The sequence below is a fragment of the Mobula hypostoma genome, chromosome 3 (genome assembly GCF_963921235.1).
Source record: "Mobula hypostoma chromosome 3, sMobHyp1.1, whole genome shotgun sequence".
In the NCBI taxonomy this organism is placed as follows: domain Eukaryota; kingdom Metazoa; phylum Chordata; class Chondrichthyes; order Myliobatiformes; family Myliobatidae; genus Mobula; species Mobula hypostoma.
In genome coordinates, this window is record NC_086099.1 from 192183310 (window position 1) to 192327488 (window position 144179).

Here is a 144179-nt window from a genome sequence, read left to right on the forward strand (position 1 = left end):
AAGATTGGCTGACTGTCAGGAGACAGGGAGTCAGAATAAAGGCCTTTTCTGATTGGCTGCCAGTGACTAGTGGTGTTCCTCAGCGGATGATGTTGGGACAGCTTCTGCCAATGCATATGTCAATAAATTGTATTACGGAATTGATAGCTTTGTAGCCAAGCTTGCAGATGATACAATTATAAAGGGGACAAGCAGTGTTGAGGAAGCAGGGAGTTTGCAGAAGGACTTGGAGAGATTGGGAGAATGGGCAAAGAAGTGGCAGATGGAATACAGTGGGAAAGGTTTCACTGCTAATGTAATGGTCTTTCTGTAGCAGCAGTGTTTGGGTTACGGTTAGAGATAACAGGTGCTTTGGAATGTGAGGCGTCCAATGAGCAGAGTGTTTTTTCTGGCTGTGTGCCTGACACGGAGGGGATATGGGTCCTTTGTTCGCCGGAAGATGGAAAGAGAAGATGCCAAAACGGAGAGATTGTACACACTAGAAAGGAGTGGACTTGGAGTGAGGCCGGGAGTCAACTAAGCTGGGGGAAATCGATGGAGGACCAGCGGAAGGGAAACTGTGAGCTCCAACTTGTGCACATTAGACTATTTTATTATCACGGGCCCTTTTCTTTTTGTTTTACTTTACTAACCCTTTAGTTAAATTAAGAATGATAAAACTAAATCATTTAATTGCATATGGCGTACTATCTGTTATTTCGTGGTACTGATTTGTAACAGGGTAACACACCACGCGGCATCCACCAAACAGGAGGTTTTGCACCTCAGTCTCACAAGTTTGGTGGGGCCAGAGACTGTCTTCCCGAGACTTACACAGACTTACAATGGTGTAGGGAAGTGTATGGTCATGTGCTTTGGTAGAAGGAATAAAAGCAGTGGCTGCCTTCTAAACCGGGAGAAAATTAATAAGTCTGAGGTGCAAGGAGACCTGCGAGTCCTCATGCAGGATTCCTGAAAGGTTGCTTTGCAGGCTGAGTTAGTGGTAAGGAAGGCAAATGCAATGTTTGCATTCATTTTGAGAAGTCTAGAATATAGGAGCAAGGATGTAATGCTGAGGCTTTATAAGGCATCAGTCAGACCGCACTTGGAGTTTGTGAATCAGAATTAGAATCAGGTTTAACGTAACTGACATATGTCATGAAATATGTTGTATCGAGGCAGCAGTACTTTGCAATGTATAGTAATAAAACCTATAAATTACGATAAGAAGTATATACTGTATAAAAAATGATTAAATTAAATTAGTAGTGCAAAAAGAGAGGAACAAAATACTGAGGCAGTGTTCATGGGTTTATTTCCATTAAGTAATCTGATGGCAGAAAGAAAGAATCTCTTCCTGAAATGTTGAGTATGTGTCTTCATCCTTGCTGGTAGCAATGAGAAGAGGGCATGTCCTGGGTTACAGGGATCCTTAATGATAAATGCTGACTTTTTGAGGCATCACCTTTTGAAAGTGTCCTCACTGCAAGAGAGGTTAGTGCCCATGATGGATCTGGCAGAGTTTACAACTTTCTGCAGCCTTTTCTGATCCACTGTAGTGGCCCTTCAATGGCAGACGGTGACACAATCAGTTAGAATGCTCGCCATGGTGCACCTGTAGAAATTTGCGAGTGACTTTGGTAACATACCAATCCTCCTCAAACTCATAATGGAATATAGTGGCTGTTGTGCCTTCTTTGCAATTGCATCGATATGTTGGGTCTCAAAGATGCTGACAGCCAGGAACTTGAAACTGCTCTCCTTTTCCACTTCTGATCCCTTGATGAGGACTGGTATGTGTTCCCTCGAATTCCTCTTCTTGAAGTCCACAATTAATTCCTTGGTCTTACTCACGTTGAGTGCAAGATTGTTGTTGTGGCACCACGCAACTATCTGATCCATCTTGATCCTGTATGCCTTCACATCATCCGAATTTCTGCCCAATAGTTATGCCATCGACAAATTTATGGATAGAGTTGAGCTGTGCCTAGTCACACATTCATGGGTGTAGAGAGAGAGGAGCTGTGGCTAAGCACGCATCTTTGAGGTGCGTCAGTGTAGATTGTCAGTGAGGAGGAGATATTATTTGAAATCTTTCAAATCTCTTACTATCTCTTCTTTCAGTTAGTCCTGACGAAGGGTCTCGGCCCGAAACGTCGACTGTACCTCTTCCTAGAGATGCTGCCTGGCCTGCTGCATTCACCAGCAACTTTGATGTGTGTTGCTTGAATTTCCAGCATCTGCAGAATTCCTCGTGTTTGCGTCATCATTGTAGATGTGAGCAATATTCAGTGAGGCAGCTCGCCCTGTTTTTTTTGGGCACTGTTGATTGTTGCCCTTTTGAAGCAGGTGAGAACATTCAACTGCATCAGTGGGAGATTGAAGATGTCCTTGAACACAGGTTTTTAGTACCTTGGGTACACCATTAGGACCTGATGCCTTGCATGGTTTCACCATCATGAAAGATATTTTGACGTCGGTCTCTGAGACAGAGATCACAGGGTCATCAGATGCACAGGGATTTGCACAGGCGTAGTTTTAGTCTCCCCTTCAAAGTGTGTGTAAGAGGCATTGCGCTCATCTGGAAGTGAAACATCATAGCCATTCACGATGTTAGGTTTTACTTTGTAGGATGTATTGGCCTCCAAACCCTGCCAGCGCTGGTGTGCATCTAATTCTTTCTCTAGCCTCAATCAGAATTGGTTTCTGCCCTTAAAGTAGCCTTCTGAAGGCCATACCTGGACTTTTTGCGTAATTCTGGAACAACATTCTTGAATGCTACAGATCTAGCCCTCAGCAGACTAGGAATCTCCTTTTTCATCCATAGCTTTTAGTTTGGGTATGTCCCGTACGTTCTCGAAGGCAAGCACTCATCTGCACAGGTCTTGATGAAGTCAGTAACAAATGTGGCATACCTAGTCAGACATGGAGATGAATCCCTGAAAATTGTCTAGTCCACTGACTCAAAGCAGCCCTGTAAGCATTCCTCCACATCCCTTAACCAGCAACCCTCAGCACTGATGCCGAGGTCTTTAGTCTCTGCCTATACACTGGGAGTTTAAGTACACCCAGATGATCGGACTTTCCAAAGTATGGGCGTAGGATGGCACGGTAGGTGTTCTTGATGGTGGTATAACAGTGGACAAGTGTGTTGGCTACACAGGTTCCACATCTCAAAGACAAAGTTTTTTTTTTACGTCAGAGTATTATATGTCAGCACAATCAACCCTGAGATTCTTTTTCCTGTGGTTATACTCAGTAAATGTATAGAATAGTAACTATAACAGGATCAATGAAAGGTCAAGTAGAGCAGAGAAAACAATAATTAAATAAATAGCAATAAATAATGAGAGCATGAAATAACAAAGTAAAGGGTCCTTAAAGTGAGATAATTGGTTGTAAGAATATCTCAATAGATGAGTGTAGTTATCCACTTTTGTTCAAGAGCCTGATGATTGAGGGGTAGTAACTGTTCTTGAACCTGGTGCTGCGAGTCTACAATCAGTTCCTTACACTTGCTGACACTGAGTGAGAGGTCGTTGTTATTACACTGCTCAGCCAAATTTTCAATCTCCCTCTTGTATGCTGATTCATTACTACCTTTGATACAGCCCACAACAGAGGTGTCATCAGCAAACTTGAATATGGTGTTGGAGCTGTGCTTAGCCATACAATCATAGGTGTAAAGCAAGTAAAGCAGGGTCTAAGCACACATCCCTGTGGTGCTTCTGCACTAATGGAGATCGTGGAGGAGTTATTTATGCCAATCCAAACTCTCTGGAGTCTGCAAGTGAGGAAATCCAGGATCCAATTACACAAGGAGGTATTGTGGCCCAGGTCTCAGAGTTTACTGATTAGTTTTGAGGGGATGGTGGTATTAAATGCTGAGCTGTGATCGATAAAGAATGTTCTGATGTATGTATCTTTGTTGTCCAGATGTTCCAAGGTTGTGTGAAGAGCAAACGAGATAGCATCTGCTGTGAACCCTTTGCTCCAGTAGGAAAATTGGAGCAGACCCAAGTCGCCGCTCAGATAGGAAATGTTATGCTTCATCACCAGCCCCTGAAAACACTTCATCACTGTGGATGTAAGCACCACTGGGTGATAGTCATTCACGCTCTTCTCGGGCATAATTGAAGCCTGCTTGAAGCAGGTGGCTACCACACACTGCCAAAGTGAGAAGTTGAGGATATCCATGAGCACACCAGCCAGTTGGTTAGCACTGGCCTTTAGTACTTGGCCAGGTAACCTGTCTGGACCAGAAACTTTCCTTGGATTCACTCTACTGAAGGAAGCCTGCACGTCATCTTCAGATACCGAGACCAAAGGATCATCAGGCGATGTGGAGGCTTGTGATGATTCCTCCCTGTTCTGATGGTCAAAGCAAGCATAGAAGGAACTAAGCTCATATGGAAGCAAAGCCCTGCTGTCCCTCATGTCACTTAATTCAACTTTGTAAGATGTTATAGTATTCAAACCCTGCCACAGTTGCTGAGCATCCCTCGTTGATTTAAGTTTAGTCCAGCAGTAGTTGCTCAGACTTGTTCAAGTTGGCCTGGTTGAAATCTCCCGCAAGGTAGGGAAGACGTCAGGATGCTCGGTTTCATGCCTGCTGGTTATGTGCTTCGCACCTCCGCTGCCTGTCTGCCTGACGTTGGCCAGATACTAGTGATGAAGTGATATCAACAAATAGATGAGGGCAGTGGATAAAACAAAGGCTACGGGACCAGACAACAACCCACATGTAATACTGTTGTCTATGTTTGTGTTGGAGAATTATGGCCTGGTGGGGAGTAGTGGTGAAGAGGATATTGGGTTTCAGTTGAAATGTAAAACCAAAATTCAGTCTGTTCATTGCACCCACAGCAGCATTTGAAGAACAGGTTATCTAGCTAGTTATTTCCCTATGGGGTTTAGCTATGCAAATACAGTATGTTGTCATCTTCACTGTCAATTAAATATAACAGATAAAGAAATTTGAATGTTTAAGTAAACAACATTTAGAGTTTGATTACCTCCAGCCAATTCCAATCATGAAAACTGTAAGCTCAATTGCTGACTTAACAGCCAAAAAGACTGTAGTATCAAGCCCAAATCTGATGGGCTGAGTGGCTTTCTACTGCACCATAACTAACTTACACTGTATACTATAAGAGATCATTAAAATAATTACAGCCAGAGATCTTTTCAAGGAAAAAAAACTTTTACTTTGATTTGTTTAGTTTAAAAAGGCTCCTTGACCAAGTAGTTCCAAGCAGAGAGAGTGTTTAATCCGTTTTGGAAAGGATACAGTAAATGCAGGGTCCTTCAGACCAGTGATGTACAGAGGAATCTTGGAGTGCAAGTCCATGGTTCCCCGACAGTGCTAAAACAACTGCACCATGTGGTAACTGCATGCTTGCCCTTCTTTGGTTGGGAAGTCATGTTACAACTGTATAAAACTCAGATTAAACCACATTTAGCGTAGGTGTCCATTTCTGGTCATCACACGATAGGAAGGATGGGGAGGCTTTAGAGAAGATGCCGAAGATGTTTACTGGATGTTGCCCGCATCAAATGCTTATTAACTAAGGAGAGATTGAATAAATGTGGTTTGATTTTTCAGGAGTGTTGGAGGCAACTGATTGAATTCTATTACGCTATGAGAAAAAAATCAATAGTGTAGGTCCAGAGACTTTTCCCCAAGGTGAAGGTATCAAATAGAAAAGAGCTTCAGCAAGAGGAGGAGAATTTAAAGCAGATTTGCATTGCAAATTATTTTTTTTCTCCACAGTGAGTGCAGGTGCCTGGAATGCACTGCCAGAGGAAGTGGTAGAAACAGATACGATAGCAGCATTTGAGAGACATTTGGACAGACAGATGACCACAGAGAATAGACGGATACACACCATGTGTAGGCAGAGTGGTTTTACTTGGTGTCATGGTTGGTGCAATTATGATGGACAAAATGGCCTGTTCTGTACTTACTTTGTTCTTTAACTGTAAAAGGACTACAGAAGGCCATGGATTAGAAATATATTTCTTCAACTCCTGTGTAAGAAAGGTTGAAATAAGAACCAGTCTAATCAGGGTGACGTAATGTCACCCATAACATATGGAAAGGCAGGTTGGCACATGGCCTGATCCAATATTAACAATGACAGCAGAAACTCTATTAACATCACTCTACTATTCAAACACATTTTGCATTCGGTTTTAGGAACAGCCCAACCCCAGCTTTTGTTTCAAGAATCATTAGATTCAACAGAATGGCTGATGTCAGAAATGTTACTCCTTCTCATCTGAGCCCACTTATTAAAGCAAAGAATAGCTCAATCCATATTTGGGCTTGATGTTTCTGACAGGGAACAGCTGAAATCCCAGCTAAGATTTTCCACTTCTGAGGTTTCATTTTGACTGTGCTTTAGTGTAAAACAACCAATAGTTAAGCCATAGACTGTTTTACATCACTTCTGTTTTATATATATATCTACTGACCCTAGGGCAGAAACTCTTGCTTGCATATTTATTTGACCACATACTATAGACCGGGACGACCAACCTTTTACATTCCATGTGTCAATTTCTTCACTCACGATTTCAGATGCACCATACGACTCTTGTACCCCGGTTCAATTCTTGTAAAAATATGTTACTATAGAACTCATGCGTGAAAAAGTCACATCTGAACTTGTGCATGAAAAAATTGATGCATGGAATGTAAAGGTTGGCCCCCCCGCTATAAACCAAGAAAATTCCAGTTTGAATTTCTCATAGAGGACCATTCAGTTAATTAAGTCCATTTGAAAACCATCACACCAGAAATACTTTGCCTCACACTTTGACAAAAGGAGGGTATACACAAGAGACAGAAGATGCTGGAATCTGGAGCAATAAACAATCTGCTAGAGGAACTTAGAGCATTGAGTAGCCTTTAAGTGAGAAAAAGAATTGTTATTCTCACACCTCTTCGATTTCTCATACTTCTGCCTTCAGTCTGAACAGAGACAGAGTTCCTCTGGTCTTCACCTTACCCGTACCAGCACATCATCCTTTGTTCATCCACAACCCCAGCATCTCTTCCTCTATATCTGTCTTCCACAGGGACCACTCCCCCATGAGTCTCTGGTCCACTCATCCCTCCTTGACCCCTGATACTTACCCCTGCAGTCACAGAGGAAGTAATACTTGTTCTCTATTACCTTTTCTCTCACCTAAACAGTCCTTCCAAGTGAGGCAAAGTTTCATGTGCATCTCTCCCAACCTCATCTGTTGCATTCAGTGCTCCTGATGTGACCTCCTCCACACCATTGAGACCGAGAGCAGACGGGACAACTACCTTGCAAAACTCCTACACATGGTCAACGTTCCCAGTTGCATGGCAGTAACAATTCTCCTTCCCATTCCCAGGCTGGCCTGTCCATACTTGTCAGTGAGGCACAACTGGAATTATAGGAACAGCACCTCACAATTCACCTGGATGGTCCACAACCTAATATCAAGCACCGTGAGTCTTCCAGTTGTAAGTAACCTCCCCTCCAGCTTTTCTCTCCTTCCAACCCTCCTTGGGTTCTTCCAATTGTGCACCCTTTTCCTCGAACCACATCCCCTTACCATCAACCACCTTTGTCCCCCTCCCCCTCCTGTTTCCATCCACCTACTACACACACAGTTCACCCACAGGCTCCCTCAGCATCTGCCTATGGTTACGACTGCCATTTACCTCTTCCCTAATAGATCCCATAACAACTTCTTTATTTATCAGATTACTGATAACCTTCAGAATCAGAATCAAAATCAGGGTTAATACCACCAGTGTATGTTGTGAAATTTGTTAACTTAGTGGCAGCAATACAATCCAATACATGATAAATACAGAGAATAAATAAATAAATAAACAAACAAACAAAAATATATATAAAACGCACACACACACACACACACGCACACGCACACGCACACGCACACGCACACGCACACACACACGCACACACACACACACCCCTACTAAATAGTTATATTAAAAATATTGCAAAAACAGAAATAAATAAATGAATGGAACAGAAGTGGGGTAGTGTTCATGGGTTCAATTCCTAAATTGGATGACAAGGCGGAAGAAGCTGTTCCTGAATCGCTGAGTGTGTGCCTTCAGGCTTCTGTACCTCTGTGTTCCTGCTTATCTCACTCTAGCAGCTTTCTCCAGCCTGCATGCTCTTTTCTCTTCACCTCTCATGTTTTTCTACCATTCACCTGCCACTCCACCTCTCTCCTCCCCGAACTGGCGCTACCTTCTTGCCGCCATCTCTCACTCCTCTCTCACCACTTCCTTTCTCCTCTTTATTCTGTCCATTTTGCCCCTCCACTCCGAGTCCTGATGCAGGATTTTGACACAAAATGTCAACAATTTTTCTCTTCCCACAGATACTGCCCGACCTTCTGAAGTCTTCCTGTTAAACAAAAGGCTAAACAGTGAGCCTTTACAATATTGGCCAATACATATCACTTTGATGAGTGAGTTAATGTTGCTAGATCCAATCGAACAATCAGCATATACCAACTTAACGGATAAGAAAATAGGACAAAAACAAAAAGTGGATTGATTTTTTTAAATGCAAAAAAACTGGCATTCCATTGGGAAGTGCTTTGACACATTTTAAGTAAATCTACACAGGCACTATTGTGATTATTATATTTGTAAGTGAAATCACAGTACTACAATACATTTCTAAATGCTAAATTAGTTTTAAAATCATAAATAATGGGCCAGATTTTGCTGAACTACCAGCAAGTCCAGAATAACTATGCATTTGTCAGTAAAGGCACGTCTTAAATTTACCGGCAAATTGTGGGTGTGTGTTTGAAAATGCTCAGCCACAGCATCCCCAAGGGATCCAACAGCCTAGTGCTCGCCTGCCGAGAATCCCTTGTCATAAACAAGAGAAAATCTGCAAATGCTGCAAATCTAATCAACGCACAAAAAATGCTGGAGGAACTCAGCAGGCCAGGAAGCATCTATGGAAAAGAGTACAGTTGACATTTTGGGCCAAAGCAGATTCCAAATGCAGACTCCACCGCCGTCAGTGCAGGTGTCCGAGGTTGTTGGAGCCTGCAGTGATGGCAGTGGAGTCTGGGTTTTGAATCTGCTTTGGCCTGAAACGTCGACTGTATCTTTTTTTCTCCAGTCCTGCCAAGGGGTCTTGGCCCGAAACGTCGACTGTACTTTTTTCTATAGATGCTGCCTGGCCTGCTGAGTTCCTCCAGTGTTTTGTGTGTACTGCTGGGAATCCCTTGTATCACTCTGGGAAACTGGGTCTCAGATCCTGAGAAGTTCTATTTTGTACAGTACTGGAATGGATTTGATATGATTACAGAGACTTAAGGGAACAAACAGACCCCTCTTATGTCATGACAATAATGCTCATAATAATTAAAACAACAGTAATAAGGACTTCTATCTCCATTGCTTTCATAGGACTTTAGGACTGCAGGGTAGGCAGATTACATTTTCAAAGTGTTTTAGGTTATTTTTAAAAACAAATAATTCTTAGTCTTCAGAACATTCTTTAGTTCATTTTTAATAGTACTGTAGTGATTCTGAATGTCCACCAGACAACGTTGGGGTGAATTAAATTTGTCATGAGATGCACTTTGCTGAAAGAGTTAATAGCTGCAAAAGGAAAGCTACCCATTTCTCAGTACTTGCTAATATCTCTGCCAAAACTACTCATCCCCAGCCTCACACATTGACGTGCAGAATCCCTGAACTTTCTGATTTTTTTCAGAAATTTGGGGAAGTTACTTCAGTCACTCCTCATTGATGTAGGACTGAGTTTTGTTTTCTTAAAATTCATGGTCATTCCTTGCAAAGTTAAATGTCCTTGTCAAATGTCAAAGTTTTGAGGGAGTTTTGGGGGTTTGGTTACCCCACTGAATCATATGAGATCATACTGGTATTTAAGTCTTGTTGCTGGAGTACAGATTACTTTGGTTCTGGATCAGTTACCATGGCCACTATCTGTCGCCAGTGGGCCCTCAAGAACTACCCCAGTTAGTATTTATTTTCCTTGTGCATCTACATGCACTGCAATTACTTTTAAGACAGTATAAGTACTTTTAGAAGTCAATTCTTGTGGTGTGGTCCTCAGAATTCATTGTTCATTTTGAGAAGTGGTTTACTGCTAGAAGTGCAGGGATTCATATCCTAAGAGGTTATGGTGTTCCCATACAAACACTCACCTATTTTTTATGTGTGTGGAAAATTTGCGAGTTTAGCAGGTGATGCCATGTGGTAATGGGCATCAGCACATTTCATTACTAGGTTCCATACTTTCTGAGCATCCTGAACACTGCCGTTTCATCAATATGACCTCTCCTTGTACTTACTCTAACATTCAAAAAGTTCTTACAAACTTCTCTGCATTTAATTTCATATGTCACTGTTTACAAAACTTTCAATTATTGTCATCTGTAAATATGGAATTTTACCATGCAGGTCACATCAGCAAAGCAGAGGTCTCAGCAGTCACCCCTGGGGAACACCACTATCAACTTCCAAATTTGAAAATTAATTATTTGTCATTGCATTCTGCATGACATGTTTAAGCCAATATCTCTTCATAATATTGATGATCCTTTCTTAATTTTGTAAATCAATGTTTTATACGAGACTTCATTAAACATCCATGCAAACAATATTAAGTGCATTCTTTTCATCAACATCTGGTAAACTTTCAAAGTAAATTTATTATCAAAGTTCGCATATGTCACCAAACAATACCCTGAGATTCATTTTCGTGCAAGCATTCACAGAACAAAGTACACACAAAGACTGACTGACAAATTGTGCAAATACAAGAAGAAACAAGTAAAATAAATAAACAAATAAACAAACAAACAAATGGCATTGCCCATTACACCATTGGTGTTTAGGGCTACAATGAAGATCCTCCAACTTTAGCAGTGTTCAAGGCTTCCTTCCTCATGTCAGTAGGTTCCTCTTGGTTTCCACTACAGTCAGTCACGCAAGTCCTGGGTGGAGACTCAGGAATACCGTCACACTTAGATATAGAAGGATTCTTCATTGCTTTTGCCATAACAATTTTGCTTTACCAGTCGATGTTGTTAGCCCTGAGCTGAACCACTGAACCTGAACAACTGGTGGACCACTCTTGGTCTGGCCTCTCCCTTTTGACCTGTTTGGCATGGATGACCTTAGCAAGAGCCAAAGCATAAAGCCCCGACTCCAGTCAACCCAGTTCTCAAGGTCATTGAGGTATGCGGGTCTCCAAACCACAACAAATTTGTGGTCCTCTTGGAGGAAATCAATTAATCAATCAATATCGGTGGTTGTCTCTCGGGGTCCGAGGAAGACTAAACATTGTGCAGTCATCTGTGGATACGCATGTGGCTTCGGAGGCCGAAGGGCGAAGCACACATGTGGTTGCAGGTTGGACATGGAATGGCGGTTGTTGGAACAGATGCATACACAGCTTTGTGGTGTCAGTCTCGTGCTGCTGCAAGGCGCTGATTTCGGTCATCCTCAAAGTCAGATGCAGCTTTTCTGGTCAGGGCGTGCCATGCAGCCCTGTCGGCTGTGGACTCCTCAAGTTGTCGAGGCTGGAGGTCTGCCCATTTGATATAAGATTTCAGATTGTCTTTGAATCTTTCTTTGGGGCGGCCCTGATTGCGACTGCCATGCTCAAGCTCACCATAGAGCAACTGCCTGGGGATTCTTGTTTCACCCATGCGGATTACATGGTCAGTCCATCGTAGCTGGGCCTGGAGGATCCTTGCCTCAGTGCTTCTGCTGTTGGCTCTGTCAAGGACTTCCTGGTTGGTGATTCGGTCCTGCCATCGAATCCTCATGATCGACTGCAGAGAGCGCATGTGAAACTGCTCCAGCTGTTTGATGTGCCTGCGGTACAGAGTCCAGGTTTCACAGCCGTACAGGAGAGAGGTGAGGACCACAGCCTTGTACACCTTGAGCTTGGTTCAAAGCTGAATGTCCTTCTGCTCCAGAACTTTGACACGGAGTTTCCCGAGTGTCTGGCTGGCTTCCTGGATCCTTGATATGATCTCTTTGTCAAGGGATCTGTCACTGGAGACGGTGCTTCCTAGATACTTGAAGCTTTCCACATTCTTCAGGACAGTGCCATCGATGGTGATGCATGGCTGAGGAGGGTGACTGTTTGGTGCAGGTTGTAAGAGAACTTCTGTCTTACTGAGGCTGACTGTCAGGCCGAACAGCTTTGAGGCTGCGGAGAACTTGTCCACAATCATCTGCAGGTGGTTCTCCTGGTGGACCATGAGTGCACAGTCACCAGCAAACAGGGCTTCAGTGATGAATCTCCTCAACGTTTTGGTTTTTGCAACAAGGCGTCTCAGGTCAAACATCGATCCGTCTAGGCGATATCTTATGTAAATACCCAGGTCTAGGTTCTTAACAGCATGCTTCAGCACTTGGGTGAAGAAGAGTTTGAAGAGCACTTGTGCTAGAACGTGCCCTCGCTTCACGCCATTTGAGATGTTGAAAGTCTCGGATGGGGAACCATCTGAGAACACTTCTCCTGTTATGCCATCGTGGAGCAGGCGGATGAGTGTAGTGAATTTCTACGGGCAGCCAAGCTTTCTAAGGATGATCCACAGCGTATCTCTGTTGACTGCGTCAAACGCCTTCATCGGATCAATGAAGACAGAGTACAATGTCATGTTCTGTTCCAGGCACTTCTCCTGTATCTGTTTCACTGCGAAGATCATGTCGATAGTGCTGCGTTCGAGATGAAAGCCACATTGCGACTTGGGAAGGTCCTCTTCTGACACGGTTGGAATCAGTCTGTTGAGGATGATACGGGCGAGGATTTTTCCGGCAATGGAAAGTAGTGAGATGCCTCTGTAGTTCCCGCAGTCAGTCCTTGAACTTTTATTTTTGTAGAGGGTGATTATCGTTGCATCTCTGAGGTCAAGAGGCATCTCCTCTTCTGCCCAAATGCTAGTCAGGCTGCTGTGGAAAGCCTCAAGTGATTCCGTGCTGAGTGCCTTGTACAGTTCAGCAGGTATTCCATCCTTGCCGGGCGCCTTGCCACTGCTCATCTGTGTGATAGCCTTCTTGACTTCACCTATTGAGGGAGGATCATCTAGTTCCTCATGAATAGGCTGTTGCGGGACTTGGTCCAGAGCAGACTGGTCGACCGATGAAGGGCGGCTCAGGAGCTGGCTGAAATGCTCTTTCCATCTGTGTTGGATGCTCTCTTTGTCCTTTAGCAGTGTGGTTCCATCAGCGGACAACAGTAGAGATCAGCCAGATCTTGAGGGGCCGAAGATCACCTTGATGGAGATGAAGATCAGCTTCGAGTTGTTGATGTTGGTGAAGCGTTGCACCTCTTCAGCTTTCCTATCCACCACAGGTCGTGCATCTTGCGAATTTCCCATTGGGCACGGGCCTGAAGGGACTTGAACCGCTCTTTTTTGGGAATGGAGCTTGGGTCGTTTTGCCACTCCATGAATGCTTTGTTCTTCCTGGCCAGGAGATCTTTGATGGCACTGTCATTCTCGTCGAACCAATCTTGGTGGTTTTGGTCCTTGGGGCTGAGGACTGATTTTGCTGTCTCTGTCACCATCTCTCTAAACTGATTCCACTTCTGGGTTGGCCCACCAGTTAGTGGTCCATTGGCAGACAGCTTCTCATCAAGAGTGGTCTGGAACCTGCGAAGATATAGCGGCTCTTGGAGTCTGGTGGTGTTAAAAGCTGTTCTGATGAACTTAGGGTGCCAATGAACATCCAGAATGTCCTCATCACCAGAGCCATGCAAGGAGCAGAGTGCTGGACTGACCACAGGCTTGTCCGCACCACATTGAAGCTACATATTGCTCCCCACCATCCCAATCAATCAATATAGAAAAAAAACAAACAATTAAATAAATAAAACTGTTCAAGATCAGCGTTGTAGTGAGTGAAGATGTCCACGCTGGTTCAGGAGTCTAATGGTTGAAGGGTAATAGCACCTGAACAGAGTTCTACTACACTTGCAGTGCATCTCCCTCAGCTAAGTAGTGAGTTAAACAACTTCTCAAAAATCACCCTAGATGGAAGCTTTCTTCAAGGTTTTTAATAAGATCTTATTTGTGAAACTGCAGAAAGTTAAGTGATATGCATGTATTAAATTCAATATAAAATTGTCGTATGTCTGAATATACTGTATTATTCTCACCATCATGTTAAAAAAGGTAAAACACACTAACAACACTTCATGACTATGTTATGTAAACAAAAGCAAACTCATGGTGCAATGATATTTTAATAACGATAAAGCGAGTAAATATTTACCAATATTAATAAAAACTTAAGACTCACAGATATTGCTGTTTTAAGAGAAAATAAAGAAAGGATGGAGATGGATGTCTTTGCACCGCATGCTTCACGTCAAATCAAAATTAACCCCTGCTGGAAATGATATAAAACAGCTTACGTACTGGCCAGAAAACTCCTAGACTAGCATCCATATGTCAAACTTAACTACTGAAATTAAAAGGCAAATTTCATTTCATTAAGTCTTTGTTAAGGGAAGGATAGTCTTGAAAACATTCTTACAACACCATCTTTAACTGTACTCACTTTGAAAATGCCAGCCTTGGTGGCATTCCTGCTGGAGATCTGTAAGAAACGCTGGGCTAGTTAACCATGAGGAGAGGGTGAGCTGATTAGCTTAGAGCCCTCTTGTGACATGATCAGCCAGGTTGGTATCAGTTCGTAGTTCCATCAGCTCTTCCGGGATGATTGCCTGAAACATTCAATGTATTATGTACATAAGCATATCTGTTGGAATTCTTTGAAGAAGTAACAAGCAGGATGGACAAAGGAGAATCGCTTGACATTGTGTACTTGGATTTTCAGAAGGCCTTTGACAAGGTGCCAAACATGAGGCTGCTTAACAAGCTATAGGCTCATGGTATTACAGGCAAGATTCTAGCAAAGAAAAAGCAGTGGCTAATTGGCGGGAGACAAAGAGTGGAAATAAAGGGAGCCTTGTCTGGCTGGCTGCTGGTGACTGGTCGTGTCCCATAGAGGTCTTTTTACATTATATGTCGATGATTTGGATGACGGAATTGATCCAAAGTTTGCAGATGATATGAAGATAGCCGGAGGGGCAGGTGGTTTTGAGGAAGTAGAGAGGCTACAGGAGGACTAGGTTAGGAGAAATGGCAGATGGAATACAGTGTCAGGAAGTGTATGGTCATGCACTTTGGTAGAAGAAATGAAAGGGTTAGCTATTTTCTAAATGGAGAGAAAATACAAAAAATGGAGGCACAAAGGGATGGGAGTCCTGGTGCAGAATTCCCTAAAGTTGAGTCTGTGTTGAGGAAGGCAAATGCAATGTTAGCATTCATTTCAATAGGACTAGAATATAAAAGCATGGGTGTAATGTTGAGACTTTATAAAACACTGGTGAGGCTTCAGTTGGAGTATTGTGAGCAGATTGGGCCCGTTACCTTAGAAAGGGTGTGCTGAAACTGGAAAGGGTTCAAAGAAGGGTTAGCAAAAATGATTCCAGGATTAAGTGTGTTGTCATATGAAGAGTGCTTGATGGTTGTGGGCCTGAATTCACTGGAATTCAGATGGATGGGGGATGACCTAGCAAATGGTGAAAGGCCTTGAGAGAGTAGATATGGAGAAGATGTTTCCTATAGTGGGAGAGTTTAAGACTGGAGGACGCAGCCTCAGAATAGAGGGGCGTCCCTTTAGAACGGTGATGTGGAAGAATTTGTTTAGTCAGAGAGTTGTGTAACTGTGGAATTATTTGCCATAGGCAGCTGTAGATGCCAAGGCTTTATATATACTTAAGGCAGAGGTTGATAGATTCGTGATTGGCCAGGGCATAAAGGGATTTGGGGAGAAGGCAGGAGATTGGGTTTGAGGGGAAAATTGGATCTGCCATGATGAAATAACAGAGCAGACTCAATGAGCCAAACAGCCCAATTGTGATCCTATATCTTATGGTCTTATAAATATAGATTCTCCTTGTTTCATTGAATGCTTTACCGAGTGCACCATTGCTGTTGGTTAAGAACTTGATACAGTTTAGTTCTGTGTCCAGCTTTTTTGTTAAAGCCTTAGTATGGTGAGATCTGTTTTGGGAGTAGGCTTTGTCTTGCCCAGGATGAATCCAACTTCACTATATCCAGCAGCATATGTAGCCTTCGGGAATGCAACAGCAATCGTTTTAGCTGATGCACCACAGAAGATGCAGAATGCTTTCTTTTGAGCTGTAGACAGCAGATCTGTAGTGTAATTTCTCGGAATCTTCAAACCTTGAAAAATCCTGAAGGAAAGAACACCACTGTTGCCGCTGCTCGTCTTTCTCTTTAGGGAGTGGGACATCCCATCCACAAGTGTCCGAGATGAACTCTCTTAGTATGAAGTGTCCGTCCCTGGATACCGACTGGAGCAGCAATTCCAAGAGGGCCAAATAGACTGTTGTTAGTCCCGCCACGACACACAGAGCGTCTTCCTGTATCAGTGACCTGGAAAATAAGGGTCTTGGTAATGAGGTCCATCCAAGGCCCAGCCTGCACTACATAGGAGGGAGGTCCTGTCCTGTCCAAAGTAAATATTCCGCAGACCGTTGGCTGGACCTTCAGATGGGAAACAGTACATGACCTCAGCTCTGATATGCAGTCCGAGATTAGACTGTGCCAACATGTCTTGTGCTGCTTTCAGCAAACTGAATGCTTCTTCTGCACTAGAAAACAATTTAAGACCATCATCAACATAGAAATACTTTTCTATGTACCTCTGTGTTTCGGTCCTGAATTCCTTCTCTCCCTTGATAGCTGTCCTCTTCAGGCTATAGATAGCCATAGCTGGTGAGGGACAGTTTCCAAGTACATGAACTCTCATGTGGTACTCCTGAATCTCGTTGTCCATTTGGTGGTCACAAAACCACAAGAATATCGATAACCTTTTCTCACTAGGAAGCTGTGGAACATTTATTCGATGCCTGCCATCGCTGTGACAGACTCAGTTCTGAAGCACATGAGGACCTTGAGCAGACTTATTGAGAACTGGACCCCGCAAGAGTATATTGTTCTGTGATATGCCTTTGACCTGTCCATTTGAATCAAAGACACTTTGTATTTTAGCAACACACATCAAAGTTGCTGGTGAACGCAGCAGGCCAGGCAGCATCTCTAGGAAGAGGTACAGTCAACGTTTCGGGCCGAGACCCTTCGTCACAGTCCTGACGAAGAGTCTCGGCCCGAAACGTTGACTGTACCTCTTCCTAGAGATACTGCCTGGCCTGCTGCATTCACTAGCAATTTTGATGTGTGTTGCTTGAATTTCCAGCATCTGCAGAATTCCTTGTGTTTACACTTCGTATTTTAGCAAGTTTCTGGGGGTTAAACACCAAAGTTGGGCAAATACCAGTTTTCTTTGTTGGGATCCAGTGGAGAAGCTACATCACCATGAATCTTCCTGAAGAGTCTCTGCATGAACTCCACATAGTGGCCTTTCCTTTCTGGTTTCCTTCTCAATGTGCAACTAAGGGCCTGCTCTCTGTTGTTTGGTAGGAGTTGTTTTGCAGAGCAAAAAGGAAGAGGAGTTACACAACTGTTTAACCAGCCTTTGCAAAACTCTGTTCATGATTCGAAGGAAGACCTCATCATCAATGGAAGGCACCAGCTTATAAACATCTTCCGAGTGACAGTGTTAAGTATATCAGTGTGGTTGGTTTGTTTACATACAATCTTCTCTTTTATACAGATTCTACTCTCACCCGGTCTGAAATAACTTGGGTGCCTATTCTCCATGACGTTAATCTTAGCCTTTCCACCATCTGCTTCAAATCAGATCAAAATTAACCCGCATAGAAAATGATATAAAAAGCAGCTTATATACAGGAAGTGATGTTCGTACAAAACAAACTGCACCTCTAGAGATCAGTACACTAGTGGTATGGGACCTAAGGCTCCTGTACCTTCTACCTGATGGTAGCAGGAAGGAGAGAGTATGGCCAGGATGGTGGGGTCCTCAATGATGGATGTTTCTTTCTTGTGGCAGTGGTTTTTATAAATGTTCTCATCAGTGGGGAGGGTTTTCTTGTGATGAACTGGGTTGTATCCACCACTTTTTTGTAGGCCACTTTTTCATCCTCCTGATCTTAGAAAGTGAAGAGGCTTTGAAGAATCAACAGCCAGAACACTAAATGCCAAAAGGTTAGTTCCTAGCCTACTTTAGACCATAAAAACATAGGAGCAGAATTAGACCATCGAGTCTGGTCTGCCACTCCATCACGGCTGATTTATTAACCCTCTCAACCCCATCCTCCTGCTTCTCCCTGTAACTTTTGACACCCTTACTAATTTAGGAACCTGTTATCCTCCGCTTTAAGTGTACTCAATGACTTGTCCTCTACAGATCTGTAGCAATGAATTCCATAGATTCAAAACCCTTTGGCTAAAGAAATTCTTCCTCATCTCTATTATAATGGGATGTCCTTGTATTCTGAGATTATGCCCTCTGGTCTAGATTTCCCCCACAATAGGAAACTTCTTCTGGGCCTTTCAATATACTTTTGTCACCAGAATTTTCAGATGTTTGGTTCCAGTTCAGTTTCTGGTGGATGACATCTGCTGGAGGTAAATGGTGAAGTGCTTGGCCCCGACTTTCAAGGAGAAGTACAGTAATTTCATTTTTATAACTTACGTGCTGCCCCATCTGGCATTGCTTAGGTTATTACGTTAGTGATAATGATATTCCCATTTATTTGCATGCAATTGTGGTTTCTAACACTCTAGTAAATGCAGAATAATTTGAAGAATAATATAATTGGGGTTAAAGTTATGTATTTAATTAAAGACACCAATCAAATTGAAAAGAAATATATAAACAAAAAATACATTTAATACACTCAAATGCCGGGGGAACTCAGCAGATCAAGCAGCATCTCTGGAGAGGAATGAACAGTCACAATTTTGGGCTAAGACTCATTATCAGGACGGGAAAGGAGGCAGAATAAGAAGATGGGGGAGGGGAAGGAGTACAAGCTTGGGGAAGGTGGGGGGAGGGTGGGAAGGAGAAGGCTGGTAGGTTCCAGGTGAAAAACCAGTAAGGGGAAAGATAAAGGGGTGAGGGAGGGGAAGCAGGGAGGTGATAGGCAGGAAAGATGAAGAATGAATAGGGGAAAACACAATGAGTAGTAGAAGGAGGCAACCATGAGGGAGGTGATAGGCAGCTGGGGGACGGGGCAGAGTGACATAGGGATAGGGGAAGGGAGGGGGAGGGAATTACTGGAAATTGGAGAATTCTATGTTCATACCAAGGGGCTGGAGACTACCTAGACGGTATATGAGGTGTTGCTCATATATGAGGTGTATGGAGGTGTATAGACAGTATATGAGGTGTTGCTCCTCCTTCTCCTTCCCACCCTCCCCCCACCTTCTTTATAGGGCCTCTGCCACTTCCCTCTTCAGTCCTGACGAAGGGTTCCGGCCTGAAACGTTGACTGATCGTTTCCACGGTTGCTGCCCGACCTGCTGAGTTCCTCCAGCATGTTGTGAGTGTTGCTTTGACCCCAGCATCTGCAGAGTATTTTGTGGGTAAGATATGCCAACTAGTGGAGTGGTACCACAGCAACAACCTGGCACGCAACGTCAGTAAGACGGAAGAGCTGATTGTGAACTTCAGGAAGGGTAAGACGAAGAAACACATACCAATCCTCATAGAGGGATCAGAAGTGGAGAGAGTGAGCAGTTTCAAGTTCCTGGGTGTCTAGATCTCTGAGGACCTAACCTGGTCCCAACATATTGATGTAGTTATAAAAAAGGCAAGACAACAGCTATACTTCATTAGGAGTTTGAAGAGATTTGGCATGTCAAAAAATATACCCCAAAGCATCTATAGATGTACTGTGGAGAGCATTCTGACAGGCTGCATCACTGTCTGGTATGGAGGGACTACTGCACAGGACCAAGAGAAGCTGCAGAGCATTGTAAATCTAGTCAGCTTCATCTTTGTGGGCACTAGCCTACAAAGTACCCAGGACATCTTCAGGGAGTGGACTCAGAAAGGCAGCGTCCATTATTAAGGACCTCCAGAACCCAGGGCATGCCCTTTTCTCACTGTTACCATCAGTTAGGAGGTACAGAAGCCTGAAGGCACACACTCAGTATTCAGGAACAGCTTCTTCCCCTCTGCCATCTGATTCCTAAATGGACATTGAACCCTTGGACACTACCTCACTTTTTAAAATATACAGTACTTTTGTTTTTCGCATGTTTTAAAAAAATCTATTCAATATACGTACACTGTAATTGATTTACTTATTTATTTATTATTTTTATTTTTTTTATTTATTTTTCTCTTCTCTATTATGTATTGCATTGAACTGCTGCTGCTAGGTTAACAAATTTCATGTCAATACCAGTGATAATAAACCTGATTCAGATTCTCCAGGAAGCTTCAAACGAGAATATTTACACTTGTTGGTGATAAAATGGCTCTTGCACCAGATCAGGACGTGAATTAACAATTCAACCTAAGCTTTCCATTGAAGTCATTCCTGTTGAGATTTTGCGTTCAATTTCCCCATTCCTAATTTGAGTAAATTAGAGGCAAAATGTCTTGCAGATGGATCACCTGTCAAATTCACTTACATATTGGTTTTCAAATGTAATCATTTAACATTTTCCAAAATATGTCCGGGGTTTTAGATCATCTGTTATAGCATCTTGTAGAATAACTGGCAGGTGCTTGATGAAAATCTCCAGCTGGCACTAAAGTAACACCTCGTGTTGATTTAATAATATCCTACGGTCTTGCTATATTTGAATCTATTGCTTCATTGGTTGCTTTGTGAGATTCTGTACATTTATCCTTGTCACAAAAACAAAGGAGCTGGTTGTGGACTACAGGAATAATGGAGACCGGCTAACCCCTATTGACATCAATGAATCTGGGGTTGAGAGGGTGACCAGCTTTAAGTTCCTCAGCATACACGTCACCAAGGATGTCGCATGGTCGTACATACTGACTGTGTGGTGAAAAAAACACTACAACACCTCTTTCACCTCAGACAGTTCAAGAAGTATGGTATGAATCCTCAAATCCCAAGGGACACGTTTGAGAGCATCCTGACTGGCTGCATCACTGCCTAGTACGGAAACTGTACTTCCCTCAATCACAGACTCTGCGGGGAATTGTGTGGATAGCCCAGCGCATCTGTAGGTCTGAGCTTCCCACTATTTAGGACATTTACAGAGACAGGTGTGTAAAAGGGCCCGAAGGATCATTGGGGACCCGAGTCACCCCAGCCACAAACTGTTCCAGCTGCTACCATCCGGGAAATGGTACCACAGCATAAAAGCCAGCACCAACAGGCTCCGGGACAGTTCCTTCCAGCAGGCCATCAGACTGATAAGTTCACACTGATATAATTGTATTTCTATGTCATATTGATTGTCCTATTGTACATACTATTTATTGCAAATTACTGTGAATTGCATATTGCACATTTAGACGGAAACATAACGTGAAGATTTTTACTCCTCATGTATGTGAAGGATGTAATAAAGTCAATTCAATTCAATTCACACTTGTCAAATTTAAAAGATGTTTAAAATCCAAATGTGCAGTGCTCCTCCCTGTCAGAAGTCTGGACACAACGCCTGATATGACTTCAAACAAAAACCAAACAGATAATAATATGGAAATTTCTTCCTAATCCATCAGAAGCATCCAAAGAAAAGTGATTCTTTGGCCATTGTAAACAACCCCATAATACTATAAAAGGCATTTCCTTGCCATCTCATTAAACTAGGTTCTGACTCTCAGATGTTATTGTCTAACTAATCTCCAACAGAAACTCAGTGTAGAAATTTTCAGTTTCACTTTGTGGTTCAGGTAGACTAAAGATATTTAAATCAGGTCTACCTACATATTTATTAACTCAAAACAGATATGAAAAAAAACTCATCGACTTTCAATGGAGAAAATTTAAATTTGGCCTCCATATCCCTATGTTAAGCTTAACTTTGGACATCACAGTAGCATAGTGGTTAGCACAATGTTATTACAGCTTGGGGTGTTCAGGAGTTTGGAATTCAATTCTGGCACTGTCTGTAAGGAATTTGTATGTTCTCTCCATGAACTGGGTGGGTTTCATCCAGGTGCTACAGTTTCCTCCAACAGTCCAAAAATGTACCGGTTCGTAGGTTAATTGCCATTGTAAATAGTCCTGTGATTAGGGTGGTGTTGAACTGGTAGGTTGCTGGGTGGTGTGACTCATTTGGTAGGAAGAGCCTGTATCTCTAAACAAAAAAAATCTAGACACAAAACTTCAGATTTCCAGGGAACATTTTAATTTATTATATATCATTAGATGCAACACCTACAAAGTCTAATAAAAGAGAATACCTTTATCAATTTCATTTGACCCTTGAGAAATTTACTTTCATTTTCTTCGGTCCTGATAAACTGCATATACTATTTCACAGGATCTTGATTGATCTTCAACATCTGCACAATTTTCTTCCTCTGCCTCCACGTTCCTTTAACATCTCCAGCTGTAAAAAAATATGTAATTTAACTTACCTGTCTTTACCACCAAGAAGGCAAAGGAAAACCCTTGCAATCTTCCTTTAAATTCAAATATAATTAATTAATTAATACTTTCAAGTGGTTTCTATTGCATCATTAATATGAACCAAAATTCTGCCCAGTCAATTTAAATTATATTCATGGTTACTACAAAGTACCATAATCAGCAAAGTGACAAATACTGGACAATCTGTTTATTTTATATTGGTTGGAAAGTACACTGACTGATTCTGGGAGAACATCACAATTTTTGCTCAGAACAGTACATGGATTTTTTAAAAAAACAACCCAAGACATTCAATGGATCTTAGAAAAACAATTCTATGAATTGCCCTCCACAAAAACTTTCACAAATGCTGCGCTATTAAATCTAAGCTATGAATCACAATTTTTTGTTTGTTCCCAATTCAACTTTCTGTCCATTCTGCCATTGTCCTTTAATACTCAGAACTTGAATTGTTTCCTTTGTGATCTCTTACCTCTGCCTTTTCAAAACATTCACCAATCTACTCTATAGACTTCAATGTAATCTACTATTTCCACACATAAGTGTTGCACTTTATAATGGTAATTGATTTTGCCTTCCTAAGTGAATATTCATTTTATTGGTTATTATGTCTCCTGGAAACTTTCAGTGCTTACACAATTCTATACAGTTATTTATTTGTATTTAATGAACAGGCATGGTGTCCCATTTCCAGAAAAAAACTGTCAGATAGAAAGAATTATTGAAATATTATGCCTGCTTCTCTTGATAGAATTCCATTCTTAGAACTTAAGGAAATAAAGCAGCCTATGCCTGCATGCAACAAGACCTAGACAATATTCAGGCACCAGCTAAAAACAATCAAGTAAAATTTGTTTCATGGAAATACCAGAGATAACCATCATCACATCAGAGTATTTAACACCTACCCCTGACATTACCATTGCTACATCAGAACTTCTAACCAGAGATTTTCCTATCAAGTATCTCGCTACATCTCTGCTTGTTGTGCAGAGTTGTGCCAGTACTGTACATCCACAATTCAATGCCCATGTGGCTCATTAGTCACAGCATACATCAACAACTTCCCAAGGACAATCAGGGATAGGTAATGGATGCTAGCATTGGCAATAATGCTCAGCTCCCCAAAAGATAACTCAGTATAACAGATTATCTTCATAGTTAGGCTTTTCCTAAATACCTTTAGTCATTTTTCTCTGTTTAGCATAAATCCTTTATAGCAGATGTTTTAAAATTCCTTGCTTCTCAGAACATTGGGCTTTTATCTTGATCTGAAAGCTTTCCATTTTTCTTCTATTATTTTATATTCACCCTTGCCCCCAACGATGTCAGGTTGGCCTGCTCTGTGACCTACTTACAGCCATCATTTCAACTTCTAAAATGGCTGTCTTTGATCAATTCTTAATTCCCTTATCAAACTTCCTATTATATAGCAGTCCTGCAATATTCACTCTTTCCAACAAACTGAATCTGAAACAGATTATCTCGTTGGCGTTACTGTTGATCTTTCTTATGACTTTGTTATAAAGAACTATTTCCCATATTACAAGAATGACTAACTTGTTTGCTGAACTTAAGATATTCCGAAGTTGTGAAGGGACAAAGCAAATATTTTTCGTTTCTTTCACATAGTTAATGTCATGAATTATAAAAGGCCACTTTCACACCCAGTTCATAACCTTAGCCAGCCCCCCCACCCCTCGTTCAGCCAATACCACAAGGTCCATCCTTCTCTTAAACTCTTTGCTCTGCAATAGAACCTTTAGCTGCCTGAGGCCCTCTTCATCTCTCCCTCATTTCTTTCAAAATCCTTATTGATGGTTGGGCTTTCCTTTATAATTGCATTGTTCTACATTTTTGCGTTGTAGAATCATATAAAATTTATGATAAAAATGGTTTTTTGGCCCATTGCATCTGTCTTGTCTGAAAGGGAGCTAACTTCACCTATTCCCACTTTTGAATAGTAGATACGTAGCCCAACAGGTCACAGTTCATCACATATATATCCAGGCACTTAGTAAATGTGATGAAGGTTTTTGCTTCTACTATTGATTAAGATTATTACCTTGAGGTCTCTTCAATCTACTGAGTGACCTGTTTCCTCTAATATCACCAAATCGTTCCAATAATTACCTCAGATTCATTATTTTTGAACCTTTTACTAATTCCTTGCAATCATGTTCCCAGTAATGTGATGATCAGATATGTATGCAGTGGTTCCTTAAGGTCGTTATAGCCATGGGTGGTAATGGGGACAAGCTCCCACTACCTATTAAATGCTCCCAATGGCATGCGCCTAAAATAGCTAAGTCCAGCTCCTGGTTTTCACGTGTGGCTTAGTTAATAAGCCCGACAGAACTGTTTCTACTGACAGGAGAAGGGGCAAAGGTGGGTTACTGGCACCTTAAAACCTGTCACTTCTGGCAGATGAGGCTCATCTGACATGGTTGGCAGCTCATCTAGGAGAAGGAAAACTCTGATCTCAAACCTCCACTGCCTTGCAGTTATACCCACTCACGGGGAAGGCTTCGGGAGATCCAGAGCTGGAGTCCCTAAAGCAGTCCTACATTGAGTTCAATGCTGACTGGCAACTCCTGTGATGCTTCTGATAACAAAATATATCGGTCTCTGACTTTCCTTTGAGTCCGTGGAGAGGGTGAGCTTGTTACATGGGCAACAGCTTGCTCTCCATATCGTGCTGCACAGGCTTGTGTACTTAGACAGCTAGAATGCAACATCCATGGTCGACCCTGACCGACGGAAGTCTCAACCAACCAATCGCAAATCAATCTGTCGTATAACATGCGCATTAGACAGTTCTAGCATGATCATCCTGGTCCTTTATCTATTTCTTGGCTTTTTGGGGATTGGATCTCAATTGTTTTATGAACTACCATACACAGGCTTCTTTAAGAATCTGTGAATATCATACTCCAAAGTTTCTTTGTTTCTTAACACCATCAACTTTAAATGTTGAGAGTTCTCAATAAATAAAAGGTCTTGAAGAAAGGTCACGGGCCAATACGTCCACTGCTTTCTTTTTTCCGTAAATTCTGCCTGGCCTGTTGAGTTCCTCCAGCATTTTGTGTGTGTTGCTTTGGATTTCTGGCATCTGCACATTTTCTCTTGTTTGTGAAACTTTAAATGATAACTGTTTTTCCTTCTCATAGATGTTGCTTAACCTAGAATTTCTAGCATGTGTTCTTTTGCATTTTCATTACTGAGAATTTTTTTGCCACTTTTCTTAAATGAAACATTGAAGAAGTTCTGTTCCTTTCTTTGATGAGATTTCTACTTCTTTCCATTACCTTGTTCAGCTGCATTTGTTTTACATTTGCTTCCTTATTGTTTTTACTGAACTCATTTCCACAGTCACAACTCATTAATTAATGTTTCTGGCTTTGACTTACACCTCATGGATTCAGTTGAAATTCCATCCTTCAAATTACAGAAGTTCCAGCCAAGATTACAGGCAAATTCGATGTAGTCAGCATTTCTCAAAGCACTCTGCATTCCGACATCTACCTGAGTACCACAAACATGGCCTTGATAGCTCTCTCTAATAATAGATATTTTTTAAACCCTTTTCTGGCTCAAGCTCTTTTATTAAATTGTTCTGGTCCACATATCCACTTTATCCTTCACAGTATTTTTTAATAAGTTAAAATGTTACTGGGGTAAGGGCAGACATCCCGCCTCTCCCAGAAGTTCTGGGAGTTTCACGCGTATTGATAGTGGTTCCCTGATGCCCGCAAATTATATACAATATCCCGGAAATCCATTTTTTGAGAACAAGCGAGAGAGACATAGACAGCACGGGTGACAGACGTAGCGAGAGAGTGACAGAGAGAGCATCCTGATAGGTCTACTTAGCACAAAGCGAGACCAATCAGTTTTCTCTGTGGGTGGGCTTTACAGTTGACCCCTCTCTCCCTCTCTTTCATTCTCCATCAGTTCAGTGTCCTGCAGTGCCATGGCAGAGTGTTCCAAAAAAAGAAAATGAAAAACGTACTTCACCCCAGGCTAAAGTGTACCCCTGCCTAACAGGGATCAGAAATAATGACAGTGTTGCTCGCTGCACTGTTTGCAACAGTGACTTTTCTATTGCCCATGGTGGGTTAAATGACTGTAAAAGACATGTTGAGGTGAGTTTAACAGGTGTCATTCGTTCGTTGTCCTATGTGATGAGGCCAAACCCTGCAGACTTGCTTAAAGTTGTAATAGAATAAAAAAAGACTCCATGATAATATAAGTACATATTTTAATGTCACATTAAATTTGTTGTGTTCTTTCATAATCACATGTCCTGTATACATACACCCTTGGAGGTCGACCGGGGAGGGGGATATGGGGTTGCAGGGGGCGGGGGTGGTGGTGCAATCTCCCTGAAATGAGTTTTTGCAAGGTGGGATGTCTGTAAGGGGGTGGGGAGGAGGAATGTGGAGATACTACCAGATCAAATAAAGGAGACTTAAGTGGCCCAGGGCTCCACTCCTCAAACATATGTTTGTATCCGGTGCTTCAACAAATAAGTGCTCCTTCCTTTCAGATGTTAAACATCGCTTCTGCTGAATGATGATCAGTTTGAGACGTTAACCGTTTCTCTTCCCGTGAACGCTACCTGCTCTGCCGAGCCTTTCCAGGATTTTCTGAACCATTTCGGCTCCTGCAGCAGCCCGTACCGATTGTGCGCAGGCGCAGTGGGACTAGCGAAGATGGCGAACTGTGCGTGGTTTCGCGGGTTGAAGGCGGTGGAGCGGCGGCTGTGGCCTGGCGGCTCCTACAGAAGTAACAGCTCGGCCAAGGCAGTGCCCGTCGTGGATAGCAGCCAGGAGCCAGGTGACGGTTAAATCTCGTGCAGGATGTACACGGGCAGCGATTCGCTTGGGACCAGGAGTCTTGGGGAGGATGGAGTCAGGGAGTCCTTTGGGGACCCGGGAGTGGCGGCAAAGTAATGGGCTTAGGAGGGAGAGTTGGGGGGGAAATGAGGAGGAGGGAGGGAAGGATGGAGGAGTCCGTGGGAAGAGGTGGGTTGGGAGAGCAGGGGGCGTAACTTACATCAGACAGGGCAGGGGGCCATCAACACACATAAAAATTGCTGGTGAACGCAGCAGGCCAGGCACTATCTATAGGAAGAGGTACAGTCGACGTTTCGGGCCGAGACCCTTCGTCAGGGGCCATCAATTTGGGTTGGGTGTACGTGTATTGTCCATTACCAAGGATGAGGTTTCGGGGTACTCGTAGGCACATGATAAAGTACCCAAAGGCAGCATGGTTTCCTTAAGGGAAAATTTTGCTTGACAAATCTGTTGGAATTCTTTGAGGGTATAATAGACAAAGGAGACTCAGTGGTTATATGTTTGGATTTTCTGAAGGCCTTTGACAAGGTGCCTTTAGTATTGCAGGAAACGTATTAGTATGGGTAGAAGATTGGCTGACTGGCAGAGGCAAAGACTGGGAATAAAGGAGACCTTTTCAGGTTGGCTGCTGGTGACTAGTGTGTTCTGTAGGGGGTTGGTATTTGGATTCCTTTTTATGTTTTATGTCATTGATTTGGCTAATGGAATGGATGGCATTGTGGCCAAGTTCGCAGACAATACAAAGGTAGGCAGAGATGCAGGTAGCATTAAGTAAGCAGGGAGTCTGGAAAGGACATTTTTTTGCATTGCACAGTCCCAAGAAACAATCAGGTTGCTTGGAGGGAGAGAGTGTTTAAAAGAAGTGAGTGAGGACAGTCGACGCATTTTGCGTGCCACAGCCCTGAAGAGACATTGGGTTGCCCATAATTAGGCACTTGGCAAGGACTAATTTTAAAAAAAGTTAGGTTTAAGTGGAGCAGCCATTGATAGATAAATAACTTATTGATCCCAAAGGAAATCAGTGTCACAGTAGCATTAGAAATGGACAGATATCCAAATAAACAAATTAGAAGAGAAGTAAGAAAGAATAAAAAGAAGTTACCTCAAACAGTCTAACAGGAGGGGGGGTCATCACTTCCCCGACAGTAGGTTGGCTCAGTATAGAGCCTAATGTTTGAGGTTAAGAATGACCTTAAATCATGCTCTTTGGAGCAGCGCAGTTGTCTTAGTCTATTATTAAAAGTGCTCCTCTGTTCAGCCAAGGGTGGCATGCACAGGGTGAGAAACATTGTCCAGAATTGGCAGGATTTTCCGTAGGGTCCTTTGTTTTACCACTACCTCCAGTGTGTCCCTTGTGGGAGTGAGGATTTTAAGTTTTGGTTCATTGAGACTTTGGTGAGGAGAGGCTAAGCCATAGTTTTTTTTCCCATTATTTATTTATTTGTTATTGCACATTTAGAGCAGTGGAATGCTAGACAGGATAATGGGATGCGCCTCTTGTGGAATGTGGGAAGATAGATTGACCTCCAGTGGCCCTGAAGACGACACCTGCGAGAAGTGCCCCAGCTGCAGCATCTAGTTCCAGCATTAAGGAGCTGGAACTAAATGAACTCTAGATCATTCAGGTGGCTGAGGGGTTGTTAGACATGAAATACGTGAGGTAGTTACACCCAGGGTGTAGGACACAGCTAACTGAATGACCATTAAGAGGGAGAAAGTTGATAGGCAGCCAGTGCAGAGTACCCCTGAGGCCATTGCCCTTAACAACAGGTATAACGCTTTGGATACTGTTGGGTGGAATGGCCTAACAGAGGAAATCCACAGTGGTCAGGTCTCTGGTGCTGAGTCTCACTCGGTGATTCAGTAGGGAAGTGGGGAGAGAAGAGATGAGCTGTAGTAATAGGGGATTCGTTGGTTAGGGAAACAGAAATGAGGTTCTGTGGATGAGAATGAGATTTCCGGATGATTTGTTGCCTTTCGGGTGTCAGGGTCAGGAACATCTCGGATCAAGTCCACATCATTCTTAGTGGGAGGGTGAGTAGCCAGAGGTTGTGGTCCACATTGGCACAATGATATAGGTAGGAGAGGTAATGAGGTCTTGCAAAGTGAGTTCAGGAGTTAGGTGCTAAGTTAAAGGTCAGGACCTCAAGGGTTGTGATCTCATGATTGCTACCTCTCCCATGTGCTAGTGAGGCTAGATATAGAAAGCTCATAACAGTTTTGACACATGACTAAGGAGTTGATGCAGGAGGAAGGACTTCATATTTTTGGATAATTGGGCTCTCTACCAGGGAGCTTGGGACCTGTACAGAAGGGATGGTTTGCACCTGAACTGGAGGGGCTTAATATCCTAGTAGGAAGGTTTGCTAATGCTGTGTGGGGGTGGGGTGGGGGATTATTTAAGCTAGAGTTTAAGGAGGATGGAAATCAGAGCTCAGAACAAATAGTTGAGTGGTTGTGGAGAAAAATGTCGTTAAGCCAACATGTGAAGTCTGGAATCGAAAGGTCGAGGATGGGGGACTGATGTTCTGAGCTCTGTATGTTTCAATGCAAGAGGTATTGCAGAAAAGGTAGATGAGCTTAGGGCATGGATCAGCATGTGAAATTATGAAATTGCAGTCATTAGTGAAACTTGGTTGCAGGAGGGGCAGCTCAATGTTTGGGGATCAGTTGTTTTAGAGCAGGAGGGATTTAAAAGGCAAGGGGTGGTATTACCAGTCAGGGAAAATATCGCAGCAGTGCTTGGTCAGGACAGACTGGAGAGTTCTTTGAATATGACTTTCTGGGTAGAATTGAAGAACAAGAAAGATATGACCATGTTAATGGGATTGTTTTATAGACCATCCCCTGACATAGTCACATTGACTCCCTCAGTGTTACAAAAACAAAGGAGCTGGCTGTGGACTACACAGGGAATGGAGACGGGCTAACCCCTATCGACATCAATAGATCTGGGTTTGAGAGGGGGAACACTTCTAAGTTCCTCGGCATAAACATCAGTGAGGATCTCACGTGGACTGTACATACCGGCTGTGTGGTGAAAAGGGCACAATAGCGCCTCTTTCACCTCAGACAGTTGAAGAAGTTTGGTATGAGTCCCCAAATCCTAAGAACTTTCTACAGGGGCATAATTGAGAGCATCTTGTCTGGCTGCATCATTGCTTGGATTGTGCTTCCCTCAATCGCAGGACTCTGCAAAGAGTGGTACGGACAGCCCAGCACATTTGTAGATTTGAACATCCCACTATTCAGGATGTTTATAGAGACAGGTGAGAATAAAGGTCCTGAAGGATCATTGGGGACCCGAGTCACCCCAACCACAAACTGTTCCAGCTGCTACTATCCAGGAAATGATACCGCAGCAGTTTGCAGAAACTCCAGCCATTGCTGCTCTGCTCTGCTGTCCTTCCTGCTAATGTCCCTTTCCAGTCAACCTTGGCCGGTTCCCCTCTCATGCCATTGTAATTTCCTTTATTCAACTGAAATACCGAAACATTGGAATTTAGTTTCTCCTCAGATTTCAAAGTGAACTCAATCATATTGTGATCACTGTTTCCCAAGGGTTCCTTAACCTTAAGCTCTCTTCACCTCCCCGCTTTTCACTTCATACCACACACCCCCCACACACACCTGTCTTCGCCTATCACCTACTATCTAGTCCTCTTCCTCTTCCTTATCACCTCCAGATCATTACACAACATCCAATCCAGCACAGCTGATCTCCTAGTGGGCTCAACAACAAGCTGTTCTAAAAAGCCATCCATTAGACATTCTACAAATTTTCTCTCTTGAGGTCTAGTACTGGCCTGGTTTCCCCAATCCACTTTCATGTTAAAAACCCCAATGATTATCATGACATTGCCCTTCTGACATGCCTTTTCTATCTCCTGCTGTAATTTGTAATCCACATCTTGGCTGCTGTTTGGATGCCTGTATACAATTGCCATCAGGGTCCTTTTACCCTTGCCATTTCTTAACTGGCTGGATAGGAGAGAGTTTGTCAAATGTGTTCAGGAAAGTTTCCTGAATAAGTACATAGAGGTCCCTATTCGAGAGTGATAGATTTCCTATCAAGGGAATGAGATAGAGCTGGTGACAGAAGTTTTTGTAGGTTAGAGGTTCCCAACCTTTCTTATGCCATGGACCCCTACCATTAACCCCTGGTGTAGGAGAGCACCATCTAGCGACCATAATGCTATTAGTTTCGAGGTAATTATGGAAAAGAATAGATCTAGTGCTCGGGTTGTGGTTCTAAATTGGAGAAAAGCCAACTTTGATGGTATCAGAAAGGATCTGGCAAGTGTGGATTGGAACAGGTTGTGTTCTGGCAAAGATGTACTTGTTAAAGAGGAGGCCTTCAACAGTAATATTTTGTGAGTGCAGAGTTTGTATGTTCCTGTCAGAATAAAAGGCAAGGATAACAGGTTTAGGAAACCTTGGTTTCCAAGAGATATTGAACCCCTGGTTAAGAAAAAGGAGGTGCATAGCAGGTGTAGGCAGGCAGGAATAAATGAGGTACTTGAGAAAAAGAAGTGCAAAAGAGCACTTAAGGAAATCAGGAGGGCTAAAAGAAGGCATGCGTTTGCTCTAGCAGACAAAGTGAAGGAGAATCCCTAAGAGCTTCCATGTATATATTAAGAGCAAGGGACAAAATTGGTCCCCTGGAAGATTAAGGTGATCATCTATGCATAGAGATGGGGGAGATCTTGAATGGATTTTTTTTTGCATCTGTATTTACTCAGAAGACGGACACAGAGTATATAGATGTGAGACAATGTAGCAGCGAGGTCATGGACCCTATACAAATTACAGGGGAGAAGCTGCTTGCTTGTAATAGGCAAATTAGAGTGGACGAATTCCCAGGGCCCGACAAGGTGTTCCCTGGAACCCCATGGGAGGCATGCGAAATTGTGGGGGCCAAGCAGAGATATTTAAATCGTCCTTAGCGACAGGTGAGTTGCTGGGTGATTGGTTGATAGCTAATGTTCCTTTGTTGTTTAAGAAAGACTAAGAATAAGCCTGTAAATTATAGGCCGGTGAGCCCGACATCAGTAGTGGAAAAGCTATTGGAAGGTATTCTAAGGGATCAGATATGTATTTGAGTGATCAGGGAATGATTTAAGATAGTCAACATGGCTTTGTGTATGGTAAGTTGTGTCTAACCAATCTTAAAGAGTTTTCGAGGAAGTTAACAGGAAAGTTAATGAAAGCAAGGCAGTGGATGTTGTCTACATGGACTTCAGCAAGGCCACTGACTGTGTATTTGTGGTCATCTGCTTCTGAAGGCCACTTGTCTACTTGTGTGAACTGCACTTGTACTTCTAGTTCCCTCTGTTCCACAACGCTCGTCAGTGGCCTGCTATTCACAGTACAAGTCCTACCCTGGCAGTGGATCACCTCAGACTTAACTAAGTTGAAGTCTATTTGTCATTCCTTAGCCGTTCTTTACAATTCATTGTAACCTGCTTCACTATCAACAAGACTCCATAATTTAGTATCATTAGCAAATCTGCTATTCATGCCCTGTATATTCATATATAAATGATTTGCATAAATAAAGATACTTCTTCTTTGGTATGTATGTATGTATGTGCCTTCTGTGTTGCTCCCAGAAATATAAAGAATAAGAGGTCTTAACACTGACCCTCTGGGGCACCACTCCAGTCATATTCCTTTGGTCAGAGAATTGACCTTCAACTATTAGCCTTTGCACATGACCCTCTTCTTCCTATCGTCAAGCGAATTCTGAAGACACTAAATTCTCGTCTCTAAATATCGATTCTTTATTCCTCTCTAGAGATCTGCCTGACCTGCTGAGTTCCTTCAGAATTTTGTGCATTTTATTCTGAATACACCTTGCTAGCTTCCCCCGAATCCCTTGCAACCTAACCTTCCAGATCAGCTTTACTAAAGTCGGTACAAATAATTTCTACTGCTCGACCTTTATCTATCCCTTACCTCTTTGAAAAACTCCAAAAAATTCATCAGACATGACCTCACATGCAGAGAACCATGCTGATTATTCCTGATCAGGCGTTGACTATCCAATCATGGCAGTGTCTCTACTTCCTTAGCAGTTTGCGAACATTCCGCATCACATCTAAAACTTTGACAAACTTCTATAGATGTATATTGACTGGCTGCACCAATACTGTTGAACAGAAAATACTACAAAAAGTAGTGAATGTGGCCCTTCTGGACGAAATATTGTTGCAGGAAAGCAGCAACCTTCATCAGGGACACCCACCACCCAGGTCATGCTCTCTTCTCGCTGCTGCCATCAGGAAGAAGATCCAGGAGCCTCAGGACTCATACCACCAGTTCAGGAACACTTATTACCTCTTAACCATCAAGCTCTTGAACCACAAGGGATAACTTCACTCAACTTCACATGCCCCATCATTGAAATGTTCCCACATCCTATGGACTCACTTTTAAGTACTCTTCATCTCGTGTTTTCAATATTTATTGCTTATTTATTATAACTATTTGTTTATTTTTGTATTTGCACATTAAAATTCTTGGCCTTCTGCAACTCCACATAATGGCAGCCACTTCAGTTACTTGGCCCATCTCATTCCCTAAGACGAGGTATTGCTCTTTCCTAAGTAGGCTCCTATGTGTGAAGAAACTGTCTTGTATGCACTGCACGAATGCTGTCTCTGAGGCCCTTTGCGTATTAGGTGGTCGAGTCGATTATCAGAAAAACAGAAATCTTCCTCTAGCCTGATACTACTATTCTCACAACTATGTGCAAATTCTTGACACATCTTCTCCCTGAGTTCCTGTTAATTATTATGGGGTCTATGATATAGTCCTATCAAGGTGACCAGCCCCTTTTTATTTCTAAGGTCTCCCCAAATGGGTTGCTAGATGATCCCTCAAGAATATCTTCTCAAAGCACTGCTGTTATGTACACCTGCAGCAAAAAGGAAACATCCCATCCACTCTTACCTGTTCCTCTGACTTGCCCAAAGTATTGGTAACCCGGATTATTGAGCTGCCTGTCCTGTCCTTCTCTCAGCTACATCTCTGTTAAGGCCAGAATATCCTAGTCCCTCAGTTCAACCACTTTACATCTTGGAAATCTGTCCTGCCTTTTGTTAACTAAACCTCGGTCCTGAATGAGGCAATAGAGTTTCACTCTCCATCATTTTTAGCATTTATTCCCTCTTGCTAGTGCACCACAGTTGCAGAATTTGTTGTATAAGGTGCTCCACATTCAAATTTTGACAATTTCCAAATCAGTGATCACTAGCCAGAGAAAAAGGGTACCAATCATATGAGAACCTCAACTGCAAGCTTTCAGCGAAGCCATGATCCTTCCTTGAAATGTATTTGCAATTATTCATTAAAGTTGTGAAAATATTGGAATTTCCCTGTATAACACCACTGACAATTTCTCCCTAGGCAGTTGTGCAGCATTAGGGATGACTTGCTTCCACTTTTCCCTGGGTTCTGTATGAGATGACTCAGATATAACATTAAAACTTCTTGAATATGAGAAGATCCAACCTGATTTTTTTTTACACAGTCAGCTTGGTCCATTTCAACTGCTGAAGTTAACACGGTGATCTTAAACATAATCTTAAACATCTCAAACTACTTTTTTATTGTGAGACTAAGCAAGTTAGCCTAAGATGGATAAAGTGTTGGACCAAAATAATTCAGAATTAATCAGTGCAAGTACAACTGCCCACCAGCTTCAGCAATTATTCCTTTTGTCATGGCTGCATCATGTTATACCATAAGATGCACTGCAGCAACTTGGGAAAGCTTTGTTTACTGCATCCCCCAAATGTTTAATTGCTTAGATGTGACTGAAACCTAAATATTTTATAAAAGTGTATACCAGCCAAACCATATCAAATGTAAAGTTGAATTATTTTGGGTATATTTGGATTTGATAGCCAGGCTGAAGGTCACTATTGAGGATCTGGGGACTCTGGTATAAGTAGAGCATGTGGATTCTATGTGTGAGTAGGTAATTTAGTATGCTATGTACTCCAGCTGCTGTTTGTGCGTGGCCACAAAACTCAAGGCCTGTATAGTTTTTCTGGCTGCTGTTTCTCCACCACTTTTGATGGTCAGGAACTAGATGTGATTTTGTAAAGACTTTACACTTTCACAGGGAGGTTTTCTTTGTTCTCCTGGAGTTCCCTGATCATGAATGAACACAGATTATTTATTTCAAAAGTCTGCTGTCTCTTAATTCCTATTTCTCAGCTGAGCTCTTTCAAGGTATTTACTACGTGCTCCCCAACTTTGGTTAGCTTGGGGAAAATCCTGTGAAATACAAGCAGAAATTTCTAACATTAAGGACACTGAAACCATTGACTTAACTAGCCACTGCAAAACATGATTTCCCAACCACTGATTTGATCTCTAACCGTGGGCTGTTTGGTAATAACATGGTTGATGACTACATGGGTCTTGGATACTGTATATCTCTACTAACACTGTGACTTTTTTTTGTTTCTCATCTCCAAAACATCACCAGATTCTGCCCCCCTATATTATTCCTTTATTTAACTCGACCCACCTGAAATTCTCTTGTCTTTTTTGCACTCACCAGGTCTCATATGTTGGGGACTTCTTAAAGTCAAGTTTATTGTCATCTGCACAAGGATATGTGCGCTGGGGCAATGAAAAACTTATTTGTAGTAGCATTACAGGCACCTGGCATCAGATACATAACAAAGGAGAGACATAAATTATACAAAATTATTCAAGAAAGAAACCAAACCCCTTATTTCACTGAGCCACGTAGGTCTTTTTAAAAAAAATTCTCAGCTTAATATTCACTGCACCTCCACCCCTACCTGACTGCCATGACCTTGCCCTTCATCTTTAAAATATTCTCTGGCTTTTTGGCAATTCCTAATTTTAATCACCTTATCACTAACGTCCCAACACTTGTGCTCTGGACATTTCTTTCTAAATCTTGCTGTTATTCCACCATATGCGGAGTATTGGTAGCTCGGTTTGGCTATTTGGAAGTTTGGTTGATTGCTGTGTTCTTTTTACTCCTATATTGTGCTGCTTAATAGTTTTTATTTAGACCAGGTATCTAACCATCTGTCTCCATTTGTGGATTGAAAAGAAACGTGTTTGAGAATACTCCTGTGAAGTGCCTTAGAATATTACAGTAATCTAAGTTGTTGCACTTAGCAGTTAAATGGTTTTAAATTTGAAGAAGAATGAATAAACTTTTTAAAGAACCAAATACGCAAACCAACTTGTGGCAGTGATTCATTTTGTGTGCGTAAGCTTTGTAAATATTTGTTACTGATCATTTAAAGACGTACTGTGGCACGAGCAAACATGTTCCCATCTTATTTCTCTCACTGTTATAGCTACAGTAGTGAAGTGGTTAGCATGACGCTATTACAGCTTGGGGCGTCAGAGTTGAATTCTGGTGTCCTCTGCAAGTACGTTTGTAGGTTCCTTCCCGTGTGCACGTGGGTTTCCTCCTAAAGTCCAAGATGTACTGGTTAATAGGTTAATTGGTCATTGGAAATTGTGCTGTGATTAGGCTAGGGTTAAAATCATTGGGTTGTTGGACAGCGTGGCTCAGGCTAGATCGGCCTATTCTGTGCTGTATCTCTAAATAAATAGACCTGTTTAAAAATATATAATGCAAAACACAAGATAGGAGCACAAAAAGGCCACCGGTCTCATAAGCCTGCTGTATCTTTCCATATTTTTAGACTTCGTCCCATGCAACTGGCTCTCAATTTCCTGAACTTTCAAAAAATTTACCAATCTCCCGCGACACCTCCAGTGATTAGTCTCCGTAACACTTTGATAGAGATGGGAATACACAAAATTGACAAAGGGCTTTTGTAGTAATGCATTTGTATACTGATTTTGCATTGTGCTATTTTCCTCATAAGTTTGTCACTTGAGAAATAATTGTTAATTGTATGCTTCATTTCATTTTAAGCACTACCTAACTTCTTATTTTCAGATTTACCTGAGGGAACTGTCGCAAAGACATTCTCAGCACTGCAAGCAGCAAGGCATGAGCAAGCAGAACGGACTATTTTGATTAGCTGTCCTCCCAATGTCACTGAAAAGAAATTCTACAAATACTTAGCGAGCTATGGAGCGATCAATAAATATTTCTTCTATGAAACTTTCGTAAGTGCTGTAAACCAGAACCTAAAAATTGAGTTACAAACTATTACGAATTTAAGTAAAATTGCCCCCTGGACACTACGGTTAGAAATGTTACTACAGGAAAGTGGTTCTGAAGTAAAAGACAGTCATGATGCTATTGAATGGCAAATAACAACAATGGGGGTAATGCCTTATTATCGCACTTAATTCTAATGCTAGTATGGTTTCTATAGAGAGAAAGTGTACAATAATGTAGTGCAGTATACTTCTATACCCTGATTTTGTAAAAAAAAATGCTGAAGTATTTTATGTGCGTGATACTTCTTGAAATCATGTACTTTGCCCACTATATGTTCAATTAATTATACGATTCAGCATATTTTCATTTTAATAATGATTTTTATTTTCAATGATTCAGCTGTATTCAGAACCTATTTATGTCATGCTAAAATTAATGTTTAATGCATGCAACAACGTGCTTAGTAACATGCTTACTGCAAATTCTTTGAAATGTCATACAACCTTTCTTTAGTAGGATGAGTTTTGCATTACTGTTTTAGTTTTGATGGTATACAAATTTGTGTGATTAAGAACAATCACAGTTTATTTCTTACTTTTTTCTTAATGTTCCACAGGGCATTTATGCACTTGTGGAGTTCTCTAATAAGGAAAGTATAGAAGCAATCCAACACTCTTCCGCTATCCCAAGCCTCCGGCATGAATGTGCTATTCCATTCAAATCCAGATTTTTCAACTTGAGGAATACCTATCTTGGATCGCTGACTTCCACTCATCCTTCTCTACCACTGCTTAAACAATCCATCATCCCTCTTAATGAACTCCGACAGAAACTTTCTGGGGCCAAGAGTGTAAGTTAGTAAATAATTTATTATTGTCATGTTCTTTGTTTTGCTTGCTATCCATGCGGACTATTTCATTACATTAGTGAATTGTGGCATTATAAGCAAAAACAATAACAATGCAAGATAAAGTGTTAGAGTTACAGAGAAAGTGCAGGCAGAAAATAAGATGGAAGGTAGATTAGGTGGAATCTGAGGTTGTGTCCATCTTATTATACTAGAGGACCATTCCATAATATTACAACAGTGAGAACTTTGTGTTTCATTTATATTGAAACGGCAGTGAAACTTGATAAGTAACTTCACTTGTTCAATAATGTGATGGAATTCAATATCTCAGTCAAAGTCAAATTTATTATCAGAGTACGTACTTATCACCACATACAACTGTGAGATTTGTTTTCTTTTTCTGCCAACATACTTAGCAAATCTATAGAACAGTAACAGTGAGCTGTAAACATCTAGAACTGTAAACAAATTGTGTAAGTGCAGATATAATTAAATAATGAGCTTGAAATAACAGTATAACAGAGTCCTTAAATGAGTGTAACTATCCCCTTTTGTCCAAGAGTTGAGGGGTGGTATCTGTTCTTTAACTTGGTGGTGTGAGTCCTGAGGCAAATGAATCTTCTACCTGATGGCAGTAGCGAGAAAAGAGCATGGCCTGGGTGGTGAGGATCCTTGATGATGGATGCTCCTTTTCTATAACAAAGTTTCATGTAGATGTGCTCAATGGTTGGGAGGGTCTTGCCTCTGGTGTACTGAGCCAAATTCACTAACTTTTATAAAAGTTGCTGGTGAACGCAGCAGGACGGGCAGCATCTCCAGGAAGAGGTACAGTTGACCTTTCTGGCTGACGAAGGGTCTTGGCCCAAAATATTGACTATACCTCTTCCTGGAGATGCTGCCTGGCCTGCTGCATTCACCAGCAACTTTTATGTGTGTTGCTTGAAATTCCAGCATCTGCAGATTTCCTTGTGTTTGTGTTCACTGACTTTTGTAGGATTTTCCATTCAAAGGCATTGGTGTTCCCATACCAGGCCGTTATGCAGCCAGTCAGCACACTTTCCACCACACATCTATAGAAGTTTGTCAAGGTTTTTGATGACGTGCCAGACCTCCGCAAACTCCTGAGGAAGTAGTGGCGTTTTCTTCGCAATAATATTTATACGATGGGTCAAGGACAGGTCCTCTGAGATAGCGACACCAAAGAATTTAAAGTTTCGGATCCTCTCCACCTCTGATCCTCCGATAATTACTGGCTTGTGGACCTCCGGTTTACCTCTTCTGAAGTCGACAATCTTGATTATATGCTGTGATGTGGGTGATGGATTTTGAACTTGTTGCTTAGAAACCTCAAATAATTTTCTTTAATTTATTTTACATTTTAACCTCCTTTGTCCAGGACACCTTCTAGTGATCTTGAGCTGCCGAGCTCAATGGATACGATTAGATATTCCTGTGTCAGCCTGATAGGGCTGAAAATCACAACTGGTCTGTATGGTTAATAAAGATGTCTTAATGTGATTGAATAAACTATCACTGCTTAAAACCGATGGAAACAATGCCAGTTGTGGCCATACTTCTCGCCGGATTCCACGTAGGAAGCATGGCTGCAGGTCAGGTATCAAGTGCGTTTAAGAAACAAGGTTTTATACTCCAAATACCGACTATCTTGCTGGCAAATGTACAGTCTCTAGTAAATAAAATCAAAGATCTCAGAGCTAGGGTGCTGTATCAGAGGGACATAAGGACCATGTATGTCCTTTGCTTCACAGAATCCTGGCTAATCCCTTTCTTATCGGACGCAGCAATTCAATAGATGGGTTTATTACACGCTGTCAAGATAGGGCTATCGAGTCTCTGAAAAGCAGAAGTGGAGGTGCATGCCTCATGATCAACTTCTCTCGGTGCAAACATGTAACAGTGAAGTCCCAATTCTGCTCACCAGACCTGGAATATCTCGTAATTAAGTGCCGTCCATTTTACCTGCCGCGGGAGATTTCCGTGATCATTTTGGTAGCAGTCTATGTTCCACCTCAGGCAATGTCAAATGATTTGAGCAATGGGATCACAGGCACAAAACGACACACCCCGCTAGCTTTACCATCATTTTGGGGGATTTTAACCAGGCTAGCCTGAAAATAAAAATCACTAAATAATTACCATCACTTGCTGTACCAGAGGAAGCAACACACTGGGCCACTGTTAGACCACCATCAAGAATGCCTACTGTGCTATTCCACGTCCTCACTTTGGAAAGTCTGATCACTTGGCTGTACTTCTACTCCCTGAGAATAGGCAGAGACTGAAGACTGCAGCACCTGTAGTGAGGACTAAGAAGGTATGGACAGGGGAAGCTCAGGAGCACTTACAGGACTGCTTTGTTTTGGGGGACTGGACTGTATTCAGGGATTCATCTTTGCATCTGGGTGAATATGCCGTAGTTGTTACCGACTTCATTAAAATCTGTGTAGGTGAGTGTGCCTACAAAAACTTGCAGTACATTCCCAAACCAAGAGCCATGGCTGAACCAGGAGGTATGTTGTCTACTGAGAGCTAGATCTATGTCATCTAAATCTGCTGACCCAGGTACGTTTAAGGAAACCAGGTACGACTTGTAGAGGGCTATTTAAAGGGTGAATTAGGATGCATGTCCACTGTAGCAGGGTTTGCAAGATGTTACTTCCTACAGAGTGAAACCCACCAGCATGAATGGCAGCGATGCGTCACTACCAGATGAGCTCAAAGCCTTCTATGCCCACTTTAACCATATAACAATTACAGCACGGAAACAGGCCATCTCGGCCCTTCTGGTCCATGCTGAACTCTTACCCTATCCAACTTAAGAGAGAAAATAACTACAGCTGTGAGGATCCCTGTTGCACCCAGTGATCCTGTGATCTCTGACTCGGAGGCTGATATTGGGCTGTCTTTAAGGAAGGTGAACCCTCGCAAGGTGGCAGGCCCCAATGGAGTACCTGGTAAGGCTCTGAAGGGATGTGCTAACCAACTGGCGAGTGTATTCAAGGACATTTTCAACCTCCCACTGCTACTGTTAGAATTTCCCTCCTGCTACAGAAAGGCAACAATTATACCAGTGCCTAAGAAGAGTAGTGCGACCTGCCTTAATAACTATCGCCCAGTAGCACTCACATCTATGGTGATGAAATGCTTTGAGAGGTTGGATGTGGCTAGAATGAACTGCCTCAGTGAGAACCTGGAGCCACTGCAATTTGCCTATCGCCGCAATAGGTCTGGGGCATTCGCAATCTCAGAGGCTCTTCACACAGCCTTAGATCACCTGGAGAATACAAACACCTATATCAGGATGCTGTTTGTTGACTATAGCTCAGCATTTAATGCCACCATTCCCACAATCCTGATTGATATGTTACAGAACCTGGGCCTCTGTACCTTTCTCTGCAATCGGATCCTCATCTTCCTAACTGGAAGATCACAATCTGTGTGGATTGGTGATAATATTATCTTCTCACTGACAGTTAACACTGGCGCACCTCTGAGGTGTGTGTTAGCCTACTGCTCTACTCTCTCCATACCTATGACTGTGTGGCTAGGGAACGCTCAAATACCATCTATAAATTTGCTGATGATACAACCATCATCTGAGATGATACAAAAATCTGAGGTGGAGATCAGAGGGCATACAGGAGCAAGATATACCGACTAGTTGAGTGGTGCCGCAGCAACAAACTTGCTCTCAATTTCAGTAAGATGAAAGAGCTGATAGTGGACTTCAGGAAGGGCAAGACAAGGGAACGTGAACCAATCCTCATAGAGGGATAAGAGAGAATGAACAATTTCAAGTTCCTGGGTGTCAAGATCTCTGAGGATCTAACCTGGTCCCAATATATTGACGCAGCTATAAAGAAGGTAAGACAGTGGCTGTATTTTATTTGGAGTTGGAAGAGATTTGGTTTGTCAACTAAAACACTCAAACTGCTATAGATGTATCATGGAGAGCATTCTGACAGGTTGCATCACTGTCTGGTATTGGTGGGGTGGGTGTGTGGCTACTGCATAGGACCGAAAGCAGCTACAGGAAGTCGTAAAATTTGTCAGCCCCATCTTGGGTACTAGCTTCCATCATACCTAAGACATCTTCAAGGAGCGCTGCCTCAGGAAGACAACATCCTCTTATTGTTACCATCAGGAAGGAGGTACAGAAGCCTGGAGGCACACACTCAATGATTCAAGAACAGCTTCTTCCCCTCTGCCATATGATTCCTAAATGGACATTGAACCCATGAACACTATCTCACCTTTATTATTTCTGTTTTTGCACTATTTTTAATTTAACTATTTAATATGCATGTACATGTTAGTAATTGGATTAGTAATGATGGAGTGTGAGGTTGATTTGGTGCTGTGATCCATGTTTTGTAAGAAAACAACCTGTGACATTTTGATTTGCCTTTTCACACCTAGATTGAGGCGTGTGCTTAGAACTTAAACACTTCAGGTACAGGAAAAAAACAAGATTTTATAAGCTGTACAAGTCTTTTAATTGGATACGTAATATGTGTTTTACCTGAGGGCTGTAGATTTACTATTGTTGGGATTTTTTCTCTCAGATAGATGAACAATTGTACACTGTCCTCAACGAGAGCCAGCTTACTGAAGAGAACATACGCCTTCGTTTCCTTGTTTGCTCCTTGCTGAAGGAAGTTGCAGCAGCTTACTTTCCAGAATGTTCAATTAAACCATTTGGATCATCTGTGAATAACTTCGGCAAGATGGGCTGTGATCTAGACATGTTTTTGGATCTGAACAGCATTAGTGGAAGAAATAACACCAAGGTAAAAAGTACTGTAATTCAAGAGAGGGAATTGAATTTTCATGCTTTTCAATCAAAATCATATTACATAAAATCATTCTATTTATCAGTTTTTAGTTATATAATATATTCAAGCAATTGAAACTGCTGATTTACAGTATTTCTCAATTGTAATGACTACTTGATGGTGCCAAGCGGTATTGGGGTAGGAAGCAGAATGGAAATGTTAGCAGTGTTTAATGAATCACAGACAATGAAGGTCACAGGGGAAGCAAACATGGAAATGGTATCAAGTCTGTATGTGGATGATTCATTAATTAGGGTAACTTTTCTCTCTGTGGTAGATTTTAAAAAAAAGTTTTTTACAAAAACAAGTACTGTAGTTTTAAAAGTTAGGTGATAGTAACTCAAACTTTTTTTTTCCAATATGCTTCATAAATATTTTCTTAATTTTTAAAGTGTTAAAAACATGAATATGCCAAGAGTTTCACTATTTTGGGTTTGTCTCCTACCTGGATTCTGTAACTTTGTCTTCAAAGTAAACTAATATTAAATTCATGAAACTTTTAGTTTGTATTTTCTCATCAGAACTTTTAAAACACATGTCAAATTCATGTGAGTTATTTTTTATACAATTTGTACATTTTTTATGACAAAGAACTGCTGCTCCAACACTTCTGTCATTACCACATGCAACACATTTTAGAGACCAGTCAAGTTCTTTCAAACAACTGCTTATGTGGTTGCCATGGAAATGAGAAGTCACAGGGAAGCATGTGGCTGTCATGGCAGAAGACTGACATTTTGATGTTCAGAAGTGTGAGTAATTTAAAGATTTATACCTCCTGATCTGAGAGTATGTTTATTATGTTACCACCAAATGAGTTACTATTTGAGTGTTTTAATTGAAAAATAAATAACTTCACTATATTTCTGTATATTTGAATGACACTTACAAGCTAGCTATCCAGTCGCATTAGCAAATGTAAGACTTAGCCAACTTTTTCTTTTAAAAAAAAGAGTAATGTCATTACCATCGTATCTCATTATCATCACACAACTGGCTGTGATGGTAAATACAGAGAGGTGGTACAGACAGATCAATTTTTTATCAGCTTTACTTCTATTAAAGTATAAAGCTGAACACCAGAATCCTCAAAAATGAAGGTGAAGAAACAAATACATCCAAATCCCAAGGGCCTAAGGAAGACACTGCTCTTCCACAATGTGATGCTCTCTGTGCTTAAAAAAACGTATCAGCAATTAGGCATGAAAGACAAGCAAATAGTGTCGAAGATTCCGGCTGTAAAAAGCAGAACAGCAACTTGGATTCTCTGCCAAGATAATGTGTAAAACAGAAAAAAAGGCCTGCTGGTCTTAAGTTCTACAGGAATTATTGGTGCATTTTGGAGAGTCACACAAACAAATCTCTCTCCACAAAGGAGTAGCCTACACTGGCAGTGGTGTAATCTCAGTGTTCATTCTCACTTACCAGCGAGGCACGATCCTGCAGCTGTATGGGCACATCTCTCTCATGTGCTTGCCTACTTCAAGGAGTAGAACTCCTCTGCAACCACTCTCCATGTCATAAGTGACGGCCCAACAGCTCAGTACCACTCCACAAAGGATTACTACTTTCTATCCACTCTGCCATTTCAGTATGGATTCAGCAGTGTGACCTGGAACTTACTGGAGGCCAGGCATGGCAAAGGGCCAGCAGACAGAATCGAGGCAGCAGATAAATGGACTGCAGATGCTCTTGTTGCTCAAGGAGTCTGTCTCCCAAGTGGTGAAGTCCTCTTCAACGTTATATCGAAGGAGCAATTGAAGATCAAGCAGAGGATATTTTGGAAAAGGATGATCTACCAAAACTGGAGAAAATTGACAACAAATGAGGGAATTTTTGTGCAAAGTATAGGGGATTGTACTCTTAAGAGAGAATTAGAACACCAGAGAGCCGCTGTTGGCAAAGGAAAAGATGAAAACCCTACCAACATAAATTGGCAAATCTTTGTAGATTGTTTCTTTGACATTGCAAGCAAGTACTGCAACTTTGCTGCTGCCTGTAAAGGTCTATACCGATGTTTGTTGAAGTAATCATGTCTGACGAATCTCATAGAATTTTTTGAGGATGTAACTAGTAGAGTGGATAGGGGAGAACCAGTGGATGTGGTATATTTGGATTTTCAAAAGGCTTTTGACAAGGTCCCACATAGGAGATTAGTGTGCAAACTTAAAGCACACGGTATTGGGGGTAAGGTATTGGTGTGGGTGGAGAATTGGTTAGCAGACAGGAAGCAAAGAGTGGGAATAAACGGGACCTTTTCAGAATGGCAGGCGGTGACTAGTGGGGTACCGCAAGGCTCAGTGCTGGGACCCCAGTTGTTTACAATATATATTAATGACTTGGATGAGGGAATTAAATGCAGCATCTCCAAGTTTGCGGATGACACGAAGCTGGGTGGCAGTGTTAGCAGTGAGGAGGATGCTAAGAGGATGCAGGGTGACTTGGATAGGTTGGGTGAGTGGGCAAACTCATGGCAGATGCAATTTAATGTGGATAAATGTGAAGTTATCCACTTTGGTGGCAAAAATAGGAAAACAGATTATTATCTGAATGGTGGCCGATTAGGAAAAGGGGAGGTGCAACGAGACCTGGGTGTCATTATACACCAGTCATTGAAAGTGGGCATGCAGGTACAGCAGGCGGTGAAAAAGGCGAACGGTATGCTGGCATTTATAGCGAGAGGATTCGAGTACAGGAGCAGGGAGGTACTACTGCAGTTGTACAAGGCCTTGGTGAGACCACACCTGGAGTATTGTGTGCAGTTTTGGTCCCCTAATCTGAGGAAAGACATCTTTGCCATAGAGGGAGTACAAAGAAGGTTCACCAGATTGATTCCTGGGATGGCAGGTCTTTCATATGAAGAAAGACTGGATGAACTGGGCTTGTACTCGTTGGAATTTAGAAGATTGAGGGGGGATCTGATTGAAACGTATAAGATCCTAAAGGGATTGGACAGGCTAGATGCAGGAAGATTGTTCCCGATGTTGGGGAGGTCTAGAACGAGGGGTCACAGTTTGAGGATAGAGGGGAAGCCTTTTAGGACCGAGGTTAGGAAAAACTTCTTCACACAGAGAGTGGTGAATCTGTGGAATTCTCTGCCACAGCAAACTGTTGAGGCCAGTTCATTAGCTATGTTTAAAAGGAAGTTAGATATGGCCCTTGTGGCTACAGGGGTCAGGGGGTATGGAGGGAAGGCTGGGTTCTGAGTTGGATGATCAGCCATGATCATAATAAATGGCGGTGCAGGCTCGAAGGGCCGAATGGCCTACTCCTGCACCTATTTTCTATGTTTCTATGTAATGGTTGAAAAATTAGAATCCTATATCCAATAGTGTAGCAGCTCTTAGGTGGTGTGCTTGGTCACAATTGATTAAAGCAATACTGATCATTAAACCTGAAGAATAAAAATGTTACCCGATATCCTTGGGAGAGCAAAATACTGAGTTTGTTCGGTAGTATAATAGCAAGATTAATATTGTATGCTTTGACGTAAGACATTTTCATAATCTTGTAAGAGTATAAAGTATTAAGACAAAATCCTTGAGTATTGGTTCAGAGTTTGAAAACTGCTTTTAATGTTATTTCATGAGTAAGAATGTTTACTACTTTCCTAGAAAATCGAGTCACTGCTATATTTACATTCGTTGCAATTACTGAAGTCTGAGCCACTATCTGCTCATACGTGCAGAGGCGGAGTAGACAGCTAATCCCAAAGTGTTAGAAAACACTTGTTGCTGCAAGCTGTCCTTAATGATTCATCAGAACCTATCAGCTGACTTTTATGAATTCCCCTTGTAGTCTGTTGGTGCTTAGGTTATGTAGATTAATATTCTTTGTAAATTTTGATTTTGAAATAACTTACTGATAAATAAAAAGTCATTTTACCTTTCCTTAATAGATCGTCAGACGTAGGAGCAGAATTATGCTATTCAGCCCATCGATCTGATGAAAATTAAAAGTGTTATTTCTAATGTTACTTACAACAATATGAAAAACAATCACAGAAAAATATTTTATTTTAATAAGCTGGTTATTAGTTACTTTTAAGTGTTGCTTATGGAATCTGCCATATAACATGCCTCACTTGCCTTCTATTTGTAAATAACATTGTAAATATAGATACATGCTTAAAGCCATGTATAGTATATTCTCTGATGATGTCTGAGAAGAAAATGACAAAAAAATCAGTTGAAAGGGAAAATGGTGATATAAAATGGTCCTACCAGTGTCTGGGGTTCAACTTTACCAACACATTTGTAAAAGAAGTACATCCTTGGTATCTCAGAAATCCCTGAACAGACTTCAGGTATCTTAATTGATTTTCATTGTTTTGTTTCCCTCCGTGTATTTTGTGGAGTTCAGACCCAAGGCAGAAGTACCTCGTATCGAAATGTTATTCCCTGGGCAAAACCTTGGAAATGGCTCATCAGTGGAATTATGAGAATGCCTTCACCACAAGCACTGTGGCTGATCAAGGAGCTAACCTTTATTTTTGAGGTCAAAGGGTAATGGGAAATAAATAGTAGGCTTTATGCAATGCGGCTGCCTTGACAAAGTGAATAGGCTTAAAAATATTGCAGCTAGACAAGTATGAGGGGTGATTGATAAGTTTGTGGCCTAAGGTAGAAGGAGTCACTTTTAGAAAACCTAGCACATTTACTTTTACACTTAATCCAGCGGTCGTGGAGCATACGGATCCCTTCTTTGTAGAAGTGGTCCATAGCAGGGGTGATTGGTAAGTTCATGGCCTAAGGTAGAAGGAGATGAGTTATACAGCTCTCGTTGCATGCACATTCAGTTCTACTCTTTGAGTGAAAATGCAGAAAGTTTGAAGTTAATAACTCATCTCCTTCTACCTCATCACCCCTGCTGTGGACCACTTCTGGAAGTCCATGATGCTGACTTCTATAAAGAAGGGATCCGTCTGTTCCACGACTGCTGGACTAAGTGTGTAAATGTAGGAAAAATAAATGTGCTAGGTTTTCTAAAATTGACTCCTTCTACCTTAGGCCACGAACTTATCAATTACCCCTTGTATAATACCTTGCTATTTCCTGTAATGAACAGATCTTAGCATTTTTAAAAAAGAATTGACTGGTGCAATTCGGTTCTCCTTTTGAAGATTCTAGCTCTTCCTGGCTTTCCACTTCTTGGAGCTTCATGTGCTTGACATCATGGAGGTATCTAATCTCCATCGACTTCATTTGCAATTACAGGCAACCCTCCACGTTATTGCCTTTGGATAACAAAAGTTCACCCTTACAGAATTTTCAAATAATTATCTAAGAATTATACATGTGGAGTAAAATTTGTTCTTGCAATAAATGTTAAAGGGTAGAAATAATGCATCATGCATTGCACAATGTTTTAATTCCCTTGTTAAGTTGATGTTTTGTGATTTTTAAGGATGCCTAGGATGAATCAGAATTTGTAGATTCTGAGTGTAATTTACGATTAAGTTAATTGCTTACATTTATTTCCATTTGTAGCATTTATCAGCTGCACCTACAATAACATGAGATCTGGTGTGCAATCAGAGGAGTCAAATGTCCTTGCACGTCATTGGAAGTTTGAAGAATGATAATAAGCAGAGCTATTTGCCGAATAGTTTCCTTCTTGTTTAGACAGGAGGTGCTTTCTCCATGGAGTACCAGACGAAACGGGTGGCATCAGAGCGGGTGGTAACACAGAGCATCCTTTCTGTGATAGGGGAATGCATTGATCAGTTTGCCCCCGGCTGTACAGGAATGCAGAAGATACTCAATGCTCGATGCCCATTGGTGCGGTTTTCTCATCAGCCTTCAGGATTTCAATGTGACCTCACTGCCAATAATAGGTGAGAAATACCAAAGTTAAAGCATCTTTCTTTTACTTAATTTATCTGTATTACCTTTTGACTCTTTGCATGTTAATTTTTTGAGGTAACTCTACTCATGGCAGGCATTGAAAACTGGTACTAAAGAGAGCTAGTTGTTGCACCACTGTAGTTATCGTGATCGCTGCAAGTGAATCATTCTAGGTCTCCTTTCTAAAAGCCATACCTGAAATTTGGAAATTGAATTTGATTCTAAATACTTCAAGCTTAACTATGGTTTTGACCTTGGCTTAGTGATGGTATTCTTACTCTTATGTCAGAGTTAAGCCACAGTTTCATCAGAAGTTCTCTGTTTTCTTGGATGGTTGTAAGATTTGCCCTGAAAAGAAGCTGTGGAGGTTTTTGAAGCCGATGGATAGCAATCAACAAACATAACTTTTCAGAGCAGTATGCAATTATATATTATTGCATTCCTGCACCTTACTCTAATCTTAAAAGTACTTAACTTTTCATGAAAAACAGCAAGATTATCAGTTCATTTTTCTTTGAATTTTCAGAATTTGAAATTGTGGCAAAAATAATTTTTTTTGGGCTACTGTTTATTTACTATTGTGCATTTCTTAGCAAACTTATGAAGAGGTGAGGTAAAGAGATTAGGAATTAAAATGGCTTTCTTTGTGAAGAGGACATTTTCCCATATATTCAAGGTCAAAGCTGTTCCCATATCTTGCACATTGCAAGATTATTTGCGCAGTAGCTGATTGTCAACCTAGAGGAACTGATATTTAAAAGCTGCTCTCAACTGACACCCTTAAATCATGGAAGTTATCATTTGATTTTCTTTTGTCAGCCTCCTCACAATCATGTGCATTAGGTTTTCACCATTTCATTGTCAACTGTTAATTTGTCATAAGGTGTTTTAGTTAAGCATTTCAAGTATTAACTTAAATTAATTAGTTGTGGGAACTAAACTCTGCAGTTTAGTTTTCTGTATATTTAAAAAGTTAATTGTTTTGAGTTGAGCTTTGAATTATTTGGAGCTCCTTTTGCTTTGACATTAAAAAAATCAATACTTGTTCAGGAAATACAATGGCATATATTAATTGCATTATCTGCAACTATATGTAAACAAGTTGATATTGTTGAAAATCTGTAATAAAAACAGAAAATGATGCAGACGATCAACAAGTCAGGCAGCATTGTGGAGAAGGAAACAATTAATATTTCAGATTAATAACCCTTCATCAGAACTTAACAGAAAGTTAAAGAATGCAACAAAAATGTATCGAAGAGTTTATTTATGGGTATTAATGAAAGCAAATTCCATTATGTGACCTCTGATTCATCATTATTAAAATTTTCAGGACATCTTTGCACTTGTATGGGGTAACAAATAAAGAAATTCACTGGGAAAAATGAATTGCTTAAAACATAAACATGAAGTTTTGAGTTTTGGAAGGTTTACAAAGGATACAGCCGAGTAAGAATCTAAGAGATTTGGACAAAGAAGTGTTGGGTGAAATTTAATCTGGACAAGTGTAAGATTTTACATTTTGGGAGATTAATGCAAAAGGGAAGTATAAAGTAAATGGCAGGGCCCTTATTTAATGTACAGAAGGATCTTGGGGTGTAAGTCCTTGAAAGTGCAAAATGAAGGCATAGGGTATGCTTGCCTTCATTGATTGGAGTATTGAGAATAAAAGTTGCAAAGTTGTGTTGCAAAGGATAAACCCTTGGTTAGGCTTCATTTGGAATATGATGTGCAGTTCTGGTCACCGCACTCTAGGAGCGATTTTGGGAGTTTGCAGAGAGTGCAGAAGAGGTTGACCAGGATCTTGCTGGATTGGAGTACAATGACTAAAAGGAGAGGTTGGACAAATTTAGATTGCTTTCTCGGAAGCTGAAGGGTGGCAATGATAGGGAATTAACACATTGATTACATTTATTAATATGCTCAATTAACTTGCTATTTTTGTCACAGAATTGCTATGAGAAGCACAGAACTCCTTTATACTTATTCTAATATTGACCCTCGGGTTCGGGCCCTGGTGTTCAGCATTCGATGTTGGGCTCGTGTCCATGGTATCACCAGTAGTATTCCTGGAGCCTGGATCACTAATTTTTCCTTGACTATGATGATTCTTTTTCTGCTGCAAAAGAGAAATCCACCAATTATACCAACACTAGACCAGCTAAAAGACCTAGCAGGTAATATAGACATAGATTTCAATATCTTTTAACAATGGTTTCATACCATACATGGTGTTGATATTTACTCAATGTGCTTCTGAAAGAGCTGCCCATTCTGTTCTATGTCTGTTAGTTTATTTATATACCCTCAACATGTTCTAGTATTTTATTGCCTTTTAAAATAAATTACAGATTCTATTTAATGTACTTTTTTGTAATGGTTTTTCTTGTCCTAACAACCCTGCACATACAAGTAAAAGTTTCTTCTAATAGCTTTATCCTTCTAATTATTGACTATATACTTATATTGTGAACAATAGAAGTATTCTCGTATCAAATCACACCTTTCAGGAGAGTCTCAATGTGGCCCAATAAAAAAAAGATTCAGCTTCTTTCATTGTTCCCACAACTAATTAATTTTGTTTTTAAAAAGCACATTCAATCTGTTTAAGTGGATGTTGACATCAAGCCAAGTAATTCAAAGCTCATCGCTCTTGTAAAGTTAGTCTGTGGCCTCATTGAATTGCTTCATTTTTTCAATTGATTATACACCCAAATGAGCGCTTCTACATCTGTGATACAGCATTTGACGATGCGTGATTTGAAGAGCACTTTGAAGCAAATAGTTCATCTCTCTCCAGTTTATTTCTAAGTACCGATTCTGAATGTTATGTTTATCCAAAATGCTACTACTTATATTTATCCTGGTTCCTCTTCCTGGCCTCTGTATTAGATAACTGTTTTGATGAAGATTAGCGATCTGAAATGTTAATTCTGGTTCTCTCTCTAAAGATGCTGCTTGACTTACTAAAATTCCCAGCAAGAGCAGTGTTTTGCTTCTGAGCCATTGCTTCACTTTTGGGTTTGTCCCCTTCTCTTCCATATTTGTAGTCGTCAATCTTCTGCTCCAAACACCAACCCTTAATCCCGTGACTTTGGAAACTACCATCCCAGTTCCGTCCTAACTTCTCTCAAGTTTTAAATGTAGTGTGGTCTACCAGATTCATGTTTGATTCCCAGTTTTTGAATTCTTCCAATCTAGTTTACACTTTTGCCATAGGCTAAACACCTATTAAGAATCATACAGTGAGAAAACAGGACCTTCGGCCCAACTTAATGCACCAACCAAGATGCCCTCTCAGCTAGTCCAATTATTTTCCCGCCCCACTTTTGATCTCTATTTAACCTTTTCTATACAAATAACTGTCCAAATGTCTTTTAAATGTTGATATTTTATCTACCTCAATCACTTCGCCGACAGCTCATTTCAAAGTGAGATTCTATGTGATATGACAAAGATAATCTATTCTTCATTATTTCACTGAAATTTGCTACAGCCGGTGAAAGTAGTTGACTGCAGCATCCTCCTCTAAAACCTCTGCCACAGTCTACTTGCATTAGGACCGCACCATTCTGACCTTATCCAGCGGTTGTATCCAAAAAATCTTTTTGTCTGCACCTATCATATCTTTTTATTTTGTCCAAAGGTCTTCTGAATTCCCCCCGCCTCCCCCCTTTTGTTTTGCATCACAAGCTGGCCCTCAGTAATACCATCCAAAAGTATGGCATCTTTGACTAAACCAAATTGATGGACCCAAACAGAATTGCAGATGAATTCCAGAGCTGAGTTGAATTTGCTTGATATCAAGGCATATTTGACTGAGTGCAGCACTGAAGAGCCTTTGTTTAACTGAAGTCAATGGGTTTCAGGGAGAAAACACTTCAATAGCTGGAGTCATAAATTTGCACATTGAAATGTAGTTGTAGTTGTGGAGGCTGATCATCTCAGCCCGGGAACATTGCTGCTGAATTAGCTCAGTGTGTGTCCATCATCCAACCATCTTCAGTACTTCCCTTCGTAAGATCCGTGTTGGGAAATTTGCTGGTGATTGCACATTATTAAATTCCATTCACAACTGCTCAGTAAATAAAGCAATCAGTGCCCACTTACATTAATTGGAAACTCTAATGGACCAGCCACATTTTTTTGTGTGATATGGGCATCACTGACAAGGCCGATGGCATCAAGTTTTTTGAGTTTTGTTGAAGCAGCATTGATCGGGTATGCACAGATCATTCAGTCACATTCATGATCTCTGCCTCGTAGATTGTGGAAATACTTAAGGACATAAATCTATCAGAGCAGATCAGAGATGAGTATCCTGTGAGTGACATGTCTTCAGTTGTCCTTAAATATTTCCACAATCTACGAGGCACAGATCATGAATGTGATTGAATGATCTGTGCTTACGTAATCAATGCTGCTTCAACAAAACTCAAAGCTTGATGCCACCAGCCTTGTCAGTGATGTCCATATCACACAAAAAAACCTTGTGTTCTGTGTCTCAGCTAATAAAGGAAAGCTTTCCACAGGTCTTTATCGTTCTCTCTTGCAGCCATTAGGATCTTTAGACTGTGCTCTGAAGTCTCTGTTCTGCTAGACAAATTAGCCTACTGAGCTGGCACCCCATTCACCTCCCTAAATACTCATTCCCTCCACTACAGGTGCACAACAGCTGTATTGTGTGGCACCTACAAATGCACTGTTTTTACTTACCTGTGGCATTTTGATTGCACCTCTAAACCTGCAAGGCCTACCAACGAGAAGATTGAAAGCAGCAGTGTCCCCTTTAACTCGCACACTATCCTGACTTTGAAATGTATCTCATTTTTCTTTGAAGGGTCTAGGTCCTGGAACCCTCCCTAAACAATTGCCTTTGATCATTCCTTCAGCAATGGGACTTAAGTGCTTGAAGAAAGTGTCTCTCTGCTACTACCTCAAGTACGTTTAGGTTTGAGCGATAAATGTTGGCCTTGCCAACAATAACACCTTCCAAAATTTGATTTTAAAAATATAAATACTTATGTTCTGTGCCTCAGCTAATGAAAGTTCTCCGTAAATCTTTATATTTCTCTCCTGCTACCATTGGTGATCTTAAGACTGCACTCCAGAGCCTCTCTTCTTCTGGAATTCTCAGTAACCCAGCTAATCCGCCGTACTGCTGCCTTGCTTGCCTCTTTCTAATTTTACTTTTCAGCAGATTGAGTTTTATTTTCACATTTGTCCACCTGGCCAATTTGTAATATCTCCTGCAGAGTATAGTTTTCTTCACTATCAGGCAGATGGCCAGCTGTTTCACAAACTTCTTACTCATGCACCATACATTTTATCAGTGCTTTAGAATTAAAGTATACCACAAAAAGCCAGAGTCTGGTGTTAGGTCTCTTGAACCCCACATTGACTGTTATTTTTCATTTTTTCCTGTTCCAAATTTGATTAAATTTGCTACTTTCTTAGTCAATAGATTTTTGCTAGTCTGTAAACATAAACATTATGCTGTTCTAGCCATCTAGATAATTATCCCTTTTCTGTTTTCGTATTACATCACAAAGGGTCTATTTAGTCTATCAGATCCATTGTTAGTTTCCAGCAAATCAGACCTGTTGCTCCTCTTCCCTGTAGCCCTTCAACTTGTGCCATCATCAATTACTCTTTGATTCCGCTGAAACGTACCTAATGAAGGATAGCTTACAGATGCCAGCATATGTTTGAGATATGGAGGGAAACAACTGCGCAGACAAAGGAAGAACATACAAACTCCATGCTGACTAGCTTCCAAGGTTAGGATCAAATCCTGGAGCTGCCACTAAATACTTGGCCACAATGCTGCCTGTTCTCTCTATTGAAGCAGCAGTGTATCATGAGGAATCCTTAAATCCTCTGACCATGCAACTTTATCCAGAGAGGATTAGGAAATGCTTATAACTTCCATTCTTTTCTCAAAAGATATAATTTCAGCTGGGTCTGATGTTTTATCCATTTTTAAAGATATAAAACTTGTTACATTTCCTTCCTATTCCTTTTAATATTTCACAATCTTCTTAGTTACCTTTTATGAAAACAGGCAGAAAGCATTTATTTAGAACTACTGAATATCCTTGTTTACCGCATAGGTAACCATATTCCTCTAATGAGACTGATTTCTAGTTTTTGTCTTATTTTTTGAGGTTTCCTTGATTCCTATTTCAAAAATTAAGCATTGCAATATTTATAGTGACATAGGAGTTCATTCAAACATGAGTACAGACTTCAAACTCTGACTATACAGAACCAAGCAAAGTAGATACTGCTTAATTTGTTTTGAGATATTCATTTCTATATCTTCAAAATTTAGTAAATCATTTAATAATGTGTACGATTACTGTTTAAAAGTAAGATGTTATTCTGCTAATCCAATTCTGTTTAAATTGTGGTATGTGTCACATGACAGAAATGAGTTAATCTTTTTATGGCTGCATTCATCATGTGCTCTCTTCCAACAATGGATGTGATTAATCATGTCCCAAATATAGATGTATAATTGTATAATTGCAGAAATTAAGTACAAATAATATAGCTGTATTTTGTAGTCCCAGACACGAGTTAAAGATTGCGCCACAATAAATAACATGGCCATTGCAGCTCTGAATATTACTCTGCAAATCCATCACAAATAGAGAGGTTAACTCCAGTGCAGAATGTAATTGCAAATTAACTTCACCCCAGAGGAAGTGACTTGAGGATTCTTCCTAGAAATCAGACCTTTTTCACACGAACAATTGCTTGAATATCATGCCACAGGAGATCTTGCCCTGTAGTGGTACAGCTTTTGCAGGGATGGCTGTTTGTGAAAATAAGGATCTTGAACTTCATCCTAAAGTTGGACGCACAATTTAGCAATGCTCTTCCACTTTTGTCAGCCCAGTAGATAAGTTCATAATATAGCATGTTTAAGGTTGTCCCAAATTTAACTTCAGGGCTGTGATAAATATGCCAAGGTATCTGAGGTTCCTGTGGCACCAATTAAGCAATTGTTCAATATTTTTTCAGTCTGGAGGATCCTGTAATGATTTATAAATAATTGCTTATCGCTCCTGATAGAACCTTGTTGGAAATGAATTTACATGAGGTTTCCACAAAGACTTGCTGGAAGTCCATTTAGCTGTGCCTCCTTTAACCACCTTCTCTCACCTCTGTGCTCTCATAACTTATGGCCACTTAGGTGAAATGCAAATGGCTTCTATCATTTGGAGATCATGTTTAGGGAATTGTAGCTTCTTGAGGGAGGATTAGTGAAGGTAGTTAAATATGGAAAGCTTTCAGGCGAGAAGCCTTTGAGTTTATCCAACTATTTAACACAATAAGCTCAATAATCCTGATAGGAGGAGGAGAAGATGGCGGCGCGACACAGTGCGCAACGGCCACTCCGGTGAATGATATCTGTTATCTGTCAAGTAGGGTGCTGTGCACAATCCTGATTTGATAGAGACAGACGTGAGAGCACAGAGGAACCTCTGGAGAAACTTCTGAAATGCCTCCTTTGCTGCCGCTGCCACTGTGATCCAGAATCTCCGGAGGAGAAGGCCCCGAGTCCTCGTCTTTGCTTGTTGCTAGGCGGCCGGGGCGGGGTCGAAGCGCTCGGCAGAGATGGTGCTTGGTGTTGGAGGGCTGGTCGGAGGCTCAAAGTTTTCGAACGGACTCAGAGTCGGCTAGGGTCGGGTGCTTCCAATGCATCAGCAGTTGTTGGCGCCTGGAGGTTTATGGCAGGGAGAGTTTCTCCCTTTTGCTGCCTGCTATCGGTACTATCGGGAGTTGATAGGAACTTTGAGCCTTTTTTTTACTGTGCCCATGGTCTGCTCTTTATCAAATTACGGTATTGCTTTGCACTGCTGTAACTATATGTTAGAATTATATGGTCTTGTCAGTGTTAGTCTTTGGTTTGTCCTTTTTTTTTGAGATATCAGTCTGGAGGAACATTGTCTCATTTCTTAATGCATGCATTTCTAAATGACAATAAACGAGGACTGAGTGTCCTCATAATCTAATCTAATCCTAGCCCTAATTCCAACAATCAGCCTTCCCTCGTCCCCGTGTAGCCTTGTCAGGATTTGTATGTTTCAATGAAACACTCTCTTATTCTTCTAAACTCAGTAAATTGAGGCATACTCAAACAAATCTCTCTGCGTACGACAATCTTGCCATCCAGAGATTCAGCCTGGTCACCTTGTACTCCCAGTACAGCAAAGTGTACAAATTGAATGCACACAATATTCTAGGTGTGGTCTCAGTACAAATCTTTATAATTATACTAAGGCATCTTTGCTCTTGTAGTCAAAACCACTTGTAATATAGCCCAAGAAACCATTTGACTTCCTATCTGTTTTCTGTACGTACATGTTTGCTCTCTGTGACTGATGCACAGGAACACCATTTAATGCCTACCTTTCCTACAGAACTTCATATTATATTGAGTCTACATGTATTTGTTCACTTGTCTAAGTGTCACGTACCCCGTGACGGGGATAAAGAACCAGCAGAAATAGAAAACTCTTTGGAGTCCAGTATTGCTATTACCTAATAATATTTATTAGTAACTACGCAATACAGTAATATAAATGTAGGTAAATCAAACAGGTTAGCAATGATTATATACAAAAGTAAGTGTGGAATATATATGTATGAAAACCAAGCTTCTTTAAGTCTAGGGGTAAAAAGATACTGTCTTACGATGTTAAGTAAAGTTCAGTTCAGTTCGTGGTATTTAGTTGAATAGTGATGGAGAGGGAGAGGGAGAGTTGATGCCGTCGATCTTCTCGTTGTCCTCCGAAATCCTTTACAAGTTACCGACTGTGACTTTAACCAGGGGGACTGGTCTTCCTGTGGTGGAGCTATCACCCAGGCGAGGGTGGACACATAAGACAACTCCCCACCAGTCAACCCCTTCTGCTATGTTAGAATAGCAATTTGGATCGATCCGCCTGATCGATCCTCCAAAACCCACGTTTCCTGCGGGTACAACAATGCTCATTCAGCGTCCAGGTCATGTGTCCTGAGGTCTGTATCATCTGACCTCCTATTTATTTCACCAGGCTGAGCATCGCCTGTCACTCAAAGAGTCCCTCCTTCCTTTGTCTGCAAAGAAGTGCACAAACAGGCAACAAGTCCTTGAAGATATATCAACAATCTGCCTTTGGTCACCATAGCAACTTCCGAGCTGCTCGGTGCTGTCTCCAACGCCAAACTCAGTAAAAATCCAAAGTTACTTCCAATGCCTTAAAGTGACAGTCCAACTGTTGATCTTCGTGTGTCTCTCTCTCTCTCTCTCTCTTTTTTTTCAAAAGCAACACATCGGTGGTAAATAACTCTGTCTCTCTCTCCTTTCCAAACAAACCATCGATGATAAATGCCTCTCTCCAAACAGTTAATAGGGGCACTCCTGGATCCCCTCACATCTCCCTCAATTTGCAATAGTACTAGGGTTTTTGCTGGTAGCAAACTTAATAATGCAATAGTTTATAATTTTTTTATTAAAGGAATAGGAATCTATATTCCACTCTTCCTCACTTCTACTGGAAAAATATTACACCTGTTAATTTGAAATATGCAGAATAATCACTTTTAAAAGAATGTTTATAACTACATTTTCATTCCATCGCATTGCAATTCCTTTTGGTGTGTAAAAGTTCTACCTTGAAGAATGGTAGAACATCTCGTACTGGAGGCCGGTCAGTGCACTGCTATGTCCTGCTGCCTCATAAGCACAGATTTCATGACATACAAGTCAGTGATAATAAACCTGTTTCTGACAATATTACAGCTTTAATTGCAACTTCTGATCAGTCTTCCCTTCTGTTTTATTATAATTTGTGTTAACTGCAGCATTGACAATGACATTAATTTCTTTTTTTTAGAAGAAAAAGATAAACATATTATTGAAAGTCACGATTGCACATTTGCTTCTGATATCAAGATCAAGCCTTCCCAAAATGCAGAGACACTGGGTAAGTAAGGTTCTCAAAGTTATGCAGCACAGAAGCGGGCCTCTTGGTCCAACTCATGCCTCCTGAACTCATCCCACTTTCATCTATTTAGTCCATTTACCTCTAAATCTTCCATGCCCACCTCTGCCTCTGACAGCTAATTCCTTGTATTCACCACTCTGCTTGAATAAACATGCACCTCAAGCCCACTTCAAATCTTTCCCCTCGCACCTTAAGGATATGCCCTCTGTTTTTGTACCAGCTTTGTGTCTCATCTGATATAGGTAAGCATGCCATATGCCTTCTTCACCACTTTGTCTGCCATTTTAATTGCTTTCTGGAGACTGTTACTTTAACATGAAAATAAAATGGTTTAGATTGCCTTGTGCCTCTGTTCTACAGTACTCCGCAGAACACTGTAATTAACACTGTGACTTTTCCTAGTTTAATTTCCCAAATTGCATCACTGTACACTTGTCTGAATTGAAATTCATCTGTTATTCCTTTGCCCACTTTCCCAGTTGATCTGGATTTGGCTGTAGCGTTGGATAATCTTACTCATTGTCCCCACACCAAAAATCCTGGTGTCAGCTGCAAAGCTGCTGTTCATGCCCCCAACATTTTTATACATTATGTTCATATGTCTGGCAAACAACAGAGGGCTAAGCACTGATTACTGCAGCACATATGCCTCTCATCTGAAGAACAACTCTCCTCTGCTCCACTGTCAGTTTTGGATCCACTAGACTCACACTAGATCTGATGTGACCTAACTTTCCAGGTCAGTCTACCATGTGGGATCTGATCAAAAGTCTTGTTGAAGTCTATGTAGGTAATGTTTACTCCTGTCCTTTTCAATCCTCTTGGTCACCTGTTCAAAATAAAACTCAGTTAAATTTGTGATAAATGATTTCCCATACAATAAACATGCTGTCTGTCCCTTATTAGTCCTTGCCTTTCCAAGTGAAGATAGATTCTATCTCTCTGAATCCCCTCTAGTAACTTACTGACCATTGAGATTGAGCTCACCTGTCTTTAGTTCCCTACCATGACCTTGCAGCCCCCGCCCCCTTAAACAACATGTAGTCATCCTCCGTTCTTCTAGTACTTTACCTATGGCTAAGGAAGATAAAAATATTCCCCATTATTTTCATCCCTTGCTTCCTGCAACGTCTGAACATACTCTTGATCAGGCCTTGGGGATTTAGCCACTTTAATATGCTTCAAGACCACATCTTTCTTAATATCTGTACTATCATTGTACATTTTCCTGAATTTTCTAGCTTCCATCACCTTCTCCATGGTGTTTATGGAAATATTAAATTGGTTGTGTGAAGTACCATGTAACTCTGGTTTATAAATCTAATGGCATTCATTGAATTTCTTTGCAGAGGAACTCTTACAAGAATTCTTTGAATTTTATGGCTCCTTTCCTTTTAGTAAAATGTCCATCAATATCAGAAAGGTTAGTAGCTTGACAATTGTACCTTCTATATATTGGCTAGACCCGACGCAGGCTGGGAGACCGTTTCGCTGAACACCTATGCTCTGTCTGCCAGAGAAAGCAGAATCTCCCAGTGGCCACACATTTTAATTCCACATCCCATTCCCATTCTGACATGTCTATCCACGGCCTCCTCTACTGTCAAGATGAAGCCACACTGAGGTTGGAGGAACAACACCTTATATTGTGTCTGGGTAGCCTCCAACCTGATGGCATGAACATTGACTTCTCTAACTTCCGTCAATGCCCCACCTCCCCTTCATACCCCATCCCTTTATTTATTTATTTCCCCATTTTTTCCCTCTCTCTTTTTCTCCCTCTGTTCCTCTCACTATAACTCCTTGCCCATCCTCTGGGTCCCCCCCCCCCTTCTTTCTCCCTAGGCCTCCCGTCCCATGATCCTCTCCTTTCCCAGCCTTGTATTCCTTTTGCCAATCAATTAGAAACCATAGAAACCTTTTGGCCCTTCTTGGCTGTGCCGAACCATTTTCTGCCTAGTCCCACTGACCTGCACACGGACCATATCCCTCCATACACCTCCCATCCATGTATCTGTCCAATTTATTCTTAAATGTTAAAAAAGATCCCGCATTTACCACCTCGTCTGGCAGCTCATTCCATACTCCCACCACTCTCTGTGTGAAGAAGCCCCCCCTAATGTTCCCTTTAAACTTTTCCCCCCTCACCCTTAACCCATGTCCTCTGGTTTTTTTCTCCCCTTGCCTCAGTGGAAAAAGCCTGCTTGCATTCACTCTATCAATACCCATCATAATTTTATATACCTCTATCAAATCTCCCCTCATTCTTCTATGCTCCTGGGAATAAAGTCCTAACCTATTCAACCTTTCTCTGTAACTGAGTTTCTCAAGTCCCGGCAACATCCTTGTAAACCTTCTCTGCACTCTTTCAACCTTATTTATATCCTTCCTGTAATTTGGTGACCAAAACTGAACATAATACTCCAGATTCGGCCTCACCAATGCCTTATACAACCTCATCATAACATTCCAGCTCTTATACTCAATACTTTGATTAATAAAGGCCAATGTACCAAAAGCTCTCGTTATGACCCTATCTACCTGTGGCGCCACTTTTAGGGAATTTTGTATCTTTATTCCCAGATCCCTCTATTCCACTGCACTCCTCAGTGCCTTACCATTAACCCTGTATGTTCTACCTTGGTTTGTCCTTCCAACATGCAATACCTCACACTTGTCTGTATTAAACTCCATCTGCCATTTTTCAGCCCATTTTTCCAGCTGGTCCAAGTCCCTCTGCAGGCTCTGAAAACCTTCCTCACTGTCTACTACACCTCCAATCTTTGTATCATCAGCAAATTTGCTGATCCAATTTACCACATTATCATCCAGATCATTGATATAGATGACAAATAACAATGGACCCAGCACTGATCCCTGTGGCACACCACTAGTCACAGGCCTCCACTCTGAGAAGCAATTCTCTACTACCACTCTTTGGCTTCTTCCATTGAGCCAATGTCTAATCCAATTTACCACCTCTTCATGTATACCTAGCGACTGAATTTTCCTAACTAACCTCCCATGCGGGACCTTGTCAAAGGCCTTACTGAAGTCCATGTAGACAATATCCACTGCCTTCCCTTCATCCACTTTCCTGGTAACCTCCTCGAAAAACTCCAATAGATTGGTCAAGCATGACCTGCTACGCACAAAGCCATGTTGACTCTCCCTAATAAGTCCCTGTCTATCCAAATGCTTGTAGATTCTGTCTCTTAGTACTCCCTCCAATAACTTACCTACTACCGATGTTAAACTTACTGGCCTATAATTTCCCGGATTACTTTTTGATCTTTTTTTAAACAACGGAACAACATGAGCTACTCTCCAATCCTCCGGCACCTCACCTGTAGACAGCGACATTTTAAATATTTCTGCCAGGGCCCCTGCAATTTCAACACTAGTCTCCTTCAAGGTCCGAGGGAATACCCTGTCGGGTCCCGGGGATTTATCCACTTTAATTTTCCTCAAGACAGCAAGGACCTCTTCCTTTTTGATCTGTACAGTTTCCATGATCTCACTACTTGTTTCCCTTAATTCCATAGACTTCATGCCAGTTTCCTTAGTAAATACAGACGCAAAAAACCTATTTAAGATCTCCCCCATTTCCTTTGGTTCCGCTAAAAAAATTTCTTCGCATCTCTGTTCTGGATGGGCGCCCTTCAATCCTTAAGTCATGCCCTCTCGTAGACTCCCCCATCATGGGAAACAACTTTGCCACATCCACTCTGTCCATGCCTTTCAACATTCGAAATGTTTCTGAGGTCCCCCCTCATTCTCCTAAACTCCAAGGAATACAGTCCAAGAGCGGACAAACATTTCTTATATGTTAATCCTCTCATTCCCGGAATCATTCTGTACCCTGTCCAACACCAGCACATCCTTTCATAAATAAGGACCCCAAAACTGCCCACATTGCATTAAATTCAAAGTCTCTCCATTTTATACATTATCATTCAAATGTTGTGTTTCAATCTTGTTGCTCTGACCTACTGGCTAATGTGTGTCACTACCCCATTGGCTCTGGTCAAAGACAGCATCATTTTATTGCACTTCTCACAAGTGACAACTTGTAATTAATATCTCTGTTCTCAATCAGAGCAGACCAATCAGTTACTAGGCCTAAGTTACTCAGGTCAGACACTGACTCACCTGTTCAGAAACCTGCATGTTCTATCATACCAAAGTATAACTCAGAAATAATGTATTATTTGAAAATGATTTCTAGTTCAGCAGATTATCAAGACCATCACTGTGTCCACTTTAAAACACTTTGATACAGCTAATCCTGAGCAAAACCAGCTCACAAAATGGAGGTTACAGAATGGCCCCCTCCATTCTTTCAACCACATGGCAAGATCAAAGAAAATTGGTTTGCTTACTTTCACTATCCTTGACTCATTCGAATTCACTGATTTGTAGACTAGTTCCTTCTGGCAAACATCTCCCTCTTGATCCAAAGATATTTATCTTAGGATCATCACCTTCCTCTCATTCTGCTGATTGCCCATTGGACTGCCAAGGACTCCTAGTAGGTGTGCCACACTTCAATTATATAAAGGTAAAGGTAACATTTACTTGCTGAAATCGTACACTCCTTATACCACCAATTATCTCGTTATGTTTTCTAAGAGTATCATCCTCTAACTTTTTGCAAAATTTCAGCCTTCCACCTTCTAAGTTGTAGTACATTAAGCATTACAATTATCAACAGATATAAAATTAGTATTATAGCAGCATACGATACTATCAAAGATTCTAGTTCTTTCTGGCCAACATTGCAAAATAAAATTGAGTGGTATGATGGAGCTTCTATCTAATGCTTGATTTTTAGGTGCAGTCAATGCTGCTAGTGCAAAGAAGCTTAATGTGGGTTTACACAAAGCAGTTTGAAGGATTTTATTTCTATGAACACATTGGAGTGAACTGTGAGTTTACTGGATGATGTATAGAGTTTGAATATGCAACCAAAAGCCTACACTTTAATACAAACACACGTAGAATTCCAAAAACCCATCAGTTTATCTTGGGTAGCAGTCCAATTCATTTATACAATGTTGCTCTGGATGCTTACTTGATGTTAAGCTGTTTTAAAATCTTTGTACAGGAATAAAAGCTTAAAAGGTGTCATCATGGTACAGATGAGCAAGAATATTAAAGCAGATTCTAAATAAGTATTTTGTGTACCAATGTGTATTATTAATATACCTATATTAATAAATATAACAAACTCTTGTACTTATGAATTTGTAAATCTTGAAGTTGTGGAATTCTGGAAGTTATTGATGTAGTTTAATCTTTGATGCTCCCTTCTATCCTCAGTTGTTCCAATACTCAAGGCAGAAATAAACCTGAGATTATATATGTCCTTGCAAATATATTAAACTCTATGAATTAATTTTTTGTTGCTTTTAGACAGAATTATAAATAGTAGAGACTACAAAATTCTTACTTATTCTATAACTGTTCCAGGGAAAGGAACAGAATAAATCTGAAGCATCACCACTGCACATCCAGAATCCATTTGAACAGGCACAAAATGTTAGCAAGAATGTTAATCAAACCCAACTGGATAGGTTTGTGACAGCAGCCAGAGAGAGTGCCTGGATCTTACAGCATGAAGATCGAAAGCATCCAAATGGCAGTTCCTGGGGATTAGCTGCCCTGCTTCTTCCCAACTCTCAGACGTTCAGTGGAAGGAGCAAAAAGAGGAGGAAACAGCCAGCCAGTGAGAGAATTAAAAGTTTGTTGGATTCATTAAAGATAAACAATCAAGCCACTGAACATTTGAACAGGCCAAATGGCTTTCGAAAGTTTAGTTCCACTGTTACACGGTAGCAGCCCGCTGGATACAAAAAAGGAGTTTGTGTCTTCTGAAATATTGGTGGCTCAAATGACTAATAAGATGTCAAGAATCTGAAGACTTTAATTTATGGATTTTTTTGTACAAGGTGCTTCAGGGATTATTGAATGAAGCATTTAGTTGCCTGTAATTTCCTAAACACTTAGTCTGAATTTGTTTTAGTGAACAATAGTGCACAAATTGAATTTCATTCTAGCTAATCCGAAGGGCAAGTGCACGACTGCAGATGCTGAAATCTGGAGCGGCAAACAATTTACTGGAGGAACTCTGACATGTTCACAGTTCCCTTCCTTCTGTCAGATGCTGCTTACTTGCTGAGTTCCTCCAGAAGATTATTTGTAACTTTTGAACAGTATTGGTTTGAAATCCAAAAGATGCCCTACAGAAGCAATTCCTGTATATTTCTATGTTCAAATAAAGTTCACTGCATGTGCCCAGAAAACTTAGAAAGGTAGAGACAAATGTCTCGTAATATTAAATTACCAGTGGTGCATTTTTAAATGATCAGTAACAGTTTACGAACTTTAAATTAGGTCTTTTTGCATTTGTTCATTTTTGTTAGCATCTGTGTTTATAATTCCCATCCAAATGGATTTTTATAATCTCATTGCCTCAGCCCTTTATAAATGGGTAACTTTTTCCTCTTAGTGGGAATTTATTTTACCCTGCTGTGGCAGTAATAAGACCAACTCTCCCAGTTTTGCACAAATGAACTCAATGCTTTAAGTACAAGGTAAACATCCCATGTTAAAATAAATAATTGCTTTTATTAATATGTTGCAATGAATATTGAAACAAATATCAGACAGTTTCCAGAAGTGGAACAATATGATTTATATCAAGGGCGTTACTTTGTAATGCAGATTAAAAATAAAATGATATGGGATTTACAAAAGTATTTTCTGGATCTTAAGATGTCCCAAAGGTATTTCTTAGCTAATGAAACTGAAGTGTAATAACTGTTGGAATCCAGGGTATCAGTATTGTAGCTTATATGAAGGAGGGAAAAAAAGAGCATGTATTATTGGAAACTTGTAAGTAAGTTTATCATGTGTTTTGCAGAAGCATTATCAGTCACGGGTCCTTCAAGGTGTTCAGGTGGTTTACCAAAAGCTTGACCAAAGATATTTTTTTCAGAATAATCAAAAGAATGACAGATGCTGGAAATTGTAATATAAAAAAAATGCTGAGAATAAAGTCATCAGATCAGGAGCATCTGGGACTTAAGGTTAGAGGCCCGATGTCTGGAAAAAATGTCAGCAAAAAATAGCACCATGTTTACAGATATTGCAAGATTTCAAATCTTGATTAAAGCAGATTATTGAATAACAGATATTTAATAATTTTATGGTAACTACTTTCTGGTTTTCAGAAAAAAAAATTCAAATATACTCAAATATATCCAAGTTGCCAGAACAAAACAGTGCTGTAGTGTTCTATGACTCTAACTCTGCCTCACCGATTAGAGTCATAGAACACCTCAGCACAGAACAAGCCCTTCGGCCCGTCTAGTCCGCATTGAATTATTACTCTGCCTAGTTCCATCAACTTGCATTTGGACCGTTGGCCTCTATACCCTTCCCATCCATGTACCTATTCAAATTTTTCTTAAGTGTCGAAATTGACCCTGCATCTACCACTTCCTGGCAGCTCATTCCGCACTCTCACCACTCTGAGTGAAGAAGTATCCCTTCATGTTCCCCTTAAACATTTCACCTTTCACCATTAATCTGTGATCTCTAGTTCTAGTCTTACCCAAGCTCAGTGGAAAAAGCCTGCTTGCATTTACCCTATCTATACCCCTCATAATTTTGAATACCTCCTATCAAATTTTCCCTCAATCTTTTATGTTCTAGGGAATAAAGTCCTAATCTTTTGAAACTGTTCCTAGAACCCAGGTCCTCAAGTCCTGGCAACATCTTTGTAAATTTTTTCTGCACTCTTTCAATCTTATTCACATGTTTCCTGTAGATAGGCGACAAAAATTCCGCACAACAGTCCAAAATTCGGCTTCTTCAAAGTACTACACAATTTCGCCATAACATCTCAACTCCTGTACTCAATACTTTGATTTATAAGGCCAGTGTGCCAAAAGATTTCTTAATGACCCTATCTACCTATGACGCCACTTTCAAGGAATTATGTATCTGTATTCTGAGATCCCTTTGTTCTCCCACACTCCTCAGTGCCCTACCACTCATCATGTAAAACCTGCCCTGGTTGGTCCTCAAAGTGTGACATCTCACACTTGTCTGTATTAAATTCCATCTGCCATTTTTCCAGCTTTTACAGATTGGTTCAAAGGAATCCGAGGGGTAAATATTCCACAGAGTAGTTAGCATTTTGAATGTGCTTCTTAAGGTGTTGGAGGCAGGAGCAGTATCAAGTTTTAAGAGATTGTGAGTGAGCAGGACAGACTTATGGAATTAATGTAGGCAAATATTAGATTAGGATTTTTGCTTCAAGTTCTGGTATCTAGTCACTTGCATTTCCTGTAGTATAAGTAGGGCAAAAGGTCTATTTCTGTGCTCTACAACTGTGTGATTATAACAATACTAGCTGATAGAATATAGTTATTATCACAGGCACAATATAAATATTAGTTTACACTTGTATAGTTTCACAATACAAGCCCTGTGCAGGGAAATTAAAGCTTGTGGCTAGTTGGTCAGTGTTGAGGATATTCCAAAGATCATATTCATCAACATCAACTGTAGAAGTTAATTCTAATTCCGCTGCTGGTGAGTGGATTTCACCATATGGGCATAGTTTGAACTATTTTCTGTGGAATGGCACTGGATGTTGCAAAGTTGATGAAATTAAAAATGCAGAAGTAATTCATCACCGCTCATTCATTGCAAATAGCAGATGCAATTATACGCTTTTGTTCACACTACAGTTGCTTATAAAGCCAGATATGTGGACCATATTTGGAATCAAAATGTTATAATTGTAAAAATATGGCCCTCTAATTACAAGCAGTCAAATGTAGGTTTTGATGTGGTAGAATTAGGAAGTTGACCAAAAAATAGTATTCAATTGGACAGCTATTATTGTGTTTTAGTGTTTCATTCATTTTATGGATGGTGTTATCGATTATACTTGTACATTTTCTGCTGCTGGCTACTGCAGCTGAGAACTTGTCACATTTCCATTCATGGCTCAGTCTACAGCTCTATGTCACTGCTTTCTATTCTGTTGGGATTTTTCCTTTAGTTAGAAAATTGTAGGGTTCTATGTTATATTCCTTTTGAGAAAATACTGGTATTACTTCGCAGACCATTCAGCAAACGCGGAGAAAGAAGTTATCTATTTTAACCTTGGAATAGAAAAAGTTTAAGAATAAGGTTTCAGTTGCAGGCAAAGAGGCAAGAGATGTGATAGGGTGAAAAATAGGACAGCTGTAACAGCTGAATTGTTAATGGCTAAGAACAGCACCTCTTCTGAGGGAGGTGAAAAAGTTAAAATTCCAAAAGGGGTTGGAGAGAGGGAAAAGAAGAATTGCTGAAAATTAGAAGACTGAAACGTCTGATTGTCTGAAAGTATTGAATTCACTTAAATGCTCTAGGCAAAATTGTTGGATATGGTAGTAATGTTTCGTATGGCAGGTGTTTTTCTCTTCACACTTCTAATTGGTTTTTGTCAAGCCACTCCCCCCAGCTCGTGGCTGCATCTATGGACAGTGGCAAAGCCATCTCGATCTTGTTGAGACCAGGTGGAGGACGTTCACAACCTGGACCAACATGTTGACGTCATGTGGAGGCTTGTGTGCTTCAATGGCTCCATCAGGTGATGCCAACTCAGGTCATCCATGTTGGAACAGCTGTGGACGAGATTGATCCAACCCTGGCTCCGGAACGGGCAGAATCGTCTCTGCCTCACCTGGGCCATACTTCATCATGGTAGCATTGAGGCTTCAGAAAAGAAACAACATAGAATGCAACAAGGTTAAATGGTTAGTAGCAACATCAAAGTTCAAAGTACATTCTTATATATCACCATATACATCCCTGAGATTTGCATTAGAACATGAGATGATGCGTTGTTGAAAGTGAGCCCATAGGTTGTGGGAACAGTTGAGTATGAGAAATTATCCCCACTGGTTCAGGCGCCTGATGGTTGAGCGGTAGTAACTGTCCCTGAACTTGGTTGCATGAGTCCTGAGGCTTCTGTACCCTCTCCCTGATGGCAACAGCGAGCAGAGAGCATGACCCATGTGGTGGAGGTCCCTGATGATAGATGCTGCTTTCCTGCGTCAGTGCTCTGTGTAGATGTGCTCAATAGTGGGGAGGGCTTTACCCATGATGGACTGGGACATAGCCACTACTTTTTATAGGATTTTGCATTCAAGGGCACTGGTGTTTCCATACCAGTCAATATACTCTATACTGTGTACGTATAGAATTTAGTCAAAAGTTTTTGACACCATGCTGAGTCTTCACAAATTTCTAAGGAAATAAAGGTGTTGCTGTGCTTTCTTGATAATTGCACTTAATGCTGGGGCCAGAACAAGTTCACTGAAATAATAACACCAAGGAATTTAAAGTTGCTGACCTTCATCTCTGACCCTCCAAAGAGGGCTGGCTCATGGAGCTCTGGTTTCCTCCTCCTGAAGTCAGTAATCAGCTCTTTGGTCTTGCTGACATTGAGAGAGAGCTGGTTGTGACACCATTCAGCCTAATGCAACACCTATGCGGCATTAATGGGGAAATGACCAACATACTTTGTACTGATTTTTTGTTAAATTGGTAGAATAGGGACTGTGTAATACCATCTCGCCAACTCTCCCACCACCCCATCCAACTGAGCCACTCTAACTGCCTCATCCTACACCAGTTCATGCCACAGCTCCACACCCCATCCAATTGTGTTGCTTCTACAATTCTTGCTGACTTTCTCCCTTATGAGCTCCTCCTATTGTCCTCCATCTCCTTTAAGTCCTCTTCTTGCCTTCCTTCACAGCTCTTGCCCACATCTTAGAGGATCTGTCCTGCGCTCATTACATTGATGCATTCAGGAAGAAGGCACACCAGTGGCTATATTTCATTCGGTTTTCAGAGGAGCTTTCGCATGTCCTCAAGGACTTCTGCAAATTCCTATAGATGTATGGCGGAGAGATCCAAAGTGCAGAGGTTTGTGGACTTGGCCATCTCCATCACAGGCAGAACACACCCCACCATTAAGGATATTATCAAAAAGCGATGCCCCAAGAAGGCCGCATCCATCCAAGACGTGTCTTCTTATTATTATTACCATTAGGGAGGAGATACTGGAGCCTGAAGATTCATTCATGTTTTAGGAACAGCTTCTTCCCATCTGCCATCAGATTTCTGGGCACTCCATGAACACTACTTGTGTAATATTGTAACTTTGTGGTAATTTTTTGTCTTGCACTGAACTATTGCTGCAAAACAAACTTCACAACATATGTTAGTGATAATAAACCTGATTCTAATCCTGCAGCCCAGGCCCTCGCAATTTGCATCCACAGACCATAGATTTGACATTTCCTTCGCCTAATTCCCCAGTTCTTATTAATATTTTATTTATTGTTATGTACCAAGGTAGAGTGAAAAACTTGTTTTGCATTCTGTCCATACAGATCACTTGATTCCAACTGTGCTTTGAGGCACTACAAGGTAAAACTATAACAGAATGCAGAATAAAGTGTTACAGAGAAAGGACTGTGCAGGCAGACAATGAAGTGCAAGGCCATAACACGGTAAACTTTGAGGTCAAGAGTTCATCTTGTACTAGAGGACCATTCAATAGTCATACAACAGCAGGAAAGAAGCTGTAATTGATCTCAGTGTTGGGTGCTTTCAGGCTTTTGTATCTTCTGCCCAATGGGGGGTGGGGGAGAAGAAGAGAGAGTATGTGGGATGGGTGAGGCTTTTGATTATGTTGGCTGCTTCCCTGAGGCTGTGAGAAATGTAGACAGAATCCATGGAGGGGAGGCTGCTTACCATCTCATTCTTCCAAACTCTAGTGAATCCAAACCTAGTTGATCAATCCTTCCTCATGCTGCAGTTCTAACATTCCAGGATTCAGTTCAGTGACCCTTTGTTACACTACCTAAATGGCATGCAAATCCTCTTTCCAATAGGAAATGAAAAATGCATGTAATATTCTAAGTATGGTCTCACCAAGGCCATGTAAAGTTGTAACATGGTGTATTGATTCTGTGCTCAAAATATTTGCCGCCTTATCTTATTTTAGTGACTGATGCACAAAATACCCAAATCTCACACAAAAGTTATCCCCAGTCAAAAATATTACCTTTTATTATAAACACAAGGAAATCTGCAGGTGTTGGAAATCCAAAGCAACACACACAAAATGCCAGAGGAACTCAGAAGGCCAGGCAGCATCTATAGAAAAGAGTAAACAGTCAAGGTTTCAGACTGAGACCCTCCATCAGAACTCGTGAAGAGCCTCATCCCGAAATGTCAACTGTTTATTCTTTTCCATAGATGCTGCCTGACCTGCTGAGTTCCTCCAACTTTTTTTTTGTGTGTTACCTTTCTGTTATTTCTTCCAAAAGTGATACATTTACCATGTATTTGCCCACTCACTTAATCTATCCAAATTATCTTTGAGCATCTTTGCATACTATTCACAACTTGACCCAATTTAGTGTCATTAGCAAATTCCCAAAATATTAGGTTATGTAAATCACTGAAACATATATCATGAATAGGTGAACCCCATGCACTGATCTCTATGGTATCACACTAGCCATCGCCTGCCATCCCAGCAAAGCCCCACATATTCCTGCTTTTTACTGTCAAACCAATTGTTACTCCATGACATTTTATACATTAACATTTTATTTGGGAACTTACAAAAGCCTTTCCAAAATCCACATGTGCTATATCTGTTGCTTATTACCCAACCTATTCAACCAGTTACAAAATATTCCTAAACAAACGAAAACCAGAAAAAAACTACAAATGCTAGAAATCTAAAATTTAGAAAAAAACAGTAAATGCTGGCAGTACTCAGCTGATCGGACTGTATCTGTGCCAGGAGAAATGAATAATGATTCAGATCAAAAACCCTTTGACAGAACTGGGCAAAAAAATCAGAATAGGTTTTGTAAAAATAATTATCCTTCCAGAAATACATGTTGGCTTTGTCAATTCCTATTGATTTTTGCCAAGTATTTTGTGAGCTCATCCTTTATTTTCCCCATGACAAATGTTAGATTAAGAGTTCGATAAGCTTTCTGTTTTCTCCTGATTTAAATCAAGTTAACCAAATTTCTCCTCATACAATGTTCTGTTCCATAATCTATACAGCGATAACTAATGTTTCTACCATCTATGTGAACAAGGATTTTTTTATTGTACCCTGGTGCATGTGACAATGCATCTAAATTAATTGAATTGAATGGGGCATGTAATGTAAAAGCTGGAATGTTATGTTGCAAATTTGCAAAGGACCGGTTAAGCTGCACATTGTCTTCAGTTTTGATGCCACACTGGAGGATCGATGTGATTATCTTGCAGAGAGTGCAGAGGAGATTCACCAGCATATTCCTTAATTGAACGACTTAAATTACAAAGAGAGATTGGATGAGCAGGGTAGGTAGTAAGAATCCTTTTTCCCCTAGTAAGAATGTCTGAAACAAGAGGGTGTAGTATTGAGGTGAGAAGGTGGATTAAAGAGGATTAGAGGTGAAGACTTTTCACACAGAATGGTTGATCCCCGGACTGTGCTGCCACAGAGGTGGGAAAGAAAGATATAGTCATGACATTTAAGAAACATCTGGACAGGCACTTAAATAGCCAAAGTACGGAACGCTACAGAGCTAATGCCGTCAGCTGGGTCTGGTATTAACAGGTGACCATCAGCATGGATTTGATGGGCCATAGGAGCATTTCTGTGCTGTGTAACTGATTCTATGATAAATCCAAATAGCAGGTACTACAGAGAACTCAAGATGAGTATGGGAATGTATTACTCAATAAGTTTAATCTCTTAGGAGATTGAGTGAGGAATTTTCAAGATCTATTTTTCTACCAGATTCCTTTTTAAATCTGGTTTTCTCCTCTCCCAGGAGATTAGATAGTTTTTGTATGACACGGAGGAAGTGTGGAGTCATACATAGTATAAACAGGCCCTATAACTCACCACGTCTATGGTAATCCAATTTGTCTGCATAAATTCCAAATTCTACTATACCTTACTCATTTCACTACATGTCTGGATGCCTCTGTCATTTTTTTTTACTGTTTCTACCTCCATTTCCTTCTCTGGCAGCTTATTCCAGATACTAACTATTCTTTGTGTGAATAATTTACCCCTCAGATCATCTTCAAACTTCTTCTGTCTTACCTCATGTATCGTGTAATGTTTGTTTCAGTTATGGTGATTTGGATTTGGGTTGGTTGAGAGGCTTTGCCTGTCCTTCACTAATTGATATACACAGCTATTGCCCAGAAGTCTCAGAGTGTATATAATCAGTCTTATACAGTGAAATGTCTATTGCATAACTTTATATTGTGGCTTTTACCATTGCTCTTCTCTGCATACACTTTATCACTGTGTTTCATGATTTTAATCACCCCTGTTAGGCCACCTATGCAGCTTTTCTTAATGTGGAGCAAGACAGCCAGCATTGCAGCCCTTAGTAATGTGTATTTATGCACAGGAATCATTTTGATCCCCAACACAAAATTCCATTAAATAAGTAACTAAGTTTTTCTTACTCATACCCTACAGCTAGTCAGCAACGAATGCCCATTCTGCAAGGTTATTTACATAGTTTGTGGATGGGTCATTAATACAAAGTTCTCATTAAATAGTCCATCCTATTTAACTACCTTGTGGTTCTAGCCATAAATCTCAACAATGGTAGACATCAATGACACCAATTCCACCACAGTCTTTGTCCACGTGAAGAAAGGAATATTTGAAGATCAAGTCCTCAAATGCTGCCAAGGCAGCAGTAATTCCTGCCTTCCTTTATGTTGTGTACCTCAGTTTATGTGATGCTAATAAATCAAGTACCAATTTCTGTCACATGGACTACAAATATCAAGCTCCTCAAAAAATGGAGATTTGCAAACAATGCAGGCAATTCCCGTATTATAGAAAACTGTCTTCATCACACTTTCCAATGACATATAGCTACATTATCTGTGCATTAGTCAAGTAATGTAAATTGAAGAAAGTGTTTATTTTGTTACTTTTCAGATAAACTTAGTGATAGTGGAATGTATTCTGTATCTCAGACTTTTTAGTGGTGATTCATGAATTTCTTATCATATTGTCTAATCATATTACTGCATAGTTGCATGTGCTTGTAGCTTACCAACCATATTCACCAGATTTTAATCGTCTTCCTCATTCACTCTCTGCTTGCATCTGATATGATACCTCATCCTTTCCCCTGTGTTTCAGCATCCTTACTCCTTTTATGCATCTTAATTCTATTCTTTACATCTATAGACAGTTTTGAATTGAATTGAGCAGATGAATTTGGACCATGTTGTGCAGAATAGAGTGGTGGGTTTCGACTGTAGGACATTAGACAGGAAAGTGATGGATGTAGATTGCTATGTTGAGTGGAGTGAATGGACTGAAATTCTGTCCTTTCTGATGTGGTTGGTGGATTTTGATTGAGGTGTTTTCTGTTTAATCTGGTCCATGTACTTGGATCATATTAGGACAAAATGAAGAGAATATCTATCCCAAAGGGAGTATCATTTCAATGAATTATATAATTAAATGTCACTCATTACAAAGTGAGAATTTTATGAGATGTTGCCGATTACACTGGAGTATAATCAGTTAACCGCAAGTCATGTCCATGGGATATAACTTACAATGCCCAGGCACGTGAATGATACACACTGAGTAAAATCTATCAAGCTGATGAAAACCGCAAACATTTGTTTTAAAAAAAACTGCATTGTTGAAATGGAAGAGAGCATTCAATAACCCTGCTGCTGTGACGCCTGTGCTTGTGACCATGGCTTTATTCTGCCACCCAGAGTGACTGTTATTAATACAACAGCAGCAAATATTTGTGGACACTTGGAAAGTAGATGCAGTACTGGAGAGAGCTGGCTTTAGTGTAGGGTTCAGGAAGTGTGGGCGACAGGGCGCCCAATGCAATGACATCATTTTAGATTTTGCTGATTTCACATTTAGACAATATTTTATTTGTACAGCTGAAAACTTAGAAGGTCAATACAGCTTCATTTCTCTTTACATGTGATGATGGACAATGTGTGCATTCAGAAGTGTTGGCTTTGAAAATCCGTAAGTACTGACCAATTACTTCAATAATTGCTCGAAACTCCTGCTTAAAAATAGATGTGGAAACAATGAATATGCAGAGAGTCTACTGCATACAACCATTGATTCCAGTACGCTCCAGTCTACATTAATGGAGATATAGTGGAGAGAGTATCCAGTTTCAGGTTTCTGGGAATACATATCTCAGGAGACCTTACATAGTCCACTAACACCACTACAATAGTTAAGAGAGCACAGCAACACTTGTTTTTCCTCAGGACGCTGAAGAAAGCTGGTCTACCTGAACAGATGCTGGTGACCTTTTACCACTGCACCATAGAGAGCATCTTAACATACTGCATCTCTGTGTGGTATCTCAGTTGTACAGCAGCTGATAGGAAAGCACTGCAGTGGGTCGTCTCTAGCGCACAGAAGATCATCGGGACACAGCTCCCAGCCCTGGAGGACACCTACAGCTCTCGCTGCCTAAGGAAAGCTACAAGCTTCTGTAAGGACAATACACACCCATGCAATCATCTGTTTGAATTTCTTCCATCTGGCAGATGTTATAAGATTTTCTATGCCCGCACTTCCAGACGGAAAAATAGCTTTTTCCCCAGAGCTATAATTGCTCTGAACCAATCGATCAAGCATCATCCATAAATTTGTTATATTGCTACTTTAATACTGGTTTTACTGCTGGTTGTACTGGCTGGTTACTTGATTTTATTTATTGTTTATTTATTTTATTTGTTGTTTTATAGCATTGAGTATGGGAGTTGCAAACTCATTTTCGCTGTATTGGTGCATGACAAATTGTACTATGCAATGACAATAAAGATATTTCATTTCAAAAGGTGTGAATACCAGATGCTCCTGGCGCCGTAGTTTGACCAGATGCTGTAGTTTCGAAGACAGTATTATCTATACTTCATAAATATTAATTGTCTTCTATGTTAGCACGTAAAATGCCAAATAAATGTATTGTGGATTTAACTTGCACTCATAAAGGTTGTGGATACCAACCCAGACATGCTGGCATCAGAAGGAAAGGATGAAGTCAGAAGGTATGATGTTTGTATGTAGCTTCAAAAGGAAGCATTGTCTATGCATTGTCTGTAACTTTTTAAGTAGCGATTGCCTTTGTGTTTAGCATATAAATATCGAGCCTACATTGGGCTATCAGACATTTCTACCGAAAGCGTCTCTGTCCATATGATGTCGTCTTGTGTCGAATAAAGAAGCTGCTTTGTATCTACCAGTGGATCTGTCTCTCCAGTGATTTCATCAGCGCCACAACAGAGATGATTCCACAACCAATGATGTTACTTCAAGGATTCTTTATCTTGTTATTTCATGCTCTTGTTATTCATTTATATTTATTTATATTTGTATTTGCACAATTTGTTGCTTTCTGTACTTTTGCTGTTTAATTGATCCTGGTTACAGCTTCTATTCTATAGATTTGCTGAGTATGCCCACAGAAAAAAGAATCTCAGGGTTGTATTTGGTGACATGTAAGTACTCTAATAATAAATTTTACTTTGACTTTGACTCATTTCAGTTTTAAAGGAGTGTCCCTTTATTCTGAAACTGTTCCTTCAGATCCTGGACTCTCCTGCTAATGGAAACAACCAATCCAGGTCCACTTAATTTTCATATCCGGTAAGTTTCAAAAAGATTGTGATTGATATTCACTCTTTGGCCAGAGGCCCCGTGGTTGTTTGCTCATCTTGGCTTTCTAAACATTGCATCAGCTATTTGTAAGATCAAAAACAGATGTAAGTAAGCTTCCAAGTAGCAATTTATTTAGTTTCTGGTCATAAAAGGAAGTCAGCCTTCAGTTCTTAAAATGTAAGTGGAAAGCAGTAATCTGTTTGAAGTTAAAATGCAGTTTTGCAAACAAGTTTGGTTTATTGCACAAATGCTCTGTCTGTGAAAAGGAGATGCTAGTTCCTGTCTTGTTGCTCAAGAGTCAAGTAGAAGACAATGGGTTGTTTTATTTGGTGGTTTCAAGCAGACTAGCTGACTCTAAAGTTGCTTAGTTCAAGGAAGCTTGTAAAACAGATGGATAATATTATTTAGAATAACAATAACTGATGTGTTTATTGGTGGAAGGTTTTATGTACTCAAGGAAGTTAGCTTCACAGCACTTACAGCATTAATTGTGGAACTATATCTCCAAGATGCTTTTAAACCATTTGTGTTGAAAGTGTATCTGAGGAAATATCATATTTGTATGAAGTCACCCAAGTTGGAGAAAAGGGTATAAATATGGAGAGCAGTTCAGGATTATTAGGAATGGGATAAGGAACATCAAGGAGAAATGTGGAAGAAACATGGGGTGAACTAGAATCCATTCCTCCAGCTTCAGTTTCAGTGATGGACATCTTGTTTGTCTGCATCGTTTAGTTTATAGGAATTGTACCTGTGTTTTGGACATCCTTTGTGCTTTATCCTCTATGTTTTAGAAATGTTTAATATTTAGGAAATGGTTTGAGTTTTAGAAATGATTTGCAATTTGGAAATGTTTAACATAAAAAATCATTGGAGTTTTAAATGTTTTTTAAGAATGTTGTTTGGATGTAAATGTTATCACTGAAAATAAAAGAAGTATGTTTTAAACTACTTTGTTATTATGATTATGAAGACTCATAGTCCTCTTTTATTGTCATTTAGTAATGCATGCATTAAGAAATGATACATTATTTCCTCCGGTGTGATATCACAAAACACAGGACAAACCAAGACTGAGAAAACTGACAAAACCACATAATTATAACATATAGTTATACCATAACTTGATGAAGAAGTCCGTGAACACAGTAAAGTTCAAAGTTTCTCAAATGTCCCACATCTCACGCAGACAGAAGGAAGAAAAAACTCTCCCTGCCATGCCGACCACAATCAGACTCTGAGTCATCCGAAAACTTCGAGCTCTGATCAGCTCTCCGACACCGAGTACTGAGCGCCATCTCTGTCCGAACGATTCAACCTCCTTCTTGGTCGCCAAAAGCAGGCAAGGCCGGGGATTTTGAGGCCTACCCTCCGAAAGATTCCTGACCACACAGTAACAACAGCAGCGGACGGGCATTTCAGAAATTTCTCCAGATGTTCCTCTGTGCTTTCACGTCCATTCTCCATCAAATCAGAATTGTCCACAGCCCCTATTTAACAGATACGATATCATGTTAGCTTGAAGTATCTTCTCCTTGGTAGGGAGAGGGGACTCACCACTCGGGTAGTGGGTATTGGTAGCTTAACTGTCCATGGAGAATAAACGGGGAAGTAAACAAGTCTTTGAAGATTGTGTAGTTACAGGACAATCTCCCTCTTGGGAGAGTATTTAGGGCTAATTATATCTCATAGGGCTTAGGGGCTTCATTTGAGTTTAGAACTTTGCACTGAACAAACCCAATACCATCACAAGATGTCTTCTCATCTTTTTCTACATCGAGTGCAGGTCCAGAGACATCAAATGCTCCTCATTTGTTAAGTCTTTCATTCCTGGTATCATACTTGTGAACCTATTATGGATCCTCACTAGGGCAAGCACATCATTTCTTAGATACAGGACCCAAATCTGCTCACGATATTCCAAATTGTGAGCTAACTTTACATTCCATATACAGAAATACACCTAAGGAATACTTGATCAAAGTCTGTCAACACACTCGCACCAGGAAACACCTATCCTTTCTCAAAAAGAGTCTAAGTCAGTGAAATCAAGATGAAACTCTCACATATATAGTACGTAGCACTACCAGGCTTGTTCCAGAATGTTTCGTTGGAGGAAAACACTTTAGAGGTTATACCTTAGTTTTTGTTGCTGGGTCATTGCCAGTTTTTTGTTGATCAGTGCCATCAATCACTTTCCCATACCCTTTGAAACTTGTATTGGAATTGCCATAGCCCTGCAAATTGTTTGCTGTCTACTACAAGTTCTTTTAAACTGATGTCCAATTCTGGAACTACTGGGGTGGGATAATCTATCACAGAAGGCATTGGATATATTTCAGAAGAAGACAAGAAGATTTTTGGTCCCAAAGCTTCAAGAGGTTGGGAAGAGACTGGGAATATGTTATAGAGAAGCAGGCTCAGAGGGAAAAATCGTCTAATCATTTTTCTGTTTTTTTTTTCTGGGGTTCTCTTTGCATCAGTCTTGAGTTTGATTACCGAAGATTCAGTACGTTACAGGTAAATATAATTCACACAGATGTCCATTAACCATTCTGCACACCTACCAAGGCCTCGTATCTAACTTTCATTTCAGACTGAGAAAGCTAACTTTCCGGAATGGATGTTTTCTTATTGATAACCCCCCCCCCCCCACCAAAGACAACCAGCTTGAGTGCTCATTCTCAACATTCAAGTGGACATGAGGATGATTATAACTAGTTAAGTTTCAGTTATAAATTATTTATGTGATGCTCATAGATATGCCCTCTGAATAGAATAATCCAAAGTCCTTCACCAAGAATAAATCCTAGTTGACTGAATTATTTACCCAGATAGACTTGTCCCCATTTATGGAATCTAATTTCTCACTAAACTAGAATTTCATCAAGGAGAGAAATGGCTATTGGACAAGGGTTTTAATCTTTTTATCCCTCCACACACATCTTGCTGAGATTGAAAGAATTGAAGTATATATTTCATTGCACAGAAATAAGCCATGCAGCCCATCAGGTCAAGGGTAGAGCACATGGTCCATTAAATCCTTCCTCTAAATTTCCTCATCTAAATCTACCAGTATAATTCTCTATTTCCTTCATATCTTATTGAATTTTTTGAAGAGGTTACTAGGAAAGTTGACAAGGGTAAAGCAGAGAATGGTGTCTATATGGACTTCAGAAAGGCCTTTGACAAGGTTCCACAGGGAAGGTTAGTTAGGAAGGTTCAATTGTTAGGTATTAATATTGAAGTAGTAAAATGGATTCAGCAGTGGCTGGATGGGAGACGCTAGAGAGTAGTGGTGGATAACTGTTTGTCAGATTGGAGGCCGGTGTCTAGTGGTGTGCCTCAGGGATCTGTACTGGGTCCAATGTTGTTTGTCATATATATTAATGATCTGGATGATGGGGTGGTAAATTGGATGAGTAAGTATGCAGATGATACTAAGATAGGTGGAGTTCTGGATAATGGTTTATTATATAATAATAATAACAGGTTTTCAAAGCTTGCAGAGAGATTTAGGCCAGTTAGAAAAGTGGGCTGAAAGATGGCAGATGGAGTTTAATGCTGATAAATGTGAGGTGCAACATTTTGGTAGAACTAATCAAAATGGGACATACATGGTAAATGGTAGGGCATTGAAGAATGCAGCAGAACAGAGGGATCTAGGAATAATGGTGCATAGTTCCCTGAGGTGGAATCTCATGTGGATAGGGTGGTGAAGAAAGCTTTTGGTATGCTGGCCTTTATAAATCAGAACATTGAGTATAGGAGTTGGGATGTAATGTTGAAATTGTACAAGGCATTGGTAAGGCCAAATTTGGAGTATTGTGTACAGTTCTGGTCACCAAATTATAGGAAAGATGTCAAGAAAATTGAGAGAGTACAGAGAAGATTTACTAGAACGTTACTGAGTTTCATCTCCTAAGTTACAGAGAAAGGTTGAACAAGTTGGGTCTTTATTCTTTGGAGCGTAGAAGGTTGAGGGGGGACTTGATAGAGGTATTTAAAATTATGAGGGGGATAGATAGACTTGACATGGATAGGCTTTTTCCGTTGAGAGTACGGGAGATTCAAACAAGAGGACTTGAGTTGAGAGTTAAAGGGCAAAAGTTTAGGGGTAGCATGAGGGGGAACTTCTTTACTCAGAGAGTGGTAGCTGTGTGGAACGAGCTTCCAGCAGAAATGGTTGAGGCAGGTTTGATGTTGTCGTTTAAAGTTAAATTGGATATATATATGGACAGGAAAGGAATGGAGGGTTATGGGCTGAGTGCAGGTCGCTGGGACGAGGTGAGAGTAAGAGTTCAGCACGGACTAGAAGGGCCGAGATGGCCTTTTTCCTTGCTGTAATTGTTACATGGTTATATTTCCCTTCCCTTAACTCCTGTCTGCTTGAGCAGCCTCACCTTAAATATTTCTACACTATTGGCAAGCTCCACATAACCACTTATCCACAACTTTTCGGGTAAAGAAGCTTATTCTGAATTCGATATTGGATTGCGGAATGGCTATCTGACACTAATGGCTTATGGGGTATTCTCTGCCCCACAAGCAAAAGCATTTTCCTTGAGTGCATTGTTTAAACATCTTCATTACATTAACCACAGAAAAAAAACAAAATCATAGAAAATATTGGTGGAAACAGGTCCCATTGACCTGAACAGTAATATTAAAAAAATCAGTGAATAATAACAGAACAATTGTGGGCCTTAACTTTCAGCCAGATGCACCGAAACTTGGTGTGTGTGTGGCTGGGGGTGGGGGGGGGGGTAATAAGCATTAGCAAAGAATAAAGGAATAAAGGTATTCATTTCATAGAAAGCCGCTGAAGGGTAAAGGAAAAGGTGACCCTGAGGGCTTAAAAACATAAGACTGGAAAATGTGCACTTGCATTTATTGTTATTAACAAACCCTGACTCCCTCAAAAAATTACAAAACATTTAAAATCGGTTAAAAATGTTTGAAATAACATCATGGTGTAATACACCCAAGAGGAACTTTACAGAGCTTCACCCTGTTCAGCACAGCTGTTGACATTTCGCTGCACAGCACTCGGAGAGGCATACCAGCCCTTAAAGGCAGACAAACCAGCAGGGGTACATAGCAACAGGAAGGGACAGAACTCTGAGATGCACCAAGAGAACCATGCTCACACGACCCAGCCAGGAGAGGGCTAGGGTAGTCCTGTGCAAGGGAGCAGCCACAGATGTGACGAACATCATGGAATTACTCCCTCACATGGGCAGTAAGATGTCCTGAGGGTGCAGGTTACTCTACAGCTGGAGCAGAGGCATGCCCGATCCCTCAATACCCCATTTAACACAACTCTTCATCAGAGCAGAATCCTGCTCTGGTTACGCCGATTTCACTCTAAAGAGAAGCGTGGAAACCGCAAGAATCAGAGCCTGGGATTCAAGGTCTATTAATTTTGCAGCTAAAGGATTGCTACACCATGACATGGGGAAGTCATTACAGTACGGTGAGTTGTAATCTGGAATTCACAGCCAAAGTGCATTGGAAACAGAATCTTTCTTAGCTTTCCAAAGGAAAACAGATAAGAATTTGAGGAAAGATAGATCAGAATCAGCTTTAATATCACCGGTGAAATTTGTTAACTTTATGGCAGTAGTACAATGAAATACATAATAAATATAGAGGGAATAAAAACAAACTGAACTACAGTTAGTATATATATAAATATCTGTTAAATAGTTATAATAAAATAGGTAATGCAAAAAAAACAGAAATAAAAAAGTAGTGACGTAGTGTTCACGGGTTCAATGTCCATTTAGAAATCAGATGGCTGAGGGGAAGAAGCTGTTCCTGAATTGCTGAGTGTGTGCCTTCAGGATTCTGTACCTTAAGGACTTTATTCTCTGGAACATAGTAAATTGAGGGAGATTTGATAGGAGTATACAAAATTATGAGGAGTACAGATAGGGTAAATGCATGCAAGTTTTTTCCACTGAGATTGAGGAGGCTAGGACTAGAGGTCATGAGTTAAGAGGGAAAGGTGAACTATTTTAAGGGGAACATGAAGGGAAACTTCTTCACTCAGAAGGGGGTGAGATTGTGGCCCATGGAAGTAGTAGAAGAGGGTTGGATTTCGACATTTAAGAAAAAGTTGGATAGGTCCATGGATTAGACGAATGAAGGGCTGTGGTTTGGGTGCAGGTTGATGGAACTAGGCAGCATAATAGTTTAGCAATAACTAGATGGGCCAAAGTGTCTGTTTCTGTGCTGTAGTGTTCTATGACTCTGTAAGTCAGTAGGGTTACAGATAAAAAAAGAGCCAGTGATTTAGATGCACTGGAATGCCTTTTTGAAAGTCTAGAATAGGTTCAATGTACTGGATGATTTCCCTTCTCCTGAAATGATTCTGTGTGAGTGTTTGGATGAAAGGACTATTTACACTAAATGTCAAAAGGTTTGAGAAAATACAGCAAGAGATCTCAAGCATTTAGATAAATATAATGATTAAGGGTTTGGTAATATGAAAAATGAAAGATTATTTCCTCAGCAGATGCTGGAACCTGGACCAATCTGGATGAACTCAGCCGGTTGAGGAACCTCTGTGGGGGGTGGGGGCAGATGGAATTGACTGATGCTGAAACTATTGCTTGATTTGTAAGCACATAATCCAGAAGGTGATATAGGATCTGGGAAAGAAAGGAATGGGAAGTGGTTCTGGATTGTGAGTACAAATGTCAGAGGCTAAATGCCCTCCTTTTGTGCCATAAACATCTTTGATTCTAAGAGAGTAAAAGTCTCTGCACTGCCTAGCATAAGCAAGCCAGTGCTGAATAAAGTTTTTAAAGTGCATTTGACATGGTATAGATATATCCAAAGTGCCGATGTTAGTTACAAGGCAGCACAATTTTTACATGTTGAGTTGCCGAGTTCTTGCTGACAAGCAGGTGTACCAGAAGAATCTGTTGTCCACTAGGATCATCACGCTTGTGGATACATAACAAAGCAACATTTCCCATAAGTGAAACACACTAGAAACCACGAAGCTTACAAAGAATGAACTCAACAATACAGTACAGAGAAAAATCTCCTTTGTTGTAGATGGTAGAATTACTTTGAATCTCCCCTTCCCACCAGTATTAACTTCTATCCCTATCTCCATTACAGGCTTGGCTTATTTAACATTCATAAATTGTTCCATGGCATTTAGCTCCATTTCTGTCTGCCGGCGTTCGTCTTACATCCCAACCACTACGTGGGTAGAGCCAATTCACCTATTTTTAGCGACTTTGACACATTCGTGACCTTTGGTCCTGGTGTCTCTTACATGGAAATATTTGTACGTAGACTCATAGAATTATTCAGCAGGGAAGCAGGTCTTTTTGGCCCAGTGGGTCCATGTTGATCCAGATGCCCATCCAAGCTAGCCCCAGCTGCCCATTTGGCCCATATTCTTGTAAACCTTTTTTATCCATGAATCTGTCCAATTGTCTTTTAAAAGTTGTTACGGAACCTGCTTCAACCCCTCACTCTGGCAGTTCATTCTATAAATCACAAGTCCATAGGATACCGGAGCAGAATTAGGCCATTCGGCCCATCGAGACAGCTCCATCTTTTTTTCTTACTTGTACTTATCACCTCTGTGTATAAAGGTTTTCCCTCAATTCCCATTTAAATCTTTCCTCTGTCACCATGCCCTCTAGTCCTTGATTCCCCAACTCTGGGAAAAAGAATGAAGCCATTAACCATATCAATGCCCTTCATGATTTTAACATCATCACCTCTCGGTGACCCATGCTCCAGGGAAAAAAAATGTCCCAACCTGTCCAGCCTCTTCCTTAACTCAGTCCTTTGAGTCCCTGCAACATCTTCATGAAACTTTTCTGTACTCTTTCCAGTTTCATAGCATCTTTCCTATAGTGTGGTAACCAAATCTGAACACAATACTCCAAGTGCCGCCTCACTGGCATCATGTACAACTGCAGCATAACCTCACAACTTCTATATTCAGTGTCCTAACTGATGAAGGTCAATGTGCTAAAAGCTTTCTTCACCAGATTGTTTCTATGTGACTCCACATTCAGGGTGCCATGTACCTAACTCCCTCTGTTCTGCAACTCTCACTAGCACCCAACTGTTCATACAAAAGTCCTAACTGGATTTGACTTTACATAATGCAACACCTCACACTTACCTGAATCAATCTCCACTTCCTATTTCTCAGCTCATTTACTCACCTGATCAAGACGCCCCTGTAATTTTTGATAACCTTCTTCACTCTCAAAGGTGCTATCTATTTTTGGGCCAACGGCAAAATTACTAGTCATGTTTTGTAGATCCTCATCCAAATCACAGAAGCCTCAGGTTCAGGAACAGTTATCAGCCCTCAATCATCAGACTCTTGAACCAGAGAGAAAAACTTCACCCTCCACAACACTGAACTGGTTCCACAACCTATGGAGTCACTTTTAAACTCATGTTCTCCATAGTTAATGCTTATTTATTATTTTATTATTCCTTTGTATTTGCAGTTTGTTGTCTTTTGTACATTGGTTGTTTGTTTGCTTTGGTTGTGTGCAGTTTTTCACTGTTTCTATTGTGTTTCTTTGTATTTACTATGAATGCCTGCAAGAAAATGAATCTCAGGGTAGTATATGGTGACATATATGTCGTCGTGGCTATCCCCCGAGGTCAAGGATGATGGTCTTCATTCTGTTGATCTACTTATGGGCTCTCAAGTGGCTTATGAGTCCAATCTTGGCTTTGAAAGTTCTTCCGCATTCAGGACAGGTAGTTCCAGATGGCAGATCAGGCTTTGGTTGTTGCTGCCTCTCTTTCCATTTTCTTCTCTTTTCTTCTAATTCTGCTCATCTGTTGGCTTCAGAAGTTGCTGTTCCTTCTCGGATGATGGCTTGCCAGAGTTTCCTGTCCTTGGCATTGGTTTCCCAATTGTTGATGTCGATGTTACATTTCTTCATTTTGGTTTTTAAGATATCTTTGAATCTCTTCTGTTGTCCGCCTCTTTTACGTTTGCCTTCTTTAAGCTGGGAGTAGAAGATTTGTTTCAGCAGACGTTCGTCTTTCATCCAAACAACATGACTGCTCCATCTTAGTTGGTTCTTGATGACGTAGGCTTCAATGCTTGTTGTTTTTGCTTCATTTAGCACGCTGACGTTGGTTCTTCTATCTTCCCAGCTGATATTTAAGATGTTTCAAAGACAGCGTTGATGGAACTCTTCAAGTGCCTTCAGATGTCGTCGGTATGTTGTCCAGGTTTCTGATGCATACAGGAGCGTTGGGATTACCCCTGTTTTGTACACTAACATTTTGGTGTCTGTTCGGATGTCATGATCATGAAAGACTCTGGTTTGAGACGTCCAAAAGCTGTTCCAGCGCATTTAAGAAGATGTTGGATCTCGTCATTAAGGTCGACATTGGAGGAGAGGTGACTTCCAAGATACGGAAAGTGGTCCACATTTTCCAGGGTTATTTCGCCAAGTTGAATTGATGGTTCTATCCGATTTGTCTCAATTGGTGACGGTTGATAGATGATTTGAGTCTTCTTGGAATTGATGGTAAGTCCAAGTTTCGTGTGCATGGTTGAAGGCAGTCAGAATCTGTTGTAGATGGTTTTCTGAAAGAGCAGCAACACTGTTGTCATCTGCGTATTGGAACTCGATGAGGGAACTCGTTTTGGATTTGAGACGGGCAAGATTGAAAAGTCTGCCATCTGTTCTGTAGACAATTTCGATTCCTGGGGGTAGGTAGTCCTTGATAATGTGGATGATTGTCACAATGAAGATGGTGAACAAATTTGGGGCAATCACGCATCCCTGTTTTACTCCCGATCTAACTTGAAAAGACTATAAGTACTTTAATATTAAATTTACTTAGAACTTTTGAACTTTGAAATCGTTGATACAGACAACAACGGACCCAGAATGTACTGTACGTCATTAAATTCTTTCATGGTCTTAAAGTTTTCTATTACATCATCTCAAAGCTTTGTATGGCTGCAAAGTCCTGTGATGCAACATACCCAGAACTCCAGGACACCTCTGATGAATGCATGTCACTTAAACTTGAGAGATAGAGTATCTAATTAAAACCTGGAAATTGCTAAGGAACTAGCTCAGAGAGTGAAACATATGAATATGAGTTTTGAACATACCGTCAAGTTGCTGCCAAGAGAGTACTAGAAAGCAGAGTGGGGGTCCTCATTGTTTCTAATCCTCAGTTAATGATTTAGGTTCAGCTCTGCAACCTCGATAGATAATACTGAATGTAAAAATGAATCAAACATTTAACACAGACAAGCAAAACGAGCAAGATGGCAGATGACCTAATTCAAAGTATGCACTTGGAGAAACATGGGGGAATGTTATTATTCAATGAATGTGAGGACTTGGCCAAGGAGGCACCAATTCATCTTGCAGGGGGAATGTCTGAGCCCCGATATTGTCAGGTTACACCAAAGCAAGCATCAGCTTGAGCTCTAATTACAACCTGGATTTTCTGCTGCCCATTACGTGCTGGTGTAAACTGGGCAACTAAAAGAAGCTTTCACTCTGTAATATGTGAGGCTCTAATTGCAAGTTGATCAAAAGACATGAAATTTACCGTGTAGCAAGTGTAGTTTTCTTTCCACTTGATGACATACTTTCACAGCAGGCTTCTGTTTGGAAATATTCACCAGTGATGTAATTAAATACCGAAAAGATAGCAGAGTACTTAATACATTAGCTGCATGTGCTCCATAAAATTTACCAGATAAGAGTGCATGTTACAGGAAGTATGTGATATTAGAATGCTTGCAGTATTGCTGATTATATCTATAATTAACATAATGTCTTTACAGTATGTATTATGCATATGTTATAGCTTTTCTATTAATACTCTGTGAAATGAAAATCTGCTCTCTGTCAAGGTAAATTAAAACCATTGAAATTGTGCAAAACTTCATTGACTATATTAAGTTAGCCCTAGGTCTACCACTAGAGGTCAGAAGAGGACTTTACAAACAAAGAAAATCTTATAAATCATACACAAGCCAATTGGGTGCCAAAAATACCAAAGTATGTAGTAGAGGCAACAAGATAACTGCAAATACACTTTTACTACAAAGCAAACCAAAGAAAAACTTCTGGCGCCCGCATATAGAACATTGAACAGTGAGAACAGGAACAGGCTATTTGGTCGATCATGTCTGATGCCAATCCAAACTAATCTTGTTTGCCTGCACACGGTCTGTACCTCTTCATTCCTGCTGTTCATATGTCTGTTTAATTGCCTCTTGAATCTTGCTAGAATGTATGCTTCTACCACCTTCCCAGGCGTTGCATTCTAGACACCGACCATTCTCTGTGTGGAAAATTTGCCTCATAACCCTTCTCCCCCACACCTTAAATCTATATTCCCTAATGCTTGACATTATCACCCTGGGGAGAAAAATCTCCATTTGCCTCATCTCTACCCCTCATGATGTTATATACTTTGGGCCTCCCCCTGCCTCTAATGCTCCAGAGAAAGAAATCTAAGTTTGTCCAACTTCTCCTTATAGCTAATCCAGGCAACGTCCTGGTGAACAACTTCTACAGCCTCTCCAAACCCCCATATCCTTTCCATAATGTATTGGCCAGAACTGCACTCAGTACTCTATATATGGCCTAGCCAAAGTTTAGCTGGGTTAAATCTGGAAATCTATCCACATTGCATGAATGATTTAAAATTGTGTAACTGGCACAGACAGTTGGTGTAGAAATGCATGCACCAGTTTACAGCTGGGCTGTTTATATGATGGATACCCACTGAGCAAACAGATCTGTAAAACTCAGGGCCAGCCCACCTCCCTGCAACTGAAATTCAAACGGTGTAATTAATGTTAATTCCAGTTGGTAATCTCTTTATCACTGAAAAATATATATTTTACAGTTCATAATTTTCAGACTGCAATTTTTCTTGGATATTTTTAAACAGCGAAAAAAGTTTGTTGACGTCTTACTTTGTTTCTTTCAATCTTAATTCTTAATCCTTCCTTTTCTCTTTTTTTAACTGCCCATATTTTGGAATTGGATTAACTACAGATCCTCCCTAGTTTACAGATGCCTGAACAGAGGGCAGTGGGACAGATTTGCTGCCAGCTGCACAGCGACAGGTATCTACCACTGCTTGGGAACTCCCTTGGAAGCCGCTTTTCCAAGCTGCCAACTATTCAGGTTACAAACAATTCTCAGGAATGGACCCTTGCTGAAATCTGGGGATGACCTGTACTCTGACACTTCCTGCTGTAGTCTCCTTTGGTCTTGGTAAGGTTTCTTCACCCTGCTGGTGACGGAGGCTCACTGTTTTGGTTGTCCTGCTCACACAGGTCCTAACTACTCTGGAGACTCTGCTTTTGATTTTAAACTATAGTATTTTCCTGTTCCAAGGCCCACAGGAGTCTACAGGCAAGTATAAGGATTACAAATTTTCAGTGCCATGCATTCACTGCTAGCCCATGTAATTGGAATATCATAAAAATCTTGAGCAGGAGTGGACCGCACGGCCTGTCAGGTCCGTTCTGCGTGGCCCTTATAGTTTATTATCAACCTGCACTATACTTTCTCTGTAACTGGAATACAATATTTTGCATTCTGCCATCGCTTTTCCTTGTGCCACTACAATGCACTGTTGGAAACCACTGATTTTTGTTAAATGGTAGAGCCTGGCAAGAAAGAGACGGAGCAGATTTTCTCACTTCGACTCCACACATCCGACGGGCCTATCAACCTTGTCAGCGTCTATGCCCCAACCCTCTACTCTACACAAAAGGCGAAGGACAAGTTCTACGACCAGCTCTCAATGATGCTACAGGAGATCCCAAGTCAGGAACAGTTGCTGCTACTTGGCGACTTCAATGCCAGAGTGGCCGCTGACCACGACTCCTGGCCAAGCTGCCTGGGGCAGTATGGAATTGGCAGCATGAATGACAATGGGCAACGACTGCTCGAGCTTTGCATGCTCCACGAATTGTGTGTCACCAACACCTACTTCCAGACAAAAGCTCAGCACGAAGTGTCTTGGCGGCATTCCCGCTCTAAACGCTGGCACCAGCTAGACCTGATAATCACAAGGCACAGTCACCTGAGAAACCTGCTCACGACTCGCTCCTTTCAGAGTGCTGTCTGCGACATGGATCACTCTCTGGTTTACTGCAAGATCAGACTTCGGCCAAAGAAGATGCACTATGCCAAGCCTCCAGGCAAGCAGCACATCGATGCCAGTGAGACACAACACCCAGACAAAGCGGCAGAGTTCATCAAGTCACTGGAGGATGCTCTCCTTGCAGACCCACCAGAAGGAGATGCTCAGCAGAGATGGGACTCTCTCAGGGACACGATCCACAGCACTGCACTCAAGGCCTTGGGAAGAAATGGGACAAGACACAGGACTGGTTTGAAGCGAGCTCAAGTAAGCTCACCGCTGTCATCAAGGTGAAGCGTGTTGCACTACTAGAGCACAAACGTCACCCCACCCAGGCAACACTGCAAGCGCTAAGGACAGCAAGAAGCAAGGCCCAGGAAACAGCCAGACGCTGTGCAAATGACTACTGGCTACAACTATGCGAAAGCATTCCGTCATCATTGGACACAGGCAACATCCGTGGAGTGTACAAGGGGATCAAGAAAGCCATCGGGCCAACCCAGAGCAAGACAGCGCCATTGAAAACCATAACAGGCGAGACCATCAATGACAAAGGCAAGCAGATGGAGAGATGGGTGGAGCATTACTCTGAACTCTTCTCCAGAGAAAACAGCATCTCGGACAGCGCGCTAGACGCCGGAGAATGCCTGCCTGTCATGGAGGAACTTGATGCATTGCCGTCTGCCGAAGAGCTGAGTAAAGCCATCGACAGCTTGCCCACTGGGAAGGCACCAGGATTGGATGGCATTCCACCAGAGGCCATCAAATGCGCAAAGGGCATCCTGCTAAACCACCTGCACGAACTACTGTGCCAGCGCTGGATAGAGGGAGCAGTGCCGCAAGACATGAGAGACTGCAACATTGTCACCATATATAAGAACAAAAGGGACAGAAGCGACTGTAACAGCAGGGGAATCTCCTTGCTGAGCATCGTTGGGAAGGTCTTCACCCGCATGGTCCTGAACAGACTGCAGAAAATAGCCAAAAGGGTATATCCCGAGTCTCAGTGCGGTTTCAGGTCAGAATGCTCCACAATCAACATGATCTTCTCCCTTTGACAGCTACAAGAGAAATGCAGAGAGCAAAGACAACCACTCTACGTCACTTTCATTGACCTCACGAAGACCTTTGACCTTGTAAGCAGAGACGGCCTGTTCAAAATCCTCGCCAGGATTGGTTGTCCCCCAGGGCTCCTCAGGATAGTTCAGTCATTCCACACAGACATGAAGGGTGTCGTTCAGTTCGATGGCTCTTCTTCGGAGGCCTTCAACATCCGCAGCGGTGTGAAACAGGGCTGTGTGCTTGCCCCCACCCTGTTTGGCATCTTCTTCGCAGTCATGCTGAAACATGCCTTTGGAACATCAACTGATGGTGTCTACCTCCACACCAGATCGGACGGGAGGCTGTACAGTCAGTCCTGGCTGAGGGCGAAAACCAAGGTTCATGAAGTACTCATCAGGGACATGTTGTTTGCAGACGATGCAGCACTGGCAACACATTCTGAAGAGCAACTGCAACACCTCATGGACAGCTTCTCAAGAGCCTGCCAGGACTTCAGCTTGACCATCAGCTGAAGAAAACCAACGTGTTGGGACAAGGCATTGAGCATCCCCCTGCCATTACCATCAACAACTACAAGCTGGAGATAGTTCATGAGTTTACATACCTTGGCTCCACCATCACGGACAGCCTCTCCCTGGACCCCGAGATCAACAGACGGATTGGACGAGCAGCCTCAACATTCACCAGGCTGACAAGAAGAGTCTGGGAGAACAGAAAGCTGACGACGCACACCAAGGTTGCAGTCTACAGGGCCTGCATCCTCAGCACACTGCTTTACGGCAGCGAGACCTGGAGCCTCTACTACAGACAAGAGCGGCGTCTCAACGCCTTCCACCTTCGCAGCCTGAGACGCACCCTGGACATCACGTGGACTGACCGAGTCACCAACAATGAGGTCCTGGCCCGCGCCCAGATACCCAGCCTCTTCACCCTGCTCCAACAACGCCATCTCCGCTGGCTGGGCCACGTACACCGCATGTCAGACAGGAGGATCCCGAAAGACCTGCTGTATGGGGAACTGGCCTCCGGCAAGAGAGCACAAGGGCGGCTCCATCTTTGTTTCAAAGATGTCTGCAAGCGAGACGTGAAGTCACTGAACATGAACATCGAGAGATGGGAGGACATCGCAAGCAATTGCTCTCACTGGAGGCTGGAACTACGCAGAGGTCTAAAAAGCGGAGAAGAGAAGCTGAGGCTTGCTGCTGAAGAAAAGCGCACTCGTCAGAAAAACAGCACCAAGACAACACTGGAGGACAGTGCCTTCAAGTGCAGTCGCTGCAGCCGAGACTGTCACTCCCGTGTGGGCCTTTACAGCCACAACAGATGCTGCTCTAACACAGACTGAAGCAAGACTTTCCAGGTACAGATCCATGGTCTCACAAGACTAACGGATACCACTAGGAATACTTTCTATAAGATTTTTACTTTATAACAAAATCATGTATTTTTCACACTCAATGACAGAAAACGGTAAAGCAGCTAAACTAATGGTGTATCACCATTCTCATTTTTCATTGGCTACATATTAGCATATCACCCACACGATGTACTTGTTTTAATTATGTAGCCTACTAATTAATTCATCACCATCTAAGGAATTTTCTTAATCTTATCTATAAAACTGATAGATTTTTCAAAAGTGCCACCTTTTATTCCTTTGTCTTACACCACTTAGCATTAATTCCCCTCTTAGCATTAATTCCCCTCTTAGCATTGTTTCTCAGCTCCTTGATTTACCTTGCTTACTATTTGTATGCCAGTTTATACTCCAAAATAAACTGAAATCTTGGAATTAAGACTGCTCGGCCATTTTTGACTCCAGAAGAACCCTTAGGGGCTCCACTCCAGATTTGCTGACTGGGTTTACTCCCGTAGCTTTTGTCTCTCCCGAGGCTGCCCACAAGGCAGTGGGGCTATTTACCCATAGCCGGGGATCTGGTTCATGAGGCACCAGGGTGTGTCCACACACCGGTGGGCCTGCATGCTACGTATACAGGGGCCAGACCTCCTCCCCGTCCTCTGTAGTTCAGCCTGAATCTGAAAGGAGTTCAGTTTCTGTGTGTCACCAGCGAGGAGGCACTACATGAAGATTACTGTTGGAGAGGCTGTGTACTGGCAGGGAGAGACTTACACATTCAGCTCTCCTTTTCGCAAGACTGCCAGCCAGCGGTGGAAGCTGAAAATGAGAGTGACAAGCACTACCCACTGCACTATCACACTAGACGCATCACAACAGCCATTTTGACTCAGTAATATGGCAATAATAAACCATTACCATTTCTATTTCATACTCTGACCCCCGGTTCTAGATTCCTCAGCCAGGAGATAGAGGATCACTCACCCAGTACCTGTATTTTTCAAGTTCCACTGAGTTTGACACTCACTCTTCTAAATTTGGCCAAATCAGCCCAGCCTATTCAACCTCTCCTCTCATGGCAAACCAGTTGAAGAGGTTCAGTTGGAAGGCCGATTGTGCTTTGGAGTAAACCACAAAAAGCACTGGAGGAACCTAGCAGGCCAGGCAGCATCTATGGTGGGAAGTAAATTGGAACCATCGGAAGCATTGTGCATCGAAATCATTGCGTTTTAGTTAAGAATGCAAAATGTCTTGCAGCTTTGGGAAGAACAGGCTTTTTAAATCTCCTCTTATGTTAGGAAAACTGGAAGCAAAGAATTCGAGACACACAATGAGAATTGAATTCTACCTTTGCCCCTGGTGCATTGGAGTGCAATTTCCAAGCAAGTAGGTTGATGCAACATCATCAGAAACATTTCAGTATGGGAGGACATGCCTCCTGCAATGACTGTCACCTGGGTAATGATGGTACACTGAGGCAGCTTTTTGTTTCATAAGTTATATCTTAATCTTCAGATGCTGGGAACTGAAGGAGGAAATGCCCCATGAGAGGAATGTGCACGATACTGTTGTGTATTTGCAACCTAGCTCAGTACTTAGTTAGTGCATATATCACTAACTAACTCAATGATTCATGCTTAGAATGTGTCCATACTCCTTCACATCATATGTTGTTCTAATGAAATCATCACCAAACTTGACAAGTGTCAAGCTACACTAACTGACCTTACAATTTCAATACATGACAGATACGTACATCTGCCCTAATGTACGGTAAATTATGCAGTTACACTTCAGTCACCGGAGCTGATAAGAATATAGAAGATGCAGGTGTGGCAAAGTCCTTATTGTTTCTTTAGAGTGTGACCAGCTGAAATATATGTCTCCAAAGCACTGAAAGAGGATTGGTGAGGACGGGTGGGAATTGATGAGTGGAAGGAGTAAATTGGGTTATTTGGGTGGGCAGTACAGCAGGGCACAGGAGTACATACCAGCAATGAGAAGCCATGGTAATCTCAGAAATGCTGGCCTACTGAAACAAATTCTCTGTGCTGCCCCCTTTGTGATTAGCAATAGACATAAAGCCATGTAACAACCTCCTGCTTTTGACCAAAAGTACAAAATTGTACAAACAAATTCCTGACACCTGGCAATCAATCCATCATTTCACATCAATTCACAACAAAATCAAGTCTTTGTACCTTGGAGAATAACATCATCATTGGTGATCCCTTGGGCTGAGATTAATCTTTTTAATAGGTTTTATTTTTCATGGGACATTAAGTGACTTAGGAATCTTTGAACTGTGAATATGTTCGCACGAATTGCAGCTGATGTCAAAAGCAGGGTTCATTCACAATATCCAAAAGACAGTTTTTGTACTTTCCTCTTTGCCAGAGAGAGAAGATTTTCTTTAAAAGTGGTCTCTTCTTTTCTGACTAATCAGGGATTTTTAGAGTAATAGTGATATACATGATAGAAATAGGCCCTTCAGCTTGAAACAATTATTAAACCACAAACATCAGGCTCCTGAACCCACATGGATAATTTCAATCACCACTAATCTGAACTGATTCTATGACCTACCAATTCACTTTCAATGACTTTCTACGACTCATTTTCTCAGGATTATTTTATTTCCATAGTTTATCTTCTTTTGTACATTGGTTGTTTGTCATTCTTTCTCCTGTTCATGTATAGTTTTTCATCATAATCAGCACATATACAATGTGTACAGCAGCAAGCTGTGGCTTGGCTTAGGATCTTCACTCCAAAGGTATCTGACATGCCTTCCGTAACACACATCGCATATGGTTACATTGCTCTTTGTTTTATGGTTGTATCACTTTAAGGATTGTATCATGTGACTAACTACTTTCTGTCGTTGCAAAATGTTAGAGTCTACCTCAGCAAGCAATCAAAATCAGGTTTCATATCATTGACATACGTCATGAACTTTGTTGTTCTGGAGCAGATGTACAGTGCAATACATAAAAACCCCATAAATTACAATAAGAAATGTATATTTGAACATCTCCCTCTACCACCACTCCAGGCAGTGCATTCCAGGCACCCACCACTCTCCAGGTAAATCTCCTTTGCAATTACCCTCTCTCACCTCAAGTACACACCCTCTGGTATTAGACATTTCAATCCTTGGAAAAAGATATTGTCTGTCTACTCTATGCCTCTCATAATCTTGTAAACTTCTGTCAGATATCCCCTCAGCCTCCATCGCTCCAGAGAAAACAACCCATGTTTGTCCAACTTCTCGTTATAGCATATGGCCTCTAATTCAGGAGACATTATGGTAAACCTCTTCTGCATCCCCTCCAAAACCTCGACATCCTTCCTACAATGGGGTGACCAGAATTGTATGCAATACAGGTGTCCCCCACTTTTCGAATGTTCACTTTACGAAACCTCACTGTTACGAAAGACCTACATTAATACCCTGTTTTCGCTTTCAGAGGTGTTTTCACTGTTACGAAAAAAAAAGCAGCACGCGATAAAAAATTCAGCGCGCAATAAAAGGCAGCGCACGCCCTTAGCAGCTGCTTTCCCCCGGATTCGGAACGGCATTGCTTAACCACATTGCATTGAGCAGCCGTTAGCAAGATGAGTTCTAAGGTGTCGGAAAAGCCTGAAAGAGCTCATAAGGGTGTTACACTTAGCGTAAAACTAGATATAATTAAGCATTTCGATCGTGGTGAACGAAGTAAGGACAACGTGAGTTTGACTTGTGGAAGTTGACGAACATGATGTTGAAGAGGTTTTGGCATCCCATGACCAAGAACTGACAGATGAAGAGCTGATGCAATTGGAAGAAAAAAGGATAACAATCGAAACCGAATGAGTAATGATAAAGTACAACTTTAATTTTGAAAGGGTACGTAGGTTTGGGGGATATTTGCAGGATGGTTTGAGTCCCTACAAAGAACTGTGTGATAGAAAAATGCACGAGGCTCAGCAGTCAAGCAAGCCTTCCACATCAGCCACAGCAGATGACAAACCTCGACCTTCGACATCGAGGCGGGCAGTCATAGGAGAAGATGAGCTGCCTGCCCTCATGGAAACAGACGACGCCCCAGTGTCCCACCACCCAACACCCAGGCCACGGACAGATACCGATTCACAGAGAGTACAACGGTAGCCGGGAGGCACACAGCACATCTTTAAGAAAAAGACGAAGTAAACATGCTAATTAATTAGGTGCCGCCAACACGTGATTGTCGGCCCAGATCAGAGACGACGCAATCAGAAATCGGCACTGATCTGGGCTGACAATTACGTGCTGGGCAGCACCTAATTAATTAGCATGTTTATTTCGGCTTTTTTCTTAATGATGTGCTGTGTGCCTCCCGGCTACCGCTGGATACATTGCTTCACGGCAATGTATCGTTCGGCGGCCTGGAGGGTGGGGGCCACTGCACCACCCAACCTGCGACGACTCAGTCTAACACACCATCATCAGTGTGCTCGGCGCTGTCCCGATTCCGGTAAGTGATACTACACTGTACATACATTATTTCTACTTTATATTGGCTGTGTATTTTTACGTGTTATTTAGTATGACTTGGCAGCTTCATAGTTTAAAGGTTACTGGAGAGATTGTTCTTGCCAACAGCGTTTGCGTGAGATTTTCTGCCGATGTCGCCTGTGCGGGATTTTCGCTACGGATAACGGTTCAGTAATGATTGTGGAAAAGTATTTCTACTTTATATAGGCTGTGTATTTATCATATCATTCCTGCTTTTACTATATGTTACTGTTATTTTAGGTTTAATGTGTTATTGGCATGATTTGATAGGTTACTTTTGGGTCTGCGAACGCTCACAAAATTTTCCCATATAAATAAATGGTAATTGCTTCTTCGCTTTACGACGTTTTGGTTTACCAACCGTTTCATAGGAACGCTCTACCTTCGGATGGCGGGGGAAACCTGTACTCCTAATGCGGCCTAACTAGAGTTTTATAAAGCTGTAACATAACTTCCTGACTTTTGAACAAAATGACTTGACTAATAAAGGCCTTCTTAACTACCCTAGCAACCTGTGAGTCACTTTCAGAAAGCTATGAACTTGGACCCCAAAATCTCTCTGCTCATCAAAGAGCACCATACTCCTTTGGTACAGTCCCTTTGCATTTGAGCTACGAAGGTGCAACACTTCACTTTTGGCCTGGTTAAAGTCCATCTGCCATTTCTCTGATCTATATCCCACTCTATTCTTTGCCAGTCTTCTACATTATTCATAACGCCACCAATCTTTGTATCATTTGCAAGCTTACTAGCCCACCCATCAACACTTTCATCCAGGTCAGTTGTATATATGGCAAACAGCAGTCCTATGTGGAATACCACTAATCCAACCAGAGCAAGTCCCCTTGACCACTGCCTTGCCAAATTAGTTTAAACCATCAGCTAGTACCAGCAAACCTCCCAGCGAGGATATTGGTTCTGTAATGTATGGATCTATTTCTTTTACAGCAATGACTCCCCTCAGCACTATATATTGATCTGTTGTCCACGCATGTGCACTGTCTGTCTGTCTGTCTCTCTCTCCCTCTTCTCACTGCTATATGAATACACTAGTTAAACTACGTCCAGCTTTCGTGCTTTTATTTAATTTATATGTGGTTGCACAGAAACAACAAACTGGCAACGTGGACAAACTGGAATACCAGAGAATATCACCAACTGCACTGACGGTTACGGGATAAAACAGTGAGAGTTAAACAGTATGGAAGACCGTCACACATCAACGCTAATGAAGGTACATGTGAATACACTGCATAGTACACAGTGAAAGATGCACAACTAGTAAAGTTAAATTGAAAATAATGTCGTGATGGCTTCAGTCAGGAAAATTGATGAATTTGATAGTGCTAAGGAAGGCTGGGAGTTGTATATCGAGAGGGTGGAACTGTATTGTAACGTAAACAACGTGGAGGAGAAAAAAAAGCCCTCAGGCTTCTTAGCTTAATGGGACCCAGGATGTTCTGCTCTTAAACAGCTTAGTACCCCTGAAAAGCCTGCGAGCAGGACGTTTAATGAAATTGTTAAAATTTTACAAAATCACTTGAGCCCTAAACCACTGATAATAGCTGGGGTGTTTACATTTTTGAAAAGAACCGGTCAAAGGATGAAAGCACTTCTGAATACATTGCAGAACTGTGAAATTTTCCCAGTACTGTGACTTGAGAGATGGATTTTCTGATGCATTATGGGACAGGCTTATATGTGACATGCAGAGTCAAAGCACTCAAAAGAGGTTACAAGCAGAAAGAGACCTAATCTTAGAATGGGCATGGACCATTGCAGTATCATTAGAGACTGCAGCAAAGGATGCAGCAGAACTACAAAAAAGGAGTTTAGAATGTGAAATGCACAAAATGTCCCTGAATGGTGCAAAAAAAACAAAAATGTTATCCATGTGGCAAATCCTCCCATTAAGCAAATGACTGTTGGTTCAAAGAAAAAGTTTGCAGAAAGTGTCACCAACAAGGTCACATACAGAGAGTGTGCAAGGCAGACAAAAAGCACAAATGAGTGAAAAGTTTCAAACACAAAACTAAGCAAATGAATAAAGTAACCAAATGTGAAACAAAATCAGACAACACAGAGTCAGATAAAGGTGAGCTGTCATACATAGAATTGCATAGTATTACTGAAGCAGATCACAGTATCATATGGATCACAATAGATGTGTCTGTGGTAAAACATAAAATGGAACTGGACACAGGATCTGGTTTGTCTATAATTTCAGAGGCTGACTAATAGAGTGGACTATTATCTAAATAGGAACAATAGTGCGGACTATTGGAACATAGAACCATAGAAAACCTACAGCAAAATATCTTTGGCCCACAATGCTGTGCTGAACATGTACTTACTTTAGAAATTACCTAGGGTTACCCATAGCCCTCTATGTTTCTAAACTCCATGACCTATCCAGGAGTCTCTTAAAAGATCCAATTGTATCAGCCTCCACCACCGTCGCCAGCAGCCCATTCCACACACTCACCACTCTCTGTGTAAAAAACTTACCCCTGACATCTCCTCTGTACCTACTTCCAACCACCTTAAAACAGTGCCCTTTCGTGTTAGCCACTTCAGCCCTGGGAAAAAGTTTCTGACAATCCAGATGATCAATGCTGTCATCATCTTATACACCTCTATCAGGACACCTCTTATCTTCCATCGCTCCAAGGAGAAAAGGCCGAGTTTACTCAACCTTTTCTCATAAGACATGCTCCTCAATCCAGGCAGCATCCTCGTAAACCTCCTCTGCACCCTTTCTATAGTTTCCTCATCTTTCCTGTAGTGAGGTGACCAGAACTGAACACAGTACTCCAATTCGGGTCTGACCAGGGTCCTATATAGCTGTAACATTACCTCTTGGCTCTTAAACTCAATCCCACAGTTGATGAAGGCCAATGCACCGTATGCCTTCTTAATCACAGAGTCAACCTGCGCAGCAGCTTTGAGTATCCTATGGACTTGGACCCCAAGATCCCTCTGATCCTCCACACTGCCAAGAGTCTTACCATTAATACTATATTCCGCCATCATATTTGACCTACCAAAATGAACCACCTCACACTTATCTGGGTTGAACTCCATCTGCCACTTCTCAGCCCAGTTTTGCATCTTATCGATGTCCTGCTGTAAACTCTGACAGCCCTCCACACTATCCACAATACCCCCAACCTTTGAGTCATCAGCAAATTTACTAACCCATCCCTCCACTTCCTCTTCCAGGTCATTTATAAAAATCACGAAGAGAAGGGGTCCCAGAACAGATCCCTGAGGCACACCATTGGTCACTGGCCTCCATGCAGAATATGACCCATCTCCAACCACTCTTTGCCTTCTGTAAGCAAGCCAATTCTGGATCCACAAAGCAATGTCCCCTTGGATCCCATGCCTCCTTACTTTCTCAATGTCTTGCATGGGGTACCTTATCAAATGCCTTGCTAAAATCCATATGCACTACACCTACGGCTCTACCTTCGTCAATGTGTTTAGTCACATCCTCAAAAAATTCAATCAGGCTTGTAAGGCACGACCTGCGTTTGACAAAGCCATGCTGACTATTCCTTTCTTTTTCAATCTTTTTATTAATTTCAAAATATAGAAACAAAACATAGCAATAATACAAATAGTAGGAGATATATTGTTACACTTAAAAAAGTAATTGCAAAACCAAATAGTGTAAATTAACAAAGCTCCCAATCATGTAGAACTAACAACAGATAATACAAAGCAAAAAAAAACTGGAAAAAGGAAAAAAACAAAAAAAAACAAACCCCATCCCCAAAGAAAAACAGAATTAATCAACTAAACTAAAAGACTTGGGCAAAACTAACAACTTAAAAATGGAAAAGAAGAAAACCTTAGTGTCGACGACTCCATTCCCCTCCAACAACAGTACAGAGAGATAAAACAAGCCATGCTGACTATTCCTAATCATATTATGCCTCTCCAAATGTTCAGAAATCCTGCCTCTCAGGATCTTTTCCATCAACTTACCAACCACTAAAGTAAGACTCACTGGTGTATAATTTCCTGGGCTATCTCTATTCCTTTTCTTGAATAAGGGAACAACATCTACAACACTCCAATCCTCTGGAACCTCTCCTGTCCCTATTAATGATGCAAAGTTCATCGCCAGAGGCTCAACAATCTCCTCCATCACCTCCCACAGGGTATAACTCGTCCGGTCTCAGTGACTTATCCAATTTGATGATTTCTAAAAGCTCCAGCACATCCTCTTTCTTAATGTCTATATGCTCAAGCTTTTCAATCCACTGTAAATCATTCCTGCAATCGCCAAGATCCTTTTCCGTAGTGAATACTGAAGCAAAGTATTCATTAAGTACCTCTGCTATCTCCTCCGGTTCCATACACACTTTTTCACTGTCACACTTGATTGGTCCTATTCTCTCACGTCTTATCCTCTTGCTCTTCACATACTTGTAGAATGCCTTGGGGTTTTCCTTAATCCTGTCCACCAAGGCCTTCTCATTGCCCCTTCTGCCTCTCCTAATTTCATTCTTAAGCTCCTTCCTGCTAGCCTAATAATCTTCTAGATTTCTAACATTACCTAGATAATGAAAAGATGCTTGAGAAGGGTATTGGTAAACTCATAGGCATGAAGGCCAGAATTGAACTGGGTGAAGCAGCAATATCAAAATTCCATAAAACATGCCCAGTGACTTAAGGCACTATGTCCCAAAGTGGATGCTGAACTTTAGAGCTTGGAGGCATTTGGAATTCTCTCCAAAGTTGAGTGGCGTGACTGGGCCACACCCATCATCCCAGTGATCAAGAAAGGGAAGGCTGGAGCCGTTCACATATGTGGAGATTTTAGAGTGAGCATCAACCTTGTGCTGCGTACTGTGCAGTATCCCCTACCATGAATAGAAGACATTTTTGCATCTTTGGCCGGCGGGAAGAGATTTTTCAAAGATTGACTTGTCACAACCCTACCTGCTAATGGAGTCTGAGGAGTCAAATAGGAAGTTCCCCACAACACTGACAAAGAACTGTTCTAGTATAATCGCCTTGTCTCTTGCTTTATCAACTCAAGCTATTTTGCAAAGTGCAATAGACCAAATGATCCAAGATATTTCAGTGTTACCTTGATGACATCATTGTGACTGGCAAGCATGATGAAGAGATCCTCCAGATCCTTGGTAAAGTGCTGACCAGCCTGAGATAGTATGGTCTGTGCACAAAGAGAGAGAAATGAGTTTCCAAGAATGAAATCTTATATTGTGGACCTATCATTGACAAGCCTGTCTTACCTAAGTCACTAGAAAAGATTGAAGCAGTGCTCCAGGAACCCAAACTGTAAATCATTTCACATCTCAGATCATTCTTAGGCCTTGTAAACTACTATCACTGGTTTTTCCCAAATACTGCTACAGTGCTGCACCCACTGAATGCACTTCTACAGACAGAAGCAAAGTGGGAATGGTCAGAAAGATGTGAAAGAGCATTGTATTGAATTGAATTGACTTTAATATTTACATCCTTTATATACATGAGTAAAAATCTTTACGTTACATCTCTGTCTAAATGTGCAATATGCAATTTATAGTAATTTATAATAAATAGTATGTACAACAGGACAGTCAATATAACATAGAAATATAGTTGCATCATCATGAATTAAACAGCCTGATGGCCTGGTGGAAGAAACTGGCCCAGACCCTGTTGGTCCTGGCTTTTATGCTGCGGTACCATTTCCCGGATGGTAGTATCTAGAACAGTTTGTGATTGGGATGACTTGGGGTCCCCAATGATCCTTCGGGCACTTTTTACACACCTGTCTCTGTAAATGTCCTGAATAGTGGGAAGTTCACATCTACAGATGCGCTGGGCTGTCCACACCACTCTCTGTTTCAAGAAAACAAAAAGACTAATAACATCAGACTAACTGCTCACCCATGATGACCCGTCGTTGCTCATCAGACTGGCATGCGATGTGTCCCCTTATGACATTGGGGCCATTTTGCCACACATTATGAAAGATGGATCTGAATGTCTGATTGCTTTTGCTTCAAGATCACTGACGAGCGCAGTAGGCAACTATGCACAAATCGACCGAGAGACCCTTAGTCTAGTATGGAGAATTAAAAACTTCCAGCGCTACCTCTGTGGACAAAAGATTATGCTAGTGACAGATCACCAGCCCTTTGTGTCCATTTTCAATCCCAGGAAGGGAACTCCACTGATGCCCGCTACCCGGTTACAACGTTGGGCACTATTCCTAGGAGCCCACTCTTATGACACAGAGTTTAAGGGCACCAGACAACTCAACAACACTGATGGTTTGTCACATCTTTCACTGTCAGCAACTGAAGAAGCAAAATCTTCATTCTGTGACCCAGCAGAAGTGTTCCACACAGCATTGCTGGACCAGTTGCCGGTAACAAATTCTGAAAAACAAAGGGAAACAAGGAATAACCCAACATTGTCAAAAGTCAATGACATCAGCATGCAAGGATGGCCAGCTCATGGTAGCCCTATGCCTCCAGAGTTCTCAGTTAGATGAGACCCACTGTCAGTATGTCAAAAAATGCTGATGTGTGGATCTTGTGTTGTGGTTCCCTCTAGACTATGCGCCAGAGTGTTAGAGAACCTGCATGAAGGACATCTGGGTACAGTTGAGATGAAGAGTCTCACCCAGAGTTATGTGTGGTGGCGGGGAATAGATAAACAGGTTGAAGACTTGGCCGAAAGCTGTTTGCGATTCCAAGAAGTTCAAAATGCACCCCCATAAGCACCATCGGGAGTGGCTGTCTTCACCATGGCAAAGAGTACATATTGACTTTGTTGGGGGTTTTCATGGACTCCGTGTTTCTGATTGCTGTGGATGCTCATTCGAAGTGGCCAGAGGTCATAGCAATGAAATCAACCACCTCAGCAAAGACTGTCTCCACCCTAAGGACTTTCTTCACCATAAATGGCTTACCATAACAAATTGTGAGTGACAACTGACCACAATACACATCAGAAGAATTCCAACTATTCATGAAGAAAAATGGTGTCAAACATTTCAGGTCAGCTCCTCTCCACCCAGCAATGAATAGGTTAGCTGAAAGGTTCATCCAAACACTCAAGAAGTCTATTACAGCTATACACAAGGAAGACATTTCGCTACAACACAAAGTGGACAGCTTCCTTTTTGTATATCAGAGCTCTGTTCTTGCGACGATAAATCAAACACCTGCAATGAACAGGAATCTGAGATCTTGCATAGACCTCCTGAAACCAGATCTATGGAGGGAAGTGCAGAATAAAGAGCTCAGCCAGTTATCAAGTGAAGCAGCAAGGAGTTCCGAGGTTGGACAGGAAGTCATAGCATGTGAATACCTAGACACCTGGTAGGATAGCTACAACAACTGGACCATTGATGTACACCTTGGATGTTGGAGATCACACATGGAGTCACCATGTGGGCTAGATACTGGATGCTCGACCGAAGAACACACTTGAGTCGACTGCATCCGACAAGACAGTCACATTACAGCCACTGGACTTCTCTCTCAGTGATGATGTCACTGACAGCAACACGACACTGGCAACGGAGATTGTTGTCTTAGACAAGCCACCTGATGCCACTCCCCAGGTCCAGAGATGCTATGAGAATGTCATTGTTTCTAAGACACCTACCAAACCTGATGCCACTCCCCAGGTCCGGAGGTGCTACTCTGAAAGAAACAGAGCGCCACCCAAAAGACTAAATCTTTAGTGTTGTGAAGTTAGTTAGGGACTATTATTGTGTTTATTTGGAATATGGTAGCGTGTTTATTTGATTATGGGTTATGAAAGGGAAATTGAATGTTTTGTATATATGCAGTTTATGTTGCATTAATCTAAAGGGGGAGGAAGTGTAATGTATGGATCTATTTCTTTTAGAGCAATGACTCCCCTCAGCACTATGCAATGATCTGTTGTCTATGTGTGCACATTATTTTCTCTCACTCTCTTGGTCTCTCATTGCAGTGTGAATACACCAGCTAAAGCCACTTCCCGTGTGCATGTTTTATTTAATTGATATGTAGTTACAGAGGCAAAACAGGTCCCCTCCAGTTTAGCTGCAACCTGTCCGTTTTGTACAGGTCATCACTGCCCCAGAAAAGGTTCCAATCTTCCAAGAACCTGAAACCCTGACACCTGCACCAGTTCCTCAGCCACTCATTCATCTATACTATCATCCTATTCCTGCTTTGACTAGTGCTTGATACCAGGAGCAATCCAAAGGTGACTGCTTTGGAGGTCCTGTTCTTCAGCCTCTTTCCTAACTCCCTACTCTCACTGTGCAGGACTTCTTCACACATTATCTGCCATTGGTGCCAATATGCAGAATGACCACTGGTTTCTCATCCTCCCCCTTGAACATATTCTGCAGCTGCACTGAGATATCCTGGACCCTCACACCTGGGAGACAGCACACCATTCTGGTGTCTCTTGCAGCCACAGAATCTCCGGTCCGTTCTCCTAACTATAAAGTCTCCTATCACTATTGCTCTACCCAACTCGCTGAGCCTCAGAGCCAGCCACAGTGCCACTGGCCTGGCTGCTGCTACTGTGCACTGACAGGCCATCACCCTAGCAGTATCCAAAGGGGTATATTTGTTGCTGAAGGGAATGGCCATAGACGAACCCTGCACTCCCCTTTCTTCTCTTGGTGGTCACCCATCTACTATCTGAAGTCTGCACTCTGGGTGTGACCACTTCCATTTAAGTTTCACCTGAGTCTTTCAGCCTCCCAGATGGTCCAGAGTACATCCAACTCCAGCTCCAATCCCTTGACCTTGTTAAGTTGGATGCACTTCCTGCAAATGTAGTCATCAGGCAGACCCTGCAATCACACATTATATAGGGGGAGCATTCCACTGCCTTAACCACCATCCTGCCTACACTTTTTATACATTTAGCTCTAACTTCTTAAGCTTAAGTTCTACAATCAACTAAATGAGCCAAAGCCTCCGACTCTAACCCTGATCCACTCTCATAATGGCTACTCTGCCTACACCTCAATTCTTTTTTATTGGCCCTTGCTAAGTTGCTAATAACCCAAACAATCTCCTGTTCTGCAGAGAAGTCCCAACAAGACCTGCTTGTTTTTTTAAAATAGGTGTGCAAAATCCACAACTGTTTTTATATATAGAGGCACAATTGAGAGCATCCTGACCGGCTGCATCACTGCCTGGTATGGGAACTGTACCTCCCTCAATCGCGGGACTCTGCAGAGAGTGGTGTGGACAGCCCAGCAAATCTGTAGATGTGAACTTCCCACTATGCAGGACCTTTACAAAGACAGGTGTGTAAAAAGGGCCCGAATGATCATTGGGGACCCGAGCCACCCCAACCACAAACTGTTCCAGCTGCTACCATCTGGGAAACAATGCTGCAGTATAAAAGCCAGGACTAACAGGCTCCCGGACAGCTTCTTCCACCAGGCCATCAGACTGATTAATTCATGCTGATGCAATTGTATTTCTATGTTATATTGGCTATCCTGTTGTACATAATATTTATTATAAATTACTGTAAATTGCACATTGCACATTTAGACTGAGATATAACATAAAGACTTTTACTCCTCGTGTATATGAAGGATGTAAGTAATAAAGTCAAATCAAATCAATATCAACAAAAAATAAATAAGTAGAGCAGAAAAAGAGCAAATGTAGTAAGGTAGTGTTCATGGTTATGGAGGGGAAGAAGCTGTTCCTAAAATGTTGAGTGTGTGCCTTCAGGGTCCTGTACCTCCTCCCTGATGGTGATTATGGGAAAAGGGCATGTCCTGGGTGGTGAGGGTCCTTCATGACGAATGCCTCAAAAAGGAGGCACCAATTTTTGAAGATGTCCTCGATGCTGGGGAGGCCAGAGCCCAGGGTGGAGCAGGCCAAGTCGGTAACCCTCTGCAGCTTTTTCCAATCTTATGCAGCGGCACCTCCATACCTGATGGTGATGCAACCAGTTATAATGCAGCACTATAAGTTATTAATAAAGTCCCCCTGCTCTTCATTTGAATTACCGGCTATTTTCCAATATCTTATAGAGAGCTCCATTCTCCATTGTGGTCTGTTACTGAGCGAGCTTATCTTATAGCATTGAAAAATCAATTGTTTCTGGTTCATTTATGCAAATCCTCAAATTACATAAGCTCTCTGACATACATCCAAATGACTAAATGATTTGCTGAGGTTGAGCCACCAAATTGTGTTGGTGGGTGGTCCTGTGATTTCCAAATCTCCTGGCTCAGCAGCTGTTGAGATCTTAGCAGTGACTTTCCAGGTAGCAATCTGTTGCTTTGCCAATTCTGTGGCATTCTCTGTGCTTAATATATTTAGTCTTCCACCACAAACTTTTCCCTTTTGGATGAAATTCTGATGGTTCAATTTCTTCTCTTGTGTTTTTAACAGCACATCTCCTTTGCATAGCCTCCACATCCATCACTTTATCACTTCAAAGGTTCACTTTATTGTCTATGCATGCATGCATCGGCAACAAGAAAGGAAACGCTGAAAACTGAAGGAGAGCAATATAAACTACAATCCAATAATCACCATAAATCTCAGAATCAGAAAACATCCTCCCACACGGACTGAGGAGAGCAGCCGCTCAAACTCTGTCCTTCCGTAAAGAGCAACGGCCATGCCACTGCCCTGTGGAATTCCGAACTCCGCTGACCCATTTACAAACCACTGTCAGCCCATCGGGAGTGATCACTGACCTCCGCATTTGCCTCGATGTTTCAATCTTCCTTGACGCTTCAAAATGGAGTCGATCATGGCCCCGCATCCCATCTTTGGTCTTCTCCTCGAGGCAGCTCTTGGTCCTCTCCAGGGAGAGCAGAGTGCCAGATCACTCGATCGAATGCTAAACTCCCTGTCACAGGCTCTAACAGTCTCTGAAGGACAAACAAGACAAAAAGACCAAGCAGAAGGCATAGAAAAAGTGAAATAATTTAAGATTCAAAAGATTCAGAGATTCAAAAAACTTTATTGTCATTCTAACTGTACATTAGCTCTGCAGGGCAGAATGAGACAGCGTTTCCCAGGAGCAGTGCAATCATAACATAAGAAACGCGACACTAAATAATAAAACACAACAGCCACATGTCAGTTAAAATCAAGTTATAAGTGTCCAGTGCGAGTTAAAAGTGTCCAAAAGCAGAGTCAGGTAGAGCAGCTATTTAGCAGTCTGACTGCCTGTGGGAGGAAGCTGTTCAGTAGCCTTGTGGTTTTAGTTTTGATGCTCCTGTAACATTTGCCTGATGGCAGAAGAACAAACAGTTCATGGAGAGGGTGTGAGGGGTCTTTAATGATGCACCGTGTCTTCTGGAGGCATCGACTCTGAGAGGGATCTTGGACAGAAGGGATTGAAATAACTCTGCTCAAACTACCAGACTTGGGAATCAACGCTTGTGTTTACAGCTGGGTACTTGACTTCCTGAACAACAGACTGCAATCATTGAGGACAGGCAACAACACATTCGCCACAATCATTCTCAGCACTAGTCCCCTACAGGGCTGCATCCTCAGCCCACTACTCTACCCCCAACACAATCGCAACTCTGTGGACAGATTTTACTCAAACTCCATCCACAAGTTTGCAGATTGTGCTCAGCAGTATATCAAATAACAATGAGTCAGAGTAGTGGAAAGAGATAAGGAGCTTAGTATCATGGTGTCATGACAACAACCTTTCCCTCAGGGTAAGCAAAACAAAACAGTTAGTCATTGGCTTCAGGAAGAGAACTTTATCTTCTTCTGCTTACATCAATAGTGCTGAGGTCAAGACAATTTAGGAATGAACGTCACCAGAAACCTGCCCTGCTCCAAGTACATGGACACCTTGGCCAAGAAAGTGCACCAGCATCTCTGTTTCCTCAAGGGGCTAAAGAAATTTGGCATGTCTTTCCTGACCCTCGCTAATGTGGGGTGGCACAATGCTCTACAGTTCCAGCAAGCTGGCTTCAATACAGGGGCGCCTGCAAGGTGTTTGTACGCTCCACCTGTGACTGCGCGGGTTTCCCCTGGGTGCTCCAGTTCCCTCCCATGGTCCAAAGACCTACCAGTTGGTAGGGTAATTAGTCATAGTAAATTGTCCCGCGATTAGGCCAGGATTAAATCATGGGTTACTGGGCAGAGTGGTTCGAAGGGCTGGAAGGGCCTATTCTGTGCTATATGTCAATAAGTAAATAAATATTGTTTTTCAAATCAACAGCGAAGACATCCTAACTGTCACGGCATGGTATGGCAGCTGCTCTGTCCATGGCTGCAAGAAACTGCAGAGAATTTTGGACACAGCTCAGCACATCACAGAAGCTCTGGCTCTACTCTGTCTATACTTGTCACATCTCAGTAAAGCAGCCAGCATAATCCACCCTATCCACCCGGGACATTCTCTCTTCCATAGGACAGAAGATTCAAAAGCCTGAAAGCACATACCGGCAGGCTGAAGGACAACTTCTTCTCCACTGCTGTAAGGCAATTGGAAAGGTCCCCTAGTATGATAGGATGGACTTTTGACCTCACAAGCAACTCATTATGGGCATTACACCTTATTGTTTGCCTGCCTTGCAATATCTCTGTAATTAGAGCATTTTATTCTTCATTGTTATTATTCTTCCCACATGATACTTCAATGCACTGCTGAAATGAAGCAGTCAGTATGAATGGCATGCAAAACAAAGTTTTTTCACTGTACCTCAGTACATGTGACAATAATAAACCACTTTACGAATTTTTCAGAGTGAACAGCTTTCCATCAATCTTGTTGAGCAACCCATTCCTTGTTATTATCCTGGTGCTTTCCATAAACACACTCAAATCTCGCTTTCACATAAAAAACTCCACTATGTCTTGGCTTTAATTACCTGTCACGTAGGAGCAGTTCAGCCAAGTATTCCCTCTGAAGGCAGAACAAAAGAAAAGACCACAAGTCCATCTAATCACAGTGGAACTCACTTCCTACAGTAAGTTCCATGAATTGTTTGCGCTATTGTGCAAATCCCAAGACTGTTTCCTACACCTTCATCTTCTGCTGGGAAAATCAAGCACAAGTTATTGTTTAAGAAGTGGATTACCAAGATGAGATAATGTGCTTGCAGTACAGTGGAAAATGTTATAACATTTTAATTTACTTCAGACATCAACTGAGTGCTCTTTATTTTACATGTTAAAAGGCCCTTTAGGGATAGGTAATGTTTGTTGACAGAATCTACATATAATACTTGTTTAAAAAACTACATGTTAAAAATAATAATTTTTTCTCTGATGGCTTACATCTTTCCAGAGACATATTTCTGCTTTCTGTTCGATGAGATTTGGAGGACACAAACAGGCCTTTCAGCCCAAGTAGTCTGTACCAATGAAGATACTAATCCAAGGCAGTCCAATTTGCAGGTATCTGGCCCATAACCAGTCCAAAAACCTTTAAAAAATTGTTGTCATATCTGCCTCAACCATTTCCTCAAATTTCACATGCACACCACCTTTTGAGTAAAAAAGTTGTTTCCGGAATTCCTTTTAAATCTTTCTCTTCTCCTCTTAAAGCTGAGCCCTCCAGTTCTTGATTCTCCAATCAAACAGTGATGAGAAACAGTAAACTGGAAAGAGGGGGTGTAGTGGAAGTTAATGTCATGAATATAGAAGTCAGGAGATATCATTATCTTTTATGAATATGCATGAGTCTGACTCTGTCTAAGTTTTTACCAAAATAAAAAACAACAATGCTGGTTCCTCTCCCTGACTACTGGTATTGTTGTCCTGTCAGTGATGCATTTAATTTATTTGTAGAGGTACGAATGCCAGAACTGTCTGCTTCCTATTAATCAATCCTTTTTACTAAAGTCTCTGAACTATTTTGGAAGGCAGTCTGACTGTGCTGTAAACTAAGCACAACCCTCGCAATGAAGTCAAGCCAACAGCTCCGAGGAACGTGGTTTGGTTTTCTGTGTAGACTGTTAACTAATCATTATCTTTTTTTGATTGGGATGATCAAGCTAGGTTAATGTGTGTGGTTAAAAGCCAAACCACTGCAAACCTGACGGGAAAATGGAAGTCTGGAAATACTTCGCGGGTCAGAGAGCATCTGTGGAGATGAAAATGGAGTCAGCATTTCATGTAGTTCACTTTTGCAGTGTTGGACTCTTACAGCTTGTACTTGGCTCTGTTCCTGGGGATCAAGTAAGAAATAACCGAAGCACATTTCATGCAGAGTCAGTGGTATTTTATTCAGTTTTGCTGGAATTTAGAGAAGAGCATTCTCAATCACTTATGCAATATCACTGAGCTTCATTGAGGAATTTTATCCCGTGTGAATATTTTTGCAATGATCTGTGAAACTACAACGAGGATAGAAGAGAGAAACATTTGCTCTTGTCACTTCATGGCACCCCAGATCTCTGAGTCAATAAAGTTCTTTTCTTAAAGGGCCATTGGAGATATTAGACTATAAGACCACAAGACATAGGAGCGGAATTAGGCTATTTGGCCGATCAAGCCTGCTCCGCTATTACATCATGGCTGATCCAGTTATCCTCTCAGCCTCAATATCCTGCCTTCTCCCTCTGTCCCTTCATGCCTTGACCAATCACAAATCTATCAACCTCTGTCTTAAATAAAAATAAAGTCTTGGCCTCCACAGATGCCTTTGGCAACAAATTCCACAAATTCGCCACTCTCTGCTTAAGGAAATTTCTCATTTCTGTTCTGAAAGGGTATTCCTCTATTCTCAGGCTGTGTCCTTTGGTCTTAGACTCTCCCACCATCAGAAACAAACTCTCCACATCCACTCTACCAAGGCCTTTCACCAGTCGATAGATTTCGATGAGGTCACTCCTCATTGTTTTGAATTCCAGCGAATACAGGCCCAGAGGCATCAAACACTCTTCATATGACAAGCCAGTCAAACCTGGAATCATTTTCCTGGACTTCCTTTGAATCCTCTCCAGTTTCAGCACATCTTTTCAAGGATAAGGGGCCCCAAACTGCTCACAATACTCCACGTGAGGCCTCATAAAGTATCAGCATTACTTCCTTGCTTTTATTTTCTAGTCTACTTGAAATAAATGGCAACATTGCATTTGCCTTCCTCACCACAGACTGAAACTGCAAATTAACCTTTAGGGAATCCTGCACAAGAACTCCCAAGTCCCTTTGTGCTTCAGATTTATGATATTTTCTCTCCATTTAGAAAATAGTCTATCCTTTCATTTCTTTTACCAAAGTGCATGAACATACACTTCCCAACACTGTATCCATCTGCCACTTCTTTGCCCATTCTCCTAATCTGTCTAAGTCCTTCTGTAGCCTCTCTACTTCCTCAAAAGTACATGCCCCTCCACCTATCTTTGTATTGTCTGCAAACTTTGCAACAAAGCCATCAATTCCATCATTCAAATCATTGACATATAACGTAAAAAGAATCGGTCCCAACATAGACCATTGTGAAATACCACTAGACTCCCACAGCCAATTAGAAAAGGCTCCCTTTAATCCCACACTTTGCCTCCTGCCAGACAGCCATTTTTTTATCCACGCTAGACTCCATGGGCTCATTGCTTGTTAAGCAGCCTCATGTGTGGCAACTTGACAAATACCTTCTGAAAATCCAAGTACACAACATCCACTGATTCTTCTTTGTCCATCCTGCTTGTTATTTCTTCAAAGAATTCCAACAGATTTGTCAGGCAAGATTTTCCCTTGAGGAAACCATGCTGACTGTGGCAAATTTTATTATGTGCCTCCAAGTACAGTACCGCGAAACCACATCCTTAACAATCGACTCCAACATCTTCCCAACCTCTGAGGTCAGCCTAACTGACCTATAGTTTCCTTTCTTCTGCCTCACTCCATTCTTCAAGAATGGAGTGACATTTGCAATTTTCCAGTTTTCCGGAACCATTCCAGAATCTAGTGATTCTTGAGAGATCATTACTAATGCCTCCACAATCTCTTCTGCCACCTCTTTCAGAACCCTGAGATGTACACCATCTGGTCCAGGTGATTTATCTGTTTTCAGACCTTTCAGTTTCCCAAGAACTTTCTCCCTGTTAATGGTAAATTCACATGCTTCATGACACACTCTGGAACTTCCACCATACTGCTTGTGTCTTCCACAGTGAAGACTGATGCAAAATACTTATAAGTTCATCTGCCGTATATTTGTCCTCCATTACTACCTCTCCAGCATCGTTTTTCAGCAGTCCAATATTCACTCTCACCTCTCTTTTACACTTTATGTATCTGAAGAAACATTTAGTATTCTCTTTTAATATCATTAGCTAGCTTATAATATTATTCCATCTTTACCTTCTCAATGACTTTTTTAGTTGCTTTCAATTGGTATTTGAAAGCTTCCCAATCCCCTAACTTCCTATTAATTTTTGCTCTATTATCTGCTCACTCTGGCTTTTATGTTGGCTTTGACTTCTCTTGTTAGCCACGGATGTGTCATCTTGTCTTTAGAATGCTTCTTCCTCTTTGGGATGTATCTGTCCTGTGTCTTCTGAATTGCTTCCAGAAATACCAACCATTGCCCCTCCGCCATCATCCTTGCCAGAGTTCTTTTCCAATCAATACTGGCCAACTCCTCTCTCATGCCTCTATAATTCCCTTTACTCCACTGTAATACAGATATATCTGACTTCAGTGTCTCCTCAAAATTCAGGGTGAATTTGATCATGTGATGATCATTTTCCTTGAAGAGTTCTTTTACCTTAAGCTCTCCAATCAATTCCAGTTCATTGTACAACACCCAATCCAGAATGGCTGATTCCGTAGTGGGCTCAACGACGAACTGCTCTAAAAAGCCATCTCATAGCAGGGGTGGTGCTAAGGTGGTGCTAGCCGGGGCCATAGCCCCAGCAGAAATTGCAATAGCACCACCATAGCACCACCAAGAAATTAACTGCAGCTGCTTTGCTTTCTCTGTATAGTTTTGAATACAGCTTGTTTCTCCAGTTGATCTGGTGAAACAGCGCCCCCAATTACCGTAGCACCCACGCGGCAAAAAAGTTATAAACTCTGTCAGATCCACTCTACACTTCTGCTTATTCGTTCATTGTCAATGTCTTGCCGTTGCTGTCCTCAGATCAGTTAAGCTGACCTAAGATCACTTAAGGTGGTGATGTCACTCACTCTCACTCCCGCGAGAGATTGATAGTATACATCCAGGCGTAGATCCATGGTCTCGCGAGTCTAATGGATGCCACACGCGCACATTGTGCTCTTGCAAGCGAGCGTGGGCCTGGCATGTGCATCATTTTGGCGGGTGTGAAAAATGGATCGATTTTTAGTCAGAAAACAACCTCATCCAGAGGAATCAGTGGTGTCTCAGCCTGAGCCTGTCTTAATTGAAAGTGACATGCAGAAAGGAGTAAGTGGGGATGAGGACGACAGCAGTTCATCGAAGGAGTGTGAGGGCGAAATAGAGGAACAAGAAATGGAGCGGGATTCGGAAGAGAACGTGGATGAAGCTGCTCTTAGTGCTAGTGGAAATACTGTTAGCGAGGAAGGACCCCCTCGGCCAGCTTTGAAAAAGTACCCTTCGCAACAGTTTGGCAATCAGCAAAGGAGAATTCGTGGCTGGTTTGACCTGAACTTCTGGCTGGAATATTCAATCACAAAAGATACTACGTTCTGCTTCACATGCAGGCATTTCCTGTGTGGAGGACATGGGTTTCATTCTGAGACTACCTTCACTGTCACCGGTTACCGCAACTGGTGGAAAGTTACAACAGCTTTCAAAACCCACCATGTAAGTGCAGCTCATAAGTTTGCTCTGGAGGCATGGACTGAATTCAGATTGAGAAAACAAGATGGTTCAAGATTGGGAAATATGCTTGATAAAGGACATACAAAGAGTGTCCTAGAAAATCGTGAGTATATGAGAGCAGTGGTTGAGTCTCTACACTATAGTGCGTGCCAGGGCATTGCCCAGCGAGGACGCCATGAGAATGATGGATCTGGCAATAGGGGAAACTTTGTTGAGCTGCTCAGTGTAATTGGGAAGTTTGATAAGACTGTAGCTAAAAAAATAGAGGACAATCCTGGAAATGCAAGAAACACCCATCACGATATCCAAAATGAAATTATGGGTATTATGGCAGATATGGTCAGATGTCAAATAAGTGCAGAAATCAAGGAGGCTGGATATTTTGCCATCATGGTGGATGAAAGTAAAGACTTGAGTAAAAAGGAGCAAATATCAGTGGTGGGGTGGTATTTGAATAACGAAACAGTGCTTGAATAATTCTTGCACTTCACTCCAACAGAAGGGTTGGACGCAGAGTCGCTTCTTAAAAGCATTGAACAGACACTCGCTCAGTGTGTTATTGATAAGAATGTGTGTATATGTCAGTGTTATGACGGGCGGCAGTGACGTCCGGGCCCAATAACGGTGTACAAGAGAGGTTCAGAAAAGAGATCCCGTAGGCATTATATATACACTGCCATGCTCACAGACTTAACCTTGTTTTAGTGGATGTTGTGAGCAATGTACCACAAGCGGCTGAGTTTTTTGAAACTGTGCAGCTGCTTTACAACTTCTTTTCAAACTCTTGCCCACAATCTTTTCACGAAGGAACAGAGAGAACTAGAATCAACTGCACAGCCCGTGGAGTTGAAGAAATTGTCAAATACATGCTGGGTATGGCAGTATACAGCTTTGTGGGCTATAAGGGAATCACTCCCTGCCATCCTCGCTACACTACAGGATATTATGGGTCAACCAAATGCACGGAGGAAAACGGAGGCCAGAGCTGTAAATGGACTGATTGACGAGCAGTTTGCTTTACTTCTCACTCTGTTTGAGGATTTATTCCGAGTCATCAAGTTCATGTCAGACCAGCTACAATCTCCCAGCTTGGAGCTTTCATCCGCTGTGGACTTGGCTCAGTCTGTTATCGATGCACTTTCAGCAAAAAGGGGAGAGGAATCATGAAGTGAAATTCAGACAAGAGCTAGGTACCTGTGTGTCAAGGCTGGTATACAGAGCAGAACACATGAAAGGAGATAGGCCCAGCCACCCCACCACCTACATGATTTTGTTGTTGAGGCCCAAACTGAACACACACCTGTCACATCCTCTGATGACCTTCGCAACCACTGTTTCTATCCAGTTATAGACAGACTTCTGACTGAAATGAAAAGACGGTTCCCAATTGAGACTGCGGGTGGTCTGACTGCAGTCTCAGCATTGAGTCTCAAACACAAGTTCTTCCTAGACAAGAATTGTCTTTGGCCAATGGCCCAATACTATGGAGTGACTGAAGTGAACCTGACTGCAGAGCTACATCAGGTTCAGCACCTGCTGGAAACAAAACAAAACCAAGGACAGACAGTGAATGACACAGTGGAATTTCTAGCTCTAATGAAACACTACAGCGATGCATTCATAGATTTATACAAACTAATCTGCATATTACTGACTCTGCCCGTTACATCTGCCTCATGCGAACAGAGTTTCTCTTGCCTCAGACGCGTCAAAAACTACTTAAGAAATAGCAGCGGCGATGCTCAGAACAGCAACTTGGCCCTGTTGGCCATAAACAGCTGGAGGACCAAAGCACTTGACATCCAGAAAAGCATTGATGCTTTCGCCACCAATCACAACAACAGACTGATTGTGCTTCTCTGAAACCATTAATGGTGAGTGCAGTTGATTTTTAAAAAAATTGGGCCAAGACTAATGCTGATTATTATTATTACTTTGTGGTGGATACCCCCATAGTCCTTATGTTTCCTGAAAATCCTAAAATATTACATTTACTGCTATTAAGCCTACTGGTTTTGCATAGACTTCCAGGCAGTGATTCTGTTGATTTTTGTTTTAAATTCAATAGCCGAATTAATTGAGGTATTGTATGGTCAGGGTACGATTTGTCCAACTCCTGGTAAAGCCTTGGATCTGTTGTTTGCCTTATTTGACTTTAATAACGGTGTACCTTTTGGCATTGCTGTCTATGTAATGCGAATAGCAGTGGGTTCGTTTTGTGTTTTTCAGTTGAAAAGCACACATTTGACGCTGATTGCAGAATTAGTGCGTGATTCATGTTGTCCACTGTTGCTTGGATGCTCTGTTCGTTTTTTTTGTTTATTCTCCGTGTAGCCCAGGTTGTCTCCAATGCTGTTGACACTGTGACAGTTCACATCTATATTAGATCTATCAATTGCTGTTGCTTGTGAATCAACAGAGGCATTTATAGTAGGCACATAATGCTTGAAACTGACTTTTTAACGCCACGCGTCTGGCCTTGAGAATACATATTACCATACAGTGCACCCCTCAGCACCATCACTGAATCATTCAGCCCCTCCGTAGCACCAGCAAGAAAAAACCTCTGGCGCCGTCACTGTCTCATAGGCATTCTGGAAATTTCCTCTCTTGGAATCCATCACCAACCTAATTTTCCAAACCTACCTGCATATTGAAATCTCCCATGACTATTATAATACTCCCCTTTTGGCATGCATTTTCTATCTCCTTTTGTAATTTGTAGACCACATCCTTACCACTGTTTGGCATCTGTATATAACTTCCTTCGGGGTCTTGCAGTTCCTCAGCTCTATCCACAATGATTCAACACCTTCCGACCCTTTGTCACCTCTTTCTAATGATTGATTCAAATTTTTTGCCCCACCCCGTCTGCCTTCCGGCCAGTCCTTTTGATACAATGTGTATGCTTGGACATTAAGCTCCCAGCTATATCGGGATAAAGTAACCTGAGGCCATTTCATTTGAATGTTTGTTGAACTTTTTGGCACAAATCCCATCAAAAGCCAATGTTCAGCTACTAGAGAACATGCACGTTAGAATGCAGCCTCTAAAAACATTCCATGTGAACACTCCAGTAATAAACATGTTGAATGGCCAGATGTAAAAGGAATGCTATCTGCTTCAAACCATAGCTCCTTAAAAGTAGCATCACAAGAGAATCACGTGGTAAAGAAAGTCTATTGCATTTTTGCCTTTATTAATTGGGGCACTGAATACAAAATCTCAGCTCAGAGCATCATGAATACTAATGGCCCCTCTATATATTTTTAACACCAAAACGTAAAAACTAATCGAAAGCAAAAAGATGGGAGCCCAGGACAATGGATCTTAGACTGTTTTTTTTACTTTAAGCAAGGCGAATTGTATGCAATGCACGTATTTTTACATATAACTAGTAATGAATTATTTAAGCAATTTAAAATGTTTACTCAAACAATATTACTGAAATGTTAAGTATATAACAGTCTCCCTTGTTTAGCTATAAAGTCCTAACTCAATAGAGAATGCATCTCAGCTATATACACATACAACTAATATATATAGACACACACAGGATAGTAAATTTTAAATTGTCCCATTCAGGCCTAAAGATTTAATTACTGTGGAGGATTTCTTACTCTTATGGGATAACATCTTTCCTGACAAGGGGGATCACTCTGCTTGGCAGGTGAGACTTGTGGTTGTGAAACAACCTCAGGTCTGGGGCCTCCTTTGTAGTGGTTTTCGCAGTTGACTCTGTGACTGCAGGATGTGGTTCTGACAGCTCTTGCTACCTTTCTTCTGGTCCTGTTGCCATTCTGAACAATGGACGGCAAATTTCACTGGACGTTGGGGATCATAATGTGAGTACAGTGTCTTTTATCTGTTTCAGAACCAGCTCACACTACTTTGTCCATTGCTATTCCTTCCTAATCTGAAGTAATGAATTCAAGGCAGGAACTTTTTGTAGTAATTGACAGATCTTATAAAGGACTACAAATGTGAATTTCCTTAGCACACTTGAGTAATCCTTGTAGGCCAATAGTGTGACAGTAAGTGATGCTTGATTTAAAGAATTCACACTTGTTGCATTGTGCTCTGAGCCCACAATCTTCTAACTTTTGTAACACTGCCAGAGATTTTGGAGATATTCCCCATTATCCTTACCGGTAACAATGATGTCATCCAGATAACACTGAGTGCCTGGGTAGCCTTGCAGCTCCTGGTCCATAGCTTTCTGTCAGAGTGCAGGTGCAGATGCCACTCCAAAAATGATCTGATAAAGCCCTTTGTGAGTGTTGATGGTGAGAAAAGCTTTGGATTCTTCTTCCATCTCCATCTGCAGGTAGCACTCAGTTAAATCCACTTTGTTGAAGTGCTTTCCTCCGGAAAGGTTTTCAGAGATATCGTCTGTCCTGGGCAGAAGATATTGATCTATTTTCAGTACTGGGCTGATGGTACCTTAAAATCACCACAGATCCTGACAGACCCATTCTTCTTGGCTTCTGGGAACATTGGCATTGTCCACGGGCTCCACTCAACCTTGGAATGAATTCCTTCAGCCTCCATGCGATCCAGCTCACCAGCTACTTTATCACGGATGGTAAAAGGAACTAGATGGGTTTTACAAAGCTTGGGTGTGGCATTTTCATTTAGCACTATTTTACCCTAGATATGTTTGAGTTTTCCAATGCCACCCTTGAACACTGCTGTGGCATCTTCCAGTACCTTTCTTAATTTGCTTTCAGTTGACTCTGTTGCAGGGGATGTGGATTAATCTCCTATGAATCTGTAGTTCTCTCAGGTACAATGCTGGCCCTCCTGTTTTTTCCACATACAAGCACAACGTGGCTTGTCGATTGTTGTATTTCACTGTTACAAATGTCATTCCCACAGGAGTTATATTTCCTCCAGCATAAGTTCTTAGTTTGACTCAGCAGCCTTCAGTTCAGTATCTTTGAAATGTCATTTAAACTCATTTTGTGGAATGGCTGAAACGGTTGAACCAGTGTCCAATGCCATTTTAATTAATTTGCCATTCACTTCTGCTGAAAGTCATATTGCTTGCCTATTGTTAGTTTGTGACTTATTTTGTTGCATTTTCTGCAAATTTCACATTTAAAGCTGCACTGGTCTGGCGTATATGAGCCACTGCCACAACGGTACCATGATTTATTCGGCCAGGCTGGTTTCTGTTTAGATGCTGAACTTTGTTCACGCTCACTTTCATTCCTGATTGCAACTCAATTGCATCTCTGTCAGCTCTTTCCATTGATACAGCTTTTTAAAATATGAATTGTGCTTCAGATCTCTCAGTGCATCATTAAGCCAATCACTGAGCTGACAACGCTCAGACAATTTCTTCAATTTAGCCACATAGACAGAAATGGACTACCCTTCCATATGACTTTGCTAATGACACCCCTGTTGCTCAATCAACAATGGTTTTGGTTCTAAATGCTTCTGCATTACTTTTTTGATACAGCAAAGCTCATTTTGTCTAGTTTGGTTGGAGTGGTTAAATTTCTAAACAAACTGTATGCCTTTAAATCCAATACACTTAGCAAAATTCGCTCTTGCTTCTCATCGGCTGTTCCATAAGACCCTAAGACATAGGAGCAGAATTAGGCCAGTTGGGCCATCAAGTCCGCTGCATCATTTCATCATGGCTGATCTGTTTTTCTCTCAACCCCATTCTTCTGCTTTCCCCTGTAATATTCCACGCCCTGACTAATCAAAAACCTATCAACATCCTACCAACACACAGTGACCTGACCTTCACAGCTGCCTATGGCAATGAATTTCACAGCTTCACCACTCTCTGGCTAAAGAAGTTCCTCCTCTTCTCCATTTTAAATTCTGAGGCTGTGCTCTCTGATCATAGATTCCCTCACCACAGGAAACATCTTCACCACATCCAATCTATCTAGGACTTTCAGTATTCAATAGGTTTCATGAGAACCCCCCCTCATTCTTCTAAATTCCCGAGTGAGGGCCCAGAAACATCAATTTCTCCTAATACAGCAAGCGTTTCATTCCTGGAATCATTCTCGTGAGCCTCCACTTCACCCTCTCCAACGTTAGCATATCCTTTCTTAAATAAGGGAGCCAAAACTATTCACAATGCTCCAAGTGCGACCTCAAAAGTGCCTTATAAAACCATAGCATTATATCCTTGCTTTGATATTCTAGTCTTCTCAAAATGAATGCTAACATTGCATTTGCCTTCCTCACCAATGACTCAACCTGCAAATTAACCTTTAGAGAATCCTGCACAAGGACTCTCACGTCATTTTGCACTTTGGATTTTTGAATTCTGTCCCCATTTAGATAATAGTCCATGGTTTTATTCTTTCTATCAAAGTGCAAGACCATTCCATTTACACGTCTTTGTCCAGTCTCCTAATCTGACTGAGTCTCTTTGCAGCCTTCCTGCTTCCTCATCTCTACATGCCCCTCCACCTGTCTTCATATCTCCATAAACTTAGCTACAAAGCCATTAATTTTGTCATCCAAATCATTGTCATACAATGTAAGAAGAAGTGGTCCCAACACTGACCTCTGTGAGACATCACTCTTCAGTGACAGCGAATCAGAAAGAGGTTCTCTTTATTCCCTCTCTTTGCTTCTGCCAAACGCCAATGCTAGTATTTTTCCTGTAATATCATGGGCTCTTCTTTTGCTAAGGAGCCTCATGAGTGGCACCTTGTCAAAGGCCCTCTGAAAATCCAAGAACACAACATCCATCAATTCTCTTTCCAGATTTGTCAGGCAAGATTTTCCCTTAAGGAAATCATGCTGACTTTGGCCTATTTTATCTTGTGCCTCACGTTCATCAACTCCAACATCTTCCCCACCACTGAGGTCAGCTAACTGGCCTGTACTTTCCTTTCTTCTGCCTCCTTCCCTTCTCGAAGAGTGGTGCGATATTCCCCTGGAACCATGCCAGAATCCACAGATTTTTGAAAGATCATTACTAACGCCTCCACAATCTCTTTCAGAACCCTGGGGTGTAATCCATCTGGTCCAGGTGACTAATTTTTGGGTTCATCAGATGCATGGAGAAGGGGAGCTTGCTACATGGGCAACAGTTTACTCTCCATATCATACTGCCAAGGCTTACATATCTAGACGGTTAGGATGCAGTATCTGTAGTCAATTCTGACTGATGGAGGCCTCAACCATTATCTCGGTACCTACAAAAAACAAGGTCACACACCTTAATCACATCCCAGTGACGTCCACCACCATGAAGGGCTCTGAGAGGCTCGTCAGGCATGCATTAACCCTAGCTTCCCAGAAACCTCAATCCACTACAATTCACCTACTGTCAAAACAGGTCTACAGTAGATGCCATTATCAGGATGACCAAAACATTTACTGTTTATTCCCCTCCATAGATACTGCCTGACCTGCTGAACTCTTCCCCCTTTTGATGTGTGCGATGGAAGAATCTATTAGTGAATTCCAGGGCTTTACAGAAGGAAATCTGCCTTCCTTACCCAGTTTGGCATATATGTGACTCCAAACTCACCAACATACTACCAATTTAACTACCACATCACAGGTAGATAATCACTAAATGCCAGCATTGCTATCCATACCTAGTAAATGAATTAGTAAAGGATGGTATCAGACAACACCCCAGTGGTAGTACTGAAGACTTCCACTGCAGAGCTTCAAGCACTCACAACACTGGCACTAACATGCCAAGCTATGTCCTGCCTACAAAGAGTAAGACAAATTCAACCCCAATAATTTCTAACCCAATCATCTGCAAAGTATTGGACACTGTCACCAAGAGGGCTTTTATGAAACATCTATTCAGCAATAACTTGCACACCGATGCAGTAAGGGATTTTCCAGAACCTCTTCTTTCCAGACTGCGTCACAGCTTTGATCCAAAATGGACCAAAGAGCTGGATTCTTGAGGTGAACTGAGAGTAACCACTCTTAACATCAAGGCAACATTTGGCATCAAAGAGCTCTGGTAAAACTGTGGACAGTGGGAATAAATGGGATAACACTCCAGTGGCTGCTCACCCCATGCACCGAGGAAGATGATTGTGGTTGTAGGAGGTCAATCACCCCAATCCAAGACATTCCTGTAGGGGATTCTCAGAGTGGCATGGTAGTTTAGCAGTTTATGCAATGCTATTATAATGCCAGCAACCTAGGCTTAATTCCACCACTCTCTGTAAGGAGTTTGTACATTCTTCCCATTGAAGTGTGGGCTTCCTCCAAATGTTCTGGATTCCTCCCACATTCCAAGGACGTACCGGTTAGTAGGTTAACTGGTTACATGGGTGTAACTGGGCAGTGCGGGCTCGTTGGGCCAGAAGAGCCTGTAACCGTGGTGTATCTTTAAGTAAAAGTAAAAATAATCAAATATAAAGCAGACCATTCAGCTCTCCAACTAGAGGGCATGCTGGTATAGGCTGGTAAGTGTCAAGTAACATTTACACCACAGAAGTTCCAAACAGTAGTGACATTTTTTTTTTGGCGTGTCCCTGCATGCGTACGAGTCTGTGCAGGTGCATCTGCGTGTGCGTGCGTGTGTCCCTGATGATGTCTTTTTCATGGCTTTTACAAGGCGCGGAGCGAGAGAGAGATCGTGTGGTGAGCCACTCCTCACACAGACATTTTCACAGTATTTTTCCCTTTATTTTACGAGGTCGAGTTGCAATCTCAGCACTCAACCTGGCACGGATGGAAAGCATACTCGGGAGCAGACCCGACTAGTTTCGAACCCGGGAAACTCCACTCACGGGTCTGGCACCGATACCAAACAGTGACATTCAACGGCATTGCCATAGTTGAGTCCCCAACATCAACATCTTAATGTTATCTTTGAAAAGGAACTCAAATGGAGCACCAGCCACATAAACACCATAGTTACAAGAGCATGTCAGGGCCCGAGTACCCTCAGCTGGTGACTCATTTGACACCTAGAAGTCTATCTACCCTCTACAAATCTCATGTGATGGATTAGTTTCCATTTGCCAGGATGAGTGATGCTACAACAATACTCATGTAGGAAGATACTAGTTTCATTCATTCCATCCACCAAACTAAAGATTCATTCACCCCATCATAGCCACACAGTAGCTGCACTGGGTGCCATCTACAGGATGCAAATCAAACCACATCTTCAAACCTGCGACCTCTACCGCAAAGTAGTACAGGGCAGCAGCACACTGGAGACCTATCACATGAAGGTCTTCCTCTAAAATCACACCAATTCTGAATTGGATATTACTAGATATTATTGCTAGTTTAAGTACTAGATCTCCTTATCCAACCAGGAGGAGGGTGGTGGTCTAAAAGCTGGCTCATCACCACCTTCTCAACCATTAGGCAATATATGCCAGCTTTGCCAGTGATGCCCACATCGCAAAATCAGATTTTACCAGTTATTCCCACAAATAGTAGTTGTTCCTTGAAGACCTTACCATCTGTAATGACACGTTGAAAGAAATCTGGCTGAGCTCTAATCACTAGGAAGCAAATTTAGAACTGTATCGGGAAATGGCAGAAAACGTGATGTGAAAGCTGTTTTTCCCTGCTAAAGGAATGCTTAGTGAAGATCAACAGTGATCCCCCTGAACACCAGAGCAGTGTTTATGGGTCGTGACTACTCCTTTTTTGATTTCTAATGTTCAAACTCTGCAATTAGTCAGGCTCTAAAATTGCTCAATTTAGGGTCTCTGTTGTTCTATTTTTCTGTTTAACCAACACCTGACAACAGCCACCCCAAGTCCAAGTTACTTTAATTCCATGGGGAGTATGAAAACAATAAAAAAAAGGAGTTGTAATATTATCTGTTGTTAGTGATATTTTCAAATATGATGAAAAACACTAAAACGTGCAAATTTATTTAATAATTTCAGTCTATTGCTATCATGAAATCTGTTTTCACAACATTAAATACATTCCTTCTCTGGCAACTGTCTATGACTGAGTCAAGCACTTTTCTACCTTAGTCATAAGGTGATTCTGATCTGAGGATTTTCCCACTATCTTCACCACCAGTAGAACAGTCTGCCTTCATTATGTGACATTGCCTATTTTCACCATTTTAATTCATCTACCACTCAAACATTCATCTACACCTGATTGCCTTCAGAACATAAACTCATTCACATCCCTGCTGTCCAACTCCTAATAGATATTATCCTATTCACCCAACAATGCAGTGCTATTGGCAATATTTATTCCAATATATTCAAAAGAATGAGTTACCGAGCAACATATAAACAGTGATGGTACTGGAGTCTAAGGTGATTGGTGGACTAAGCCAATCCTATTCTCCTCTTTACACTGGCTATCTTCACTCTCCACCTTCAGTCCTGATATAGAGTTTCAACCAGAAACATCAATAATTCCTTTGCTCTCTCAGATGCTATTTAAGCCACTGAGTTTCTCTGGCAGATTGTTTTCTGTTCTCACAGGGAATAATTTGTTAAGTCATCTTTGATGCTGAGAAACTGTTGAAGAAGATTAATTATCACACACAAATTTACATTCTCACCACAGCTCAGAGTGTCAAATTACTGGCTACTAATGTCTTTGACATCAACAATATCAAAATAAACAGAGTGATGATTTCTCTAGAAATATCACCTAAAGCATAAAGTTCATATTTTAAGCACCATACAGAAATCTTCCTCCTATCAGATTTGCATTGCTTTTGTACTTAAGCAAACCAAGTTGCCTCCAGAATTCAATTTTTGATCACTTTCTCAATTTTCACTTTAATAAACAAATTGTTTATAGAGAAGAATTTAATAAAAATTTAAGATTAAATTTTCAAGAATATTATTGTTGAGACTATATTTTGTGTGTATTATCTGAATCAACCAACTGAAATATATATTTGAATTTTTTTCCAACCTTAACCATATCTTTAATGTGGACCTGAATTTCAATTGAAAGCAAGAAAATAATTGGCAACTAGTTCTAATTCTTGAGTAGGTCAGAGGACCTCTGGCTAAATTTATACTGTTGATCTTGGTTATAACAGACTGTCTGCTACCAAACTTTGCCAGCTTTTTATAAACAAATGTGAAGGGACTCAAACTTAAGACCATGTCTGGAAACAGCAGTAAGCTCAATAACAAAAATCCTGAATTGCCCCAGAGGCAGAATTTCCCTGTTGACTATCAAAGTACTTGCTTATAATTAAGAATATTAAATTGCATATAATTCTTAAGACTTGCAGAAAACTCATAATTTTGAAATCTTCATTTAGATCCAGCCCATAGCTTTCAGCATATTGGAAACATTTCAGGATCTATATATTATTTCATAATTGCATTGCTGTCACTGTCCAGAGAAGCTTTTCAACTTATTAAAATAAAAGTTTATTTTTCAAACCAATGGACTCATCAAAACAGGGTAATCATCTAATGTATGGGAACTCTCGGTTTAAGAGTCTAGAACCGGGATTTTTTTCCAAGTTAGGCTAAACAGTTGATCAAAATTTGGCCTAGCATACTGAATTAAATTGGAACTCAGACTCCGTATATTCAACAAATTTAAAAAAGATGGAACTGGGCAACATTTTACTTTGCAAGCTTACAATATTGTGTACATTTAGAAACAGAAATGAATATCTGATTGAAAACAGACTTTAAGGAAATACTAACCTCTGAATACTAAGCAAACTGAAATTGTGAATATGGTTTTAAAACCTGTTAAATATTGTGTACAAAATCCTTGCTTATTGACTTACATTGTTTTCAGAATGATCAATGAAGACAAGTAGAAAATGGAGAAGTATTATGTTCCCCATGAATAATTGATGCTTTGAGGAGTAATCATGAAGACGTTGCACAAACGAGGCCACTTCTTAACTACTATTCATCAGAGGTGTAGGAAATAAATGTCAATATAGAAATACTAAAGTCCCTGGCAATTCTGTGGCATTGAAGACTGGTGATCAAGCACGCTACAAGAGTCCAGGTATGATCTATGGAATGCTATTTTAAGAGCAAGAAAACAATTCCAATCCAAGTTAGAGACAGAATTGGGATGCACGTCAGCGCTGGCAGGGTTTGCAGGCCGTTACATCCTACAAGACAAAACCTGACACCATGACAACAAAATTCTGGAGGAACTCAGCAGGCCAGGCAGCATCTATGGAAAAGAGTACAGTCAACGTTTTGGGCCGAGATCCTTCAGCAGGACTGGAGAAAAAAAGATGAGGAGTAGAGTTAAAAGGTGGTGGTGGGGGTGGGGGGGAGAAACAAGAGGTGATACGTGAAACTGGGAGGGGAAGGGGTGTAGTAAGGAGCTGGGAAGTTGATTGGTAAAAGAGATACAGGGCTGGAGAGGCGGGAATAAATAGGGGAGGTCAGAAGGCCATGGAAGAAAGAAAATGGGTGGGAAGCACCAGAGGGAGACAATAGGTAGGTGAGAAGATAAGGTGAGAGAGGGAAAAGGGGATGGGGAACGGTGAAGGGTTGGGGGGGTGGCAATTACTGGAAGTTCGAGTTCGAGATAATATCTCCTCCTCACTGACAATGAACACTGGTGCACTGCTTAGCCCACTGCTCTACTCTCTCCACACCCATGAGAGTGTGGCGAGGCACAGCTCAAATGCCATTTATAAATTTGCCAATGACACAACTATTGTTGGCAGAATTTCAGATGATGTTGAGGAGGCCTGCGGGAGATAGATCATCCGGTTGAGTGGTGTCACAACAACAACCTTGCGCTCAATGTCAGTAAAATCAAACAAATTGATTGAGGTCTTCAGGAAGGGGAAGACATACCAGTCCTCATCGAGGGATCTGCAGTGGAAAAGGTGAGCAGTTTCAAGTTCTTGAGTGCCAACATCTCCGAAGATCTATCTTGGGCCCAACATATTGATGCAATTACAAAGAAGGCATGACTGTGGCTATATTTCATTAGGAGTTTGAGGAGACATATTACCTAAGAAAAATGTCTATAGATGTACCATGGAGAACTTTCTAATGGGTTGTATCATTGTCTGGTGTGGTAGGGCTGCTTTAAAGGACTGGAAAAAGCTGCAGAACATTGTAAAGTCAGCAAGCTCCATCATTGGTACTAGCCTCCCCAGCATGAGGATATCTTCCAAATGCGATACTTCAAAAAGGCAGCATCGATCATTAAGGACCCCCATCACCCAGAACATACCCTCTTCTCATTGCTACCATCAAGGAGGAGGTACAGGAGCCTGAAAACACACACTGAATGTTTTAGAAACAGTTTCCTTCCCTCTGCAATCAGATTTACAAATGGACAATGAACTCATGTGCACTATTGTATCCTCACTATTTTTATTTTATTTTGCTCTCTTCTTGCACTACTTATTTAATTTAATTTTTAAAATCTATTTTCTTATTGTAACTAATAGTTTTTTAAAATTATTAGTTAATGTATGGTACTGCTACTGCAGCTACACACCGGTAAATTTCATGACATATGCTAGTGATACTAAACCAGATTCTGATTCTGGAGGAAGAAGGCTACAGAGGGAGTGTGTCATAAATCATCAACTTATATTCATTTCTGCTCAAAACTCCGATTGAAAATGGTATAGGAAACAAGGTTCACACCGAGAATTCTGGAATTGTATCTGGTAAATTACACAGGGTTTGTACCACTGTAGACTGTAATCACTTATCGGATACAAGATGCTGGAAATCCACAGCAACACCTATGTTACTTACAGTAGATGTGTTAAGATCTCTGCAAAAGAGGACCGAGCTTCTATGCTGGGGGATATTACAACATTTCAGCCTCCCAAATCTGACTGAAAATTGCAGCAGGTAGGCAAGAAGGTTAGGAGGAAAGATTTTGGTCCTCTGACTTATGTAGTAGCATTATTGTCATGGAAACTGCAAAGAAGGAACCAAACTGAAGCCTTCACGCACATTATCAATATAAATGCATGGACAGTGAAAAGATGCATGGACCTTTAGCTTGTACTACTTCATATTGCCCTTGTAACAGTGTAATATGACAAAACCATTAAAAATTATGTAAGCAATGGCCTTTTGTGTTAATGTAAAATATATTTGATCCATAAGAATCAATCCATGTGACTAAAAGAATTGAAAGCATCAATGCACAATGCTTATGTATTAACATAGAAACATAGAAACATAGAAAACAGGTGCAGGAATAGGCCATTTGGCCCTTCGAGCCTGCACCGCCATTTATTATGATCATGGCTGATCATCCAACTCAGAACCCCGCCCCAGCCTTCCCTCCATACCCCCTGACCCCCGTAGCCACAAGGGCCATATCTAACTCCCTCTTAAACATAGCCAATGAACTGGCCTCAACAGTTTGCTGTGGCAGAGAATTCCACAGATTCACCACTCTCTGTGTGAAGAAGTTTTTCCTAATCTCGGTCCTAAAAGGCTTCCCCTCTATCCTCAAACTGTGACCCCTCGTTCTGGACCTCCCCAACATCGGGAACAATCTTCCCGCATCTAGCCTGTCCAATCCCTTTAGGATCTTATACGTTTCAATCAGATCCCCCCTCAATCTTCTAAATTCCAACGAGTACAAGCCCAGTTCATCCAGTCTTTCTTCATATGAAAGACCTGCCATCCCAGGAATCAATCTGCTGAACCTTCTTTGTACTCCCTCCATGGCAAAGATGTCTTTCCTCAGATTAGGAGACCAAAACTGCACACAATACTCCAGGTGTGGTCTCACCAAGGCCTTGTACAACTGCAGTAGTACCTCCCTGCTCCTGTACTCGAATCCTCTCGCTATAAATGCCAGCATACCATTCGCCTTTTTCACCACCTGCTGTACCTGCATGCCCACTTTCAATGACTGGTGTATAATGACACCCAGGTCTCGTTGCACCTCCCCTTTTCCTAATCGGCCACCATTCAGATAATAATCTGTTTTCCTATTTTTGCCACCAAAGTGGATAACTTCACATTTATCCACATTAAATTGCATCTGCCATGAGTTTGCCCACTCACCCAACCTATCCAAGTCACCCTGCATCCTCTTAGCATCCTCCTCACTGCTAACACTGCCACCCAGCTTCGTGTCATCCGCAAACTTGGAGATGTTGCATTTAATTCCCTCATCCAAGTCATTAATATATATTGTAAACAACTGGGGTCCCAGCACTGAGCCTTGCGGTACCCCACTAGTCACCGCCTGCCATTCTGAAAAGGTCCCGTTTATTCCCACTCTTTGCTTCCTGTCTGCTAACCAATTCTCCACCCACACCAATACCTTACCCCCAATACCGTGTGCTTTAAGTTTGCACACTAATCTCCTGTGTGGGACCTTGTCAAAAGCCTTTTGAAAATCCATGAAAAACATGAGACATGAAGGGCCACCTCACAATAACACTGTAATTAATCTCCTGCATTTCTAGGCCATGGTGTTTGTTGCCCAGACACCATGGTGAACTGGTAAACTGCTACATTGCAGGTATAAAATAAAAAAATAAATTCAGGAAACACTTAGCAGGTCAGACAACATCTGCAGAAAGAGAAACAGATGATGTTTCAAGTCAACATCCCTTCATCTGAGTTGGGCAACAAATTGGTCTAAAGTTACAGAGAGGAATGTGGAAGGGAAGGAAGGCAGTGTCTGTGATATAGTGAGACTGGGTTATCATTGGATAAAGTTGTAAACAAGGTCATCCTATTGATGTGGGTAGCTAGAGAGCAACACCTTAAACATACATAGAGCAGTTGGAGAGTGGGAGCAAAAGCAAAGAAAGGTAGAAGTTGTGAATTGGAAACCTATAGGACATATCCGGTAGGTTATGCTTGGCAGAGAACATAATACATGGACTGGCCAGTTCTGATACAGACAGAGAAAGTGAGTTACAATTTGGTATTGTATCCGGAAAACTGCAACATGCCCAAATGGAAGGTTATGTTCTGTTTTGCAAGTTTACGCCAGTTTCTTTATGACAGCACAGGAGTCCACGTTGTAGTTAGTGAGTAGCTCAGAAATCATCTTAAATCTTGACTTATTAAAGGCCCATATAATATGATAAGGGCTACTTCGAATCAAGGAATTACAGCTGCTCAAGACTGCAAGACGCAACATGGTGTCAATAAAGATTGTTAGAACATTATACTAACGTTAAGTTTGGCTTTCCTGGAAACATTGATTATTGAAGCAGAAGAGTTATGGTGAGGTTTGATAATGACAGATTGTGGACTCAGCTGCTAAGATGGGTTACTGATAGCTGTGTGACAGGATACAAGGTAGAAATATCTCCACTGAAACAGTATGTGGTAAATGTGTGCAAGTGCTGACTTAGATTTCTTCCATTAGTTAGTACAGCATTAACTTGCATATTGGATAATGGAACAGATATTGCCCCAGAGGCAAGCAGCTTGCCGAACAAGTGGGAGGAACAGAAGGGGGAATTCACTCTCTCACTCAAGATGGCAATGGTTAATACATTTACAGAACTATTTCAAAGTATGGGAATACTTCAAAGGAAAATATCATCCCAAATTGGATGAGAGGTACCAGCCAACCACATTTACTTCAAAAGCTAATGCAGTAGCTGTCAATGAGAAGCTACAGTAAATGGTAGGCTTGAATGGCTGAAGAAGGCAGAGATCACTGTAACACTGGATATTCCCATCCTTGAGTATAAAGCTTGATGTGTGTGGATATGTCAGACAAGCTAAAGATCCATTTGGACTGAAAATGGTTCTGCAGATGAACCATTATCCAGTAAAGCTAATTCAATATATCCTGCAGAACAGAAGTGTTCTAAGTACACGATATTAAGAATGGAATTCAGCACGTAGAAATCAACAGCCAAGGAGCGTATCCTTTGAGATAAATCGACGGAAGAAGTCGTCCTTTAGATCAGCCCACACACAAAGACTGGACAAAACTCTTTATAGACTTACTGGTGTAAAGATCATAGTGGAAAATATTATTGGCTTTGGAGAAGAAAATATTACAGAGGCAGATGTAGAGCATGGCAAAAAGGTGAGAGATGCTGCAAAGAGTCATGGAGCTCTACTACACAGAAACAAGACCTTCAGTCCATCTAGTCCATGCCAACCTGGTTTTCTGCCTAGTCCCGTCTACCAGCACCAGGAAAATAGTCAGCTATACTTCTCTCATCCACGTGCCTATCCTAACCTCTTAAATATTGCAATTAACTCACATCCACCACTTCTGATGGTAGCTCGTTCCACATTCACACCACCCTCAAGTTTCCCTTAAAAATTTCATCTTTCAACCTTAACCTATGACCACTAGTTCATGTCTCACCCATCCCCAGGGGGAAAAAACCTACATGTATTTACATCATCTATACTCCTCATAAATTTGTATACCTCTACAAGATCTCCCCTTATTCTCCTACACTCCAGGCAATAAAGCCCTAACCTGTTCAACCTTTCCCTATAACTTGTGTCCTCAGTCCTAGCAAAAACAGTGTAAATTTTATCTGCACTCTTTCAAACCTATTACTATCCTTTCTGTAGGTAGAGGACCGGAAGTGCAGACAATAGTCCAGATTCAGCCTTGGAAACATTTTATCAAACTTCAATATAACATCCCAAGTATGTTGTGATTTGCGAAGGCCAATATGTCATTGTCCTCTATGGCCACGATTTTTGAGTCATCCAAATATTTGCTGAATCAACTTACCACGGTATCAACTAAATCATTGATATAGATAAACACCAACTGACCCAACAACAATCCCTGTAACACACTACTAGTCACAGGACTCCAGTCAGAGAGAAGACATGTATTTACAGCTCCAATACTCCCGCTTCTTCTGCTGAGCCAGTGTTGAATCCAATGAACTACTTCATCCTGAACGCCAAGTGACTTAAGTTTCTGGATCAGCCTTCCATGTGAATCTTCGTCAAAGACCTTGCTAACTACATTGCTTTTCAAATGCAAAAGAGAGGCAGTTGAAAGTAACTTCCACAGAAACTAAATGTCACATGGAAGGAATTTCCTTCATGATGTCCGATAGAGAGGCTCCAAGCAGATCCAGAGAAGGTAAGGGCAGTGGTCAAAAGTCAGAGCCAGACATGTATATCTGGGATCCATTGTTTCCCAGGATACATCAAGCACAGAAGCAAATACCAGCTCCAGCCATGTGAGGTGCATGAACCACTGAGACAGCTGATAATAAAAAAAATGACTCCAAGATTGAGGATGCAGTGGACAGCAAGGAAGACTACCACAGCTTGCAGTTGGATCTGGACCAGCTGAAATAAATAGGCTGAAAGTGGCTTCACAGGTAGATAGGGCTGTAAAGAGAGCTTTTGGCACATTGGCCTTCATAAATCAAGAGTATCAAGGATCTTATAATGAAGCTGTATGTGATGTTGGTGAGGCCTAATTTAAGGTATTTTATGCTACTCTGGTCACCTACCTACAGGAAAGATATCAATAAAATTGAAAGAGTGCAGAGAAAATTTACAAGGATATTGCCAGGATTTGTGGACCTGATTTATTGGAAAAGGTTGAAGAGGTTGGGACTTTATTCCCTAGTGCGAGGAGAATGAGGGAAGATTTAAGAGAAGTATACAAGTTATGAGGGGTATAGATAGGCTAAATGTAAGCAGGCTCTTTTCCACTGACCTTGGGAGACTGGAACTAGAAGTCATGGGTTTAGGGTGAAAGGCGAACGTAAAGGGGAACTTCTCCATTCAGAGAGTGGTGAGAATGTGGAACTAGCTGCCAGTGGATGCAGGTTCAATTTCAAAATTTAAGAGAAAATTGGTTACGTACATTGATGGGAGGGGTATGCAGTATGCAGTGCTGTGGTCCAGGTGCAGTTTGCAGGGAAGAAGCAGATTAATAGTTCAGCACAGACTAACTGGGCCAAAAGGCCTGTTTCTGGGCTGTAGTGCTTTATAGCTCTATGACTAATTGGACGGCTTTGGTTGATCATCAGTGAGCAAGCGGTTCCAGGATCAAATGATGGTCACAGCAGAGCCAATGTCATGCAAGGTACGTGGAGAGGAAGTGTTTGGCGGGATATGGGCCAAATGTAGGCAAATGGGATTGTCTTAAACAGAAATTGTGTACCATTTGACCCAAAAAGGCTGATTTCCATGCTGACACGATGAAATCTGCAGATGCTGGAATTTCAAGCAACACATATAAAAGTTGCTGGTGAACGCAGCAGGCCAGGCAGCATCTCTAGGAAGAGGTACAGTCGATGTTTCGGGCCGAGACCCTACGTCAGGACTAACCTTTGTCCTGACAAAGGGTCTCGGCCCGAAATGTCGACTGTACCTCTTCCTAGAGATGCTGCCTGGCCTGCTGTGATTTCCATGCTGTATGTCTCTTTGACTCTATGCCAATCAGATGTCAGGAAAGAGCCAATACTACAAACAGATGGCATAGGAAGGGGTCTTAGAGCAACTACCAAGCAAGATCTCCAACCAGTATTGTTCTGACATTTACTGAGATGCTCAAACTGAAAAGGGGGCAAATGGCTGTGATACTTGGACTTGAAACATTCCATAAGTTCACATGTATTAACTAATTTATTTAGAATAAATAATTACTGCAGAGGTCATACTTGGGCTTGAAAGGTTCAATGTACACATGTAGGGGACAGGAATGAGTGCAGTCTGATCAAAAACTCTTTGACATGAATGCAAAGGAGGATTTTCATCAAAGCTCAATTGTCTAATTGGCTCCTTCAAGCACATCACAACACTCCCTGCCAGAACTGCCCGCAACTATTAGTGAGAATGACCAACCAAGCTGCTGTTTCTCCCTTGTGGTCCTGCCCTGTATTTTCACTTTTCATCTGAGGGATTGACTTTCAAAGCTGAAGCAGTAGGAGTACAGGGTTTGAGGTGCATTTATTACCGAAGTACATATGTATGCAGAATACATCTCAAAGATTTGTCTTCTCCAGGCAGCCACAAAACATAGAAAAACCATGGAAGCCATTCAAAGAAAAACACAGCATCCCCCCCACAACCCCCGGGTGCAAACGGCAACAAGAACTTCAATGCCCCCCATACGCAAAAAACAAATCACTCAAACAGCAACAAGAAAGAACAAATGAAAAACACAGAATATATAAACATAAAATTGAAAGTATCCAACCAAAATACATTCAAAAGAGACCAAATGAACTATAGTCCAATCCATAAACCGCAGACCTCCGACAGCATTAAGGGAGAAGGAGAGACCATTCGAATGTAGGGGCCTTCCCTTGGGAGCAGCGAGCAAGGGACCGCCACACGCAGACACTTCCCTCCGGCAGCAGCGAGCGAGAGGCTGGTAGATGGTGCTAAACACCCACTTGCCTTCTGCATAACATAATCTATGAGAAAAGAAACATCAGAGCACATTCACCCATCACATCTGGGGGAGAGAGCTGGTCAATCAGTACACTGAACAGATTTGAATGCAAAACTGAAGGATTTCATGTAAAAATGTAATGTAAGAATGGCTATGGGGCAATGGAAGCTAGTGCTTGAAGATGAGGTGCTGGTGGACCTCAGGTAAAGGTGGATGTAGATACTCATCAGGCAATAGCTATCTGGTAACAGTATATCATCCTCCCAACTTCCTGAAGTGACGTGACTTTGATTTAACCACATTTTCCGCCATCCTGAAGGGATTTTTTTGTCCAGACTCTATGTCCCAAATGCGGTTGTCAAGGCAACAGTTCACAATTCACATCAAGTGACATTGCAGGGTTTTGGATATGTGGGAATTCACTCAACCACTGTCCAATGGAAAGATGCTGTAAAAACAGTCAAGTTGCTGTAAAAACAGTCAAGTTGCCTCAGGGTGGAAGCAAGAGAACGGCAAGCAGATGCACACTTCGGTGGTCTGGGCAAACTGGACTGTGCTAATGGTTTACATAGCACAGGGACAGGCATCATCTGAGGAAGGCTGGAGACTGAAGCCAATGATAAGCTCACAGAAAATATATTACAATCCCTTCTGTAGTTCAACCAGACTATGGTGAACAATGACCACTGATAACCTAATCTGGGAGAGTTGTACACCAGCCAGGTCATCTGTGGTCTTTGAGCCGTGTATATATATTGCGTCTGAAGCCAATCAAAATGATACTCCGGTGACACAGCAGTATATGTTCAGAAATAGATTGTTGCATTGACACTAATATGAAATTTACTGGAATTCTCTATTCCAAAAATTATTGATTTCCGAAAAATCCTGAATTGAATGAAAGAGATGTTGCTAATTATATTCATATTGGCATTGGTTTATTATTGCCATATGTACCAAGATACAAAGAAAAGCATGTCTTGAAAACTGTTCATACAGCCCAAAACTTTAGATTATGCATTGAGGTAGGTCAAGTTAAACAATAACAATACAAAATTAATTGTAAAAGGACATTACAAGAAGTACTACATTCAAAGAACAAATAGCCAATGGAGGCAGCATAACAAAACAGACAGAAGTGTTGAAAACTATTATCTCAAATAACATTGTTTAATAACTCTGTGTAAGCTCCTGCTATTTACCCATGTCCATAATTTGTTAAAAGTGGCGTCATAGGGAGATAGGGTCATAAAGAAAGCTTTCGGCACACTGGCCTTCATAAGTCAAAGTATTGAGTACTGGAGATGGGATGTTATGATGAAGTTGTATAAGATGTTGGTGAGGCCTAATTTGAAGCTTTGTGTGCAGTTTTGGTCATCTATCTACAGGAAAGATGTAAATAAGGTTGAAAGAATACAGAGAAAGTTTACAAGGATGTTGCTAGGATATAAGTACCTGAGTTATAAGGAAAGATTGAACAGATTAGAACTGTATTCTTTGGAATGAAGAAGATTGAGAGGGGTTGAGATGGGGTAAATGCAAGCAGGCTTTTTCTACTGAAGTTCGGTAGGACTACAACCAGAAGTCGTGGGTTAAGGGTGAAAGTTGAAAAGTTTAAGGGGACAGAGGGTCGTGAGAGTGTGGAATGAGCTGCCATCACAAGTGATGCATGCGAGCATGACTTCAACGTTTAAGAGAAGTTTGGATAGGTACATGGCTGGTAGGGACATGGAGGGCTATGGTCCCAGTGCAGGTTATTGGTGGTAGGCAGTTTAAATGGTTTTGGCATTGACTAGATGGGCTGAAGGGCCTGTTTCTGTGCTGTACTTCTCTATGGCTCTATGAATGACCCCACACTGTGTGAAAATAAGTAAATTAGTAAATTACAATCCAGGTAATCAATGACAATTGCAATAATTATAATGGATTACACTTTATGTTTCAGTAACAATGAAGTTGCATTTCAGGTGGGAAAAATAGCGCAATTTAATTAACTGCACCTGTAATTGAAATTAGTCACCATATATTGACATGAAATACCTTATGCAATGAACAGACCCTGCAGACACAGGGCTGAGTTTTCCAGTACAGTGCACAGAACATAGAATACAGAGCAATTCAGCACAGGGGAAGATTCTTCTGCCCATGACGTCTGTGTCAACTATTCTGCCAATCCATATCCCTCTCTTTCCTGCCAGTTCACATATCTGTCTAAATACCTCTTAACCGTTGCTATCATATCTGTCTTTACCACTTGCCCCGCAGCATGCTCCAGACACTTAACACTCTCTGCATAAAAGAATTTGCCTTGTAAACCTCCTTTAAATTTCCACCAGCCCTCACCTTAAAGGGATACCTTTTGACATTTGACATTTCCACACAGCGAAGCAAGATCTGGCTATTTACTCTGCCGCACCCCCCCCCCCGCCCCATTATTTTATAAACTTCTATCAGAGCGACCCTCAGCCTCTGACACTCCAGAGAAATCAATCCAAGTCTGTCTAACCTCTCCTTTCAGCTAATACTTTCTCCTTGTATGCACCCTTTCCAGGTCTAATGAAGACTTTGATTCTCTCATTCTATGTTGGGATGTTAATTTCCGGCTTACAAACTATCTCTAACATTCAGACGTCAGGCCTTATCACAGTGGATTCAATTAGCCATTCTTCCTACAGTGACCCAAGTAATCTTAACTTCAATCTAATTGGCTTGGGTAATATTCAGATGTCCATGACGGTTGACATAATTGAGAATGAGGAATTTAGTCAGAGGAGGGATGTGCCTGTGGGCACCAAAATGCAGTTGAGGAATTCTCCTCGGATAGTAAAGAGTTAGGCTCTCTGCCTCAGTATTCAAGGAGGAGCTACTGGACGCTGAATGCAAGACATAACCCCTTGTAACTCATTTGAATAAGAATCAAGGAAAATATGGGTCTCTTCCTGGCTCTACACTAGCTGGGTGTCCATCCTCAACTACACTTTGGGAAAAGTAGAAAGAAGAGAGGACAGAGGTGAAAGCAGGTCTGCAACACCCTGTGGTTATGCAAGAGCCAATTCTTCCCCATTATTGCTACTACCAATAACTTACAGATAGCTTCTTTTATTTTTGTATCCTTTGATGGTCTCACAACTTATCATTCTTGGCCACTCGCCTAGATTTTTAAATTGACACACAGCCCACACTAACAATAGTGTTGTTTCACTTTGTCCAATCTTCCCATTTTGTCCTAGTCATTCATCTATTACTATTCTCCTATTTATACGGTGTTGGCGTGCTTCCATGACCACCAACATCTGTAAATTAACCGTGGTAGATCTCAGCCTTGCCCCCCTGCCTGCACAATTGAACTTGAGATCTTCCTTTGCACAGTGCTCATCTGTGGGTGTTTGGTGTGACTGTCTGACTGCAGTATCTATATTATTTATAAAGGGTCAGGGAGCAATCATTGTGCATATTGTCAGCCTAATAAGTACTTACTCTTGGCTCACTCACGGAGCACTTTAAGCAGCATTTCCAGTTTGGTTTGAACTTCTCTTGAACAACAACCCCGATGGCTGGTGTATGACAGTTCACAGTTTAGCTCATGTCCTTGCTGAAACAGCAGGCAGATTATCTTGGATACAATATGAGATCCAAATCAGTTCCTTGCCAAAGAATTTTAATCCAAAATTATACATTCTTTGCAGAAGGAAATAAAACTGACATGCTGTTTACATCAGACACTGTGTTCAGCATTAAAATAGAAATCTCTGCCTAGTACTTCAAACCGTCAATAAACCTGTCATTAGCAATTCACTTCCATTCTTCTGATTGCTTTGACTTCACCCACCAACTTGTTTCTGTGAAGAACAATGATCAAGCTGGCCTGAAATATACACAATAGTCATTATTTTATTCCTCTCTGTTCAAACCACTTTATTAAAGAAGTGTAATAATTTTATTTTCATCCCTGTTCGGTCATTTCTGAGTATTGCTCAAAATAGGTGTAAAGTTGGTGGGTTGGCTGCATGCATGGATCTGGCTGTTCCTAAGGTCAGTTCTCACTGAAGTTCTCTAAAGTCCCAGAGAGCTGCTGGGAGGTAACTCTGGGAAAGCTGAGAACCAGTCCTCTAACTCAGGGAGTTAGCAAGGAGGCAGAGGCCACCATGAGAGGGGTAAAATCAGGCAGAGCAGTTGTGATTGGAGACTCGGAGACAGGAGATTCTGCGGCTGCAACGGAGACACCAGGATGGTGTGTCACCTCAAGGGTGCCAGAGAAGTTGCAGAACATTTTCAATGGGAAGGATGAACAGCCAGAATTCATGGTGCACATCAGTCTCAATGACATGGAAGGGGAAGACATCTGCACACTGAGCATAAGGAGTTGGGAAAGAGGCTGAAAAACAGGACCATGAAGGTACTAAACTCTGGATTATTCCAAGTGCAATGTGTTAGTCAGGGTAGCAATAGAAATATGAATGTGTGGCTGTAGAACTGGTGCACCAGGCATGGGTTTCAGGTTATTGGATCATTGGAACCTCTTCTGGGGCAGGGGTGACGTACAAGATGGATGGCTTGCACCTTAATTGTAGGGAAACCAATATCCTGGCTGGGAGGTTTGCTACTGCCAGTTGATGGATTAAACTAGTTTGGAAGGGGAATGAGAAGCAGAGCACCAGATCAGAAAGTAAAGGGATTGAGAGGAAGGTAGGTGTCATGATCAGTCAGAATAGGCAGGACCTGGTGTTGGGTAACCATCAAGGCTGGCTGGCTGACCTTTCAGTGGGAGAATGGTTAAGGAATGACCTGGATGAAAAGGTAGATGATGGGATTAGTAAGTTTGCAAATGATACGAAGATTGGTGATGCTGTCAACAGTGCAGAAGACTAGCAAAGGATAAAGCGGGGTATAGATCAATTGCAAATATGGGTGAAGAAATGGCAGACGGTGCTTAATCCAACCAAGTATGGAGTATTGCACTTCTGGAGATCAAATGTAAAGGAACAATACACTGTTTTTGGCAAATCCCTTAGCAGTGTTGATATGTAGAAGGATCTCGGAGTCCAAGTTCATAGTTCCCTGAAAGTGGCCACACTGGCTGATAGGGTGGTAAGGAAGGAATACAGCATGAATGCCTTTGTTAGTTAGGGAACTTAGTTCAAGAGTCAGGAGGAGGCAGCTTTATAAAACTCTAGTTAGACTGCATGTGGAGTATTGCATTCAATTCTGGTTGCCCCATTATAGGGGAAACAGGTTGAAGCTTTAGAGACGGTATACAAGAGGTTTACGAGGTTTAACTGGATTAGAGTACATGTGCTATAAGGAGAGGTTGAACACACTTGGGTTGTTTTCCCTGTTGGGGCAGAGGCTGAGAAGAGATCAGACAGAAGTTTATAAGTTTAAGAGTGGCATAGATAAGGTTCTCAGTCAGTACCCGTTTTTTCCCCAGAGTTGAAATGTCTGATACCAGAGAGCATACATTTAAGGTCATATGAGGTAAGTTCATAGGAGATGTGCTGGCTGAGTTGTTTTTTAACACAGGGAGTGGTCGACACCTGGAATGCACTGCTTAGGGCAGTGGTGGAGATGAATATGATAGAGACATCCAAAGACTCTTAGATAGGTGCATGAATTTGTAGGAAATGGAAGGACATGGACATAGTGTAGGCAACAGGGATTAATTAGTTGGGTACTTGATTCCTGATTTAATTAGTTCAGCGAAACATTATGGGCCTTTATGACTCTAAAGGCCATTCCCTGTGTTGTACTGCTCTCTGTTTTTTGTTCTGTGTTCTACCTTCTATTGAATTATTTGCAGTGGAGGGAGTCAGTCTCACATGGAGTACAACCGTCTTGGGAATTTTCTGAGAACCCAATTGGAATATTAAAAACACTTGCAATTCCTGAGCTGAAATTTGACACCCATGATGAAGCTATTACATTTTAATTATATAGCTTTCAAAATCTGATAATCATGGCCAAAGACAGCATTTATTATCCATGAACACTTGGCCTTGAGAAGGTGATTGATAAGCTACCTTCATGAATCGTCTCATTCCTTGTGGCGAAGCTATCACACAATGCTTTTGGGATTTAGAACCAATGACAAGGAAGGATCTGCAATGTTTTTCTAAGTCAGAATGGTGTGTGACATGGAGGAGAATGGGCAAACAATGGTCGCGTAGTCATAGAGCCGTAGAGCCATATGGCACGACAATAGGCAACTGGTCCATGCCAACCAAGATGCATATCTAAGTTAGTCCCATTTGCACTCATTTGGCCCATGTCTCTCTAAATCTTTTTTTTCCATGTACCTGAATACTTTTTAAATGCTGTTAACGTACCTACCTCAACCACTTCTTCTGGCAGCCGGTTCATATACCGCCCACGATCTAGCTGCGAATTTTCCCCTCAAGTTCTTATTAAATCATCCCCAATCCTGGAAAAAAGACTGTGCACATCCACCCTACCTAAGCTCCTCATAATTTATACAACCTCCTAAAATCATTTTCTTGTGGTCTAATGAATAAAATCGCAACATGCTCAATCCCTCTCCATAACTCGGTCACTCAAGTCCCGGCAACATCCTCCTAAATCTCCTCTACATTCTTTACGGTTTAGTGGGATCTTTGCTGTATTAGGACAAGCAAAACTGAACACAATATTCCAGCTGTGGACTCACAAGCATTTTGTGTAACTGTAACACAGCGTCTCAACTTCTATACCCAATGCCCTGCAAGTGATAGTATACTCAAATATCTGTTAACCTGGTCCATCTTGTTAGTAGAATTCACAGATTTGCGAGGTACTGTCAGAGGGACCAAGATGGTACGTAATGCAGCCACTGTGCACTGTGTGTGGGGAGGGAATTCTTAGTGTGGTTGACTGGGTGCCAGTCAAGTGGGCTGCGTTGTTGTGGAATGTGGAAAACTTTTTCATTGTTGTTGGAGCTGCACTGATCCAGGCGAGTGGAGAGTATTCCATCATTTTGCTTTGGGCTGTCGGGAGGTGAGTCTCTTGCTGCACAATACTCATTTTACAGTCAACCACATTAATACTCTCCCACTATTCTTTTTTTTTTGCAATTTATTTTTTATTGAATTTCATCATCAAACAAACATTTCCATAAGGTGTATTTCAGATACTGTACATATATATCATATAATCATTTTGTCACAAATCTCCACATAATATTTATCTGAGGTATACACTTACAGAAAGGAGAGGAAAGAAAGAACAATCAAAAGAAGAAAACTATGTACAGAGTAGGGAGTGTTTTTTTTACAACATATTCGTTGACTTGTGAGAATAAAATCAGGCCTATGAAATGTTAAGTAGTTAAACCATTTTTTCCCAGTTTGAATAAGCCCGCTGAGTTCCTTCAGCATTTTGTGTGTGTTGCTTTGGACTTCCAGATTCTGCAGATTCTTTTGTGTTTGTCATACTATTCCACCCATTGCTGTAGAAAATTACACGTAAGGAGACTGGGAGCAAGCCACATGATTGCCATGGGAGTCCTATTTGGACATATAAGCATATTCCAACATTTACCGTCACCAGACAGGCACTGAGCAGCTAAACTAGACCACCTCTCTGATTTACAAGCTTCCTTCTTTTCTTCAACATCAAATAATTAATAGACAACAAGCAGTTGAAAACAGCCACCTGGTCATCAAGGGCCGGACAACGTAGTTCTCTGGTATAATAAGTTAAGGAAGCAATGAGAACAATCAGCCTGATATTTGTCTACTTTCTTACACTCTGCTGCCTTTTGACATTCAGCAGCCTGGATATAGATGGGGCAGATTTCACAAGAGCAAGGCAGAAGAATTGGATTTCTGCAGCCTGGCCCCCAATATTCTGAATCCTGGATTAGCTTGGTTTTTGACCCTATATCCAAATTCAGAGAAGAGCAAATGTTAGCACTATCCCATGTCTCAAAGGGACCTATAATGCTCCTTAGGACTGATATTCATGTTTTTTTTTATCCAGTGTATACAATACATAAGATCACTACCCTCCTTAAACTTCATCACTTCCTCAGTCCCAAAGAGGGTGCATGCAGGTGCCTTTGGTGTTTTTCAGAATCTTCAGGGTCTAATAGCTGCTAGTGTAGTTCAGATGATTGGAGAACAAAATATCCAGGACCAAAACCAATGATTCTGGGTGCAGGAGATGATAAAATAAAAAATGAGAAGCTGCTGGAAATACTCAGCAAGTCAATCCACATCCCTGGAAGGGCAAAGCTTCAGGACAAGGGCCCTTCATCAGGAGATGGCCATTTCTCACATGAGAGAAATTCTGCTTCAAGCATCCCCGCCCGCCCGTCACAACTCGTATCCCTGAAACTTTATCTCAGGATTAAGGTGCCATCAGCACAGTGCCATAGAGACCTGGAGGGCTACAGTATGAAAACAGGCCCTTCAGCCCACTGTTACCACACAGACTATCACACACCCATTGGGAATCACACAGACAGACCTTGCCAAACTGGATTCTAAAGGGATGTGATGGAACTGGTACAGCTGTGAAAGAAGGGTCATTTATCAGAAGGTTATTTACGTGGGATGCAAAGACTTGCTGCATCAGCCAGGAGCAAAGAAGCAGAGCAGCAGGGCCTGATGTTAGGTGGGTGATAGCAGACAGCAGTCCTTTCCCCTCTCACCCAGTCCTGATGCAGGGCTTCAGCCCGTAACACCGTCAGTTCCTCTGCCCTCTACGGATGCTGCTTGACTTGCTTAGTTCCTCCAGCAGATTATTTGTTGTACTTCCCTGGTGTTTAATTTCGGACCAAAGAGAACTTTCCCTTTCTGGTGCTACAGAAAGAAAGAAAAACCTTGGGTTCCCTTCAACAAGACTACACTTAATGCTAGTAAAGGCATGAACAAATGCATATTGACCAAATCAGACCAAAAACAGTAATTCAGCATCCTCTGCCATTGTGAGTCCTGACTGTATAAAAGAGCCTTGTGCATGACTCTGATAATTAATTAGGGGACCTACCGAACAATACCAAGGATGTAGTTATGTTGGGAATGGGGCAAGGCGAACTATTTTCCTGGAGGCAGGGCTACATTTCCACTAGCTTTGAGAAAAGATAGTTCAGTCCCAGACATCAGGCCTCTCCCATCTGGATCAATTCAGCCAAGAACTTAAACTCTGGGCAA

General features: G+C 41.4%; 1 protein-coding gene across 1 annotated transcript; it reads left to right on the forward strand.

The window, feature by feature from the left end:
• The first annotated feature begins 27246 nt into the window (after positions 1 to 27246).
• On the forward strand, positions 27247 to 67797 carry mtpap (mitochondrial poly(A) polymerase). Its single transcript, XM_063044299.1, has 9 exons — positions 27247 to 27395; positions 37386 to 37558; positions 38173 to 38406; positions 42993 to 43217; positions 48887 to 49098; positions 51059 to 51285; positions 58999 to 59088; positions 60459 to 60532; positions 64582 to 67797. The coding sequence occupies exons 1-9, from the start codon at positions 27272 to 27274 to the stop codon at positions 64945 to 64947; spliced, it is 1725 nt and encodes a 574-aa protein (XP_062900369.1). The 5' UTR covers positions 27247 to 27271; the 3' UTR covers positions 64948 to 67797.
• Positions 67798 to 144179: the final 76382 nt, after the last annotated feature.

Excerpts from the sequence above, each read along its gene's own strand:
- mtpap (XM_063044299.1), top strand. The coding sequence starts at position 27,272 with ATGGCGAACTGTGCGTGGTTTCGCGGGTTGAAGGCGGTGGAGCGGCGG. Across the intron at positions 38,407-42,992 it reads AACTTTCTGGGGCCAAGAGT|ATAGATGAACAATTGTACAC; the intron begins GTAAGTTAGTAA and ends TTTTTCTCTCAG. Across the intron at positions 43,218-48,886 it reads GTGGAAGAAATAACACCAAG|ACAGGAGGTGCTTTCTCCAT; the intron begins GTAAAAAGTACT and ends CTTCTTGTTTAG.